The sequence below is a fragment of the Erythrolamprus reginae genome, chromosome 5 (assembly GCF_031021105.1).
Source record: "Erythrolamprus reginae isolate rEryReg1 chromosome 5, rEryReg1.hap1, whole genome shotgun sequence".
Classification (NCBI taxonomy): domain Eukaryota; kingdom Metazoa; phylum Chordata; class Lepidosauria; order Squamata; family Dipsadidae; genus Erythrolamprus; species Erythrolamprus reginae.
Window position 1 is genome coordinate 63,903,933 of NC_091954.1, and position 144,179 is coordinate 64,048,111.

A 144,179-nucleotide genomic window follows, 5' to 3' on the forward strand; every position below is an offset into this window, starting at 1 on the left:
AGTTTATTTTATTTATTTATTTATTTTGTCCAATACAAATTGAAAGTTAAGGAGAATAAAAACGTGTAGTAGTAAATATCAGGGAAGGGATAGAAGAAAAGATATGAGAATAGAATACGTCAATGAAGAATAGAGGAAAGGATATATGGATGGGAGAAAAGATATATAAAATATAGGAGAGACAATTGGACAGGGGACGGAAGGCACCCTAGTGCACTTATGTTCGCCCCTTACTGACCTCTAAGGAATCTGGAGAAGTCAACCGTGGAAAGTCTAAGGGAAAAATGTTGGGGTTTGGGGGTTGACACCACGGAGTCTGGTAATGAGTTCCACGCTTCAACAACTCAACAAAAATTGTATAGTACAATTAATTACTGCTCGCTGTCCACAATGAAGCATACTAGAAGTATGATATCCTATAATTCAAATGAATGTAGAGTTGAAGTAAAACTAAACTCCCCCCCCCCCCAAATTTAGCTGCTGATTTATGTAGATCATACCTTCAGCCTAGAGGATGGAGACTTTAAAAAAAAATTAATGCCTTAATCTTGCATTTCTGGAGCTTAAAAAGCCAACGCTTGTATATTTGAAGCATTCTGGAGCTTTGGATGCACTATATTTCTGACTAAAAACATAAAAGATTGACGGCAGAAAAAGACCTCACGGTCCATCTAGTCTGCCCTTATACTATTTCCGGTATTTTATCTTAGAATGAATATATGTTTATCCCAGGCATGTTTAAATTCAGTTACTGTGGATTTACCAACCATGTCTGCTGGAAGTTTGTTCCAAGCATCTACTACTCTTTCAGTAAAAAGTACTATTTGGGCAAAAGTGCATGCCGGTATTTAGGATACCTTCACTGAGATTAGTTATGACATTACTGTTAAATGGCTTTGAGCTTTCTTTTTACATTTAAATTACATTAGCAGGATTTCACAGTATACTGAGGTTGGAAAAGCCATACTGCACTGATCATCCTATTTCTGGCCTAAAGTAAATTTTTAGAATGTGGCTGGAACTATGAGGATTGCAAAGGAGGGATCTGCTTCCTCCACATGACTCAATAAGCACAGATGTCTACCCATGATTTATTTCTAACTGAAATTGTTCAGCTTTACGTTTCAAGTCTTGATGAAATGTTCCAGTCATTTACAATTACCAACAATCAAACAAGTAATTGCCAAGTTTCTGTAAACAAGCTAGCCGATTGGCATCTCGTGGCCCAGGGATTGGCACACTAGAGTGAAATATTGTTGGCACATACCTTATGTTCAAGTGCTATCCTGTTAATGATGGTCCATAAAGCACTTTTGGATAGGAGTACATATCCAGCATGTACATACAACTTCAGGCTTGGCTTGCCTTGTGTGTTTTTCTTATAAGAATCAATGCCACTAAAACAAGAAGAATCTTTTTTTTTTTTTTGCAGAATGCTAGAAAAACAAAGGATGAGTTTTGTTTATTAATTTTTCCAGCTCTAAGCATGGAACGGTATCAGTTGGATTTGTAAGAAAATAGTGACTGAAATACTTTGTGCTAGTGTCATGATTTGTTTGGTTTTGGTATAGGTTGTTTAGGCTATTAAACAGCGCAAAGTTCTTTCTTACCTCATATTCATATATTGCCAATATAACTGCTTTTTAACATACCACGTAAGTGACCATGGTATCCTTCTGCACCGGCTGGAGGTTGGAGGCACTGTTCTTCAGTGGTTCTCCTCATACCTCTCCGGTCGGTCAGTTGGTTTTGGTGGGTGTTGTACATACTCCTGGTCAGTTGGAGGAGGATGAAGATATTGAGGACTCGGATTCAGATAGTGTTTATGAATTAGTGGGGGGGTGGGGTTACAGGTAGTAGAACAGGTGAGAGGCCAGCCACAGGTTGGGGCTATGAGTTCAGGATCTAGTGAGGGAGAATCAGACGTTTGCTGGGTTAACCCTAAATTCAGAAGGGCCCAAAAACGTAGAGAACAGGTGTCTGGAAGAAGATATTAAGGAGAGGAATGGGTTAAATACTGTAGTGATGTATTTGGCACGTCAGTGGGTCAGTGGGGAAGAAGGGTGGAGTTTCAACGTTGCCGAAGAGAAAAATGGATGTCGGGGACTCCTGGCCATTTATAATAATCCAAAAAAACTGCAGACAAGGTAATGTATAAGATTTTTGTGTATGTTGTGGCACTAAAATGCAACTATTTTTTATTATTGGCAAGCATGGAAAAGAAAGCCAAAAGGATTGAAAGGCTGTGACTAACAATGAAACAAATTCAAAACAATGGGTATCACATATAGCTTCTGTGTAGTAATCATGGACACGGAGACATGATTTTCTGAGCAAAGCTGTTCCAAGCTAGGAAGAAATCTTTCTGGGTTGAGAAGGAGCCTCCACTCCCAACCTGAAAATAACTGCAGAGAATGGGATAGCACCGGAGAGGGTCCTGTGGGGCATGGCTGAGGGAGAGAAGGGGATAGACTAGTGGAGGATTCCGTGGGGCATAGGAGAAGATTCTATGGGGCAAGCTGAGGGAGAGTAGAGGTTAGGAGAGGATTCTGTGGGGTAAGGCTGGGGGAGAAAACGGGATAGGATAGGGGAGGATCCTGAGGGACAAGCCCAAGGAGAGAAGGATAGAGGAGGCCAATCGTATCTACTCATTAATTTTCAAGCTCTAAGTGTCAATTTATCAAGCTCAATCACATAGTTCCGTAGTGGAGTACGGGTATTTAGCTAGGTCAATATATTGGAGTTTGTAGCTACCATAGATAATTCATTGGAGGATGAGATATATGGGTAGTGCTAAATACCTGAAGGTGAATTAATCTTTTATTTGATGAAAAATCAAGTGACATGATCTTGGAGCTTAGTATTTGCACCCTAGAGGACAGGAAAAGATGGCAAAGTCACAGGGCTACCAGCCTAGGCCTCCCTCAATCAAAAATATTGACAGCTAACACCCAACAGTTAAAAATGAAAAGAACTGAAGCAAGAATTGGTTCAGAAAACTTAACCTTGCTAAGCATATTATAACTTAATGGAAAGTGGCTGACAGAGTTTTTCTGACTATTTAAAGAGTGTTTATATTAATCAACCTATCACCAAATTATGGGTTTGCATGTTCAGACCAAGTGCATTAACTTTTTCAAAGTTAAGCCAGTACATTATATGATTGACTTCCCTTTGCTGTCCTCTTGTTATTCAGCATCTTTATTGGATTAATCTATTGCCATAATATTGAGCTGGGATGTCTCTATGGGCTGTAAGAGTACTTAATTGTGATGCACAAGAATATTTGTGTAAGACATTATTTTTGCTAATCTGCAAACAATTTTTAAAATAGACCATTACTTTATATTTTTTGGCTAGATGCCGTCAAATCACACTCAGCCCTGTTAATTGTAAAGCAATCCCAAGGTATGCCCATGTTACTCCAACACTCCACAGTCTGCATTGGTTGCCGATCAATTTACGGTCACAATTCAAAGTGTTGGTTATGACCTATAAAGCTCTTCATGGCATCGGACCAGAATATCTCCGCGACCACCTTCTGCCGAACGAATCCCAGCGATCGATTAGGTCCCACAGAGTTGGCCTTCTCCGGGTCCCGTTGACTAAACAATGTCGTTTGGAGGGGCCCAGGGGAAGAGCCTTCTCTGTGGCGGCCCCGACCCTCTGGAACCAGCTCCCCCCTAGATTAGAACTGCCCCCACCCTCCTGGCCTTTCGTAAGCTCCTTAAAATCCACCTCTGCCGTCAGGCATGGGGGGAACTGAGATAACTTTCCTAGGCCTATACTGTTTATGTATGATATGTTGTGTGTATATTTTCTTATGGGGTTTTAGTTTTAATTATTAGATTTTTATTGTACATTGTTTTTTCTATTACTGTTGTGAGCCGCCCCGAGTCTATAGAGAGGGGCGGCATACAAATTTAATAAATAAAGAAATAAATAATAAATAAAGACCATTGCCATTTCAGTTTATCCCTGGTGATAATCCACAGCTTATCCAAGGACATTCCAGTGATCTTTCTGATCCTGTCTATCATTTACTGCTTTAATACTTTGTTAAGAAATTGTACTTTCCACTGATAGCTGATATTTAACTGCATATATTTTATTTAGGATGATTAGCCATCTACATTGCCCAATGAGCAAATCTTATCTGTACCGTCTTAGAGACAGGAAACACCGTACAACTACAATAACCATTGAACATCTTTTCATCTTTATGGAAGTGCAAAGTCTATCTGAAGTTGTAACTTTGCAGCCCTGCATAGATCAGCCACATATATTCTATAAAATAGAAGCTCTGTTCAAGCTCACAGATTTATAAAAGAGTCGTCAGACAACTTTTAAAACCACAGTGTTTTATTTCATTTTGAATGTTCAAGAGCTAAAACAAAATTACCAAAATCTTTCAATATTTGCTGGCTAATATATCAGATTTTGGCTAGCACCAGCATAAACAATAATTGTCGTATTCTGTCATTTACTTCAAAAATTATTTGCAAAACGATGTTTGAATTCAATCACAAAACATTTAATGTAAGGGAAACCACAGACCTAAAATAATGGTTGCATTTAATTATCAGCAAGGGACAGATGAACCAAGGGTATCAAATGAACAACTCTTCAATAGCAAATGTGGACAGATGCTGGATTAATAATGCCAGGTGAGGATTTCACCTGCTCTGGTAATATTCTGAACATAAAATAGATTGCATAAGAATAAACATTTTAAAGCACCGTCTTGGCAATATTGTGCATCTAGCTGTGTTGAAATTCCATTATCTGGATAGTGCCAGATTGGGGAAAGGAGAGATGACACAAAGTATTCACAATTCATAAAAGAAAACTTATTTCACCTATTAAACAGATTCTGCACATACTATTTGTAGGTGATACAATATTATTAAAATTGTAACAACAATTGTCTCCAAAAAATAAACCAAGCATTATCCATGGTGTAGAGCAGTGTTTCCCAACCTTGGCAACTTGAAGATATTTGGACTTTAACTCCCAGAATTCCCCAGCCATCAGATGCTGGCTGGGGAATTCTGGGAGTTGAAGTCCAGATATATTCAAGTTGCCAAGGTTGGGAAACACTGGTGTAGAGGTTGGGATAAGGATAAGAATGGATACTTTGTCTATTCATGAAGCTCAAAACAGCGAAGAATTTAAGAGGTTGATTCTTGCATCCATCCATAAACCTTACAAATTATGCCTACGCATCAGTGGTGGGTTACTACCGGTTCATCCCGGTTTGAACGAACCGGTAGTGGCAGCGGCAGGAGGCTCCGCCCACCCGCCACAGAAGACTATCTGTGCATACACAGTTTCTGTGCATGCGAAAAAGCACTGGGTGCATGCGTGTGTTCACAGTTCCGAACCGGTACTGAAGTTAAGTGAAATCCACTACTGCTACACATTCTATGCAAATGTAACATCTGCTTACCAAAAAAAACCCACACCAAAAAACAAAACCCAACTCACCCCCAAAACATGCTAAGAAAATAAGATCCTGTGAATGATGTGAAAAGAAATATCTCTTTAAAACAAATGAACAAGTCAACAAAATCAAGTAGGATCCAAATTTGATTTCCTAGCATTTACTAAAGGCTTGATTACTACTCCATGACAGTGATGGCAAACCTTTTTTGGGTTGCATGTCAAAAGGAGGGGGAGCAGGGGGCGCAGGCATGTGCACATCTACAATTCCATGCGCCCCCGCACATGCGTGTGACAGCGCCCCGCTCCCAATACGCAATGGCACACCCTTTTGCTCTCCCCAGGCTTCAGAACCTTTCTAGGCGCCTGGGAGGGTGAAAATGGTCTTTCCCACTCACCTCCGGAGGCACTTCCATTTCAAGTTGGAAAACGGGCCACTTCAGGCCTCTGGAGGGCCTCCGATGGGGGAGGATGCCATTTTCGCCCTCCCCAGGCTCCTAGGAAGGCTCTGAAGCCTAGGGAGAACAAAAAAATGAAACTTCCAGTTCAACTGGAAGTTGGCAAATGGAACGTTTCCTGCTTCTGGAGGACCTCTGATGGGGGGGGAGGCCATTTTTGCCATCCCTAGGTTCCTAGAGAGGCTTTGGAGCTTTGGGGAGAGCAAAAAATGGGCCTTCCACACCCTCTTGAGAGGCTGATAACAAGCTGTTTCCCGACTCCCATTGGGCCCAGAAGGCCCAAAAATCAGCTTCCCGGTGCACCCATGCATGCGAGACCTGAGCTCAGACGCCCAACAATATGGTTTCACATGACACAGGTCCGCCATAATGGCTCTACGATGACTATCAATTTTGGCAAGAAGGTATAAAAAGTATTTGGTATAGATAGCTCCAGAAAGATAAACACAGCACCATACTGGTTATTATTAAAAATAATCCAAAGGAAGCTTCGATAAAGGCCTGGTATAATTGGTACACCACACTTGTATAAATATTTCAGTTACCTTATCTCAAAAACATAGGGAGACAGTCCTTGACTTACAACCATTTGTTTAGTGACATTTTGAAGTTGCCATGGCACTGAAAAGTGTCTTATAACCATTCACGCTTATGACTTTTGCATCCTCATGGTCACGAGATCAAAATTCAGAAGCTTGGCAACTGGCTCATATACATGATTGTTGCCGTATCCTGAGATCACATGATTATTTTTGCAACCTTCTGCCAATGGGGAAAGTCAGATTTACTTAACAACTATGTCAAGGAAGGTTGTAAAATGGGAAAAAATCACTTTACTGATTCACTTATCAACAGACCTTTTAGGCTCCACTATGGTCGTACGTCAAGGACTACCTGTACTGTAGAACTAAAAATAATATAAAAAAGACCTGGGACATTTTCCTTATGAGAGAAGGCTCCAAAATGAGATTTAAAAAATAACAATCAATGGAATATAAAACTACGCATAGTGAAAGAGAAGGAACATTTTCTCATTGAAAACAACTTGCATTTTGGATTTATTTAATGAATATAGGAAATTCACAAAGGGGGGGGAGGTCTTAATTGTACTAATGTACAGGTTTTCCTGTACAAAATGGTATATGAAATGGCCTTTTAAAAAGAACCAGATAAATTTGTAGAGAGTAAGTTAATCAATATTTATGAATCATTTGTCTGCGTCTGATTCAGACCATCAGTTGCCTCCTGTGATAAAACAAATCTTCTCTTCACCTCTTCAGTACTCCAAATATTCATAGGTACACAAGGTCAGGCTTGGATTAACCAAGTCTACGGAGAGGGGCGGCATAAAAATCTAATAAATTATTATTATTATTATTATTATTAGTATTATTATTATTTATTATTATTATTATTAAGCAAAATAAGGATGTGCTTGGGTACCAAGAGAAGGGAAACACCGCTTCCCCCCGGGGTTACAGATAGTCCTCGACTTACAACAGTTCATTTACTGACCATTAAAAGTTACAATGGCCCTGAAAAAAATAACTTATGAGCATTTTTCACACTTACGACCATTTTCAGCATCATGTTCACATGAACAAAATTCGAATGCTTGGCAACTGGTTCATATTTTTGACGGTTACAGTATCATGGGATCATGGGATCACTTTTTGTAAGCTTATAGCAAGGAAGGTCAATGGTACTAACTTAACAATTGTGGCAAGAAAGCTCATAAATTGGGGCAAAATTCACTTAACAAATGTCTCACATAGCAACAGAATTTTTGGTCTCAGTTAGGGTTGTATGTCGAGGACTACCTGTATTATGCCCTTAAGTTTTTCATTACCATGCACAAAATAACTTTTCAGCACTTTTTGAGTCTTAATATCTTGTCAGTTAAACAATTGGAGGGATGAGAGCCATCACTGTTGGGCCATGCTTAGAGCATCAGTTGGCCTTAATCTAGCCCTATAAAAGGCACGTTCAGTTATCATTGGAATAATTCACTATTAGGTCAGTTCAAGCAAGTTGTCCTTCAGACTAATCCCTCAGGTTGTAAAATCATCCTTTCTCTTTTTAATGATTGCAAAATGTCAAGGCAAAACAGCTCTAAGTATCGCTTGCCTTACCCTTTCATGCAAATTCACTTTGGTGAATTGCTTACAAAGTTGTTGTTTAAAAACACATTTCTGTCTAATTCTTGGAGTTTTCAATCAATCCCCATGTATCACAAAAGGTAGCCTATCATGATTTTAAGGAGAATAAAAAACAATTCTCCTGCTAGTTAAGCAGATGCAGGAAAACCTTTGAAGCATGCAGTAAGGAATATCCTGTTAAGTGAAGACTCATATTTGTAAACTTTCATGTCCAATTTAAAGAGACATGGATACCCAGGGGGAACCTTCCAGTGCACTATGAGGAAAGGATGTTAGACTGTTCTACCTATATTTCTTAAAACAACATTAAGAATTAAGGAAAATTACTGACAAGTTCAGAAGCAGGAGAAAAAATTCAAGCAGACCAGCTGTTTTCAAAAATAGTGCTCATTTGTACATGATTGAAGATGAAATTGCCAAACTAAGCTAATAGATAATTTAAAGGATATTATATCTATCACAAGACTGCATAATTATTTTCTCTAACAAGATTCTGACTTAGCTACCTAACATTTGTTATTAATTAATGTTAACAAAACGTTAGTAACTAGATGAGAATGGACCCATTTCTATTTTGTCACCTTAAGCATGATAATATAATCACTAATGCCTTGATTAATAGTGTATTTTAATAATATAGTCTGGTTCAATTAAAAAGTAGAATTTATGATGGGTGAAATAGGATGAACTGATGTTAAAAATTAATTTCTGAATCAAAATGCAGCGCTATGATTTTTTTTTTCTTTCCAAAAGTGGCTCTCCTGAGTTATGTAGAACTTGCTCCTAAGTATCTGTGTATGGAACAACAGGTTCCTTTTTGGATTAGAGACACTTAAGTTACGATCTTCAAAACACTAGGAATACAGTTGAGGAAATATTTTATGCCCCCAAAGGATCAAGGTGGATTTAAGGCTTGAAATAATTCCATTGCTGACTAATTGGCTACAAATGCATTATCATTGCCATAAAGCAGAAAATGACATATTCCAAACCCCAGATGTTTGTCACCATGAAGATGTAGCAGAAAAAAGGACTCAGATTTGCCCAGATTTCTCTCTATACCCAGACACACAAACAAGAAGAAAAGAGGTGGAGTGCTGCTCTTTCTGGAATATTCTGAGCTCTGTTCCTGACAGCACCCTATAAAGGCTTTTGTCCAGGAGGAGTCCATAGGCACCAAGTCCAGGCAGTTCTCACTCACAAACCCTTATTAAAATAGACAAAAGTCACTTTGTTCCCATGTTCAGCTAGAATTCGTTCTCTGAGTTCAGGCTCCAGGTGTGAAAGTGCAATTGAACTAAAAAAAAGAGAGAGAGAGAAAAAAACACATTGTTCCCCTAAGCGCTACAGGCTGTTGATATTGCCCAAAAACAGAGTGTTATTGAGGTGATGTAATATGGCAGAGGAGACAAAATCGATTATGAGCTCTTTTCACAGATAATTGTGGTGTAAGAGGGAGCTGATCATTTTACTTTCAAAACAAGGGCTTCCCTCACTGTTTCCACAACGAAATGAGTGCTGCTGCAATAATCAAGCAAGGTTGAATTGAAATGACAAGACTTGGGAAGTAGGTGCCAATCACTTCTCTTCTTCATACCTGTCTTAGGCCAGCCCTGAGCATGAAAGGCACTGTGCTGCAAGGCCTCTTTTTACAACTGGCCTAGGAATTCAAACACAAACTGAGTCGAATTAACGTGTGAGTCACAGTCACAACTTTTTAGTGGTTGGATTTGGGAAGCAACAGTATAATGCATGTTTTCAAAGTTTATCTTTAAATGAGAATGTGTTTGAGTGGGCAGAAATATTCTACACAAAAGAATGGCTCCCAATATAGAAACATAGAAGACTGACGGCAGAAAAAGACCTCATGGTCCATCTAATCTGCCCTTATACTATTTTCTGTATTTTATCTTAGGATGGATATATGTTTATCCCAGGCATGTTTAAATTCAGTTACTGTGGATTTACCAACCACGTCTGCTGGAAGTTTGTTCCAAGGATCTACTACTCTTTCAGTAAAATAATATTTTCTCATGTTGCTTTTGATCTTTCCCCCAACTAACTTCAGATTGTGTCCCCTTGTTCTTGTGTTCACTTTCCTATTAAAATCACTTCCCTCCTGGACCTTATTTAACGCTTTAACATATTTAAATGTTTCGATCATGCCCCCCCTTTTCCTTCTGTCCTCCAGACCAGTGTTTCCCAACCTTGGCAACTTGAAGATATTTGGACTTCAACTCCCAGAATTCCCCAGCCAGCATTTGCTGGCTGGGGAATTCTGGGAGTTGAAGTCCAGATATCTTCAAGTTGCCAAGGTTGGGAAACAGTGCTCCAGACTATACAGATTGAGTTCATTAAGTCTTTCCTGATACGTTTTATGCTTAAGACCTTCCACCATTTTTGTAGCCCGTCTTTGGACCCGTTCAATTCTGTCAATATGTACAAAGAAGACTCCTGTCACGGGTCAACATAAATAATATCTGTCTAGGAAAGAAGGAATCATTCCTACATTAGATTTTTCAACTTGATGTAGTCCAGAAACATTGGAATGGCCCTCATCATCCAGAGCCAGCGTAGCCATTGTTGAGGGTGATGGGACTGATATCTAAACTAATAACTGCATTGCTCTTTACTGTTAGCCACAAAAACAGCAACATGATGAAAAGTATGTTGTGACAAATAAGTAAGGGTGGAGTTTGCTCACTCAATTCTAAGGATCCCTAATGGATAATTTTATTCCGGGTATGGAGGGCTGGTCCTGCTTCCCCCCACCCCATCCTACGCCTTCCTAGTTCAGATTACATCAAAATTGTATAGGTCAGTTAGGAGGGATAAAAGGGCAGAAAAGAGTTTGGTACCTTCTCTGTGGGAAAAGTGCACAGGCAACTGGGACCATGAACACAAGGCTGCAAGGCAAAGGCAGATTGTTAAAAAGAAAGGCCAACATTTTTTTTTCTCCATAGGGAATCCAGAACTCTGTTCTCATTCCCACATTCAATGTATACATATCTCTTTTCTTTTCCACATATAAATACAGATGTTTATGTTTATTAGATTTGTATGCCGCCCCTCTCCGAAGACTCGGGGTGGCTCACAGCATAACAGTAATACAATACATTACAAATCCAATAATAAAAATTAAATCAATTTAAGAAAGCATTAATAATATAATAAAATCCCTAACATTGCAATCATACACATTCAACCTAATCTATCATACAGTAAGGCTGAGAATATAGAAAAAAAAAAAGGGGGGGGGAGTGGTAATTATCCCCACGCCTGGCGACAAAAGTGGGTCTTCAGCATTTTATGGAAGGCGAGGAGGGTGGGGGCTGTTTGAATCTCTGGAGGCAGTTGATTCCAGAGGGCCAGGGCTGCCACAGAGAAGGCTCTTCCCCTGGGGCCCACCAGACAACATTGTTTGGTCGACGGGACACGGAGAAGGCCAACTCTGTGAGACCTAATCGGCCACTGGGATTTGTGTGGCAGGAGGCCATCTCAGAGATATTCTGGTCCAATGCCATGTAGGGAATAACCAACACTTTGAATTGTGACCGGAAACTGATTGGCAGCCAGTGCAGGCTGCGGAGTGTTGGCGAAACGTGGGCAGATCTTGGAAGCCCCACGATGGCTCTCACAGCTGCGTTCTGCATGATCTGAAGTTTCTGAACACTTTTCAAAGGAAGCCCCATGTAGAGAGCGTTGCAGTAGTCGAACCTCGAGGTGATGAGGGCATGAATGACTGTGAGCAGTGACTCCTGGTCCAAATAGGGCTTCAACTGGTACACCAGGCGAACCTGGGCAAACGCCCTCCTCGCCACAGCTGAAAGATGGTGCTCTAATGTTAGCTGCAAGTTGCAAACCCTCTCTGAGGGGGTCAATAATCCTCCCCCAGGGTAATGGACGGACAGATGGAATTGTCCTTTGGAGGCAAAACCCACAGCCACTCCGTCTTGTCAGGGTTGAGTTTGAGCCTGTTGACACCCATCCAGACCCTCACAGCCTACAGGCACCAGCACATCACTTCCACTGCTTCACTGACTTGCATTTAACTATGGTTGTTTGATCAAGCATTAAGTAATTAATCCATTGCTTCTTAAAAATCCCACATATATTCTAAGCCACAAACATAGTTCTGCCGCACGAATCCCAGAGACCGGTTAGGTCCCACAGAGTCAGTCTTCTTCGGGTCCCGTCAACTAAACAATGTCTGGCGGGACCCAGGGGAAAAGCCTTCTCTGTGGCGGTCCCGACCCTCTGGAACCAGCTTCCCCCGGAGATCAGAATTGCCCCCACCTTCCTTGCCTTTCGTAAGCTCCTCAAAACCCACCTCTATCGTCAGGCTTGGGGGAACTGAACTACCCTTTTCCCCCTAGGCCTATACAATTTATGCATGGTATGTTTGTGTGTATGTTTGGTTTTAATAAGGGTTTTTAAATCATTTTAAACATTAGATTTGTTACATGCCGTTTATTACTGTTGTTAGCCGCCCCGAGTCTACGGAGAGGGGCGGCATACAAATCTAATAAACAAACAAACAAACAAACAAACAAACAAACAAACAAACAAATAGTTTTCAATCCACAATGCTTGAATTCATATTATATTTTAATGCTATGCTGCAAAAAATGTTGTCTTCCTGTACCCTTTATAAACACACACACAAGTACAGTATTCCTTATAAAATGGGTGCCTTTTCATAAAACACCAGGAGTTACAGCTTTGAAGCATTCACTCATAGGACACTGGCTTCTGAAAGTAATACAAGATACATAATACTTACAATCCTCCAACAAGAATAGTTTGCAAGGGAGCATGGAGAACCTGTATTTTCTGCCAAGAAAACCATATGCATGAGAGGATTCCAAGAAAGTCAGAATTCAAACTTTCAATTCCTAGAATTAAGGCTGAGATCACAAAGAGAGCTAACAAACACAAACCTCTCTTTGGGAACCAAGAGCACAAAAAGTTGATTAGATTTTTAAAAATCTACAACAAGCCCCTGCCAGTTTGGGCAGGGATGGGTTGTAGATCATTTTGCTGCTGGTTTGCTCAGGATTTTTTTTTTAATGCCGCCCTTCTCCTTAGACTCAGGGCAGCTTGCAACACGTTAGCAATAGCACTTTTGCATGCAGCAATAAAAAAAATAACCTCTTGTTGTGGTTAGCTCTGGCCCAGCTCTTGCCCCAAGGACTGTGGATGTGGGGGAGACATCCACATGCTGCAGGCCTGTTTTGCTCCCGGTGGAATCTGCTGATGAAGGCTCCTCTGACCAAGAAGACATGAGTGACAGGGAGGAGGAGAGTGTGGCAGACAGCTCAGAAGGAGATCAATTATCTAGCTCCTCCTTGGATTCGGAACAAGAGTTAATGATACAGCCACGCATGCGGAGAGCGATGCATAGGCAGCAACAACCGAGAGATTATTATCAAAGAAAATGGGGCCACCTGTGGTTGGGTGGGGCTGTGGTAATTAGTGAGGCTGCTATAAAGAGCAGCCTGTGGGTTTGGCCATTGTGGAGGATTATCTGATCGTTGTGTTTCGTGCCTGCCTTGCTGACTTTGACCTTTGTGTGCTGATTTTTCCCCCCGCTTTGAAACTAAACCAGAGCAAAGTGTGTGTCACTTTGTGAAAGAAGAAGGACTGTGAATTGCCTCACAGCTACAAGCTAAGTATCACAGAACTGATAAGGGACTTGTACAAATTACCAGTTTGTTTGGAGACGAGTGCTCTTTGCTATACAAAAAGAGTGCTTCGTTTATTTGCATTTTCGGTATAAAGAACATTGTTTTCAATTTTCAAACGTGTGTGTGTCTGAAATTGTATCTGTGCAGTTTCAGGAGGATTCTACCAGAGAGCTCGACAGAACAGCCTCTATACATGCGCAGAAGCAAAATCCAAGATGGTGGCACCCACAGACCGGCATCAACAGAACCGGCTCTGTGCCATCATCACTGATTTACTAATGGTTCTAAAGAACGGGTTAGAACTGATGGGAACCCACCTCTGAGTTTAGGGTTCAGTATCAGCAATATGCTGATATGCTTAAATAATATGTTTCGTCAGTAAGGAGACACTATCAACCTCTTCACCTGGTATCTAGAAACTTTATAACTGAAGTTGATTAAAGACTGAATTCAAGCAAGGGCAGAGTTACTGCCTGTTCACTGAGATACTCTAGCTATTCCACTGCCCCTCAAGGGGTGGCAGTGCCCTTAAAGGGGCAAATCTATGATTTTGGGGTCCTCCTGACTTCATAAACTGATGGAGACTATAATCTATGCAAACTTTGTCCATTTGGGAAACATCACTAAACATCAAGACTAAAGCAATATGGTATACTTGGGGCTTAGAAGACAAGATCTTAATAAGGCCCGAGTCCAGAATGCAGTTACCTGATATTACATTGGTACCTCTACTTAAGAACTTAATTCGTTCCATGACCAGGTTTTTAAGTAGAAAATTTCTTAAGTAGAAGCAATTTTTCCCATAGGAATCAGTGTAAAAGCAAATAATGCATGCAAACCCATTAAGAAAGAAATAAAAGCTCAGAATTTGTGTGGGAGGAGGAGGAAGAAGAAGAGGAGGAGAAGGACAGTCGCTGGCCAGAGCGAAGGGAGCGTTTCTTTTCTCTGGGCGCTGGCAGAGGTTTATTCCCTTCCAAGCGCCCAGAGAAAGGAAAATGCTTTGTTCGCTCTGGACTACCAAAGCCTCCTTAAAAGGCTCCTCTGGCAGCCCAGAAAAGCCCAAGATGTCCTGGATTAAAGGGGGAATGGCAGGAAACTGGCTGGGCCTTTGTGCTGCTCTCAAATTTCCTGGGAAATTTTTCCGGGCTCGGGTTCTTAAGTAGAAAATGGTTCTTAAGAAGAGGCAAAAAAAGCTTGAACACCCGGTTCTTGTCTAGAAAAGGTTTTAAGTAGAGGAGTTCTTAAGTAGAGGTAGCACTGTACTTTGCTCTTACATTACCTGTATTCTCGTTTTTGCAATGACTTCTTATTAGCTCTTGAGTATGCACATCAAAGTGCAGGTCATAAACCGTCCATGGCTCTGCACTAAAGTACCTGCAGGACAATTTCTTTCAGGTGGAATCAAATCACCTAGCTTGTTGGGAATACTCTCTGTTTACTATACAGAGTAGAGCACTGGTGTCAATCCCATCACGTAATGTATTGCTAATGATCGTCCCGCCTTTCTATTTCCTCCAAAGAAGCTTTATTCCAGCCCTAAGTCTTTGCAGGCTTGTTTTCATTCCTACTTCCTCTGAAAAAGGTTTTTTTAAAATAACTAACGCTGTGCTAACAATCTTCCTGGCTTGCTGCATTTTTAAAAATTCCTACTCCCTCTGAAGCAGTTTTTCCTGCCCTAAGTCCTTGCAAACTTGCTTTCATTCTTCCTCCCCCTGAAAAAGGATTTTTCAGCCCTAACCAGGGGATAAAATAATGTACTGAAGCTGAACAGACTAAGGACACTAGCCAGATGAATACCTGGTAAGTAGATTTCCCCTCCTCTATTTTCTTCCCCCAAAGCTAAGGTGCACCTTATACTCTGGTGTGTCTTATACTCAAAAAAATACGGTAGCTTAACCCAACCAATTGTTGGGTTTAACCACTCTACTATATGCTTGCACTGTCTTGCAAACACATCTCTATGGTCAGGTCGCAATTAACTGACCAATGTGTCACCCTTTGACGACCAAAAGGGGCAGGTACTCTGCAGAATATATAAACCTCTGCAGAGTAGATGCTCCTTCCCTTTCTCCTCTTCTGAACTCTTTTGCCTTGATGACCCTTCCTTGTCAACCTCCTGTGTGCTCCTTTGTCCTCGGCTGAGGACACATGTGTGAGATGAAATCCAAAGCCATCCTCACACATGGGACCATCCAGAAGTTATTAATATGGACTGGAATATAAACTTATCTGCCTGCAATTTTGCAATTGCATGAATCAACATAATTGTAAGTAAAGATTGTATTTTTCATCTTTATGAAGGAGTGGTCATTCATTGCTAACAAATGGGATTCTGAACCATGTGTTATTTCTTGCCATGCTAAAGCCGCTGCAAATTAAGCCATCTGAACTCTGCTAATACAAATAATATTAATAATAATCAAAATACCCAACACCAATCACAATATGCCCTATTTTGGTATGCAAGTATAACAAGCTTTTTCTAATATTCTATATAATTTTGAACAGTAGCAACGCTTTTTAGGACTGTCCGTAATGACTTTAAAAAAAAAATCACAATAACAATACATAATGTTGTGTGATTTATTTGTACAATAAACATATAGAATACCTGTGCCATATACATGACCCTGGAGAACTAACAATTTAAAAAGTTTTTAAAAAACAATAAAAGCAATCGAAAAGTAAAAATAATTTACTCCAATTGCTTTGTTTTCTATTGGAGGTTTGCCTTGTATTTCTTGTTTCAGCTGGTAGCAGTAGATTTGCTACCGAATTATGCGCAGATCTTCTATTTCAAGTCTTGAGAAAATGTAATGTATTGCCAAAGTGTGGAATACGTATAGATTATTTAGTTATCTGTATAACTATCTAAAATTTCTTATCTCTTATTATTTAAACAAGAACAAACTACTGTAATTCATTCCATTTCCCGAGCATCTTACCTTCATGAATGGATACTTCTCTAATGCCTCCATGATAACAGGCAACAAAACTAAAAAGAAAAAGGGTTTTATTTTCATTGGATCAACTCGTCCCACATCTCAATTCAGTGATGCAATAGATAAGATGCACTGGACTGCCCCACTACTATCAATTCTGTCAGTTACACACACTTTCTTCCCATGTTCTGGGATAATTCTTAATAATCCTAATGTATCCTTATTTAGGGGAACAAAATGCAACATGTAGACATGTTACTGAAAATCTGATTATTTATTTTATTTAGAAACATAGAAACATAGAAGTCTGACGGCAGAAAAAGACCTCATGGTCCATCTAGTCTGCCCTTATACTATTTTCTGTATTTTATCTTAGGATGGATATATGTTTATCCCAGGCATGTTTAAATTCAGTTACTGTGGATTAATCTACCACATCTGCTGGAAGTTTGTTCCAAGGATCTACTACTCTTTCAGTAAAATAATATTTTCTCATGTTGCTTTTGATCTTTCCCCCAACTAACTTCAGATTGTGTCCCCTTGTTCTTGTGTTCACTTTCCTATTAAAAACACTTCCCTCCTGGACCTTATTTAACCCTTTAATATATTTAAATGTTTCGATCATGTCCCCCCTTTTCCTTCTGTCCTCCAGACTATACAGATTGAGTTCATTAAGTCTTTCCTGATATGTTTTATGTTTAAGACCTTCCACCATTCTTGTAGCCCGTCTTTGGACCCGTTCAATTTTGTCAATATCTTTTTGTAGGTGAGGTCTCCAGAACTGAACACAGTATTCCAAATGTGGTCTCACCAGCATTCTATATAGTGGGATCATATAGTGGGATCATAATCTCCCTCTTCCTGCTTGTTATACCTCTAGCTATGCAGCCAAGCATCCTACTTGCTTTCCCTACCGCCTGACTGCACTGTTTATTAGCTTATTTCCCAAGAAAATAGAACATAATATTGTTCAGTAACTGTTTTGATCTCATCCGTGAATGCTTGTACTGTAACTCATAATAGCATTTTAAAAGGTTTATAAACAAAACAAATACAATACAAAATGCTTACCACACTTGAAGCTAGGTGTTTTAAACAAACTCCCACTCATTTTCTTAATGAATTATGTAAGTATCCTACAGGATTTAGCCATCCATAAACAGAGTTAAAATACTGTAAATGGACTTTTGCTTTAAATGTTTAAATCTGAATCTTAACCAGCTAAATAAACTAATCCTAGAGTTTAGAAATTCTGTCATCATTTTCTATTACGAATTTGTACTGGATACTTATCTTCTGATGCCTACCTCTAAATAAACATGCCAAATTGCCAAATTACAGTCCAACAAAAGAAAAATATTTAGCACTTACTCATGCCAGGAGCAGCCATAACAATGCGGGAAACCACCACCTGAGTGATCCCCTTGATTGCAGCTCTCTAAAACAAATGAACAAACAAACAAACACACAAACAAACAAAAGCACAAACAGCAATCACACAGTATTCATTGCAGAATATCCAGCCTCGGAAGCAGGGCAATGCTGGTGGGACAATCCTAAATGGCAATTTGCCCAAATCCTATTTCAACACTGGACAAAATGCTTATTAGGAAACTTCATTAAACCCAGGAGTATCTCCTGTTTGCCAGGAGCAGTTCAGAAGTATTCAACTGCATTTAAAATTACAACATTTTAAAGACACACATATTTCTGTTTAAAAAGGCACTCAAAGAGTGCCTTTGTAACTAGAATATTTTGATTTTGATCATAGGTACGTGTAAGAAAGGGCAGGCATGATTTTTTTTGGTTAACTTTTAAATTAACAATGCATTCACATAATCCAAAAATAATGGAACAATATGGCATCAGTCCTTTAAATGCAAATATTTCTGTTAACCAGGAGTATTGGTTATTGACCTTTTTCCAAGAAAATATTAAATGTTTAAATATGTATTTTATTTATGATCAAAAGTTTGTTAGCTACATATTATTGTATTAGGAAGAAAATCAAAAGGCAGTAAAATAAAATTCTCAGTTAAACAGTTTTTAACACATTTATTTATTCTGTGTGGATGCCATCCAAGTCCATCTAGTTTCAAACAACTTGCAGAAAATAAAGAATTAAAGCCTAAAACAATAAGCGCCAAACAGCAAAATTTGGCAATTATATTTGGTCTCCAGTCTTCCTTAAAGACAAATCTGCTATTGAAGAGAATCCTTTCTTCATCTGGCTACTAAAGCAATTACCGTATATAAAAGGAATATTATAATAGCTATGCTCCAATCTATACAGTATAGGTAATGCAGCAATAGTCATCTCCATTTCTCCCACCAAGCAAGGCAGAGATGTATTTTGCATAGATGTACAGTGTTCCCTCGATTTTTGCGGGTTCGAACTTCGCGAATAGTCTATACCAGTTTTTTTTAAAAAATTAATTAAAAAATACTTTTTTTCTATACCACGGTTTTTCCCGCCCGATGACGTCATACGTCATCACCAAACTAATAAACTAATAATTTTTGTAAATAAATAACAAAAAAATAATAATAATTGTTAATAAATAATTATGTTTATAAATATCAGGATCACTGTGTCTTATTCAATGGTGAGTAACAGTAATAATGGTGAGTAAATGGTTGTTAAGGGAATGGGAAATGGTAATTTAGGGGTTTAAAGTGTTAAGGGATGGCTTGTGATACTGTCCATAGCCAAAAATGGTGTATTTACTTCCGCATCTCTACTTCCCGGAAATTCGACTTTCGCGGGCGGTCTTGGAACGCATCCCCCGCGAAAATCGAGGGAACACTGTATTTTAAAAACTTTATTGACAACATGGAAATTAGAGCATTAAGCTGGTCCAAAGGAAAAGCTCTTGAGTGTAGCAAATACAAGATACTTAAAAAATAAAAAAATAAAAAATAAATTTTACAAAAATTGTTGAAGTCCAAGGTCTTCCAGATGGATGCCACTACAACAGGTGGGTGTTGTATTCAGATATAAGTTGAAGACAAGTTGTAGTCCTCAACTTACAAAGTTCATTTCGTGACTGTTCAAAGTTATAATGGCACTGGAAAAAATGACTTACAACTATTTTTCACACTTAAAACTGTTGCAGCATCCCCATAGTCATGTGATCAAAATTCACACGCTTGGCAACTGATTCATGTTTATGAAAGCTGCAGTGCCCCAAGTTCAAGCGATCACCTTCTGCAACCTTCTGATAAGCAAAGTCAATAGGGAAATCTGATTCACTTAACAACCAGGTTACTAATCTAACAACTGAATCGATTCATGAAACAACTGTGGCAAGAAAGGCCGTACAATGGGGCAAAACTCACTTAACAAACGTCTCACTTAGAAACAGAAATTTTGCGCCCACTTGTGGTCATAAGTCAAGGACTCCCTGTATTTCTAATTATCAGTTTTGAATACATCTTACATCCGTTCAGCTTTAGTTCTTTCAGTAAGGTCAAATAAGATCAAATATGGGGCTTACAGTTTTCAATATGTAAGGTCCACTTCAATGCTTTTCTTCCAGGACAACAGAAAGCTATCCAAAAGGACTAAAGAGGCAAAGGAACCATAAGTAAAAAATAAACTTTAGCCAGAGTTTTCAACAATGGAGCTGCAGGTAAGTATTTAGAGAGCCTAGCCCAGGTGCCACAGGTGGCATGCAGAGCCATATCTTCTGGCACGCGAGCTGTTGCCCTAGATCAGCTCCAACATGCATGTGGTTACTGGCCAGCTGATTTTTGGCTTGCGTAGAGGCTCTGGGAGGGCGTTTTTGGCTTCCAGAGAGCCTCCAAAGGGATGGGGGAGGGTGCTTTTTCTCTCCCCCAGCTCCAGGAAAGCCTTTGGATCCTGTGGAGGGCAAAACACTAGCCTACTGGGCCCACCAGAAGTTGGGAATCAGGCCGTTTCTGGCCTTCAGAGGGCCTCCAAGAGGTGGGGGGAAGCAGTTTTTGCACCCCCAGGAATTGAATTATGGGTGTGGGCACTTGCGCACGCATGATAGTGCATGCCCACACCACACCCCTTCGGCACCCAAAGAAAAAAAAAGGTTCGCCATCACTGGCCTAGTCTAATTCCAGATTCAATAAAGACTGTCACTCAGAAGACCTCTTACAAATTTAGACTGCTGTTTCTGGAAGCTTGGAATTTTATAATTACAAACCTTCAAGCCAAATGGAAACCTACACTAAAAATATTTATAGTGAGACAAATATAGTTACCATCTCTGTTCCCAGCGAAATGTGGATTCTAAACGGTGTTCAGAGATGTCATTATCTTTCCAATAATATCTACATCTTGGAAATGTCTCTCGAAAGATCACTCACTGCCTTTGTTTTGGGACAAAGGAGGATCGGTCTTTACAATATGAGCCAAGAGCTTAAAGGAAGGGGGTTTAAACCTACTGTCCGACAAAGACCAGATGCCTCATCTGCAGTTACAGCTGAAATAGATTTATTTGCAGCTTGGAAGATGGAGTTTTAATTTGTCAAAGGTTTGAACTAGAGAATAGATATAAATGTGGACAAACAGGGAAACTAGGATACAATTTACTTTTTGAACTGAAATCTAAAATAACCATATTTAATCTGTACTAAGGTGTTTCCATGCGGCCTTAAAATTAGGAGTTGTTGACTTTTTATCTATTCTATAGAAGAGGCTATCACAGTGGTTCTCAACCTGGGGGTCAGGACCTCTTGGGGGGGGAGCGAATGACCGTTTCACCGGGGTCGCCTAAGACCATAGGAAAAGACAAATTTCCCATGGCGTTAGGAACTAACGCTTCTATTCTGGAACCTTGGAACATATTTTTACAATCCGATCAACCAGGAGTTTACAGTGGGGGTGTCCCTCTGACCTTCCTGCCAATCCGTTTAAAGCTCTGTTGGGAGAACTGGCACTGGACTTATGGTTGGGGGTCACCACAACACGAGGAACTGTATTAAGGGGTCGTGGCATTAGAAAGGTTGAGAACCACTGGGCTATCAGCTTTATCCAGAGCTCTGTATACAAGGATTGAATCAAATGCTACATATAAATGAATAAAAGCAGCATGAAGATACTTCGTGGACAGTTGATTTTTAACTAATTAGTACAAAATAATACGATCAAGATTTAATTATCCCCACCATAAACCAAGAAACAGTTCAGATTTCATCAAACACCTCATAATGACTATTGTAACGATCGAAACCAAGGTAACATCTCAGAAGGGTCATTTTAATCCTGTGTTTTATTTCTATCAGTGGCCATTATGGGATTCAAACCATGTTTCCCTGAAAATAAGACCCCTATCTTATATTTTTTGAACCCTGAAATAAGCATTTAGCCTTATTGCCATGTATTCAAATGCCCGATTGGGTTTATTATCAGGGGATATCTTATTTTGGGGGAAAACAGGTACAATCACTATACTCCTAATTGGTGGGCATCAGTATGGTGACTTGAAAGGTAGAAATTAATATATATATATTTAAATGTTAAGTTTGCACAAAATAGCATAAGCCTGCTTGAAGCTAAACTAGATTTGTCTGCAACGTAGCTTCTGCTCTGGCAATCTCACACTATTTACCGGAGCTTACAAAACTTTCGCCAGACCCATCCTAGAATATAGCTCATCTGTCCAAAGATACTTCACTAGAAGAACCCTTCACTCCTCCACCCGAAACAGAATACCCTATGAAACTAGACTCACTATCCTGGGTCTAGAAAACTTACAACTACGACACCTTAAACATGATCTAAGTCAGGGGTCGGGAACCTATGGCTCGCGAGCCAGATATGGCTCTTTTGATGGCCGTATCTGGCTCGCAGACAGGGCTCCTAGCACTGAGCTCCCGCTCGCAGCTGTCCCCTGGCTCCTGCTCGATGCCACGGTTTTTGGCGCTGTCCTGCTGGGCCCCAAAGACGGAAGGCAGGAAGAAGGAGAGCTCCATTCTTCTCGCCTTTTTCCCGCCTTCCGTCTTTGGGGCACAGCAGGACAGCGCCGAAAACCGCGGCATCGAGCAGAAGCCGGGGGACAGCTGCGAGCGGGAGCCCCAGGAGGGAAGTACCGGCAGCGCCCCGCCCAGCTGAAGCTGCACTGGCGTCGGCGGCAAATGTCCTTTGTGGCCTGGTGGGAGGGGGGGGGATGCAGCGGCCGCAGGCAGTCGCAGGGAGATGGCGGCGGCGAGAGGGAGCTCCAGCTGGGCTGGGGGTTCGGGGGGGCCATGAACGCCGCCCGGAGCCAATGGCTTCTTTTGGGCTTACTTGAATTCCTGCTGCTGGTAAGCGCGCGCGGGTGGCCGGGTGGGAAGGGCGAGGCGCGAGGGGGAGGCAAGTGGAGAAGCGGAGAGAGAGAGAAGTGGACCAAAAGAAAGAAAAGGGAAAGAGAGGGAGGGAAAGAGAAATGGAGAGGAAGGAAGGAGGGAGGGAGGGGAGGGAGGGAGAGAAGGAAGGAAGAGAAAGGAGGGTAGAAAGAGAGGGAGAGAGAGAGGAGAGAGAAAGGAAGAGGAGAGATAGAAAGGAAGAGAGAGAAAGAAAGAGGGATAGAAAGAGAGAGAGAGTGAGAGATGCTCAGTGAGCCTTTCTTTGAAGTTGCCTTTCTTTCTTTCTTTCTCTCTTTCTCTCTTGCTCTTTCATTCTTTTTTCTTTCTCTTGCTTTCTTTCTTTCTCTTTCTTTCTCTCCTTCCTTCCCTCCTTCCATTTCTTTCATTCCCCCTCTCTATTTTTATTTCTCTTTCATTCTTTCTTTCTCTTGCTTTCTTTCTTTCTTGCTCTTTTTCTTTCTCTCTTTTACCTTCCCTTCCTCTATTTCTTCTTTTCTTTCTCCTTCCTACCTTCTTCCCTCCCTCCCTTCCTTCAGTCCTTCCTCTCTTACTCTCCCCTTTCATAAGTTTCCTTGCTTCCTTCCTCTGTTCCTGTCCCTTCCCCCTTTCTTTCTTTCTTTCTTTCCTTTCTTCCTTCCCTCCCTCCATTTCTTGCTTTCCTTCTCCTTCCTCCCTTGTTTCCTCCCTCATTCCCTTCTTTCACTCCTTCTTCTCTTACTCTCCCCTTTCACACCTTTCCTTGCTTTCTTTGCACCCTTCCTCTGTTCCTGTCCCTTCCCTCTTTCCTTCCTTCCTTCCCACCCTCCGTCCATTCATTCACCCATTCCTCTCTTGATCGCCCCTTTTACCATTCCTTCCTTCCTTCCGATGTGGGCCTGGGCCAGCAGAGTAGTTTGCTTTTGCACCCCGTCTCGAGCTCCCTTGGTGCCAACCCGGCCCTCCCCACTTCAGAGAGAAGGGGGAGAAAGAGAGAGAGAGAAAGAGAAAGAGAGAGATAAAAAGAGAAAGATAGAGGGAGGGAGAGAAAGAGATAGAAAGAGACAAAGAGAGGGGGAGAGAAAGAGAGAGAGAAAGAAAGAGAGAAAGGGAGATACGTACGGCTCTCGCGGAATTATATTTCAAAATATGTGGCGTTTACGGCTCTCTTAGCCAAAAAGGTTCCTGACCCCTGATCTAAGTATTGCCCACAAGATCATATGCTGCAACGTCCTGCCTGCAAACAATTACATCAGCTTCAACCACAACAAGACAAGAGCACACAACAGATACAAGCTTAATATTAACCGTTCCAAATTGGACTGTAAAAAATATGACTTTAGTAATCGAGTTGTCGAAGCATGGAATTCATTACCGGACTCCGTAGTACCTTCCCCTAACCCACAACATTTTACCCTCAGACTATCCACAGTTGACCTCTCCAGATTCCTAAGAGGTCAGTAAGGGGCGTACATAAGTGCACTAGCGTGCCTCCTGTCCTATTGTCTCTCTATCTCATATATCATATCTACTATTCTTCTATTCTATTCTTCTTATACTACTCTCATAATATCCTTCTATTCTCTAATTGATATATTCTATTCCTAAATTTTCACTTCTATTCTTTCTCTAATATATTTTACTCGAGTATAACCTCTATAACCTTTGCTGTGTATTATTGTGCATTGGACAAAATAAATAAATAAATAAATAAATAAAAATAAATAAATAAACTGTGAAATCTGGGCCAAAGATACCAAAACAAATAGTGTCATGTCCTTAAGAGCCATGGTGATGCATTGATTAGAGTGCAGTACTGAAAGCTACTTCTGCTGATTGTCGACTGTCAGCAGTTTGATTCTCACTGGCTTAAGGTTGATTCAGCCCTCCATCCTTCCGAGGTCAGTAAAATGAGGAGCCAGATTGTTGGGGACAATATGCTGACTCTGTAAACCTCTTAGAGAGAGTTATAAAGCACTCTGAAGCGTCATAACTCTTAAGTGACATTGCTATTATCGCTACAGGAAAGCTTCATGTGGCATAGGCTGGTAACATAATCTACAACTTGTATATTTTACTAAAAACATCAGTTCACCCAGAGGCTTGTTAAGTGGCTGAAGTTAATATCCATAGGGCCTTTTGTTAACTGTTACTTGAAATGCAAGAGAAATAAATAGCAGGGTGTGACTTAAAAATAACAGAAAAAAATGTGTGTCTATAAAAGCAAGAAAAGAAGGAATATTGTTAAATCTGGTACTCCTCTATTGGTTTCCATCACTGTGACTTTTTCTTTTCTACTCTAAAATCTTGAAGCATCTCTACCTTTAATCATCACTAATTCGGGTCCATTATCCTAAATTATCTGACAACTGATTGGTCCACACAAGAAATCTGGCTTTTCTCCTTATATGCACGGAACTGACTTTCTAGAAGTAATCATGGCACATTCTTTAATTAAAACCAGTATTTGATTATAAAACAATATTACAAAATAAAATACCAAAACAACCAGAATGTATTTTAGAAGAAGCGAAAAAGCCAGGGTTTGATAGTCCTGCTTTTATATCAGTGGTTGTCACCATCAATTCTATTTTTGAATAATGCTTTTAATTATGGTAATAGTAATAAACTATGATAATAATCTGTCACCAACTTTTATTTGCCATAATTTACCAATTTAAATGAGTTACCAACTTTTATTTTACCATAATTTTAATCTAAGCATAGTTCTGCTTTATGGACAGAAGAATGGCAAGAAGTATAACAACAAATAGACTACTTCATAACATCATTAGCAATTTTGGTCTTTCTAAGAGTTCTACTTTCAATAACTAAAAAAAACATAAATAAGCTAACAATTTTGCATTATGAATCACACATCTTACCCTGTTTTATCCCTGCCTCCACTTTCTCTGTTATCTCCCTTGTGTCAAATTTTATATTGTAAATTCCTGTCAGCAGGAACCTGTCCTCTGGTTATCGGTAAAATGCCATGAAAACTGATGCCACTGTATAAATAAACAATAAATAATAATACTAGATATAACTTCTCTAAAATAGGGTGCACAGAAGGTTATGTACTAAAGGTTAATAACTTCCAATATATAGAGAGATGTGTTACTTGGAATACTGGTAACAAAGTAGAATATTAAAGCATCTCAAAGAACATTAACAAATCTACAAAGCATACGAAATTTGCCTTTTTGAATGGTAGCAGAGGTAATAATTTTCTTTGTCAAAGGGATATAATGAAGAACTCTCAAAATTTTGTTTGAGGAAGTAGCACAAGCTAATGGTAAATATTCACCACACATAGTCAAGATTCTTCAAGAATGCCAAAAGTTCATTATTATCTTTTTTACTACCTAAGGAATGTCCAAATCTCTGAACTTCCAGAAAATCTTAGCCAGAATACCCATTCTGAAAATTCTGGAATTTAAACAGACATATCTGTATGCTGCTGAGATTGGGAACATGACTCTTAGTGTAATCTCGCATACCTTAATCACAATTCTTAGCATTCTCACTAAGTGGGAATTCTGGGAGTTATTAAAAATACATCTGGAAGGGAATTATGCCGAAGAAGTATACATGGGAAAGCTCAACAAGCTGCTCTCTATTTAAGAATTGTTGATCTTGCCATCTTTATCTGAAATAATCATCATGTGAATTTGTGGGAGACCAAAAAACAAGACACCTTCCCCCCAATTCAACAGCTAACACTTGCTGTGATTTGATGTATCAGCATATAAGGCTCTCCTTAGGCAGTCAGGCATATACTATCGAGAAGGTGACTCTAAATGTTCTTGTTTATAAAAAGAATAATAATAAACCAATTCCTGGATCTCAAATCCCCAAGATAACAGTACTTACCCTGGACTTTCCCAAAGTATTGTCATTTTCATCTGTCACTGTGATCCCATTAATGAGTTCCCTAATGCAGACACAAACATATGACTTTAGACATTAAGATCAACCAGCTAGATATTGTGGAGTTTTTTTGTACTATTAATTTTTGTACTATTGAAAAGTGTTCGGAAACTTCAGATCGTGCAGAATGCAGCTGCGAGAGCAATCATGGCCTTTCCCAAAAATGCCCATATAACACCAACACTCCGCAGTCTGCATTGGTTGCCAATCAGTTTCCGGTCACAATTCAAAGTGTTGGTTATAACCTATAAAGCCCTTCATGGCACCGGACCAGATAATCTCAGGGACCGCCTTCAGCTGCACGAATCCCAGCGACCAGTTAGGTCCCACAGAGTTGGCCTTCTCCAGGTCCCGTCAACTAAACAATGTCGTTTGGCGGGGCCCAGGGGAAGAGCCTTCTCTGTGGCGGCCCCGGCCCTCTGGAACCAACTCCCCCCGGAGATTAGAATTGCCCCCACCCTCCTCGCCTTTCGTAAGCTCCTTAAAACCCACCTCTGCCATCTGGCATGGGGGAACTGAGATACTCTTTCCCCCTAGGCCTTTACAATTTATGCATGGTATGTTTGCTTGTATGTATGACTAGTTTTACAATAAGGGTTTTTTAGTTGTTTTAGTATTGGATTTACATGCTGGTTTTTATTGTTGTTGTTAGCCGCCTTGAGTCTACGGAGAGGGGCGGCATACAAATCCAACAAATAAATAGATAAATAAATAAATGAATGAATGAATGAATAAATACATAAATAATGAAGCATACTAAATGCAAACACTCCTTTTCAATCCAGTACAACTCATCTATGAGATGAAGAGGGCTGGGAAAGAATGGCTTGTCCTAAGTTAAGCAGCTGCCTTCTAAACAGACTAAGTAAAAAAAAAATATTTGCAGGATTTCAAAGCTCCATCTGCCTAAGAACAATTACATTGCAAGAAAAGTCCACACAGTTGAGTTACTGAGAATGTGAAACCAATGATGGTACACTGCTGCCTCCTAGAGGTCCGTATTCCTAATTATTACCAAAAATTCTGAGGATTTATTTATTCAGGAACTCCAAATAGTAATTTTAATGTCCAAATAAAAACTGGGTAAAATGAAGGCAACAAATTGTGTTTTTTAAAAGTATCCATCAATATAAGTCCATCATGGGATTTTTTTCAACTGAGACATAAACTGTTTATGAATGATCTTAAACCAGAGCAAGCTAGTAAAAATGTGTTTTTCTATATCCTTTTTCCATTTTCCAAATGCTCTACAATCCCACCCTGTATGGTCCATGGTTGTCCCATGGATGCCTGTTGTAAACACTTATTAATTAATTAATTAATTAATTAATTAATTAATTAATTGTATGACGCCCCTCTCCGTAGACTCGGGGTGGCTCACAGCACAATAAAACAGTTCATAACAAATCTAATAATTTACAATTTAAAATATTTTAAAAGCCCCATTATTAAACAGACATACGTACAAACATACCATACATAAATTGTATAGGCCCGGAGGAGATATCTCAGTTCCCCCATGCCTGACGACAAAGGTGGGTTATAGCTGGCCCACAAGTTCAAATAGCTAATTAGTGGAGTGCCAAAATTGCACTGCTATAACACTCAAACCCATTCTAGTCTCACTGGGCTTGTTCTGTATTAGCGTCATGATTAATCTCATGGTTACTGTCTGATTAGTCATTCTACAGTAAAGTCCAATATGGGACACACTATGATGGCATGGAGTTTTTAATAAAGATGCTAATATAGTTAGTCAGTTGTGGGGGAAAAGCACCAAGATTTGGTAAGATTTCCTGCCAGTCAAAAAACAGGCCAAGCTGTAACCCCAAGAATAACAGCATCTCCCAACCTGGGAAAGACAGGTTTTATAATGTGAAATTTTGGCTAGCTGAGATGTAAGAGAAGCTGCTGGGTAAGGACGTAAGTATGGAGATTAGAACTGCCCCTACTCTCCCTGCCTTCCGTAAACTCCTTAAAACCCACCTTTGCCGTCAGGCATGGAGGAACTGAAACACCTCCCCCCGGGCATGTACAATTTATGCATGGTATGTTTGTGTGTGTGTTTGTTAGTAAATGGGGTTCTTTTTAAACTTTTTTAAATATTTTAAATTTATTTGGATTTGTTACGATTTGTTGTATCTTGCTGTGAGCCGCCCCGAGTCCGCGGAAAGGGGCGGCATACAAATCTAAATAATAAATAAATAAATGGGAACCTATTAAGGAAGTGCTTTGAGAAATATTCTTCAATATTGATCAATTACCAACTTTACAACTACGGTACTTAATATTTAAATAATCTACATCTGGTCAAATGGCTGCAATTTTAAACAGAAGATTTAGAAAGTATCATGTTGCTTTCATAATATCGAACTGTAAGGTTTTTATATGGGACTTTGTGCTTCCTTCATTATGTTTTCTGGACAGGTTAATAGGGACATCTCTATGCTATGTTTTATTATGTCTAATTAAAAAAAAAAAAAATCTGAATATGCAGACTAATCTTCAATTATTTTCTCTCTTTTTTGGTTTTTCAATAAAAATGTATTAAATTTTAAAAAAAATATTTTATTAGTTAAAATCAAAGTAAACAAGCCTTGTATTTACAAATGTGCATATGAATCAAAGAAAACAACATGGCTACAACAAACAAAGAAAGGGAAGAAAGAAAAAGAAAAGAAAAGAAAAAGTACAAAAACATACAAAAATTCACTTGGTTAAAAATAGGAGAGAAAGCTCCCTTTCTCTCTTGGCTATCAAGTTCTTATTTATTTTCCTTTTTCAAAGAATATTTCATGCAGTTATTCATATCGTTTAGCATTGTTACATTCTCATTTTTGGTGTATTATAGATCTATCACTTTAATAATACATTAAACATTTTCTCTCTTACCGTATTAACTGTTCCTGATTGTACACAAAATGAAAAGGCAGTTATGGAGAAAAGCATCATTTAATTAACCTTTTCTATATCAAGTTATAAAAAGATAGGTGACAATTGAATCTAGCAGAATAGATTTTTCCATCTGTCCCCAAATCACTCGTGCCCTAATTATCAAAGTGACCCAGTGTTTATCTTATCTTACAGATTATGCAAGAGGCAAAAACTGGATCGCAGCCAGTTCCCTACAAATACTCCTAAAGCCATTGGCTAGGTTACTGTGATGTCATGGAATTTTTAATAAATTGCAGCTGCACGGGTAAGGATGACATCAACAAAATGTTGACAGTGCAGCAGCTTCTGTAAGCCAAAGGTCATCAGGCTGGGAGCAAATTATCATAAGTTAGCCAGGGCAAGAACAAAAGATTAAAATATGCTGCTTTTATTTGGACCACAATTGACTGATTCAATCATTCTCCATAGCAATTAATTCAGCCCTAAGAAAAGGAACATCATGACCATGAATGACATTTCTGAGGTTTTTCCAACTATCACCAGAGTCCAGTAAGCCATCACGCTCCTGCTTTGGAGGGCAGAAAAATAAATAGTGGCCCAATTGGGATTGGTGTCACTATGGAGAGAGAAAATTATTTAATTTACTACTTTGTTCCAGCGCCTGACCTTTTAGGCTGGTGAGGTAAGGGAGCCACAAGGCAAAAAGAATGAAAGTAGTGCTAAAATCAAGTTACAAATTGAAAAGAGGGTTAAAAATGGAAAGACGGAAATAGAAGGCAAAGAGGATTACATTACGATCTAAAGTCTGCTTTTGTGTCAAAAAAGATTTTGGAGATAGAGGTTAAAATGATAATAGGACTGAATTTATTATATAACTCAACCCGCTATTTGTCTTTAACCTGCTTTTAAGAAGGCATCGGCACATAGGCACAATAAAAGGGTGCCTATTTTGGTGGCTAGAATATGGTTTAAATGTTTAGTTGGTTGCTTTTATTGATATAGCTAGCTGTGTGCATATACAGTGTTCTCTCGATTTTCGCAGGTTCGAACTTCCCGAATAGACTATACCACGGCTTTTTCAAAAAATATTAATCAAAAAATACTTCACGGTTTTTCCCACCCGATGATGTCACACATTATCGCCAAACTAATATTTTTTGCAAATAAATAACAAAAATAATAATTATTGTTAATAAATAATTATGTTTATAAATATCAGAATCACAAAGTGCCTTATTCAATGGTGAGTACCAGTAATAATGGTGAGTAAATGGTTGTTAATGGAATGGGAAATGGTAATTTAGGGGTTTAAAGTTTTAAGGGATGGCTTGTGATACTGTCCATAGCCAAAAATGGTGTATTTACTTCTGCATTTCTACTTTGCAGAAATTCGACTTTCGCGGGCGGCCTCGGAACGCATCCTCCGTGAAAATTGAGGAAACACTGTAATGTATATGTAGTTGGTAAATCTAATTCCACTTGCAAGAGGAAGGTGCAACAGCTAGCTAGTTGGAGAAGAAATACTGTACTACAAAATTGGTATTGGATTATTAAAATTTTCAAGTTTATTTCCTTCTGTTAGGAAATAAATGAAAATAGGGAAAATAGGGGAGAGTTGCATAGATGCTATTTTTGACTTGATTGCCAGGTCAAGTCATTAAATATCTTTGTCAAGTCAAGCAATGAATGCAGGACAGTACATTCTAATATTTTCTTAAAAGCCAAATGTACATGACAAGAAATGAAGTATAAAAACAACAAATAATGTAGAAATCTGTGGTCCATCTTTTTTCTACAAGAGTATTGGTTCTTGGCGTTTGGATTATATTGTGGACCATGAAGATGTTGGGTGCATGCTAATTAGAGGACTAATTAGAGGCGACATACTGTATTTTTTAGACTATAAGATTATTATTTATTATTTAATTATTATTATTATTATTATTATTATTATTATTTAGATTTGTATGCCGCCCCTCTCCGTAGACTCAGGGTGGCCCTTTAATTTTGGGGGAGGAAAATAAGAAAAAAGCTGATTGGCGGGTGCATTGGTCTCCTGGAATACCCCAATGAGCTGTTTCCAGAGGTGAATTTTAGCAATGGGTTCATTGGTTGTGAGGTCTGTTCCTTGTTTTTTCCCCCCTGCTTCTGAAACCTCCATTTTAGAGGCTTTTTTTCTGAAGCTCCATTTCAGAGTCTGAAGCTATTTCAGAGGCTTGAAGCTCCCTTTTTCAGCCACTGAAACCTCCGTTTGAGAGGATGAGCAGGGTTACATTCAGAGTATGTCACCCCCAGATTTTCACCTTTTTTGGGAGGAGGGAAAGATGCATCTTATACTCTGAAAAATACTGTATATCTTTTTTGGGGGGTTTAGCACACAAAACTCTTGTTTTGATTTTAATGGCTCACTTTTGTCCATTTAATGGTTTTAGTGGCTCAAACCTAATGACTGAGATGGAATAATGACCAATGATATAGAAGCAAAGTACAGTAGTACCTCGACTTACAAATTTAATTGGTGCGGGAAGGAGGCTTGTAAGTTGAAAAGCTCGTATGACGAAACATTGTTTCCCATAGGAATCAATGGAAAAGCGATTAATGTGTGCAAACCCAAAAATACGAAACCGGCCGCCACCACCAAAGGAGGCTTGAGCCTCCCGATCCTCCCCGCCCCTTTGCCATGCATGTCATCCTGCATGCAGGATGCCATGCAGTCAGGAAGATCATCCTGCTCCCCCCCCCAGCCAAAAACACAAAGGCTGCGGAGGGAGGGAGGGAGGGAAGCAAAGCGGGGCGGCAGGCGAGGCGACCGCCTCTCCGTTCGCCAAGCACCACGGGGAAGGAGGGAGAGAGAAGCAGACGGGCAGCAGCCGCAGCGGAGGCCAAGTCTCGCTCCGGGCTGTGCCCCCTCCGAGCACTCACCGCCTGTCCTGTCCCTGTCAGCGGCCCAGCCACCTTCACCCGCCCGGACAACCGCCAGAGGGGCTCCTCCGGAGGGGCTCTTCCGGAGGGGCGCACGGGGAAGGGCTTGAGCCGCCGCCTTCTCCTTTCCCCGTGGGAGCGCCGCACCTCTTGTCTGCCCGGCCTGAGAGGCACGAAACCGGTGCTCATGCCGGGCGGCCCGCCTGGAACGCCAGCAAAGCCGCCGGGCCGATTGCCGAGCGGGGGCGGGGCGCAGAAGGAGGCGGAGGCGGCGCCGCACCGGCCCCCTCAGGCCGCTCCGTCCAGGATGGGGCTCCTCCGGAGGGACGCACGGCGGGTGAAGGTGGCTGGGCCGCTGACAGGGACAGGTGGTGAGCGCTCGTATCCCGAATTTGGGCTCGTAAGTAGAACAGAAATATCTCTCCCCTCCTAGCTCGCATCTCGAAATGCTCGTATATAGAGCAGCTCGTACGTCGAGGTTCTAGTGTAGAAGTAAAAACATAGTTATCTGGCTACCCGTTTCTGCTATCAATGGTAATTTCGAAAGGCAGTTATAAGACTAATAGTTGTTATTACAGTGTTCCCTCGATTTTCGTGGGGGATGCGTTCCAAGACCGCCCGCAAAAGTCGAATTTTCGCGAAGTAGAGATGCGGAAGTAAAAAAACTATTTTTGGCTATGAACAGTATCACAAGCCTTCCCTTAACACTTTAAACCCCTAAACTGCAATTTCTCATTCCCTTAGCAACCATTTATATTATTACTCACCATGTTTATTTATTAAACCTTATTAAAAAAAAAAATTATTAAAGGTGGACGAAAGTTTAGCGATGACGTATGATGTCATCGGGCGGGAAAAACCGTGGTATAGGGAAAAAAACCGCAAAGTATTTTTTAATTAATATTTTTGAAAAACCGTGGTATAGACGTTTCGCAAAGTTCGAACCAGTGAAAATCGAGGGACCACTGTGCACAGCAAAAAATACAGTTATCCCCATCCTCACGCAAGTTTAAAACCCACCTCTGCCGTCAGGCTTTGGGGAACTGAGATAACTTCCCCAGGCCTATACTGTTTATGTATGGTATGTTGTGTGCATGTTTTTTAAATTATGGGTTTTTAGTTTTTAATTATTAGATTTGTATTGTACATTGTTTTTCTATTACTGTTGTGAGCCGCCCCGAGTCTACGGAGAGGGGCGGCATACAAATTTAATAAAAATAAGTGCTTTTATTCTTCTGATAAAGAGTCTTAGTAAACCAAAGCTGACTTCTGTGCATTATATGTAAGAAAAAACCTCCTTCATCATGTTATTCTTTCATCCCTCTCCCTCTTCTGCTGGGATTTCACCAAGAGACTTACTGTTGCCTCATCAAGGGGATATTCACGCAGTTGGCAGCAGCGACCGCTGCGAATGGGACCCAACGTGCCACAAGGGATGGTGCTCTCTGCATGGAGGAAGATAAAGCAATGAGGAGCAGGATTAACCTTTACAAGAAAAGAGGAAAAGAACCGAGTAGCTGGACTATGGAGGCCACGGGCAATGTGGGTTTCTATTGCACTGGCATAAACTCTTGTAATCCCACATAAAATTTGTCTCTTAGAACAAAGTGGGCAACCTGCAGTTCCAAGGATACAGGAATACACACATCCTCTCAATGTCATGGTTTAATCCTCCAGAACCCCATCAATTAAAGTCCTCAACAAACTGTGTTTCTGTGTGTGTGTGTGTGTTGTTGTTGTTGTTTAATATACAAGAGAAAATTGGTACACAAGTGAAAAACAACCTTTAACAACCTGAAATGAAATGAAAATGCAAGTTAAATAAAATTAAATTTAGATGCCTTTCATTACTATTGATTGATTGATTGATTGGATTTGTATGCCGCCCCTCTCCGGAGACTCGGGGCGGCTAACAGCAACAATAAAGCAGTGTACAATAATAGTCTGATGTTAGAAACAATTTAAAAAAAACCAAAAAACCCCCTCATTAATATAAAAAACCAAACATACATACATACATACCATGCATAGAATTGTAAAGGCCTAGGGGGAAGAGGGTCTCAATTCCCCCATGCCTGACGGCAGAGGTGGGTTTTAAGCAACTTACGAAAGGCAAGGAGGGTGGGGGCAATTCTAATCTCTGGGGGGAGTTGGTTCCAGAGTGCCGGGGCCGCCATAGAGAAGGCTCTTCCCCTGGGTCCCGCCAAGCGACATTCTTTAGTTGACGGGACCCGGAGAAGATCCACTCTGTGGGACCTAACTGGTCGCTGGGATTCGTGCAGCAGAAGGCGGTCCCTGAGATAATCTCGTCCGGTGCCATGAAGGGCATGTCCCTCATGCATCCCAGCAGCCGCTTCGGTCCGACAGATTTGTCCTTCTCCAGGTCCCGTCAGCCAGACAATCTCGTCCGGTGGGTGGGACCTAGGGGAAGAGCCTTCTCTATGGCAGCCCCGCCCTCTGGAACGAACTCCTTCCAGAGAGACATACCACCCCTCCCTCCTGGTCTTTTGTAAAGCTCTGAAGACCCACCTCTGCCAGCGGGCATGGGGGATGTGAGTTATGAGATTGGCTCCAACCGATATTATGAATGAATTGGATGAATGTGTATGACTGTATATGGGTTTTTTAACACTTTTAGTAATTTGTATAATTCTTTTAAAGCAATTTAGATTTCTTGTATGTATTGTTGCATTTATAATATTGTACGCCGCCCTGAGTCGCCTCGAGAAGGGCGGCACAGAAATCTAATAAATAATTTTTTTAAAGTATAAGTGTTTTTAAAGTATATTTTTCAATAAAAAATATTTTTAAAAAGATAAATCAATCAATCAATCAATCAATCAAATAAATAAATAAATAAATAAATGTAAAGGACAAGGGTGGTGCTTAGCCTAAAAAACGCATCTTGCTTACAATCTTTGCAGTGGTGAAGTGAGGAAGAAAGATGGAATATATATTGCAGTGGTGAAGTGAGGAAGAAAGATGGAAGAAAGATGGAATATATATAAAGGAAAAATAACTTTCAGAGATAGAAGATATTCCACCCCTCCGAACTAGAAGCCTCAAGGATTTTGAAGAAGAGAATTATGTTCCTTACAGGTCTAAGTTCCTACAGCAAGGGTGCCCAAACTTGGCAACTTTAAGATTTGTGGACTTCAACACCCAGAATTCTCCAGCCAGAATTCTGGGAGCTGAAGTCCACAAGTCTTAAAGTTGCCAGGTTTGGGTACCCCTGACCTATGAGAAGAGGCCAGGGATACCTGGTCTCATTCTAGGGCCAGCTGCCCCCTTGTGGTTAAAATTAGTAGCATTTTAGAGTTGTACCTTAGTGTAAAGGTTGAGTCCCACAGCAGTTGCCAAGGCAGTGCTGGTAGCGGTGAAATAAGCCACTCCAATTTGCCTGAATTATCCAAAGGGATATAAAATAATACGAGTTGTGGCATTAGTCATTTCAAAACTGCAGTTGTGTAATAGAGTCCCATCATTCACATGCATTTTTAAAGTCAAATGTAATCACAGCCCTTATACTCTTCTCCTTAAACAAGAAAAACTTTTTCTGTATGGACTTGTGGCTTCTCATGAAAGGTCTGTGATATAAAGAGATACATACGATTTACACATCTAGTTCTGTGACATACCCAGGAAATAAAGAATGGCCATGGTCGAAGTAGACAATGTAATAGGTTAGCCTATGATAGCGCAAAATCAAGAGAAATCTGGCATCACCCTTCAAGACTAATTTTCTTAAAAGAACTAAATGTGTTTGTGAGCTACAGATGTGCCAGACTCTTTCTAATCCATGAAGTCACAGGTAACTATTAGGCTGAGCATAACATCCTTTATATAGTTAGGTCCCCATTTCAAGTTCCACCCCACACTTACCCCACTCCAGCTGATACTCAGAAATAAAGTTCTGAGTTGAATAAACCACAAAAGCTACATACAGAAGTAGCAAAAGTTGATCTATCTCAATTGTCCCTTATCAATGGCTGACCATTTTCTATTCCTTAAAATCAGGTCTGGAAATGTTGTACAGTGGTACCTCATCATACGAACTTAATTGGTTCCAGGAGGAGGTTCGTAAGGTGAAAAGTGCGTAAGATGAAACAATGTTTCCCATAGGAATCAATGTAAAAGCAAATAATGCGTGCAAATCCTTCAGGAAAATCCCAAACTTTAGAAGGAAGGCGAACAGAGGGCAGGGAGGAGCAGCTAAAGGGGGCGGGTGGAAGAAGCAAGGCTAGGCTAAAGGGTGAGTGGGAAGGAAGGAAGGCAAGGGGGGCGCCCCTCCCTTTTCTTTTTTCAAAAGACACCATTTCAGTGCCTTTGCAAGCATGCAAAATCTTTACTCCTCCAAGCTGCCCTTCCCTTTTCTTTCTTAAAAAGACACAGTTTCAGTGCTTTTGCAAGCATTCAAAATCTTTACCCCTCCCTTTTCTTTCTTCAAAAAAGGGGGAAAAAAGAAACCCCTTCATCCCAGCAGCAGCTGCTTGGGTTCGTGAGGTGAAAATAGTTCGGAAGAAGAGGCAAAAAAATCTTAAACACTGGATTCGTATCTTGAAAAGTTTGTTAGAAGAGGCGTTCATAAGATGAGGTACCACTATACATACTCCTGATCAGTTGGAGGATGATGAAGATATTGAGGACTCGGATTCAGATAGTGTTTATGAATTAGTGGGGGGGGGTGTTTATAGGTAGTAGAACAGCTGGGAGGCCAGCCACAGGATGGGGCTATGAGTTCAGGATCTAGCAAGGGAGAATCAGACGCTCGCTGGGTTAATCCTAAATTGAGAAGGGCCCAAAAACGTAGAGAACAGAGGTCTGGAAGAAGATATTAAGGAGAGGAATGGGTTAAATACTGTAGTGATGCATTTGGCACGTCAGGGGGTCAATGGAGAAGAAGAGTGGACTTTCAACGTTGCCGAAGGGAAAATGGATGTGTTTTTGCCGTGCTAAAGTAAGCAAAAGTATTCTGTGTTGTTAACAGTCAGTTCTGCTGTTTTTCAAAATCATGCTGTTAGGAAAATAAATCTTGTTAAGTGGAGCAGGAGAAGGAATGTGAGAAATACAGCTAAGAAAGATAAGGGACCGAGTGCCTGTATGGAATGTGTCTGAATTACAGGAGAGCAGAGAAATAAATGGAGTTTCTTTATTCATGAAATGGTGCATTTAATAAGAGTTATTTGTCATTGCTAAATTTCTACCAGAAACCAGACCAGGAAATACTACACGAAGTACAATAGCTAGCAAAATTTGGCTATATATCCACACTGTCTACACCCCAAGGAAGTATTTCCCCATAGCAATGATTCCAGAGAGTGCTGCACATTAAATCTAAAGCAAAGTCAGCTAATTGGATCATAAGGAGCATTGGATGAAAACTCTATGCTATCAGATAATCCTGAAGAAGAGACACTTACTTGACCGAGATGGGGCTAGCTGCATTCCGGTTGGTGTAATTCACAATGGCGTTAAAAGATTGATTTACCCACTGCCAAAACACCACAGCCGGGACGGTTCTGTAAAGGAAAAAAAAAACCTAGCATAGATTCAAGCAGGTAGATAGCTGAACAAGTGTTATCTCTTCTGGACCCATGTAGTAGCCTTAATCAAACACTGATGTTATTACAGTGGTCCCTCGATTTTTGCGGGTTCGAACTTCGCGAAACGGCTATACCACGATTTTTCAAAAATATTAATTAAAAAAATACTTTGTGGGTTTTTCCCCCATACCACAGTTTTTCCCACCCGATGACATCATATGTCATCGCCAAACTTTTGTCCGCCTTTAATAATTTTTTTTAAAATAAACTTTAATAAATAAACATGGTGAGTAATAATCTAAATGGTTGCTAAGGGAATGAGAAATCGCAGTTTAGGGGTTTAAAGTGTTAAGGGAAGGCTTGTGATACTGTTCATAGCCAAAAATAATGTATCTACTTCCGCGTATCTACTTCCGCATCTCTACTTTGCGGAAATTCGACTTTCGCGGGCGGTCTCGGAACGCATCCCCCGCGAAAATCAAGGGAACACTGTATTATTATTATAAATATTTATTATAAAAAAAACCTACATCATAATCAAAAACTGTCTAATAAATTGCAAGCAGAACAGTCAAAAGGATCCTAGTTAAACAAAGCACAAAGTTCCATGTTAGTAAAGATGAAAAAAATAGCTGAAGAAAAAGAATAACAAAATAACAATTGGAACAAAAGATATAACAGAGTTATAGAAGCAGGAGGGGGGGGAGGCTACAGTTGACAGCTGGATTCTTACAACATGCAAGGCTAAAAAGTGGCAATTTGTGGCCAAGCATGTCAGGTGAAGCTAGCTAGTATGATAAATATAAGCTTTATTGGCTTATGTAAACAAAGGCTAATGGGTATAGTGAGCAACTGCAAACCACTGGGGAACAAACTATGGCTCCACTTTGTGAGATTGACTAAGTAGATTGTGTCGGTGTCCTAGTTGAAAAGCTATGCAGTCTCAACATTTCATTTATCATATAATTTCCTGTATCAATTTTAGCCTTTGTAATTCTTTACCATTAAAAACCTATTACACGGAGGTGGTGTTTTTAGATATATAGGGTCCCTGGCAACAATTAAGAGATATACCATTGCCATTTTCTGGATTGACTTTCTTTCTACTCTGGCCAAAAGCTTGAGCATTTCTTTGTGGTTTGTGTTAGTACTATGTATAATACAGTTGAGTTTGCAATATATAAACAAGCTAACAATAAAGATTTATTTGTATTGACATATATATTTGTATTAACTATGGCTTTAAGAGGTAGTGTTGCAAATTGCCATAAGAGGGAAGCAGAAAGCATGATTCTCTCTCTCTGCTCTTTGTTCTTTCTGCTGAGTAATAAGCTTTGTGTGTTTGATGATAGTTTGATGTATTTGTAAGCTGTAATGAATGTCTGATATGTAAAACAAAGCAGGCTTGTAATATTATTATTGTATTGAGAGATATTGACTGTTTAACCTGACTGTGCTATTTCTAAATATAAACACTATTTTATACACTTTAATATATCTGTCTTGTATGATTGAATAATTACTCATATCTCCTTTATATCTGCTGGAATCCTACTTTTTCCTCTGCATGTTCTTGAGTTCTGCAGACTCCTTAACACTGGTTATGGGCCCAGCAAGGTGCTGCCAGTGAGATATTGACAGTGAGTACTGAGAATATTCTGTTTGTATAATAAGACTGTTAAAGTTGTATTGTTGAATTAATAATGGTACAATTACAGTCAACTAGATTATCCCAGATATCTCAGCTGGATGAAACAAACTAAGTTTCCTGGTTTAAGAAATGTAGCCTGCTGTTACGCTGTGAAGGACTATGCCCTGTGGTAATTAACCCACCAGATATAACTGCTTTGTATGCCTCAAATTATGAAGATACGTTCTGTGATGTATTTATTTATTAGTAAAACAATGGATACACTACCTGTATCTAAAATAGTATCAGTTTGGAGAAATGTGCCAAGCAGTAATATAGTTTTTTTTTTTTTTGCTTTCTAGGGAAATAAACTAGAAACTATAGATAAAGTCATATTTAATTAATATGCAAAAACAAATAATCCATGTATTATTTAGCAGGATGTATAAACTATGATTATGTGTGTGGTTTCCCCCCCAAACCCCACACACAATTATAGTTTATGCATCTTGCTAAATAATACATGGATTATTTCGTTTTGCATATGAAATAAAAAACGTCCAATCATGCCATCAAAATCAAGCCTCTGCTAAGTGCAGGAATCCATATTAAAGCATCCTGGACTAGGATTAATACCTGATTTTATTTTCTCCCCAATCTCCCCAAATTTAATCTGCACAGACTGTTTATTCCAATCTGGGACCCCGCTGTCTTACCCCAAAATGCAGCTTCTTTTTGGACTATCCCACAAGCCTTTCTTAATTGATATTAATATCAACTGTTGAGAAATTTTGTTCTAAAATATACAATACTTGCTTAAATCTCAGCATTAATGCAACAGTGTAGGATAAGGATACAAAGATTGTCCGTGTATGTTGTGATTAGCTCTGGCCCAGCTCCTGCCCAAGGACTGTGGATGTGGGGGAGACATCCACATGCTGCAGGCTTGTTTTGCCCCCGGTGGAATCTGCTGATGAAGGCTCCTCTGACCAAGAAGACATGAGTGACAGGGAGGAGGAGAGTGTGGCAGACAGCTCAGAAGGAGATCAATTATCTAGCTCCTCCTTGGATTCAGAACAAGAGTTAATGAAACAGCCACGCATGCGGAGAGCGATGCATAGGCAGCAACAACTGAGAGATTATTATCAAAGAAAATGAGGCCACCTGTGGTTGGGTGGGGCTGTGGTAATTAGTGAGGCTGCTATAAATAGCAGCCCTGTGGGTTTGGCCATTGTGGAGGATTATCTGATCATTGTGTTTCGTGACTGCTTTAGGGACTTTGACCTTTTGTGTGCTGATTTTTCCCCGCTTTGAAACTAAACCAGAGCAAAGTGTGTTTCACTTTGTGAAAGAAGGACTGTGAATTGCCTCACAGCTGCAAGCTAAGTATCACAGAACTGATAAGGGACCAGTTTGTTTGGAGACGAGTGCTCTTTGCTATACCAAAAGAGGGCTTAGTTTAAGTGAATTTTCATTATAAAGAACATTGTTTTGAATTTTCAAACGTGTGTGTGTCTGAAATTTGTACCTGTGAATTTTTGGGAGGAGTCTACCAGAGAGCCCGACTGAACAGTGTATATTGTATAAAGCAGAGTCTATGAGACAACTGGGTGAAGAATGAAGGAGAAAAGACAACAATGAATCTCAGGGGGGGAAAAAAAGTCTCTTCTTACCTGTAAAATTGCAGCATGCAGCCTGTGATAGCCATTCCTCCAGGGACTTGAAACGACATTCTCCCTATTAAATTCATTTTTTCCCCTGAGTCAGGATGGAAAGCTGAGTCATAAAGCTTTTTGGCATAGAAAAGCTGTTCCTTGCTGGTTCCAGGGGGTACCGAACATGACCTAGAGGTGCAAAAAAGAAATATTTTCTTAGTTTTATACCTTATAATGATATCAGTACCCAACACATGGCTCTTAAAATTGTGCACTGGAGCTTTCTCTTAAAACAAGTGTGAGTACAGCTTGGGGTCTTAACAACATTAAAATTTATTGTATGTCAAAACACATCAATGCAATCTGCAATATGCAGAATTGTATACAAGAAAATGAAGAAACCTTTGTACCCAAGGCAGAAAATCTAAACTCAACGTAATTAGTAGAAGCAAACCAACAATACAGTGTTCCCTCAATTTTCGCGGGGGATGCGTTCCGAGACCGCCCGCGAAAGTCGGATTTCCGTGAAGTAGAGATGCGGAAGTAAATACACTATTTTTGGTTATGAACAGTATCACAAACCTTCCCTTAACACTTTAAACCCCTAAATTGCAATTTCCCATTCCCTTAGCAACCATTTAGATTATTACTCACCGTGTTTATTTATTAAAGTTTATTTTAAAAATATTTATTAAAGGCAGATGAAAGTTTGGCAATGACATATGACGTCATCGGGCGGGAAAAACCGTGGTATAGGGGAAAAACCTGCGAAGTATTTTTTAATTAATGTTTTTGAAAAACCGTGGTATAGACTTTTCGCGAAGTTTGAACCCACGAAAATCGAGGGAACACTGTATTGCCCTTTTGGATGATTAAATCTTCCAATAGCATCAAATCAGGTGTTTGGGGCAGCTGTTTCATTCTGTCCAATACAGGCGTTTTCAACCTTAGCAACTTTAAGACTTATGGACTTCAACTCCCAGAATTCTTGGCTGAGAAATTCTGGGACTTAAAGTTCACAGTGCCAAGGTTGGAGACCCCTGGCCTAGTAAATAAGGCTGGCTCTGTTTGTATATTATTATTATGCACTATTCTGCCTTGCATTTCACTTCACAAGAGTGTGGGATTTCAATACGTGTAGATTTAATTTTCTAGTAGTAAGACCTAGGCAGGGAAATCCTTTCGTAACGAAAGCTTTCCTTTTGTGAAAGCGTCTGTTCTCAGAAGAGGTTTGAGTATTATTTAAGAATTATCACCACCCAATGGCAATAATGACTTTAGCAATAATGAATCGTTTTATTTTTAATTAATATTTTTATTTATTTATCTATTTATATTAGACTTATTTGATCTCACTCAGAGGCGATATCATTACTATTTGTTAATGCTCCACAAACAAAAATGCACATAATCATGGGAAGAAAATGAAAAAGGGGGAAAGATAACAAAAACACTTTTAAAATAAATTAAAATAAAGTTGAAAATGACAAAAAGCATTCTGCCCCACGAATCCCAGCGACTGATTAGGTCCCACAGAGTTCGCCTTCTCCAAGTCCCGTCGACTAAACAATGTCGTCTGGCGGGTCCCTGGGGAAGGGCCTTCTCTGTGGCGGCACCGACTCTCTTGAACCAGCTCCCCCCGGAGATTTGAACTGCTTCCTTGCGTTCCATAAACTCCTTAAAACTCACCTCTGCCGTCAGGCATGGAGGAATTGAGGCATTCCCACCCCCCCGGGGCTTATTTATTTATTTATTTATTATTTAGATTTGTATGCTTTAATAATGGGGTTTTTTAATGTTTCTAAAATTTATTAGATTTGTTATGAATTGTTTTATTGTATGCTGTGAGCCGCTCCGAATCTACGGAGAGGGGCGGCATACAAATCTAATAAATAAATAAATAAAAATCAATAAAAACATTATTCCAAATTCTGTTTCATTGTACTTGATTGATTGCATCAAATTATTTATAAACATTGGAATTTGTTCTAATTACTGTTTTTACCTCAAGTATTTTCCTTTAAAAAAAAAGTACTGTAGGGTTTTTTTGGACTAAATTTATGACGTGTCACACAAGGCAAACATCTTTTCTGGATATATGCTGTTCATTTTGTTACATTTTGATCCAGGGGAAGAGCCTTCTCTGTGGCGGCTCCGACCCTCTGGAACCAGCTCCCCCCCAGAGATTAGGATTGCCACCACCCTCCTTGTCTTTCACAAACCCTTTAAAACCCACCTCTGCCGTCAGGCATGGGGGAATTGAGACATCTCCCCCAGGCCCATATAGTTTTATGTATGGTATGCTTGTGTTGTATGTTTTTTAAATAATGGGTTTTAGATATTTTTTAAATATTAGATTTGTTCTTTGTACATTATTTTATTATTGTTGTGAGCTGCCCCATGTCTGCCGAGAGGAGCGGCATACAAATCTAATAAATAAATAAATAAAATAAATAAATTTTGTCACTAATGTGTATTTGCCAAATCTGGTTTTCTAGTCTGATATTGTTGGTAGTGTCTCTTTCATAGTATTGGACTCCTGCTACCACACGAATCCCAGCAACCGATAAGGTCCCACAGAGTTGGCCTTCTCCGGGTCCCGTCGACTAAACAATGTCGTTTGGCGGGCCCCAGGGGAAGAGCCTTCTCTGTGGCGGCGCCGGCCCTCTGGAACCAACTACCCCCGGAGATTAGAACTGCCCCCACCCTCCCTGTCTTTCGTAAACTACTCAAGACTCATTTATACCGCCAGGCATGGGGGAGTTGAGATAGCTCTTCCCCCTAGGCCATTACAAGTTATGCATGGTATGTTTGTGTGTATGTTTGGTTTTATAATAGGGGTTTTAGTTGTTTTTATTATTGGATTGTACATGTTGTGTTTATTATTGTTGTTAGCCGCCCCGAGTCTGCGGAGAGGGGTGGCATACAAATCCAATAAATTATTATTATTATTATTATTATTATTATTATTATTATTATTATTTGTCTTTGCGACTGTCATCACATGTCTGATTAGTATTGATTAGTTTTATTGATACATATGAACAGAGGCAACTGTTAGATTTTTACAATGGCTTATTGTTTTATCAAATTTTATCGATATTATTCAGCAATCTCCCGGTTCGTTACCTGCAGTTCTCTACGATTGTCTTTGCTGAATCCAATGTTTGCTCTGACACCAGCAGCGTCCGTGGATCTGTGATGTTGAAAAAGTGCTTTACACGCCCCCAAAAAGTATTCTGGTCCCAGCGAGGGGCATCAATATTAAACTTGGCAATACTTGCCATTGTTCACTGCAGAGAGAGTACAGAAGAAAGGACAAGTTATAAATCAACACTGTAGCTCTCTGCTTTTTTTTGCCAAGCTGTCACCAAAAATTGGGAATTACTTTCTAAAGACACAAAGGAAGAATGTACCTGTTAGCATTTTGTCCCACTGATTTATCAATCCTTTGCCCCACAGATTTGTGTGGAGAGATTTTTGATAGAATAGAATAGAATTTTTATTGGCCAAGTGTGATTGGACACACAAGGAATTTGTCTTGGTGCATATGCTCTCAGCATACATAAAATAAAATATACATTTCTCAAGAATCATGTGGTACAACACTTAATGATTGTCATAGGAGTCAAATAAGCAATGAAGAAGCAATATTAATAAAAATCTTAGGATATAAGCAACAAGTTACAGTCATACAGTCAACATGGGAGGAAATGGGTGAAAGGAATGATGAGAAAAACTAGTAGAATAGAAGTGCAGATTTAGTAGAAAGTCTGAGTGTTGAGGGAATTATTTGTTTAGTAGAGTGATGGCGTTCGGAAAAAAACTGTTCTTGTGTCTAGTTGTCTTGGTGTGCAGTGCTCTGTAGCGACGTTTTGAGGGTAGGAGTTGAAATAATTTGTGTCCAGGATGTGAGAGGTCAGTAAATATTTCCCCCGCCCTCTTTTTGACTCATGCAGTATACAGGTCCTCAATGGAAGGCAGGTTGGCAGCAATTGTTTTTTCTGCAATTCTGATTATCCTCTGAAGTCTGTGTCGGTCCTGTTGGGTTGCAGCACCAAACCAGACAGTTATAGAGGTGCAGATGACAGATGATGAGAATTTTGCTTGCTAAGCCAAACAGAGGAAAACAGCAAAAGACAGCTGGCAAAGTCAGCTGCTGTGCCTTCTGACTATACAATTTTATTCAAAGTACACAAAAATCTTTGCCACTTGTCCAGAACAAATGAACCAGCTCTATTTACTATGCACAGCCAGCATTCAGTCACAATTTCACATACCATTTCATATTACATAAAAATCTATATAGTTTTTTTTTTTACAAAACATAATAGCTTAAAAAAACAACACAATACTTATACTATACAGTACAGTGTTCCCTCGATTTTCGCGGGTTCGAACTTCGCAAATAGCCTATACCACGGTTTTTCAAAAAATATTAATTAAAAAATACTTCACGGCTTTTTTTCCTATACCAAGGTTTTTTCCACCCGATGACATCATATGTCATCGCCAAACTAATAATTTTTGCAAATAAATAACAAAAAAAAATTATTGTTAATAAATAATTATGTTTATAAATATCAGGATCACTAAGTGTCTTATTCAATGGGGAGTACCTGTAATAATGGTGACTAAATGGTTGTTAAGGGAATGGGAAATGGTAATTTAGGGGTTTAAAGTGTTAAGGGATGGCTTGTGATACTGTCCATAGCCAAAAATGGTGTATTTACTTCCGCATCTCTACTTCGCGGAAATTCGACTTTTGCAGGCGGTCTCAGAACGCATCCCCCGCGAAAATCGAGGGAACACTTGACTAACTATACTAATACTGTATGTTAGAATCATGTGTACTTGAATAATAATTGTATTAAATAACTATATTGAATTGTAACTATTTACTGTTAACATAATATCTATATCCTTCTTTCCTTTTTTGTTGTATTATTTGTTTGTTTGTTTGTTTATTTATTTGATTGATTTCCACGCTGCCCTTCTCATTAGACTCAGGGCAGCTTACAACATGTAGACATCTACATAAAATTACAGATTTAAATCCCCATAATTAAAAGTTAACAACAGATTCATACTCTGTGGGATCTGACTGGCGGCTGGGATGTATGAGGCAGAAGACAGTCCTGTACATAATCTGGTCCCATGCCACGTATTTTTTTTACATTAAAAAAAACTCTATATGTTTCTTTAATAATATAGGTATTGTTATGTTGGGTGTGTGTGTGTGTTTTGGTCACTGATTTAAAAAGCAATAAAATAAAAAACAAAAATCAATTACCTAGGAGTTTAGTTTCAATTTGGTGCACAAAGATTCTGGAAAATTCAAAGAACCTGGTTTTTTGGGACTGGGTGTTTTTAATTTTTTTTGTTTGCACCTAGATAACAAGATCCCTTCAGGTATAAGTTTGATAAGCCAAAAGATGGATAATTCACATGAACACCTCAATTTAATGGACATTTGAAATACTGTAATTGATAAAGCTTCTGAAAGGGTTGGAAATTGTGTGGAAAAGCCAATTACTAGCTTATATGATGTTTGTTCAAGCTATGAACTTTGGTATTAACCGGATCATAGGGTGTATGTTCATCATTCAAAAATACTATCCACTCAAAGCAGGAGATTTTTATTGACCTGTTTTCTCCATAATGGGTTCTTAGTTCAAATGGAAAAGTCTAAAATAATTGTTACATATTCCTAAGAAATGCTGCATGTACATTCTCTTGGAATATAGTCAACAGCCTCAAAATTAGTGCAATGTTAAAACAGACCATAAATATGAGCCTCAGTGCCACATTGGTTAGAGTGCAGTACTGCAAGCTACTTCTGCTGATCACCGGCTGCCAGCAGTTTGGCAGATCAAATCTCAGTAGGTTCAAGGTTGACTCATTCTTCCATCCTTCCAAGGTCAGTAAAATGAAGACCCAGATTGTTGGGGGCAATGTGCTTACCTTCCCTAAACTGCTTAGAGAGGGCTGTAAAGCACCGTGAAGCGGTATATAATAATAATAATTATTATTTATTGGATTTGTATGCCGTCCTTCTCCGAAGACTCGGGCAGCTCACAACAGTAATAAGAAACAGTGTAACAATGGGACAAATCTAATAATAAAAATATATAAAAACCCCAACAATTAAAAACCATACAGCACATACATACCAAACATGAAATATAAAAAGCCTGGGGGAGATGTCTTAGTTCCCCCATGCCTGGCGATACAGGTGGGTCTTGAATAACTTGCAAAAGACAAGGAGGGTGGGGGCCGTTCTAATCTCCGGGGGGAGTTGGTTCCAGAGGGCCGGGGCCGCCACAGAGAAGGCTCTTCCCCTGTTTGGTCGACGGGACCCAGAGAAGGCCAACTCTGTGGGACCTTATCGGCCGCTGGGATTTGTGCGGTAGAAGGCGGTTCCAGAGGTATTCTGGTCCAATGCCATGTAGGGCTTTAAAGGTCATTACCAACACTTTGAATTGTGACCAGAAACTGATCGGCAGCCAGTGCAGACCACGGAGTGTTGTAGAAACGTGGGCTCTCACGGCCGCATTCTGCACGATCTGAAGTTTCCGAACACTTTTCAAAGGTAGCCCCATGTAATGCTACTGCTATTAACCAACAGGCCTATAATCAGTCTTTTACCTGTTGGTGTCCTCAGCAGACATTCAGTAATACAGAATACATCCATTCTCTGAAATCTTAAAAATTCTAAGAACTGATGCAGCAAACTAAGAATGTCCTCTTTGAGCTCCAAATTTGTATGTAGATTTGGACAATGGTGGTAATGGTTAATGTTTTAGGTACAGATTTAGTCTCCCCTTTTCCCTAATCTAACTGGGCTAATATCCTACAATGATCCATGCCTTTCTCTAGATTACTGTAACATGCTGGATGTGGGCTGGACCTGAAAAATATTTAGAAACAACTAATGCAAGCAGCACCTGGTATGCAGGTCAAAATGAATCCTGAAATACTTCACTGAATTTATTTTATTATTTATTTATTTATTTATTTATTGTCAAAACATGTACACGATAGCAGGTACTGATATAAAAAATAAACAAAAGCAAAGTAGATACAGATAAATTTGGACAGTCAGACAGGGACGGTAGGCACAGTGATGCACTTATGCACGCCCCTTACAGACCTCTTAGGAACGGGATGAGGTCGATTGTAGACAGTCTAAGGTTAAGGTTTTGGGAAGAAATCAGAGAGTCAGGTAGTGCATTCCAGGCATTGATCACTCTGTTGCTGAAGTTGAATTTTCTGCAGTCGAGTTTCAAGCCGTTTACATTAAGTTTGAATCTATTGTGTGCTTGGGCATTATTGTGGTTGAAGCTGAAGTATTCATTTACAGGTAGGACATTTTATAAATAAAAAAATAAATAAATTCTAATTTATTTCCACTTTTCTCTGAATTGCTTATTCAGACCTGTATATCTTGGACCAGATTATCTTGAAAACTGTTCATATAAATCTGCCAGTGCCTGCATTATGCAGTGAAGATCAACTGTTATGTCCTATATCCCATGCACTAACATTTAACACACCTCTTTTAATTGCTGGAAGTATAGGTATTCCATCCCCCAAATATGCCATTATTGGAAACAACTGATTGCCGTATTTTTCGGTGTATAAGATGAACCTTTTTCCTCCCTAAAAGAGGCTGATAATTTGAGTGCGTCTTATACTCTGAATGTAGCTTGCCCCCCCCCCCCCAGCCCTAACTAGCTGCTAATAATCTGTAAAGAATGTTTTCCAAGCCCTAAGTTTTTGCAGGGTTTTTTCCATTAAACTTGCTGGAAGAAGTTTCTTTCCAGCCCTAACCAGGTGCTAATGATGTTTGTTTGTTTATTTATTTATTTATTTATTACATTTGTATGCCGCCCCTCTCCGTAGACTCTTCCCAGCTTTTACCGTTTTGCAAGCTCTTTCATTGTTATTTCTGCAAAGAATGTTTTCCAAACCCTGTCTTTGATTTCTTTTCTTCCATTCTCTATTTGCTCCAAATGTTTCTTTCCAGCCCTAACCAGGTGCTAACAATGTTCCCAGCTTTTACCGGCTTCCAAGCTCTTTCATTGTTAATTCTCTGCCAAGAATGTTTTCCAAGCCCTAAGTCTTTGCAGGTTTTTTTTCCATTGCTCTACTTGCCCTGACTGTTTCTTTCCAGGTGCTAATGATGTTCACAGGTCTTACTGGCTTGCAAGCTCTTTCATTGTTACTGTCTCTTTCATTGATAGTTTTTTTTAAGCCCTTAACCAGGGGAGAAAATTATGTGCCGAAGCTGAGCAGACTAGGTACACTAGCCAGATGAATACCTGGTAAGCAGATACTTTTCCCTATTTTCCTCCTCAAAAATTAAGGTGCGTCTTATACTCCAGTGCGTCTTATACTCTGAAAAATACGGTATATTAAAAAAAGAAGTCTGTCACAATTTTGCATCTGCAAAATTTGAAAGATTTAACTCTAAGAAAACTCACCTCTATTTTGTCATAAGCAGGATGAAGACAAATATCTTTTAACAGAGAGATAGAGATAGATCAGGGGTGTCAAACTCGTAGCCTAGATGCGTCATCTGCTGGCCACGCCCACCCCGATTTAGCAAAGAGGAAAAAATAACAATGCATCACATGACAACAATATTATGCCGTGAGTTTGACACCCCTGATAGACTGAGGGGGGGGATTTGCTTATGATGTTTCAACAATACCTTTATTATTTGTTTTAAAGTAAAAGAAAGCTAAAAATAATTAAAATACTGATGCAAGGGAGTTCTTAAAACAGAGGAACTTCTCAAGACTATTTTTAATAATTAAAAAACCCATGCAAAATGTTTAAACTTTTCTCCAGGCAAAAGCATTCAAGACTAGCAAAGTTATTTAAAAACTGTCTGCGGCAACAAGCTTACTGGGCTGTGAAAGAAGTACTATTTAACTTATCTTGCTAAACTACAGTTTATAACTCACAAAGGCAGGGTTCATAAATAAGCAGAGAATGTTGCAATTTGTGAGGGAGACACACTGTGGAAAACTATCGGGGCTTAAACCACAGTAAACAGAAAGGCGGGAAAGTCTGCTTGGGATAGAAGCAATGGCAAATCATTTCAATTATTGTGATTAAAAGTATGGGGACATGCTCATCACAATGCAGTATATAAAGAAATAAGATTATTCTGTTTAGAATTAAATAAGCACTTTTTCCTAACACTCCTGAATTACAGCCATGAGACACTCTTATTTCATTGATTTACTGGCACACTTGATATAAACCTGGAATTTTGGTTAAAATACTTGGTAACATGGGATGCCATTTAAAAGTTCACATATTCTAAACCAGGGGTCCCCAAACTTGGCCACTTGAAGACTTGTGGACTTCAACTCCCAGAATTCTCCAGCCAGCTATGCTGGCTGGAGAATTCTGGGAGTTGATGTCCACAAGTCTTCAAGTGGCCATGTTTGAGGACCTCTGTTCTAAACCATGATGGGTGAAAAGTTACCATTGAAAGCTTTACTAGATGTTTTTCTATTACATTCACAAGGCCGTTTGAGACAATGTACCGTATTTTTCGAAGTATAAGACACACCTAGATTTTAGAGGTGGAAAACGAGGAAAAATGTATTCTGAACGAAATGATGTAGTAATATATCATTTAATAAAATATCAGTATAGCAGAATACATTTTACAAACATGAATACATTTATAACCATGTACTGTACACTTTTATACAAACTTCAAATTTGACAGCTTTAAGAATTGTGGACTTCAACTCCCAGAATTCCTCCTCCAAACATGCTAGCTCAGGAATGGGAGTTAAAGTCCATAAGTGTTAAACTTGCCAAGTTTGAAGATCTTTGTAGTCCTAATCCCTAACCCATGGGTCTTCAAACTTGACAGCTTTAAGGCTAGTGGACTTCAACTCCCAGAATTCCCTTTTCAGTCATACTAGATGGGGTAATTAGGAGGCAAAAACACACCAATTTTTGCAAAAAAAAAAAAATGTTTATTCATCTGTGCTTCAAAGACAGTTCTGGTAATAAACAATATAAAGAATTACTGTATTTTTCAGAGCATAAGATGCTCTTTTTTACCTCCTAAAAGAGGGTGGAAAGGTCAGTGCATCTTATGTACCTAATGCAGCCATTTTTGCTGTCCTGAAGTCCTACCCCCACGTCCCACTTTTTGGAAAAAGTAGGCCTGTTTTTTGCAAAAATGGGGTGGGCAAAGGGTCTGGAAACCCTGCAGGGGGCTTTTGGGTGCTGGCAAAAATACCTCCGTTTATTCTCAAAAGTTGGGTGGGCAAAGCATCAGGGAAGCCTGCAGAGAACTCCTGGGATTGGGGACGACAAAAATGCAATTTTTGTGAAAAATGGGCCATTTTAATCCATTTTTGCCTTCCCCTAGTCCCTAGGAGCTCTTGGCAGGTTCCCCAGACCCTCTGTCAACCCCACTTTTGTGAAAAATTGCCCTATTGTTTGCAAAAAGTGGGATGTGAGGGGCTTCAGGACAGCAAAAATGGCTGCATTCAGTGCATAAGATGCACCGACATTTCCACCCTCTTTTAGGAGGGAAAAAGGTGCATCTTATACTCTGAAAAATACAGTAATTCTTTATATTGTTTATTAGCAGAACTGTCTTTGAAGCACAGATGATTAAACAGATAAAATGAACAGCTTTTGTTCTGCTCTTATTCTCTAATGAACACTTCAATGACAAATCTTTGACAAAACGTAGCTTTATTTTATGGTGTACAACACTTTACTCAGTCTGGTGCTCCCCTGCTATATTGGACCAGCACCGCTGCAACATGTGTTGTTTGTCAAGATACCAAGTACGAATAAGCAAATACTGTATATGGGAATAACATACTTGCCATGCAAAGCAGTCATGGTAACAGGTAATAGAAGGATTTAGAGTGCTATGCTCAGATGAAAAATAAGGTCATATTTTACTCTAATTGAACATTTTAATCACAACATACGCCATGTAACCAAGAAAATACAAAAAAAAAGATAGGGCAGAACATGCTGATTTTGTTTTTGACACGGTTGGAAGCAGCTGCAATGTCAAGAATGTGGAAAAGATATGTAAACCAAAGTTCATTTTACTGTGGTAAAAAAGCAATTTCACTTAAAACAAAATGCAGCTTACTTTTTTAAAAATATTCTGAACTTTTCCTAATATTCACAATAGATTACTGTATACTATATTTGTGTGAAAGTTCTGAGTTCTTTAGTGTGTCATTCTGCTGAGGATCAGGAGAACAAAAACATTCCCTTCTTCAACCAGAATATATGTAAGATTTTTAAATATTCATAGTAAAATGTGCAAAATTTTTACAGGCAGTTTAAATAGACTTATCTTAGTCAGCAAGTGTATAGGGCAAAACAGAACTAAATGCCCTTGACTGCTAAGTAAATATTCAACTCCTTTTGTTAATGGACAGCACACTCTCTTAAGTAGATAACTAACACTACAGGTACAGAGCTCCAGAAATCAACATAAAGATAAAGGACTTTGACCACAGGACTGAAAACTGATGGAAAGAGGGGCTAGACATTGAGAGCAGAAACGAAGCCCTGATTATTTTTAGAAACAAGAAATTAAAACAATGACAGATACATATTTATTTAATATCATATATAAATCTGTAAAATAAGTTGGGATATCACAAAACAGAAAGGATCTCTTTGCTGCAATCTCATATTTGGATACTAGATTAATATCTAATTTGTACATGGAACTGAGAACTAAAATACTAAAAGCTATATGGTGTGCATCACCAACTGCAGATCTCCTAATCATGGGGTTTAGCAAATCCTTCTCCAGATCCAATGATTTCCACAAATGTGAACTTACCATACATTGACTAAGTTTGCTCAATACATTACCTAAGACTAAATGGCAATTGGGTATTCTATGGCTCAGTGTTGGGTGGAACCTGGCATTTTAAACCATAATTTGATTTAGGCACAGTATGTGATAAGAACACAGCGACTATGTTTTTATGTCCTGTATATTATTTTGACTCTAGCTGAAGATGGTGAGATGGTGAGAATATGTACAGTACCTGGTTAAGTGCCAAAGAAGAATTCTAGTCAAAGATAGATTATCAGCAATGGTGGTTAATTTATGACCAGGATCAAGATGTTTTGAGGGATCTGAAAATACACACAAAATCTACTTAAACACATCAATTCCTTCTTGGAATTTCATCAATGAATCTTGCCTGACAAAATGTACAACTTTACCCTGTTGGCTATAGAAATAACTTTTCACACAGGCTTGAACTCAAGAGCAACTATGTCCTTCTACTTGTAGATGTCAGAATGTAAAATATCAAGAATTTCAGACAATCTTAAAATAAATACTCTTCCTCAGAAAGAAATTGTTCTCCTATTTATTTAAGAAATAAAACACATATTAGGTAGCATAAACTTATAGGTAATATAGGTAATTTTATATTATATTATATTATCTATAATATAGGTAATTTTCCTAAAAGGTTTGCTGGACTTAGCAATGGATTTGATGACATATATACGTCATTACAAGGAAAAGTAAAAGGAAACAGGTTTCATTCTGCCACAGAAAAAAACAGTGTCACCATTACAACTGAGTGGGAATATATTTACTCCCTAGATGTAAAACACTATACTGTATACCATACTTCAATCTCATTTAATATTATGTACAGTAATACCTCGTCTTACGAACCTAATTGGTTCCCGGGGGAGGTTTGAAAGACGAAAAGTTCGTAAGACGAAACATTGTTTCCCATAGGAAACAATGTAAAATCAATTAATCCGTGCAACGAAAAAAACCCGCAAAAAAACCGCCGCCGCCCAGCTGTCACCTTTTAAAACAGCCAGGGGGGGGGTGCTTCTCAGCGTCTTCCTGAACTCGAACGCCAAACCCGAACTTCTGGGTTCGGCGTTCGGGAGGCCGCCGAGAAGTCCCCCAGATGTTTCAAAAGACGACATCCGGGCGGCGGGGCTTCTCTGTGGTGGAGGGTTCGTAAGAAGGAAAAAGTTCATAGGAAGAGGCAAAAAATTTCTGACCCCGGGTTCGTATCTCGGGTTGTTCGTAAGACAAGGGGTTTGTATCATGAGGTACCACTGTATTGGGAGTATGATGTTTTGGATCTGGTTAGGAAGAGCTATTTCAGATGGAAGAATACATAAATGTAAACCTTTGCCAGTTCTTTAACTCTGTAATTACATAATCATAGAAACAGATTGTCTGATTTAATGAGTCACAAACAGGATCCCTCATGCATTGAGAATTTCTTCTGAATCAAATCTGGAGCACTGAATAACTCCATGTATCATCCTACTCTTGCATGATCATTTAAAAAAAATATTTGGCTTCTAACACTTGTGGTCCCTTCAAACTGTTTCTAAACAGGCTGGCTAAATTGAGGTGGATAAATGAACAACTGATTTAATTTAAGATATTTGAATATATCCATTCTAAAAATTGTCTGCAAATTTTCTATTTAGTTTTCATTGTTGGAATTCATACCATTGTGAAATTGGTATACTTTTGGCTTACAATTTTATGAAAGCTAGACAACTCTGGTTTAAAAACCATCATTTATGGATTTAAATGTTACATGTATCTAATTTAAAAAATGTAATGATTCAAACCATAGCTGAAAATATGAAACTAGTTTGTATCTGGTCATATATGGAATTATTCATATACTGGTTTCTTTCCCTGAAAGCATAACTATTCTAGAACTTCTATAGCATTTTTATAGTGATTTGAAATAACAATAGCACTTATATACTACTTTACAGCCCTAAGCCAAAGGTTGCTAACCTATCGGACCTCAGGGACCACTACACTAATAATTTTAAATCTTGCGAACCACCAATATGAACTTTTAAAAAGATAAATGGCATTTAGTGGAATATTAAAAAAATGCAAATAATTTTTTTGTGGACCACCAAAATTTAGTCAGCATATTGCCCCCAACAATTTGTGTCCTCATTTCACCCACCTTGGAAGGGTGGAACACTGAGTCAATCTTGAAATCGAATGAGATTAACTATACTGAAAAGATTGTTGATTTGATTCTTCCTCGTATAACTGACACGTTCACTTAGAATGTTATCTGGGGCAATATTTTAATGCTGCTGAAAAATCTTTAATTCTCTTCTCAATGTTCAGGGCGGCCTTATGTTAAACCAAAATTCCCTGACTATTCAAACTACCAGCAAACATGCCCCCAACTAATACCTGCAGGAATTTTCCTTCATAATCTCATTGTTTTTAACAATGAGTGGGGAAAATAGATGGAGAAACAATCCTGCTTTTCATCTTGTCCAAAGCAAAGACAAGGATTTGGTCAAATAACAGATTCTCTTGCAGTCCCCTCCCCTGTCAAATTTAAAATTAGCTCTGCCTGAGTAGCTGCAAAATAGCTAGCACTTGCGTATTGCAAAAACTAATCAGCTTCCTCCTTGCAAAATAATATTTTGTGTCATCACCCTTAAACCAACACTGAGAAACTTAATAAAGAGACAAGCTGATCTGAAAAACTTGATTTACTGAGACTTAAGGGTAAACTCAGTAACCATACGAGACATTTGTGTATAGATCAGTAAGTGGGTTTAAAAAACAAACCCACACAAAATGCAGGTAATCCTCGGCTTATGACCACAACTGATCCCCAAATTCTTGTTGAGAAATTTGATAAGTGAGTTTTGCCCCATTTTACAACTTTTCTTACTACATTTATTAACTGAGTCACTGCAGTTATTAAATTAGTAACATGGTTAAGTCAGTGTTTCCCAACCTTGGCCACTTGAAGATATTTGGACTTCAACTCCCAGAATTCCCCAGCCAGCAAGTGCTGGCTGGGGAATTCTGGAAGTTGAAGTCCAGATATCTTCAAGTGGCCATGGTTGGGAAACACTGGGTTAAGTGAATCTGATTTGCCAATTGACTTTGTTTGTCAGGAGATTGCAAAAGGTTATGACATGGCCCCATGGAATTGCAACCGTCATAAATGTGAGTCAGTTGTCAAGCATCTATAAATCATGTGACCATGGGGATGCTGCAATGGTCATAAGTGTGAAAAATGGTCATAAGTCACTTTTTTCAGTGCTGCTGTAACTTTGAATAGTCAATAAACAAACTGTTTTAAGTCACGCACTACCTGGAAGAAATAAACATGAGGTCTTGAAACAATCAGTATTGGGCTAGTGGGATTTCATACACATTCATAATTTTGAGTTATTTTTTTAAATAAAGTGCATACACATGAAAGATGATTGGAATATTACATTAATAAATAATACAGAATGAGTGATGTTAAATTACTTAGAATAATAGAAATTAAATGGTTGGGAGGTGTCCCCACAGCAACTTCCAACCCTTTCAACAATGTGACAGAATGAAAAATAGAGAGTGAGGTGTTGCTGATATGCCATCCCAGGGCCAATTTAAATGTGCACATATGTCATAAAATTCATAGCCTGTCATGAATTCTTAGGCAAAATTATTTTCATGTAGTGATGGAAAATGTAATGGAAATATCAGCAGAGTTGTCATCCTTAGCTTTTTGAATCTCTCTGCCCACCAAGATGAAGAAAGTCTTTCCACTGTCACTATTTCAATATAGAAACACACTTATACTAATTCATTACATCATTACATTAATTTTTGAGTTCATCAAGTAAAAAAAAGTATTTTCCAATAGATAAAGTTAGTTTCTTTATCTCACCCAACCTGCATTTTTGTCGGTTCTCCCTACTATATATTTCACTCCAAAGTGTTTAGAACAAGCACTCTGATTAAATCCTCTTGATTCTAAACTTCTTTGCCCACTGTCCCATCTTCTTTTTTATGAACCTATTTTTTTTAAAAAAAATTATGTTGCTTCATTCTTTACTTTTTCAGGTTTCTTGTTTTCAATTTTCTAATATTTCTATTGGTAAAGTTATACATCTTTAGCCAATTGGACAACTTTCCTTATTTTCATTATTGCTGGGCTCAAAATAATTTATTGAAAGATCAGACATTCTGTGCCAGTATAGCAGTTTGATCAGCCACCATTAAGTGGTATAATGGTGGATGGTCAAACTGCTATGCTGGCACAGCATTCAAGAGTGATAGTTCATTGAAACTAAACTTTAATAGATGAAGGGGGGAAAGTAATTTACTGCTTTGTTCTCTACATGTTAACATTCATAACTCAGGGTACATACTGAGAACACAATAATGTGCTGAAATTTAAAGAAATCTGATATATATCCAGATGAGAAAGAGGTCTTGGTATTTTCTAAGTTTGGTTGTTTTCTTGCACAGATTTCATTACCCAAACTAGATAACATCATCAGTTCTAGCAGAAACCTCTGCAAGAAAACAACCAAATTTAAAGAGCACCAAGGACCCATTTCAACCCTGAACTACAAATATTCTCCTTTAGATGAAAAGGGATTTGGGGACCTGTGTATGCTATTTTTGCAGTACAAATGCAGGCTATAAGTAAAACTATATTTCTTTTAACATTAATATGTACCGCTGCATAGTACATATTCATTAGCTATCACAGCTGTATAAACCTGTTGTATTCAGAGAATGTAGGTAATTGCAGAGAAGGGGAAAAAAACCCAGGGCAGCTTGCTTGATCTGCTGAAATATATGCCAGGCAGGCAGCCCAGCAATTGCTTGTGTGCTGAAAACCTTCACATTACAATACTTTTTGAGATTTAACTTCAAAGCAATACCAGCATGAATCATTTACCACTCAAGACCTGGCTTGATTTTACATATTTCCCATTCGAAATGGCTCCTACTATATATTTCACTCCATAGTGTTTAGAACAAGCACTCTGATTAAATCCTCTTGATTCTAAACTTCTTTGACCACTGTCCCATCTTCTCTTTTTTTATGAACCTATTTTTTAGAATCTACTTTTACGGCCCTAAGTCAGTTATTATATTTCCCTCCCCCTCCAGTTTTTATATTCACTGAACCTAAGTGACATTGATTGATGTTCCCAAGTTATGGGTTGCCGCAGTCCACGGAGATGGGTGTTAATCGTTTTGGCAAATGTACTGAAAGCAGAAAGCTTATGAAAGTCAACCTGGAGTTTGGGGGAACTACTGTCTACCTGAGAGCCTCAGTGTTGCAGTGGTTAGAGTGCAGTATTGCAAGCTACTTCTGCTGATCACCCGCTGACAGCAGTTTGGCAGATCGAATCTCAGTAGGTTCAAGATTGACTTCCATCCAAAGTCGGTAAAACTAGGACCCAGATTATTATTATTATAAGTTAGATTTGTATGTCGCCCCTCTCCGAAGACAAGATTGTTGGGGGCAATATGCTTACTCTGTGTAAATGCAATTGCTATATTTCTTTCTGGATCCCCCCTTGATATTGCCACCATTCCAATACCCATTCTTTCATTCCTAACGATCAGAAAACCTTAGAGCCGCTTTCCCACCAACGCCAGAAGCGAGCCTTTGGCGTCGCTTCTCATCCCCTGCCTTCCCTCTTCCATCGTCAGGCTGAAAAGCAGCACTTTATTCCCACACAATCTTAGTTCAAACTCCTACCTGTAACTCGCCAAGCACCACTCGGCAAGACACACACGCCTTTCCCTGGATAGCACATGTGTAAGAACTACTCCCCACCACCACTGTAATCTCTCCGCCCCCCCCCCCTTAAGAGTTGGGACGCGTGGCCCTCCGCAACCAATCCAAAAGCTCTTCAACCTAAGAAAGAATGTGCTTGGTCTCTTGTTCAAGACGCATGCGCAGAATGGAACATGATCTCTTCCCCCCCCCCCAGAAGAAGCCAGTGGGCGGTGCATCCGGAGCCGAGTCCCTCCTTTGCACCGCCCAGAGAGCACCCGGGGCGGGCGTTCTACGTCAGAGGGATGCAGTGCGCACGCGCTTGCCGCAGTTGCCCATGGTAACCGAGAGCCGCGTAGAGGATGGTGAGTGTGAGATTTGGAAGGGGGGGAGAGAGCCGGGGACCGAGGAGGCCCGGGAGGGCGAATTGGGGTTGCCCCCACCTCCCTCACTCCAGTTCTGGGGTTCTGTGAGGGTTGTGGGAGCGAGCCGTTTCTCGGGAACGGAGTGCTTTGATAGAAGGGGAGGCCGGTCCCCAAGCGATGGAAGTGGTTGAATGGGGCTGAATAAAATAAAAGGGGATTTGGGGTGGGGTGGGGGGAGAGGAGCGTGAATTGGTCCTCTGTGTTTCTGGTTGGAGAAACTGTTCAAAATGACCACCAGGAAGAGGAGGTTGAGGTTTGAACGAGAAAGAGCGTTCCAAGAATGGGGCTTTCAGCTCGTTTTAGCGTGTGTACCATCCCATGTGCTTATCCTACTGTGCTGAGCTGTTAAAAAAGAGGCTGAAATCAGGATCCACTCTTCAATTGTATTGAGTTACTGCGAAGTGCCCGGGTCTTATGGCGATCGTTTCTATTTTCTGTGGCATTGAACTGGTGCCATTCGAAAGGCAGTTTCTTAATCTTGTAGAGACATGTGACTTGATGAGGAGCTTAGCCTTTGTAACCTGGAGTCTCCTGGGGACGAACTGACCCATTTTATAAGAAATGGAAATGGCTCAGGAGGAGTCCTGTCGTTGTCGTCCCCCTCTTAAGATGCCAAAGTGTCTGGGAAAACAAGTGTTCAAATGCATCTTTCTGGAGGATTTTTTTTTAAGTTAGAAAGAAAAGGGATTATTTTTCTGATTCTATTACAAGATTTTCTTTTTTGATTATATTTATTTATTTATTTATTAGATTTTTATGCCACCCTTCTTCAACAACTTGGGGCGGCTAACAGCATATACCAATACACTACAATGGCAAATCTAATTAAATTTAGAATTACAATCTAAAATTACAATATTTAAAAACAATCATATCTCATTTCGTTGGCTGGGGGGGCTGAGACCTAATTGCCCCAAGCCTAGTGACATAGGTGAGTCTTAAGACTCTTACGGGAGGGGGAGCTGATTCCAGAGGGCTGGGCCCCCCACTGAGAAGGTTCTTCCCCTACGCCCCGCTAAGCGCCATTGTCTGGCTGATGGGACCTGGAGAAGGCCAACACTGTGTGGGACCTAATCTGTTGCTGGGACTCATAAGCCAGAAGGCAGTCCCGCAAGTAATGGCAATATATGCCATAGCTGGCCAGTTTTGAAATTGCCTGGCTAGACTGCATCCAGATAAGTATTTTAAAGCTCATCATGTATCAGATAAGAGGTTTCCTTTGATCACGCTAAATTAGTGATAGGCAGAGTGACTGTACACCTTATGTAATCCTGCTGTCATATTCTGAACAGAATTGAGGGGCAGGGAAAGGAGTAAGCAAGGGAGCATATGTGAAAGAGTGATACTTTCAGGGTAACTGTTGTTATTTTGCTTGGGAATGGAGGAAAGCTAGAATAATATTTAATAATAGCAATTTATAAAATGTATATGCTGCCTGACTCTCAGCAACTCTGGGTGGTATTTAATAGCATGTGTTTGGTGAGCTATAATAGTTTGGCGACAATTTCTGATTATGCTGCTGAAATAAAGACGAGGCATTTGGGAGAGAATATTAGAGTGGAAAGATCAAAGTCCATTCAGTTTTGCTACTAAAAACAACCCTAGGGGCATAAATGTATGCCAAGAGGTTTATGGATCTTGGAAATCTGGTAAAAAAAATAAATTAGATTCTATAAATCCCAAAGTATAAGTTTTCTGTAAGTTAGGATGAATGAAAAATTGTCTTTTAATGTTCCTCTAAAATAAGGCTCCTGTTTCTCTTCTATTGCCATTTATAGTAGTTAGAGACATTAAGATAGGACATAATAAGTATTGAAACAGCAGCTTCCTTAATTTAGTGTTGATATGTTGGTTATCTAAGCAAAGTATCAGATTAGAAACCAGGAAAGTACATTGTAATCCGGCCTTGGACACAAAGCCAGCTAGGGGACTTGGGACAGTCCATTTCTCTCAGCCCTAGGAAGAAGTCAGTGACAAACCTCTTCTGAAATACTTGCCAAGAAAACTGCAGAGACTTAGCTAGGCAATCTTGGAGTATCAGATATGATTTAACAGGGGAAAAAATCTCTTTACAATGTTTTCTTGGGATGAAATGGGAGAACTAGCTGAGCAAGAGCAACTTGATTATCCAGGTGTCACAGCTCCTTAATAAAAATCTTTTGTATAATTGAAGAATACAAAATTCTCCTTTTTGCACTAAGGTTTTATTTCAGTGAATCCTGATGAAATGTTGATATATCTAGAGCTTTTTGTAGAACAATTTGAGGTTTTTTGGATTTTCTTTTAAAGAATACCGGTAGATGCATGATCTTGGTAGAAAATATGTAAACATTCTTAGTCTCCTACTACCTTTAGCAGTCTCTGCCATCCTTACTTTGTACATCTATACTGCTATGTGAAAATTAATGTTATACGTTCCAGCCTTAGCGTAATTGATTTAACAGGAAAAATATCTCTTTACAATATTTTCTTCATGCATTTTACTTCCCTTAGTTTACTTCCCTCGCATTTCTCCAATATTTCTGCCAGAAGATCTTACAGCTCTACTTGAAGATGCCCAGGGATTAAACTTTAGACCATCTTCATTTAAAGCAGTGCTTCTCAATTATTTTCTGTTACGCCCCCCCCCCAGGAAGAAGTAAACATTTCGCACCTCCCCAACTCTGATCTGGGCCCCAATGGAATTTTAATGTTAATATTATTTCACTTATTATAAGCTGCAAGCAAACTATTGGCTGGGGAAGGCTATTCTACCCACTTACCTGGGAGTAAATCACATTGAACTCAGTGGAGCCTGTTTTTGGTTAGGCAGGCATAGACTACCAAGGTTAGGGCCCTCTTTTGACATGGGATCAGGCCAGCTTAATCAAGCCAATGTTTTGAGGTCGCTGGCCTGGCCCATAAATGCCATCTCTGCCAGCACTCACAGCGAATGGTGTGGAAGGAGGCTTTAGGGTGCTGTTCAGAGTTTTTGCCCAGCTGCAGAGGATGGTTCTCCTTGTCCAGCAGCAGATTCGCCACAATTCATGGCTATTGCAGCACCAGCTACAAACAACAAGAACCCACACAGCCGCCCTGCCTGGCTATCTTCAATCGAGAGGGAGCATGCATGTTCCCCTGGGTCACATGTGCCTTCCCTGGCATCACTCCGCACCTCCCAGGGGGACCGCCCCACTATTTGAGACACACTGATTTAAAGCATGTCTATGAGCTTCTAACCATGTGATAAGTAAGTACATATGAAGGTGAGCTGAACATCTGTGTGAAGAGAAAATAAATATTTTCCCTCTTATTTTACACTAATCAGCTGAAACTGAAACAAGGTCACTACAAAGGATATAGTGTGCCAGGAGCTAGTTTCCAGATGATAATTTTCCCAGGTAGTGGGACAACAATTCCAACTTATTTGTCCTTTTTGCAAACCTTGACGTAAACTGAAAAAGAATCTTAGACTAAATCTATTTTATGGAAAGGGATAGGAATAAGGCACTTAAAATATGCTTAGGTTTGCACAGAAGCTGAATGTTCTTTTGTATCTTCTTATCATTTGTTTCTTTTCAGAAAGTCTGTTTTCAGAAAAGGACTCTAAAAATCTAAGGCAAATAGTGATAATATTCAAATTAAATGAAAAAAATAAAGTTATTTTTTTTGAAAAAAATTACATATTTTAAGTGATTTCACCAAATTATTTGCAATTTAGAGAACTCGTGAAACATATGTCAAATCACAAAAATTACCGCCAGCCGTGCACACGTTGTGCATGCACAACTGGTGCAATTCCGGTAAAAATCACCATTTTTTTGCTTCCGCGCATGCTCCACTCTCTGCTCTCCTGCACCACAGGCATGTCTCGGTGCATGCAGCCATGGTGCCCCGAGCAAATCGTGGCCTTCGGGACCAGCGCTGTGCTCGCGAAGGCCCAACTAGCTCAGGGCACCATTGCTGTGCCGAGAGATGCCTGCGGTGCGGAAGAATAGAGAGCAGGCCGTGCGACCGGAGCTTGGGGCCACCTGGCTGCTCCCCGCGCTGCAGGCTATCTTCTTGGCACAGTGAGGGAGAAGCTGCAAGAGGTAATGCAAGCACCAGAGTGAGGCTCCAAAAGGTAAGGGGCGGGTGGGCCATGAGCAGCGGACGGATGGGCCATGAGCAGCGGAGCAGGTGGCGGACGGGTGGGCTCCGAGCGGCAGGGTGGGCAGCAGAGCGGACAGACAGATGGGCTGCGAGCGGCAGAAGAAGGGTGGCGGGCGGACGGAGTGGCCAATTCCTTCACTCAAAGGAGGCAATTAATTCATTTTTTTGGATTGTATCACTTTGCCCTCTTTCCCAAGGTCATTCCCATATACCAATGGTTCTCAAATGACCATTTCACAGGGGTCGTCTAAGACCATGGGAAAAGACAAATTTCCCATGGTGTTAAGAACTAGAGCGTCTGGCGCCTTGGAACATATGTTTACAATCTGACCAATCAGGCGTTGACAATGGGGGTATCCCTCTGGCCTTCCTGCCAATCAGCTTAAAGCTCTGTTGGGAGAATTGGCACTAGACCTATGATTGGGGATCACCACAAGATGAGGAACTGTATTAGCGGGTCGTGGTTGAGAACCACTGCCATATACCATTACAAAATCACCTGTGCAGGCTAGAATTTAAGGCAGTTGTAGTCTACTACATCTGCAGGAGACCATGTTTGGGAAGGCGGCTCCTAACAAAGAGCAACTCATTAATTTATTAAATGCATAGCATTATTACATAATTTTTCATTTATTCATTTGTATCCCGCCTTTATTATTTTAGAAATAACTCAAGGCACTGAATATATCCAATAGATGTTCCTCCTCCTATTTTCTCCAAAACAACAAATCTGTGAAGTGGTTTTGAACTGAGTTGATATTGATATTTTATGGGAATAACATAAAAACCACATACATTGAAAATGTAGAAATAACGTAATAACAAAAATGCTTCTATATCAGAAACTTTATGTGATAGAGCAAAACTAAGGATATTTTTGGAATCAGCACATCAAACTCCATAAAACAGACATATTACCTTTGCTGACTATTTTGTGTGTGTTGACCAGTGTAATTTATCTTAGGTTTTTCTGAAATTTTACCCTTGATACTCTGTTCACTAGAAGATTTGTTTTTTGTTTGTTTGTTTGTTTGTTTGATTTATTTGTTTGTTTGTTTGTTTGTTCGTTCATTCATTCATTCATTCATTCATTCATTCATTCATTCATTTATGCCTCTATGCAGCCCAATCACGAAGGACTCAGGGCGGCTTACAATAAACAATATAAACACAAAACAATAAAAAATCAAATATAAAATCTAAAACAATAAAACCCTCATTAAAAAAAAAACTATGATAGAACCATTTATACGATTTGGCCATGATGGTTGTTAGTTTATGGCCCCCAGGTTTGCCGGCAAAGCCAGGTCTTCGTGGCCTTACAGAAGGCCTGTCGGGTGGGAGCAGTACGGACATCAGGGGCGAGTTGATTCCATAGAGCTGGGGCAACAACATAGAAGGCCTTCCCCCGCGGTCCCGCCAACCTGCATTGCTATATTATTATTATTATTTTTATTATTACTTGATTTGTATGCCGCCCCTCTCCGCAGACTTGGGGCGGCTCACAACAACAATAAAACAGTGTACACTGAACAAATCTAATATTTAAAAAAATATCTAAAACCCCATTATTTTAAAAAACATACAACACAAGCATACCATACATAAAACTATATAAGCCTGGGGGAGATGTCTCAGTTCCCCCATGCCTGACGGCAGAGGTGGGTTTTAAGGAGTTTGCGAAAGGCAAGGAGGGCGGGGGCAATCCTGATCTCCGGGGGGAGTTGATTCCAGAGGGTTGGGGCCACCACAGAGAAGGCTCTTCCCCTGGGTCCCGCCAGATGACATTGTTTCGTTGAGGGGACCCGGAGAAGGTCAACTCTGGGATCTAACCAGTCACTGGGATTCATGCGGCAGAAGGCGGTCCCAGAGATATTCTGGTCCGATGCCATGAAGGGCTTTATAGTTCATAACCAACACTTTGAATTGTGACCATAAACTGATCGGCAACCAATGCAGACTGCGGAGTGTTGTTGTAACATGGGCATACCTGGGGAAGCCCATTATTACTCTCGTAGCTGCATTTTGCACGATCTGAAGTTTCCGAACACTCTTCAAAGGTAGCCCCATGTAGATAGCGTTACAGTAGTCGAACCTCGAGGTGATGAGGGCATGAGTGACTGAGCAGTGACTCCCGATCCAGGTAGGGCCACAACTGGTGCACCAGGCGAACCTGGGCAAACGCCCCCCTTGCCACAGCTGAAAGATGGTTCTCTAATGTAAGCTGTGGATCGAGGAGGACACCCAAGTTGCGGAAACCTCTCTGAGGGAGTCAATAGTCCCCCCCTAGGGTGATGGACAGACAGATGGAATTGTCCTTGGGAGGCAAAACCCAAAGCCACTCCGTCTTATCAGGGTTGAGTTTGAGTCTGTTGACACCCATCCAGACCCTAACAGCCTCCAGGCACCAGCACATCACTTCCACTGCTTCATTGACTGGACATGGGGTGGAGATGTACAGATGGGTATCATCAGCGTACTGATGATACCTCACCCCATGCCCCTGGATGATCTCACCCAGCGGTTTCATGTAGATATTGAATAGCAGGGGGGAGAGGACCCACCCCTGAGGCACCCCACAAGGAAGAAGCCTAGAGGTCGACCTCTGACCCCCCACTAACACCGACTGCGACCGACCGGTGACATAGGAGGAGAACCACTGAAGAACAGTGCCTCCCACTCCCAACCCCTCCAGCTGGCGCAGAAGGATACCATCATCGATGGTATCGAAAGCCGCTGAGAGGTCGAGAAGCACCAAGACAGAGGATAAACCCCTGTCCCGGGCCGGCCAGAGATCATCCATCAACGTGAGCAAAGCAGTTTTGAATCCTGACTGCTGAGTATATAATTATATGCTATTGAGAATTAGCTCTATTTCAATAAAGCCAGTATATCATAGAAATAATAGATTCCTCTTTAGGAAGACTGCAAAATCTAAATAGGTGCTGAAAACAGTTTAAATAAAGGTCAATGTTTAACTTTTTTTTCTGTAGATCTTGCAACTGACATGTTTTTAGCACTTTTAGTTAATACTGTACTTATAAATGGCACCAAATATTAGAGCTTTATTTGTGTTAAAATTGTGACCAAAATTAATATTTATATAGGATTTTTTCCTGCATCCCTTCTAGCCAATGAAGTATATTCACTAATTCAATTACAATTCAGATCCAATCTTATTGTGGAAACTTCTAAATCGCTTTGAGCAGCCAGCTTTGCTGGTTGAGGAACTCTGGGAGTTAAAGTCCACAAGTCTTAAAGTTGCCAAGGTTGGATTCCCCTGATCTATATTACAGAATTGTTTCATGAGAACAAAATAAAGGGAGTTTCCTTTGTATACTATTTTGAGATGCTTATGCGATCAAACAAATACACACAATTGCCATAAGTGAAATAGGGTATCATAATTAAAAGCTAAAGCTAAATAAAATTTTTGAGTGGTGATGACTTGGGGAAAATATGTACAGTACTGTATATGTTTTGCGTTTGATTTTTCCCCCCATTAGTGGCTTTCCCAAGCTGAATGTATATGAACTTCAATTATTAATTTTCATTCATAGCTCTGCAGAATTGTCCTCTTGATTAGGCAGATTAGTAATTTCACGTATAGGGGAAACATACTTTTAATAAATCATATACTTTAATATGGAAAATGGCTGTCTGCAATGGATAGTTGGAACTATTTCCTTACATTTCTGAGAATATTGATTTCTAACAATTCAAGCCTTTTATGAGTCATATACCACTATCTAAGCTGCTTCTTTCTGCTTGTCTGCCTCTGCATTCCTGCTGTTAAAAATTCCTGCTGTTAAAAAAGACTGAGATAGATTTTGAAATAGAGAATAGAAATTCTTTTATATTTAAAGTTCCCAAAATCTAAATAATGCCATAGCTAAGCTGTATGAAGTGTAATAATAGTTCAAAGCAAACTAGGGTCCATATTGAAGAAGTCAGGATCAAATCAAGTGGCAGAATTAAAATGGTAGAAGGGAATGAAATAAAAATCAATCCAGAATCAGAGAAACACCTCTGCTCAGCTAGATCTTATTGCTAACCTTTTCCTACACAAAAGAGACAGCTTTTGTAAAGTCTGGAAGACATTTCACTAAGAAATTGTAGTGAGAAGTGAAAAGATTCATTGCTTGGAAGAGTGGTTAGTAGTTCCTTCCTTCCATTATGATGTCACAGTCTCAGGATAAGAATAGCAGGATCAGTTAATGTTCTGGCTCTGACGCTAACTAGGAAACCAATCAACAGATCAAGAATAAGAATGAAAAGCCCGAGAGTCCTGAAGAGAGATGGAAAGTGCTGTTATGTATTATGTTAGTATTTAGGAAAAAATATTTTTATTATTTTAGATGCAGCTATGTAACAATGCTTATTTCCTAATAGAGTAGATATTAGTAAAGCTATTAGATTGTCTTCAATGATATTATTCCTTTAATTTGAATTCCATTAATATTTTTAATTTAATTTATTAGATCTGTATGCCGCCCCTCTCCGTGGACTATACTATTTCACAGTATTTTAGAGAACTTTCTAGAATGCAGCAAAAGCAATTCTCGACATCCTAGCACTTTAAAAAAACAACAACTTTCATTTGTTCACTTTATCAAATGTTTGGAATAGAGCCCTTTAAAAGGAATTTAAAATATTAGATTTATTTAAGAACTTTGTAACAATTGACTATATGTGTGAGAAGATAGGGAAAGAGGATCAAAGAACATAAGTTATTTGAAAATTGTTTATACTTATGTCCGAATAGTATCCGCTGGTAATATTCACTGTATGATAAACTGATAAGTTAAAACTAAGCTGTCAACGTGACAGCAGGGTGGGGTGGGGCTATGTACAGTCTGTTTTTGTTATGTCTATAGTTTTCTCTTTCACTTTTTTCCTGCTTTCTTTTATGGTGAATGTAAAGATGTAATGATTTAGAAAATGTCCTTTTAAATGTATATATCTAAAATAAAAATTCTAAAAACAAAAAAATGTTTGGACTAGAGCCCTTAAAAGGCTCAGAATATGTAGACACCCTTCCTAGAAGGGAAGTAAGGTGAGAAATTGTAAATGGAGAGGTGAGAAAGATAGTGAAATTTCAAAGAGGTAATGACTGTTAGACAATAGTTGGGAGTGACATAAAACCATCCACATGGCTTCTGTGCCCCAGAACAAAGATGTTTTACTTGCCATTTGTTGATAACATGTCTATGTCACTGTGAACCCACTGCTATAGCAGTTGGACGATGGCTTTTGAATTGACGTGAAAGCAGGTTTTCCATGTTATACTAAAACTAGGCTTTCATGCAGACAATGTAAAAATGCACAGAAGAAGTTGTTTGACATGGTACAGGCAGGATCAATGCTGAGTTCAATTCTGATGAACCAGACAGGTCTTCTGTGGGCCTGCACACTTCTACCTAGTCACCAGGTTTAGAACCTGTTATGTAATGTTGTTCAATGTTGTGTTGACTGCCAGGAAGATTGGAACCACAACTTCTCTGGACATTTTGCTTATGGGTAGTTAAACCAATTGATTTCTACCCTGATTGAGAGACCAGGCAGCCCAAACTACAGTGGAACCCCGACATAAGAGCTGCTCTACTTAAGAGCAACTCGAGATAAGAGCTGGGAGGGGAGAGATATTTTTGTTCTACTTACAAGCCCAAATTCGAGATACAAGCGCCAAGGAGCTGTCTCCTGAAGCCAAACGCTAACTTCCGCGTTCGGCTTCAGGAGACAGCTGCGAAGCGGCGCGCGTGTTTTAAAAGGTTGCAGCCGGCCTGGGGGGCTCGGGGGGGGTGCTTGCAGATTTCTTTCTTGCTCTTTTTCTTTCTCTCTTTTACCTTCCCTTCCTCTATTTCTTCTTTTCTTTCTCCTTCCCACCTTCTTCCCTCCCTCCCTCCCTTCACTCATTCCTCTCTTACTCTCCCCTTTCATAAGTTTCCTTGCTTCCTTCCTCTGTTCCTGTCCCTTCCCCCTTTCTTTCTTTCTTTCTTTCTTTCTTTCTTTCTTTCTTTCTTTCTTGCTCTTTTTCTTTCTCTCTTTTACCTTCCCTTCCTCTATTTCTTCTTTTCTTTCTCCTTCCCACCTTCTTCCCTCCCTCCCTCCCTTCACTCATTCCTCTCTTACTCTCCCCTTTCATAAGTTTCCTTGCTTCCTTCCTCTGTTCCTGTCCCTTCCCTCTTTCCTTCCTTCCTTCCCACCCTCTGTCCATTCATTCACCCATTCCTCTCTTGATCGCTTAAAGCCGGTCCCTGGTGCAAAAAGGGTTGGGGACCTCTGTCCTACAGGATTGGGTGGCAGAGAAGTTGAACATATGTAAATTTAAAAGTTTAAGAAAGTTTACAAGTTAAGTGAAAGAAACTTCATTATTCATTTATATGTACATGTACATTTCTTCATTAAAAACATGTCTTTCTGCATAATTTAGACTAACTTTGTGAGTTTTTTGAGGGCTGGAACCAATTAAAATTATTTACATTAATTCCTATGGGGAAAAGTCGTTCGAGATAAGAGCTGCTCGACTTAAGAGCCCAGGTCCGGAACGAATTAAACTCGTATCTCGAGGTACCACTGTATTGCTGTTCCTGACATCAGTTCTATTAATGCCACTCTTTTGAGCTGATGAATGTTTTTCTAATCATTGAGAGCAAGGAATGTAGAGGGGTCTTCCTCTATGCTTGCTAGTAGTCTGATTGTAAGGGAGACCAGAATCCTGCTTTTTTGAAGGATAGGTTTATTGGTCCACCTACATATGTGCAACAAAGTTTCCTTCTCAAATTCAGTGGGTGCAAGTAACTTTCAGATTTGAAAGAAATGAAAGGGAGTGTGATATGATCTATTGCTGCCTGACATTCTGTTAAAATTGATATAGGCTTCAAACAAAAAATTTGAGCCTTACAAAGATCAAACTTAAAAAATCATTTAAAAATACTTTTCTTTGTATTTTCAAATTGCAAGCAAAAACAAAATATTTAGTCTACTTAACAATATAACTTCTTGCAATGTCACATGATTTATAAATTACACATTTTGAAACATTTTTCTTCGTTATTTTCCTCCATTGTCTGTATATGTGTGCGCACAAACACACCTCACACTACTAAAATTCTCATTTCCCAGATCTTCAACTGACAGAAACAGTGCATCCTAAAGCAACAATGTTTGAATTTTTGAACCAGGGTACCTCAGAAGGACTAACTTGCAGAATGCGTCTGAAACCCAGGATTCATGATTCTTGTGGAATTGAAATTAGTCAAATTTTATAACATATTTTATAATATAAAAATGCTCATAAAAGTTTGTGCCATAATACAAAGTATCACGAACATTTTCCTGTGCTGATGGTTGACTGTGCTGTGTAGTTCAACATGGACTATTCGAAGGCAGCTGCATCTCTGAATGTATCCTATCTTTCCCAGTGAAGGCAGTACGTACATTAGAAATTCTTTTGTTGGAGGCATTGAGGCATATGATAAGGAAATATGTCTGAAAAATCGATTTAATAGGTCACAGGTTTTCTGGTTCTGTATACAAATAGCCTCTTAAGCCTCTTTCTTCATACATTCACCCTTTTCAAAATGTTAATTGTTTTCTCTTTGTTCACCTTGGTCCCTTTGTTTGTCAAATATTAATGCTGTTACAAAATCTCCACTTTCTTGTGCTGATTGTTATATATGGCATTGTTTTTATTAAGAAAATGCACTGTATTTTTCAGACTGTAAGACAGTGTTTTTCAACCAGTGTGCCGTGAGACATGGTCAGGTGTGCCGTGAAGCTCAGAGAGAGAAAGAAAGCAAGAGAGAGAGAAAGAAAGAGAAAGAAAGCAAGAAAGAGAGAGAAAGAAAGAAAGAGAGAGAAAGAGCGAGCGAGGGAGAAAGAGAACGAGAGAGAAAGAAAGCAAGAGAGAGCAAGAGAACAAGAGAAAGAAAGAAAGAAAGAGAGAGAGAGAGAGGGAGGGAAGGAGAGAGAGAGAGAAAGACATAGAGGGAGGGAGGGAGGGAGAGAGAAAGAGCAAAAAAGAGAGGAAGGAAGGAAGAGAAAGAAAGAAAGAGGGATGGAGAGAGAGAAAGAAAGAGGAAGGGAGAGAAAGAGGGAGAGAGAAATATAGCGAAAGGGAGGAAGAGAGAGAGAGAGAGAGAATGTTTTGTCCAAACTTTTTTTAGCCCCCGCCCCACTCAATGTGCCCCAGGGTTTCGTAAATATAAAAAATGTGCCGCGGCTCAAAAAAGGTTGAAAATCACTGCTGTAAGACACACTTCCTCCCCCCAGTGGGTGGAAATGTCTGTGCGTCTTATAGGCTGAATATGGTCCTATTTTTGGCCTCGCCCCCATGTGTGATGTGTGAAGGGTTTGGGAGGCCTGCAGACTGCCCCTGGGGGCTCGGGAGGGCAAAAACTGTTTTTTTTTTCTTATTTTCTTCTTCGAAATTTAAGTGTGTCTTATACTTCTGTGCATCTTATAGTCCAAAAAATATAGTACAGTATATGATTTTTCTATGTATAACAATCTCCCTTTTGTCCTTCACTATTTAAGAAATGATTAAATATTAAATTTGTTTCTGGTGTTCCTTCTTAATACTCTGTTTAAAATAATAAATTGGGTATTGATGAATAGATTTTATTGCTTTACTTCTTTTTAATCTTATCCATTGGGGGTTAGTTTCTCCCTGATTTTTGAATCATATATTATGAATCTCTAGCTAGGGAACTGTATAATTTATTAACATGCAGTGCTTAGTATATATTGGGAATAGCATATGTACTTTCCAAAAATAGATCTTGGTAATCATGATTGAAATAGCAAATTTTCTCTCTATTTGACTGACAGGGCTTACTATCAATTCTGCGTAAATTGAAGAGTGCACCAGACCAGGAGGTTAGGATCCTGCTCCTGGGATTGGATAATGCAGGCAAAACTACACTTTTGAAACAACTGGCATCTGAGGATATCACCCATATCACTCCAACACAGGTAACAAAAGATAGTATTACTGATATGGCAGGTATTCCATGATTAAATATAAGACTATATCTTGACATTTGGCAAAGAGTTCCAAAACTACATTTACATTGCATGCACATACAACTCCCTTTCCAGATTTCAGTGGTATGATGGTACAGGTAGTCATCATTTTCCAGTTGCACAATTTGTTTTACAAAATTATGACAGCATCCCTTATTTTAATTCTGATTTTGAAATTCAGAATAACCAATAATGTTTGAAATTTTCTTCTTTTTTAGGTCCTGAAACCAGCAGGGGAATGTGATCTAAGAAAGAGAAACATTCTATTATACAGATACAAATATAGCGATAATGGCATTCCCACATACCCTTAGATTTTACATTTCTCTGCTTCACACTTTAAAATAGTAATGTGTCAGGGTTGAATACCCTAATTTGTCCATTGAAATTGTAATACTGGTAACTTATATATGTATACAAACATATTTAGAAACAGAAATATTTGTATATTTTAAATAACTTTTGTTAAGATAGAAAGCCCATAGTATTATTTGTTCAAAAGATGAAATGTCATCCACAGGTTTTAGGTCAGTGGCACATTTAACATTTTAGTGCATGTCATGGGTAATCAAAGAAACCCTAATGACTGCCATGAGGGTTACCTTTTTACAGAAGGTGCCAATTAATATTAAAATTTATCAAACAACTGTTTCTCAGAAAGTAGATTGATGAGACTATTCCCTGAAATTTTCTCAAGCCTTTAGGATATTCTTTATCAAGCAGTTTGTTTGTTTGTTCATTCATTCATTCAATTTTTTATTCCATCCTTAGATTCAGGACGGCTTACAACATGTTAGCAATTGCACTTTTTAACAGAGCCAGCATATTGCATATTACAGATGTACTCTTAATAAGGCTCTTCAACAGAGTGCATACCCAGTTCCAATTGTCCAACATTTTTTACACATGCTAGGTCCAGGCATCATATTTGCCAAACTTGATCTTGCGCAGCCATACCAACAACTCCCGGTAGATGGCTCTATGGCAGAGGCGCAGACTATAATTACTCATGGATGGGGGCGGCGTTTAAATGTAACCAATTACAATTCGGTGTTACTATAGCCCCAGGAATTTTTCAGGGCATTTTGAAACATCTGTTGAATAAAATTCCTGGGGTAGTGCCTTACTCTGATGATGTCATCACTGTGGGGAATTAAAGCCAATTAAAAGAAAGACTAAGAGAGGTCCTATGTAGCTTTAGGACTGCCAGGCTTAGAACCCAGGCAAACAAATTCCAGATAGGGGTACCTGAGGTTCAGTTCTTAGGTTTCAGAATAGATGGGACTGGCATTCATCCTACTAAGGACAAAGTTAAAGCAATTCGAAAAGTCCCTACACCCATCAACAAAACTGAGTTTCAAGCCTTTTTAGGACTGCTGAATTTTTATAGCATCTTTCTCAAGAATAAGGCTACCATTGCTGAACCATTGCATAGAATCCTGTCAAAGAATGCATCTTGGATTTGTGGCAAAACCAAGATGGCTGCTCTCTGGGCTATAAAGCATCTCCTGTTAGAAGACAGTTTCCTGGTGCAATTCAACAAAACTCTATCAGTTGTTTTAGTGTGCGATGCCTCCCCTTATGGGGTATGGACTGTTCTAAGCCACTGACTGTTTAATGGCCAGGAGGCTCTTGTCGCCTGTTTTTCTAGAACACTTTCTAGTGCAGAACGCAATTATAATCAACTTGACCAAGAGGCGTTTGCTGTGGTAGTCCGGTTGAAACGATTTTATGAGTTCCTTCATGGTAGGAAGTTTAAGCTAGTCACTGGCCACAAGCCCTTATTGGGGCTTTTTGCAGGGGATGGACCCACCCCAGCGTCCCTCTCCCCCCAGATAATCAGATAGACCATCTTCCTTGCAGCCTATTCATACAGACTAATCCATCTGGAAAATTTATAGACCGTACTGATGCTCTCAGTCATTGCCCGCTGCCAGACCTTGTGGATGATCCCACTCCAGGCGTCCCTGTACTCCTTGTTGACTGAGCTCTGGCCTGGTTACCTTGGCTGATATAGCTACCAATTAGCTAAAGACTCAAAATTTGGAACTATTTTGAACTGGGTGTTGAGGAGATGACCACAAGGCCCAGTGGAACCATATTTGGCAAAGTGGCATGAAATCTCGGCACAAGGGGGTTTCCTGTTGTAGAAAGATTGCATAATTGTTCCTCTGTTGTTGCGAGAGGAGATATTAAAGGCATTGCATGAGGGTCACCCAGGGGTGGTCAGAATGAAGGCAATGGCCCAAACTATATTTGGTGGCCAAACATGGATAAACAAATAGAGGAATGGCTGGCTGGCTGTACGCCTTGCCAAGAGTCAAGGGCTGCACCCCCAAAAGCCCCATCTCAGGAATGGGAAAGGCCTAGGGCACCATATTGATTTTATGGGTTCATTCCATGGCCAAGCATTCATGGTAGTGATTGATATATACTCCAAATGACTGGAGATAATTTTAATGGGGTCAACCACTGCCAAGGCAGTCATCCACACACTCCAGAAACTATTTTCACTCACGGGTTACCAGATGTGTTAGTGTCAGATAATGGGCCACAATTTGAGGGGGTTTTAGTAGAACAAAGCATTTTACACACATTGACCACTCCGTTCCATCTGGCCAGTAACGGGCAGGCTGAATATATGATCAGATCAGCCAAGGAAGCACTGGGATGTTTGGGCCTAGGTTACTGGCATGCAAGAATGGCTAAGTTCTTACAGTATTGGTGCAGCATATAACTCCCAGTGGGAGAAGTCCAGCCGAGTTGCTAATGGGCTGTCGATTCCACTCTTTATTAGATAGACTGCACCCTAGTTACCCTAGGAAAAAACAATCCAGGGCATTTTCAATAAATGGCCCAGTGTTCACAAGGAATTTTGCTGAGGGGCCTCTATGGCTACCTGGGGCAGTAATCAAAGTTACAGGACCTTGATCCTATGTGGTACTTTTATCTGATAGGAGAAAATGGTGGTGGCATATAGATCAACTTCACTGCCGCCAACCCACAAACATAGATTACCAAAAATTCCCTAATGATGATTTCCTACAGCTGAATCAAATCCAAGGTCAATGGAATACCAACTTGATGACTTAGGACTCCAACATGCCATGACCCTGCGGCCCTACCTGAAAGCTTCCAGGAGTTTTCACGGATAGAGCCAGAGATGACTGCAGACCCAGTCCCTCTGGCTGGAGCCAACTCCCCTACTGAACGGCCCAGGTCTATCCAGGTTCCTAAGTGCCCCACCTACTTACAGGACTACGTGTGCTAGTGTTGGCCAAACCAAGAGGGAAGCGGTGTTAAGTATTGAGACGGCTTAGTTACTCCAATGTCCGCTGTTAGAGCGGGGAATGGAGATTGTTGATTGGCTGAGCCATCTGGCAGTTCTTATAAAAAGGGGCAATGTCAGCTGGGTTGGCCGATGGATTTTACTTGGTGAGATAATAAAGAATTGCTGTTTTAAGCTACTCTCCGGCCTCTTCAGTCTCAGAACTTATTAGCAATCATCGTAAATATGAACCTGTTGCAAAGAGTCAAAATTTTGATCACATGACCATTGGATACTGCAACTGTTGTAGGCATGAAAAGTCATTTTTTTCAAGGCCATGGTAACTTCAAATGGTTACTAAATGAATGTTCATAAGTTAAATATAACCTGTATTCATATGTTGCTGTAATCGGATACAGAGTGCATATGTTGTATGTAATACAGTGGTACCTCTACCTAAGAACGCCTGTACTTACGAACTTTTCTAGATAAGAACCGTGTATTCAAGACTTTTTTGCCTCTTCTCAAGAACCATTTTCCACTTACAAACCCGACCCTCCGAAACTGTAACCAGAAAAGGCAAGGAGAAGCCTCCATGGGGCCTCTCTAGGAATCTCCTGGGAGGAAACAGCGCCAGAAAAGGCGGAGAGAAGCCTCTGTGGGGCCTCTCTAGGAATCTCCTGGGAGGAAACAGGGCCTCCACTCTCCCTGTGGTTTCTCCAATCGCACACATTATTTGTTTTTACATTGATTCCTATGGGAAAAACTGCTTCTTCTTACAAACTTTTCTACTTAAGAACTTGGTCACAGAACGAATTAAGTTTGTAAGTAGAGGTACCATTGCATATTCATAAGTGTAGACTGTAATGTAGCTCAGATGTGGATTTTTTTGTTTCCTTTTTGCACAAGCAAAGTCTCAAATGATACCCAATTATGAGCATTTCAGAAATGCCAGCAGATGGTGCTGGAGATTTGTAGGCTGGGTCTGGATTGTAAGCAGTTTCTGATGAAATCCTCCCATGCCTGAAAGCAAAACCCACTCTCCGCTTCCAAGCTTAGAACCCGTTCCTTGTATTGTACCGTAGCTTGTGGCCAGTCTGCTGTACCACTTCTCCTTTTTCTAGCTGCACATCCTTTCAGTTGGAGCTTTAATTGATGAGATGGGTCTTTCAGAAATTTTGCTGGTGCTTCTATTTTTCTTACATAAAGTCATATGCAGAATTTTGCTTATGATTAGCCTGCCCATTGGGTTTGGCTTTCAGACCGCAAGCATTTTGTTTTCCCCTTATTTGCTTATTCTTTGACTTCCCTGTGTGCCCCTCCTTTCTCGTTATAAGCTGCCACATATATATTTTTAACTGTGACATAAATAGATCCTGACTCGAGCAAGGCTACTATTATATCCTTCACCTTGCATACAGTCAATTCATCTAAATAGCTATATAGGCTTTCTCTTGTTACATTTTCCAGGGTTGTGATATATAAGCTGTGACCTAATGAAACTATAGCCATGTACTGTATCCATTAATGTTTTTTTTAAAACTTTATTTATTATAGGGTTTTAACATTAAAAGTGTGCAAGCCCAAGGTTTCAAGTTGAATGTGTGGGATATTGGTGGACAAAGGAAAATCAGGCCATATTGGAGAAATTATTTTGAGAACACTGATATCCTGGTAAGCATTGAAACGTTGTATAGTATATTAAATAACATTGAGTCTTTAAATTTAAGATATGTTGCTGGTAAATTCCTCCATTTATTTTGTACTAGATAGGTGCATTTTGCAAAACAAGAATGCATATGTCAATTTATGAAATCTTTAAAAACTTTTTATTCTTAACTATTTGAACTCAGCCATGTGCTACCTAACAGTTTCATTTGATATTGCCTTCTGTTTGAAATTGTATGATATTTCAGATTGAAACGAATGAAGTTATGATGTGAGATCTTTGCATTCATATCCATATTGTTTCTTGAATGCTATATAAAACAGGTGAAATATTTCAAATAGATAATTGAATTTCACATAGGGAAGGGACATTTTAAGGAGCTGTTCCCATTTTGGTATCTTTTGCACATCATATTTGGGAACTTCCTTTCACCACCACCACATGTTCTCAGATTTGTGTTAATTATTATGGTGATGTTTGTGACAACAGCTCTTTAAAATAAGGCGGAATTATTTCCTATTACAGATGGCAAATTGCAGCCAAGAAATACTTTCTTGCCCTGGCATTCCTATTATCTTGCTATAAGAATCCAGTAGTACTTAATTTAAATAGAAAACTAGATATTCACAGAACCAGAAAGCAGGAGAATCCAAAGTTGGTGTAGTAGATAGCCCATATTATTTTGGGACCTGGCAGATAGTCCATATCTTTCTGAATATTAAAAGGAGAAGTTACCATCAGTTACATAGTTGCTGATTGATTCACTACGGCATAAAAGTAATATCCAGTGAGGAAGAGACCATCTATATATTTATTTATAGAAAACATACAGGTAGTCCTCACAACCACAATTGGGACCAGCATCTCAGTTGTTGAATGAAGCCATTGTTAAGCGAGATGTCGTGTGATTTATTCACTCAATGATTGCAATCCTGGATTTTCCAGTTGTGGACATTAAGCAATAGCACAATTTTTTAAGAGGAGCACAGGGGTGCCGCAGCGGTCTCTGTGGTCCTGAGAGTCCCAGCGCAGACCAACTTACAAGTTGTAGGTGTGCTGCAGTAGGATAGGCCAGGTCATCTTGAACTACTTCCTGCCCCACCAGTCCCAGCAGGCCTCATTCTACTACCTGCCAGGCCTGGAGGCCTTAGCTTGTTCTGCTTGTTCCCTGTCATACCAATGTGTGCAAAGCGACCCATTTATCTTTACTGGCAGCAAAAGTCCAAGCAGAGATAGAATTAAAAACATCTTCCTGCAACTCCGTAGACCTGAAACTTCCTGCAGCTCTGTGCCTGCAGAACTGTGGGAGAGAAGGATTTCAGCCCCTTGCCTTTTTGGATTTCAGCAGCCAAAATCCAAGCAGACATGGAGCTAAAAATCTTTCCCCCCCTGCAATTCCATAGGCACATAGCGGTTTGCAGCTCTGCAGGTATGATGCTTCCTGCAGCTCTTACAGGGACAGAAATTCAGGGAGAGAAGAATTTCAGCCACATGTCTGCTTGGATTTTGGCAGCAGTTGCAAAGCTAAAAATCCTTTTTTCCTCGCAGATCCGCAGGTGCTGCATAGGCATGGAGAGATAGATTTCAGTTGTGTATCTGCTTGCATGGAGCTGAAATCTTTTGACAGGGATTTCAGCCACCTCCCAGAGATGAATATGAGTCCTCTCAGCAAATGACAGCAGCTTTCAATCTTCCCTGCCAGCTTCCCCAGTGATTTTCTGGGGAAGGCGGCAGAGAAGATTACACGTGATAACTTGATTGCGGGGCACTTGGCAACCAATTATAGGTGCAAACAAGTTGCCAAACACCCAGATCATGATCATGTGACTGGGAAGGAGAAGAGGGATTCAGTATTTTGTAATGGTCACAAGAGCTTAGTCATAAACACCCTTTCTAAGGCAGTTGTTATTTCAAACTGTACTTTAGTAAATGGTTGTTGAGGAAGACTACCTGGAATCCGAAAAGCAAATTTCCAAAGCATTTCTTTGTTACAAATCACCATAAATTTGAAGAGAAAGGATGACAACAGCAATCTATAGCTACTCTAGAAAGTTTACAGTCATACCTTCTACGAGCAAAAATTTCTAAGCAGGAATGGAGAGTAATGCAGGGAAAAGAGACGTTTGACACTCATAAAACCAAATCAACTCTGTACCCTGGTGAAATGGAGAGCTCATAAACTTCCAAGAATGGTTCAGATCTTATCAGCACAATATGTTGCTGCAGAGACATTCCAGTTAATATCAGTGTCAGAGTGAGGTGAACATTTTTCTTTTGCAAAACAGCAGCAGCAGCACAAACAGAATTCTCTGATAATTCAAGGGGGTGGGAGGAGGGGGAGAAAATCCAGTGAGACCAGATGATAGATATTAAAAATCTAATGAATTGGAGTAGTGAAACTAGTTTATGCTTTGTTCAGATGTAATTAAGAGATTGTGCTGCCATGGAATAAACATACACAAAAGCAATATTCATAGAAGGAAGACTGAATTTAACTCAGCATTAATAGTGGTATAACCTGCCGGGTAATCCCATTAATCAAGTAAATCATTTCAACATTATTTCTTTTATGGCTAGATGCTTATGCCAACTTGTAAAGATTTACTGCCTGCTGCTTTCTGATATTTTTTCATTACTTGATTTTAAATAATTTTATTATTTTCATAATAAAATTAAGTGGCCAACTGGGGCTGGTGCCACTATCCCCAAATCAGAGATGGTTGAATCTTTCATAATACTCTCTTTGATTTCAAGTAATTTCTTAACTATGGTGACATGAAAACTAGACTAGTGGAAACGCTATTCCCATGGGAGCTAGGAGAGCCACAGATCTAGATTCATACATTACTGTACATATAATTGTGGCTGAATATGGTAACATAAAGTAAGTGGTGCTTTCATCTGGGTTCAAGCGAAAATGTCTAGTTACAATATCATACAATAATGGGGAAAAAACCTGTTTGTAAACTTTGTAGATCAATTCACCAAGGCAAGCATATCTGATATTGCAGCCAAATATTGTTTTTTAATGGTCATTTTAACAGAGAAGGACCATTATTGGACTGTCCAGATTTTTATTTTTCTCAGATATACTATTTATTATTCTTTCCAGGTACTAATATTTGTACAATCTTTACTCAGAATAAAGCTTTGTGCATCACATGTAACCAAGTACAGTGATACCTTGTCTTACAAACTTAATTGGTTCCGGGAGGAGGTTCGTAAGGTGAAAAGTCCATAAGACAAAACAATGTTTCCCATAGGAAACAATGTAAAACCGATTAATGCGTGCAAGCCAATTTTTTTTTGCAAAAACGGTGCTCCGCTGGGCGCCGCTGCCCAGCTATCACCTTCTGAAACAGCCGGGCATTTCTCGCCGTTCTCCCGAATGCCGAACCCAAAAGGTTCGGGTTCGGGAGAACGCAAAGAAGTGCCGCCACCCATCTGTCACCTTCCGAAACAGCCGGGGGGCTTCTTGCCGTTCACCCGAACACCAAACCCAAACTTTTGCCGAATGTCTGGGTTCGGCGTTCGGGAGAATGCCGAGAAGCCCACCGGCTGTTTCGGAAGGTGACTGAAGGGCGGCGGTGCTTCTTGGTATTCTCCCGAACCCGAACTTTTGCCGAACATTTCTGGTTCGGTGTTTGCGGCGGCGGGTTCGTAAGACGAAAAAAGTTTGTAAGAAGAGGCAAAAAAATTCAGAACCCCAGGTTCGTATCTCGAAAAGTTCATATGACGAGGGGTTCGTATCACGAGGTACTACTGTATAACCATAAAAGCTTTACTATAGTAAATATAAAGGTTTTTAAATTTCTTAAGACACATATTTTAATTATAGCCAACAAATCTAGGTACTTCTCTGGAAAATGTAATGCTAAAAGTACAGTCTGAATATTCTGGTGGCAACAGTGTTGTCAAATGTAAATCCATGGATTCTTGATTGCCTGAAATCATATGAGAAATGGAGTAGATACATGATTTGCTGCCATCTATTTTGTAAATTCTGTTATCAGCAGTTTGCCAATAGTAGAATTTTGCTGGCAGTACCAGCCTGATTGCAACATAATTTATTATTGTGTTGTTGTTGATCTGCTCCCACCCCTCTTGGGAAAATAACGCTTGTATCCTTGCCCATTGGTTTCAACTTAAAGATAACATTTTTCTGAAAGGAGTTTATAACCAAAGTATAAGGACTGTTAGTGGATCAATGGCTTACAGCCCAGTCTGGAGCTGTAATACTGGATCATTTCAATTAGTTGAATTTTTGAATTATATTGAAGATAAATTTTAGAATAATTGCTGATATTTATACAATTTTCAACTGATTTGAAAAAGGAAGTCGTTGATTAAAATATTCAAACGTGGAAAAGAATTTTCAACTGAACTCTAGCATTAGTGCTAAAGAAAGCTTCCTGAAGAATTTTTTTATTTCAAAGAAAGACTTTCTAGATCACAAAATAAATTCACTATTGATGTTATGTAGATTCTGTACAAGTTTATTGTTACATTTATGATGTTGCTTTTTAATAAATTAGCAGCAATGAAATGAATATATTCCCATGCAATAGTTGGGTGACTCATATGAATGATCTATTCAAGTAAAGTATGGTTGTAACTTGAGCAATGGATGCTAAAAGTCTATGTGGACAAAATAGCATGAGATTAACAACATATATTGTAACTTAGCAAGTTTAATTATCCTATAAAGATTTTAATTAGATAATGATTTTAAAACTCTGTTTTGATCTTTCTTGTACAACTCTTATGAAGCAAAGAAATGTGTTACTCTAATAAGTTCAAAAAGAAAACTGACATCACACACCCAGTGAGAAAATTCTTATAAAATCAGTTTTTACGTATAGCAATTTTCTTTCAAAAAATTATTTATCCAAACATCCTTCATATTGAGATTTTAAACCTAAAGGCATAGTTTCTTGTACTATTCCATTTTAACCCACCATTATAGTAAAGGGAAAGCTGGATTAGGGGCTACATTATGGTAGTTTGATTTGCCTTGAAGGGATTTTTGTAAACAGACAGCATGCTAGCTAAAAAGCCTGTCTTGGCCCACAGTTGAAGAACATTGCACAAGTGAGAGGCCCCTCCAAGAATATTTTTTACACATGAAGTGATTGTACATTCATAAACACACAGGTGTGTTTGAATGGGAGATACTTCAGTCTCCCACACCTGTGTTATTTGGAAGCTATGCACAAATAAAGGTGTGTATATTTCAATGATTGCATATTCAGACGTACACCTGCAGCTGCTTGGCACAAAACCTTCCAGATATGGAAGTAGGGAGTTGATAATGTACATGTATCCAGCTTGATGCAATGCTGTTCATTGTGGTGTTGGCATTAGTCTGACTTCTCAAGTTCTAGTGAGGTGCTTCTCATAAGATAAGCTTACATGAGAAGTCCTAGAGATGCTCCAGGGATCTTGTGAATGGTTCTGCAAACATAGCTGTCTCTTGAAACTTAATCCAATGTTTCATCAGGACTATCAAAGCATGTCATTATTATAAATGTTGTCTTTGGGATGATGTATATAAATTGCTCCCACAACCTGTTATGCAACTACTAAACATCCTAGAACAACAAAATTGTCAAAGTTGATGTCCACGATACATTTCAAAGACTATATTAACTTAGTTTGGACAATAACCAACATTTGAATGAAACTGCCCACAAACACAAGCCATTTGCTTTTTCATATACAGTGATACCTTGTCTTACAAACTTAATTGGTTCCAGGACGAGGTTCTTAAGGTGAAAAGTTTGTAAGACGAAACAATGTTTCCCATAGGAATCAATGGAAAAGCGATTAATGCGTGCAAGCCCAAAATCCACCCCTTTTGCCAGCGAAGCACCCGTTTTTGCGCTGCTGGGATTCTCCTGAGACTCCCCTCCATGGGAAACCCCACCTCCAGACTTCCGTTGCCAGCAAAGTGCTCATTTTTGTGATGCTGGGATTCCCCTGCTGGGATTCCCTTGCAGCATCACAAAACATGGAAGTCCAGAGTGCTTCGCTGGCAACGGAAGTCTGGAGGCGGGGCATCCCAGCGGCGGTGGTGGGTTTGTAAGGTGAAAATAGCTTGTAAGAAGAGGCAAAAAAAAATCTTAAACCCCGGGTTTGTATCTTGAAAAGTTTGTATGATGAGGCGTTTGTAAGACGAGGTAGCACTGTATAACAGTCTGAAATATACTAGTCTTCATTCAATTCATCATGACCATTGCCATCATCATTATTTTCCCCCTTTCTTTTAACTTTTAACTGGGACAAAGCACTTTCTAGCTTTAGAGAAAGCCAGAATCCTAAATGAACCTCATAACATATCTTAGGATTCTGATTGGTTCTTAAATTAATAACTCTAGTTTCCCAATCCGAAAAAACCCAGAAGATAGTGCTCCTATTTGTATAGCAGGAAACAGTTACAGGCTCTCAATTATCTCTCAGCTTAAGACATGATTGTTTATAACAGAGTTGTCTGTCTTGAGGTCCTAACTTACCTGTAGAATTGGAAAGACTTCATTTAAATGCTTTGTGGTAGTTAAAATATGGGCTCAATTCTACTAGATTGCAGTCATAAACACCAGGAGTCAGAGGTTTCCACACTCATTTTTCCTTACTCCCCAAGACCCAATTATTCAGAGAGGCAAAAAAAGCAAAGGAGGCCAGAAGCCAAGGTACAAAAAGAATGGGTAGTGAGGTGAACTTGTGATTACAGGTACATTGGTACCTGTATTCCTGTATTCCATTCCACTTGGTATATTGGTACCCATATTAAGCAAAATTGTGTATATTTTTTCTCCCTATACCTAATACAGTGATCCCTCGAGTTTCGCGATCTCGATCTTCGCGAAACGCTATATCGCGATTTTTCAACCCGGAAGTAAACAACACCATCTGCGCATGTGCGCCATTTTTTTTTTCCTATGGCCACGCATGCGTAGATGGTGGAGTTTGCTTCCCCCTGGCCAGATCAGCTGCTGGGCGGCTTCCCTGGGTCTTCCCCCTCTTGCCGGGGTTTCCCCTTTGCGTGGGCGGCGGGGAAACCCCAGCGTTGCTTCCCAGCTGAGTGGCGCGAGCAACGGCGTGGGCGGGCGAAAGGCGGGCGCGCGGACATTGGGCACACGAGCGGCGTGGCGGCCGGACAAACGGCGGCCGCTCCTGGCGGCAGCACGAGCAACACGAACAGCATGGCGGCCGGACACTTGGGAAGACCCCCGCCCAGCAGCTGAGGACCCGCCTGCCCGCCGCTTGTCCGGCCGCCGCGCCGCTCGTGCCGCCGCTGCTGGCGCGAGCAACGCCGCTTCCCAGCTGAGTGGCGCGAGCAACGGCGTGGGTGGGCGAAGGGCGGGCGCACGGACAAGGGGCGCACGAGCGGCGTGGCGGCCGAACAAACGGCGGCCGCACGAGCAACGCAAGCGGCGTGGCGGCCGGACAAATGGCGGTCGCGCCTGGCGGCAGCACGAGCAGCACAAACGGCATGGCGGCCGAACAAACGGCGGCCGCACGAGCAACGCAAGCGGCGTGGCGGCCGGACAAATGGCGGCCGCGCCTGGCGGCAGCACGAGCAACACAAACGGCGTGGCGGCCGAACAAACGGCGGCCGCACGAGCAACGCAAGCGGCGTGGCGGCCGGACAAATGGCGGCCGCGCCTGGCGGCAGCACGAGCAACACAAACAGCGTGGCGGCCGAACAAACGGCGGCCGCACGAGCAACGCAAGCGGCGTGGCGGCCGGACAAATGGCGGCCGCGCCTGGCGGCAGCACGAGCAACACAAACAGCGTGGCGGCCGAACAAACGGCGGCCGCACGAGCAACGCAAGCGGCGTGGCGGCCGGACAAATGGCGGCCGCGCCTGGCGGCAGCACGAGCAACACAAACGGCGTGGCGGCCGAACAAACGGCAGCCGCACGAGCAACGCAAGCGGCGTGGCGGCCGGACAAACGGATTCTCCTCCGACCTGCCCTCACCTTAGCTTCCAGCTGATGCTTCGATCCTTGGAAGAGGCCAGAGCGCCTTTCTGCACCACACTCTGCGCTCGGGTTCCTTTCCGGAAGATGGAAGTTTCTCTCTTTCCATCCTTTCTAGCAATACAATACTCGATGGTTAAAATGGTTTTAACCATCGAGTATTGTATTGCTAGAAAGGATGGAAGGAGAGAAACTTCCATCTTCCGGAAAGGAACCCGAGCGCAGAGTGTGGTGCAGAAAGGCGCTCTGGCCTCTTCCAAGGATCGAAGCATCAGCTGGAAGCTAAGGTGAGGGCAGGTCGGAGGAGAATCCATTTGTCCGGCCGCCACGCTGCTTGCGTTGCTCGTGCGGCCGCCGTTTGTTTGGCCGCCACGCCGTTCGTGTTGCTCGTGCTGCCGCCAGGCGCGGCCACCATTTGTCCGGCCGCCACGCCGCTTGCGTTGCTCGTGCGGCCGCCGTTTGTTCGGCCGCCACGCTGTTTGTGTGTCGTGCTGCCGCCAGGCGCGGCCGCCATTAGTCCGGCCGCCACGCCGCTTGCGTTGCTCGTGCGGCCGCCGTTTGTTCGGCCGCCACGCCGTTTGTGTTGCTCGTGCTGCCGCCAGGCGCGGCCGCCATTTGTCCGGCCGCCACGCCGCTTGCGTTGCTCGTGCGGCCGCCGTTTGTTCGGCCGCCACGCTGTTTGTGTGTCGTGCTGCCGCCAGGCGCGGCCGCCATTAGTCCGGCCGCCACGCCGCTTGCGTTGCTCGTGCGGCCGCCGTTTGTTCGGCCGCCACGCTGTTTGTGTGTCGTGCTGCCGCCAGGCGCGGCCGCCATTAGTCCGGCCGCCACGCCGCTTGCGTTGCTCGTGCGGCCGCCGTTTGTTCGGCCGCCACGCCGTTCGTGTTGCTCGTGCTGCCGCCAGGCGCGGCCGCCATTTGTCCGGCCGCCACGCCGCTTGCGTTGCTCGTGCGGCCGCCGTTTGTTCGGCCGCCACGCCGCTCGTGCGCCCCTTGTCCGCGCGCCCGCCCTTCGCCCACCCACGCCGTTGCTCGCGCCACTCAGCTGGGAAGCGGCGTTGCTCGCGCCAGCAGCGGCGGCACGAGCGGTGCGGCGGCGGGCAGGCGGGTCCTCAGCTGTTGGGCGGGGGTCTTCCCAAGTGCGGAAGTAAAAAACACCATCTGCACATGCGCGAGGGCGCGCATGCGCAGATGGTGTTTTTACTTCCGCACCACTATATCGCGAAAAATCGAGTATCGCGAGGGGTCTTGGAACGTAACCCTCGCGATACTCGAGGGATCACTGTATTGCCAAGCTAGTCTTTCACTCAGAATTCTTGCTTTTTCAGATACTTCTTACAGCTGAAAAATGTGTTATAAAACACTAATAAAAAGGGCTGACAATTTTATCCTAGGCTGATTTTTGTCCTATTTCAAGTTCCATTAATTTCAACATGCATAAATTACTTACCTTTTTGAGAGATTATTTTGCAGAAACGTATTACAAATATACCGTACTATCTGTGTAAAGCATTGTACAGTTGAATTTTAAGTCTGTTTTTCTTATTTGCTCTCTAGATTTATGTCATTGATAGTGCTGATAGAAAAAGATTTGAAGAAACTGGTCAAGTAAGTATGTGTCAGCTTTTGAAAATAGGGATATAGCACATTTTTTTCAGATTTTGCTGTGAAACTTACACTAATAAAAATTGAGTTTCATTTAAGTTACAGCTTTCTGTCAAAGTTGGTAAATAGCTGAAAACAAGGAAATTATTTTTAGGTCCCCTTTCAATTTTCACAACTTTTAACCAAATGATTGTTATTTTTTGCACGCAGATCTGAATTATATAGATACTGTTGTACCATCTTTAAAATATAAAGATTTTCCTGGTAATTTAATGCAGTGTTTGGTGATTCTGATTAGTGGTACAATGATCACATCCCTTGAATTATGTAATATCCGCATGTTATATCGTGCAATGATTTGAAGTATTAGGCTATTATCCTTTGATAATTATGACACTTTTCCAGCTGCATCCAACCACCCAAAGTGTATGCTCCTCTTTGAAATGCTAATTATCGTTTTGCATTCCATTTACTTCCCTTTTTATGCCATTAACAGAAAATGTGAAATTTGAGTACGTTGTATCATAAGTTCCTATCCTTCACAGTAAAAAATGACAATAAAGGTTATTTTATTTTAATTTTAGGAGTGGTTTTAAAGGTAATCTTACCATGAATTTAGTTCAGAATGATATTTGCAGGATCAGTTTGTATTTAATGTTCAATGCACTTATTTAATGAATACATAAATAATGAGTACATAAGCCCAGTATACAGGGATGTTCAATATTCTTTTAGTAATCAAAATTGCCTTATGAAGATTACATTTAAAAAGACATATTAACTATATATTAGAGATGAATAAACTGGATCAAACTTTAAAATTTATATTTAGGATTGCAGAATTTGAGGCATTTGTAGGCTAAAAGGAATAGTTTTTAAGAGCTATTCCACTATAATGGCAAATTCAGCTTGTAAGTATGCTTGTATATATTACTTTGGCTGTTCCATAAGTGCTGGTCTCTTGAAAGTTGGGAATGGCAATCCATTGCTGTTGCCTTGTCTATAATCTTAGAAAAACCTATTTTAGATTCTGATGTTACTGCTTGCTTGTGTTACATAGCTGGATTCTTTATTCTAGCATCTATACTGCTATAATAAAGTATTATGTTAAAATATTTATCCAGAATTGTTTAAGGGGAAAAATGTTCATTTTATAAAAAATTCTGCACCCATCTTTATGATTTCAGGAACTAGCAGAGCTGGTGGATGAAGAAAAACTAAGTGGCGTTCCAGTACTCATATTTGCAAACAAACAAGATTTACTGACGGCAGCCCCTGCTGCAGAAATTGCAGAGGGTCTGAACTTGCACACAATCCGGGATCGAGTCTGGCAGATTCAGTCTTGTTCAGCCCTGACAGGAGAGGGCGTGTCGGTGAGGAGACAATGTTTATTTTGGCAGAATGGCTTTTCTACTGATATCAAAGAGATAGTCATTCCTCTTGTTTTGCATCCTTGTGTTTTCAGTGCAAACTATGAACCAAATGCATGATAGAGAAATGTAATTTTTAACCCACTCAGCAAGAGAGAATGTCTGTGTACGATGGATTTCTCCACTGCAAATCATGCACTAATTCATATTTTTGCTTCAGTAATCTCACCCCCATTCTTGTTTGATTATTCTCAAGTAATTATTTACTTCCTTTAACAACATACATTCTATATTCCAATTTAGTTTTAAGGACAATATGCTTATTGGGCCAGTTTTTATTTCGCCATCCTTCTTCATTTCTTTTTGCCACAAATAATTCTTTAATAAGCTTTTACATATTATGTAAAATTATGTACAGTGTAAGTATGTACATATTCTGTTTTTGTAAGCGGTCCCTCTACAATCCTGGTTTGGTTCATTTAAAAGGGTATGTGTGTATGTTTGCACATTATTGCATTAGGCAGAGTCACCAAAGAGTTCAAGAATAAAACAGATGACAATAGGGCTCAGTAAAAGTGCACTGGGAGGAAATATAAAATGTAAAATGAAGCTCCATTTTTTCTCAGTTACTGTTCAGAATTCAGTCATGATGGGATGCACTCTGGACCATAACAAGAAAGACTGGGCAATTTCAAAAGCTGAAGATCAGGCCCTTATAAAGAGCTCAATTAACATGCATATCATATTCATTAACAAGCAGAAAACCATTGGGATATTGGGGGAAGTAAAGACCTTTATTTTATTCCCATTTCCATTCCTTCCTTTTTTTTTCAGTCCAGCAGCATGGTAGAAAGCCCTATTACACAGCATGGTGTTGGTCCATGGACTGGGGGTTAGCGATCCCTGTTTTAATCTATTACGAATCATTATGTTTCTATTAAAGTCTTTCAACATAAACTGAAGAGTGGAATAGATATAAAATGAAGGATAATATTCTAACTCTATGCATGTTTGATCAAATTAAATCCTAATATAATCAACAAAGTTTATTCCTAGGAAGATACTTGTATAGATCAAATTTATGTTCATCTTATCTTGAATCTATTGAGTGGTCATTCCTTAAAAGAAATCTTAATATTTATGCTTGATAACGTCACAGGACAAAAATCACAGACTTGTTATTGTTGGGGCCCGGTTTTGTCTGCTAAACAATGTTAAAAAGATGACTATTGCCTCACTTTGTTATAAACAGTTTTCTGTCCCCAATCCCTAGTATTTTGTGCATTTGTCAGTTTCCAAGTTATGAATCATTTATATAAATATGGCTACATTCATTTGGCACTTGTTTTCTTAGTTTCCAAACATTTCCCAACATCCACAATATGAAGTCAAGACATATGGTGAATAAAGCTTTTACCTAGAAGAGGCCAAAATCAAAGTTAATTTAAACAGGAAATACATTTGTTCATTATGTCTTATAGAATGTTGGAATATTTTAATTCTAATTTAAAATGCTTGATTTATCTTGAAAAAAATTCCCTTTTTCATCAAACGTGCACGATGAATAGATCTTTGAGACAGATAAGCAACATAGTATTTTGTCTTCATCAAAGTTACACGCCAAGGGCAGATATATTATTCTTCTGGAGGCAATTTATCTAACATGCCCTATGCAGATATAATGCTACCAGATGTTCTAAGCATACAGTGATACCTCGTCTTACAAACGCCTCGTCATACAAACTTTTCGAGATACAAACCTGGAGTGTAAGATTTTTTTGCCTCTTCTTACAAACTATTTTCACCTTACAAACCCACTGCCGCCGCTGGGATGCCCCACCTCCAGACTTCCATTGCCAGTGAAGCACCCGTTTTTTCACTGTTGGGATTCCTCTGAGGCTCCCCTCCATGGGAAACCCCACCTCTGAACTTCCGTGTTTTTGTGATGCTGCAGGGGAATCCCAGCAAGGAAATCCCAGCAGTACAAAAACGGGTGCTTTGCTGGCAACGGAAGTCCAGAGGTGGGGTTTCCCAGTGAAGGGAGCATCAGTGAAATCGCAGCATCGCAAAAACACCAAAGTCCTCAAAACCCCACCTCCGGACCTCTGTGTTTTTGCGATGCTGCGATCAGGGGAATCCCAGCAGCGCAAAAACGGGCGCTTCGGCTGGCAAAAGGGGTGAATTTTGGGCTTGCATGCATTAATCGCTTTTCCATTGATTCCTATGGGAATCATTGTTTCGTCTTACAAACTTTTCACCTTAAGAACCTCGTCCCGGAACCAATTAAGTTTGTAAGACAAGGTATCACTGTATATCTATTTGCCCCACATTTCTTGCATGCATCTCATTTTATGATATCAAACTGTAAAATTAGAAATAATATATTTATGTACACAGGTACTCCTTGTCTTACAACCACAATTTAACCCAACATTTCTGTTGCTAATCAAGGCAGTTGTTAAGTGGCTCTTGCTCCATTTTATGAGTCTTCTTGCCACAATTGATAAGTTAGTAACAGAATTCTGGCTTTCTCATTGACTTGCTTTTCAGGTGATCACACGACCATGGGAAACTGCAACTGTCGTAAATATGAGTCAGTTGCCAAACATCTGAATTTTAATGATGTGAACATAGGGGTGCTACAATAATAGTAAATGTGAAAAATGGTCATAAATCACTTTTTTTCAGTGCCGTTGGAACTTCAAATGGTCACTAAGCAAACTGTTGTAGATGATCTGGATGGTGGAATGGAATATATTTTATTAGATTTTAAAGAAGCTTAAAATCCAGCTATTACACAATCCTTAACCCAGGAATAGTGACACTAAAAGCTCTTAAAATGGTGGGATTATTTTGGGTGTGTGTGAAGAAAAACTAGGCGGAAAATTAATTTTAGTGAACTATTTTATTTGTGAACTGTAAAAATATGTTGATATTTCTTTCAGTGCAGCTTAAAAATAGTTTCATAAAAAGATAAGTCAGCAGAATTACTTCCTTCCCAGCTAAGCCTTCTCCCCCACAGGAATTTGACTAAATATAAAAACCATTTGCCTCTCAAATAACTGCATATAAATTTAGAGCATTTCCTTCAGAATTAACCAAGGAAGATCATCCTTCTTCCACTCACTCAAAGACTTCCTCTTTGATCAAGAAAAGTACAAAACAATTTCAGTAATATAACAGGTTCCCTAACATTTCAACCAAAAATCTCTTCATCCTATATCTCATCTTTTATCTGTTAACAAATAATAAAGCCTCACCATTCAATCTTAATCAGCAAGTCCATTAAGAGCTATCATTAATTTATATAGTTTTATATATGTACATAAACTTTAAGCAAGAAACCAATTTCATTTACATAGTACCCTATTGTTTTTTCTAAAAATACAAAGAAAAATATCTGTTCTTTCCATTCTTATTTCATATCTCTAAACAGATAAAAGAAAGGATTTTTAGGCAGGAACATAACAGTAAGAATTACACACAAATCCATCTCACAAAAATAAAGGGAGAGAGTGGGGAAGTGCATTCAGATTTGCAAGATTCTGTTACTATAGCTTTACTATAAAAATAGTATTGGCTTATATGGCATTGGGTTCCTAATTTCCACTTGAAGGGCTGACATCTAAACCTATGGCATGACACCAGCCTAGTGTTGCAATCAAGCTGAAAATACATATTGTGCAAATATTTTGGGGGGAAATATTTCCATTTTACTTAAGTTGCAGTCATTTACTCTTTTGGGGGGGGATTTGTCCCTCTGGAACTACTAACAGTTATTTTGCTGTAGTTATGATTAAGAAGAGATTCTTAAGTCCTCGGTGTTTTTTCTTTTACTTATAATTTATAGTAAGTAATTTATAATCAGATCTTAGTATCAAGAACTGAAGTTCTGTCTTCTCAGGCAAAAATGTGTTGCAATCTTGAATTCGTTTACCTATGAAATAAATCAGACTGGGCTTAGGGAATTTAAGTTCTTGCGAAAACTTGTACAAGTGAGCTGTTAGATATTTTACTCCTGACTCATGACATTAAGAAAGTACCCAGAGATTCCATATATAGAAGTTGGTGGGATAGGATAGTAAATATGTCATATGGAGAGGGGAAGTACCCAGGAAGTTAAGAGCTGATTTGAAAGTCGGGGGTAGGAAACTGAAGAGTATGGATAATATATTAATAGGGGAAATTTTATCATAGCCCCAAGGCATAATATGAAAAAAAATATTGTACAAAGTATGGTTGGAAGGTCAGTTTAATTAGTTTTCTAACTGATACTATAATGTGTAAAATCAGAAAGATTATTGACTTCGAGTTGATTGAGATTGAGATAAATTACACATATTTAGAGAATTGAATTATTTAAAATTAGTTTCCTTAACTAAAAATATTAATTACGATTGGAATTTGCTATGACTATATACTGATATCCTTTTGAAAAAGTTGATTTATTTTCACTGATTACCCAATGAAAAATTCTAATCAAGATGCTTTGGATACTGAGGATCAGTGAAGAGGAGCCATTGTCATAGCTGAGAAAATAGCTTTCATTACACCAATCATGCTTCCTAACTTTTACTGTAAGCAGATTTTGTGCTTCCCATTTAAGAAGGTGAGATAGAGAAATACACGCTTATGCATGCTGGTGCATACATAAGTGCACCAGCATGCCTACTGTTGTGTCCAATTGTTCCCATCTTATGTTATAACAATGTTCTATCTATGTATATTAGAAATATGTACTTGACAAATAAAAATAAATAAAAAATAAAACAATCATTCTATCTGGATCTCCCTAATACAGTACTTCAGAATAAGGATCAGTTTAGTTAATGTTGATGTTTGTAATATATAATGAAGATATAAAAAAGATTTATAAAATGAAATTGAAAATGTGAATGTGCAAGGAATTCTGGCATTCCTTACTATTGTACATAGTGCTTCAAATATATTTATAGTATATATTGGTCCTGATACCAGAAATGTTTTTTTTGAATTTTTTAAATTACTTTTCAAATATATTTCAAAACAGACAAATAAATACCAACAAAAGACAGACAAAGGGGAAAAAAAACAACACCCCCCAAAATTGTGATATCAGCAAACATTCATTATTTCTGTATTGCTACATCAGATATGTCATTAAATCCTATTATAATATACATATTAATTAATTACAGTAATATTCGTATTATTTCATACAATCACAGAGTCCCGAACAGTACGGCCACTTCCTGAGTGGCTCCTCCTCACTGCTGCATTCTTTTTTGATCCAGGTTCTTTGGCAAATGTTTTCTACATGTGTGTCCCTAAGCCTTTGGAACACTGTACAGTCTGTGTAAAAGTGCATTGTCTTCATAAAGCTGCACTGCTTTCGAAAAGCTGCTGAAGGCACCGTAGCTTTACGAAGACAGTGTAGTGTTCTGAAGGCAGTGCAGCTTTACAGACAGAGTGCAGCATTCTAACAACAACGAGCTTTAAAAGACAGACTCGGAGACGTGTAGGAAACGTTCGCTAGAGAAGCTGAGTCTGCAAAAAAAAAAAGAGAGAGCAAGGGGCTTCTGCTTTGATTGTGGCAGAGGGGCTCCAGAAGAGAAAAGTCATTGGAGGGAATTGGGAGAGAATTCAACTGGGCAAATGAATGCTCAATAGCACTTGCTGTTGGTGTGGACTGGTACGCCTGAAGCCTCCCAGGACATGGCAACCAGAACCAGGACTGTTTGGCATACTGCTAGGCAGGGTGCAGGGCATTTAAAGAGCAGAGATGGTGGTGGGGGAATTTATTGATTGATTGATTTGATTTGATTTGATTTGATTTGTATGCCGCCCCTCTCCATGGACTCGGGGCGGCTAACAACACTGATCAAAACAGCATGTAGAAATCCAATACTAAAACATCTAAAAACCCTTGTTATAAAACCAATCATACATACAAACATACCATGCATAAATTGTAGAAGCCTAGGGGGAAAGAATATCTCAGTTCCCCCATGCCTGATGGCAGAGGTGGGTTTTGAGGAGCTTACGAAAGGCAAGGAGGATGGGGGCTATTCTAATCTCTGGGGGGAGTTGGTTCCAGAGGGCCGGGGCCACCACAGAGAAGGCTCTTCCCCTGGATCCCGCCAAACGACATTGTTTAGTTGACGGGACCTGGAGAAGGCCCACTCTGTGGGACCTAACTGGTCGCTGGGATTCGTGCGGCAGAAGGCGGTCCCGGAGATAATCTGGCCCGGTGCCATGAAGGGCTTTATAGGTCATAACCAACACTTTGAATTGTGACCAGAAACTGATCGGCAACCAATGCAGACTGCGGAGTGTTGGTGTGACATGGGCATATTTAGGGAAGCCCACGATTGTTCTCACAGCTGCATTCTGCACGATCTGAAGTTTCCGAACACTTTTCAAAGGTAGCCCCATGTATTTATTTATTTAATTTTTTTAAAAATGCCACCCTTCTCCTTAGACTCAGGGCGGCTTAGAACATGTTAGCAATAACACTTTTTAAAAACAGCATATTGCCCCCACAATCCGGTTCCTCGTTTTTTACCCACCTCGGAAGGATGGAAGGCTGAGTCAATCTTGAGCTGGTGATGAGATTTGAACCGCTGACCTGCAGATCTAGCAGTCAGCTTTAGTGGCCTGCAGTACTACACTCTACCCACTGCACCACCTTGGCTTACTTTACTGAGGCTCAGGATTTGGAAGGGTCAAGCCTGGAATTGCTTGGATTGGGGTGGCTGTTTGCTTAAAGACCCTTGATTTTTGGTTAACAATCTCATTGAGATGTGTGTGGGATTGCAATTGCTACTGTAAGTTGGTGTGGTCAATGTACAATTGTTGTCATAAGTCAAGGACTACCTGTCGTAGAGAGAACCAAGAGAAGACTGAGAAAGTGCTTTTGCAAACCAATCGAAGACCATTTATCAGGATCTGGCTACCTATTGTGTCTAACCTAATGTTCTTTTTCTATTGTCTTTAAAGGATGGCATGAACTGGGTTTGCCGAAATGTCAATGCAAAGAAGAAGTAAGTCAAGCTGCGTTGCCTGGAACTAGAGAAACAGCAAGAGCCAAACGTGCTAGCCAGCTGCTAGTGTCTGACCAAATATTGTTCCATCTGCCTGCAGCTACAGCTGTTCAGACTGGTAACCGTAGCTAAGCCTACTGCTTCTATAGGAACTTTATGTGTTGACTAGTACCATCCCCATCCTCAATTTTTTCTTTCATTCTTTTTAAAAAGTAAATAGTATTAAGGGTCTCCCTATTGTTCATACTAGCAATGGAAATAGAAATGTATTGCTGTCTGACACAGAGACTTCTGATGAGCTCCACAGAGGTCAGATTATTATAGCAATACTGTATATATCAGTGGCCACATCCATTCTGAAATCATTTAAGATTCTCCTCTGGTCCAGTTCAGAACTTTTCTCATTATCTAATAAAGTGATCTTTCGTTCATGCAAATGCTTCAATTTTAAAATGATACATACCTTAGTACGTTGCTTACACTCATTTGGCCATGTGCCCAAGGGCCTATCTTTCCTTCACAAAGACACGTATAAAACTCACTTTCTTAGCAATTGGAACGGAGAAGCAGGATGCCATTATTTAATTAAATAAAACAGCATGCAATGCTTGGTTATTACATTTATATTTGACCTAAACGTTCCCCAAATGTCAGGTTTCACTAAGAGTTCTTGAATGTTCAAGATGTTCAATACAATGTTCAATTGTATTAGTCCTTGAAAATAGATTCGTTAAAAAAATAGTGAAAGTTATTCAAAGCTCAAAATATTATGCAAGAAGCTAGTAACAATAGGCTTTGTCCGAAGGGCTTTGATGAAAAAATTGATTCAGTATACCTAAAATCTATAAAGTCAATGAATTTCTCTGATAATACAAGCACTAGAAAAGTGTGAAGTGAACGTTTTTGTCCATTTTAAAGAGTCATGACTTTATGTATTTTTTGTGAGTTAGTATAATTTCCCGCCATTCTCATTTACATTTAATATTGCTATCTCTGCGGGAAGTCATTGTCTAGATATCTGAAATATTGAAATTTGTCAAAGATTTATCTTTGGCCATGAGAATGTTATTGCATCAAAATGAGGAGCAAGTGAAGAGAACCATAAAGAATCAATAATATGCTAAATATATTCCCCAGAAAGACACATGATTTAATAAACCTTAATGTGCTGCCACAATACTAATATATGCCGAAGGTTAATGCTTCTTGCCTCTTAAGTTATTTGCTAAATTTCATGGGGCTACTCTTTTGTGCACGAGATCACTTGCAGAATATAACCATAAGACTGAAAAAATATGGAAGTTGAAATGTTCCCTTTTCTTCCTGAAGGAAGTCAGATTGATTTACTAACCCTTAAACCATGGGCATATGTTTTTTTGGGAACCAGACAGCACTAGCAAATACTGTACTCTTTATCCAACCACTATCTTGTGATCCTTGCTCATACCTTACTCTTTTGTGGGTGGGATGGGGTAGATATTTTCCTCCTTGGTCTCTTAAAACAAGCACAAATTGTAGATTACATATATTAACACTCTATCACATCTACTGATGGTTTATGAGAGATAATAAGCAAATATTATAAGAAGTAGGAGGTGTAAAATGAAGCATGGGTAACCATCTAAATACTTCTTGGGAATCCAACTCTGCTAATTAAATACATGCTCCAATTCCTAGGTGTTGTAAGAGTATTTCATTTTATTTTAGATATGCCATTATACAACAACTAAAATGTCGCTTGCCACTTTAAAATAAAACAGAAATGATCTGTTATCTTTTATCAAAGAGGGTCATGTCATAATATACTAATCAATTCAAAAATGGGTACCGTATATTTCTCTTGCACATCAAGCTCTTCTTCAGAATTCCCTCATGTTGGAAACCCGCTATATTCCTATGCAGAGTCTGATTTTGAGAAGCATACTTTTCAGCTCTCGAAATTTTTAAATACAAAATTTCCCATTTTTCTTAGTGAGTTTTTTTGCTGAAAATTTTAATGTGTGTTGTTGAGAAGGATTTAATTGGAATAACCAGAAAGAATCAATATGCTCTGTTGAATTCAGCAAGCCCCCAAACTCCAGCGTTAATGCATCTATCAAGTTTTATTCATTCTGAACTAAGAAAATTTGAAGAAACCCCCCTTTCTCTCTTCCCCCCCTCCATCCCCAGCTGGAATTGGTCTAATGATTTCAAAAGCTAATATCTTGCCAACGGTAATGGCTTAGTGGATAAATGCCTCATGAACAACATGGAAGAAATGATAGTTCATGGAACATTCTCTGGTTATTGCTTACAAAATGAAAATGCTAGCAGAACCCAGCATTAGTTAGCTGTTCTTAAATCAATCTCTACATGCCCAGCTTTTTAAAAAAAAATTCTTACTGATCCTTATAATATTCCCCACTGAGCAATATGCAATAAGTATGGTACAATGTGTAAAAGCCATACTATGACTACTTGGCAAGTTGTTTTTCCAGTAAAATATTCTTTATTTTTTATTAAATTGTGTTGATATATTTAAAGGTAGGTCAGAAAGGTTGAAGTGTAGCTTAAGACACCTGAATTAACATGTTAAAACATATTTAAAAGCATGGTTCAAATGTGGTTTAATTGTTTATTTTCATTACACACAGCTTCCTTACTCTCTAAACACACACTTTCTAAGATCATGTCAAATGCTTTATAAAGCCATGCCTGCAAATGTTATCCAGCACACTTATTTTGGGGTTTTTTTTAGTTTAAAAAACAATTTTATAAGTTCTTCTTTTCTGAAGTTAATGAAAAGAAGTCTGATGAGATTTGGTAATGTCAAACCTCTGTGTATACATTTAGATATTTGGCAAACTTGAATAAAATTTGGAAGAAATAACAAAGACTATGATGTTTTGTCATTTTTCCAATAAAATTTCTATATTATTTCTTTTAATGAAGATGGTTAGGAGCATAGTAAAACGGACAGACTGATATGATGTTCTGTTTCCATTCATTTCATCCTAAAATGGTAATACTTATTTCTGTACGCTAATGGCAATTCATCTACTTGGCCTGATGATCTGTAATAATGTCTTTGGTCTTTGGATATTAATTGTGCATATTCTCTAGATCAGTGTTTCCCAAACTTTTGACATAGGTGTACCCCTTCATTTTTGTAACACTTAATACCCCTCATCAAATAAAATTTTAATAACAATCAAAATATTTTTATTTTTTATTTTTTTGGTACATACACAAAATAATAATAAATGAAAAATAAAATTATTCATAATAAAACATAAATAAAAGCTATATTATAAATAACATTTATTTGGATCAATGAAAAGGATGAAATTGTTTGTGCTGAGATGACAGATCATCATAAGTTGGTTCTCTGGTTGTTAATTTTAATCTGAGATGCGGCTCCATGTCCAATAGTCTGTTCCTTTTTTTCGACTTAATGTCTACAAATGCTAAAAAAGCAACTTCACATAAATAAGAAGTTGGAAAAGGCAAGATGTATTTCAGAACTTTTTCTGAACGCGTACTCCCAACAAACTCTTCCCGTATCCCTGAGCGCATGTGTACCACACTTTGGGAAACATTGTTCTAGATCATAAATCAGGAGTGTCAAAATCAAGGCTCAGGGTCTTAGATCTGGCCTACAGAGCCCTCCTAGAAACAACAAAGTACTGGCCTGCAGTTCCTCTGCGAGTTGAAACAGAGCTTGCAAGGGCTGCATGTGGCCCACATGAGCCCTGTTTTCACTAGGGTTGCAGGAGATCATCACAGCTGAAAACAGCTCAGGAGCCTGTTTTCTCTGGCACAGCGTTCAGGCCACCTTGGGCAACCCTGACATGAGTGACGTCAAGTTGGCCATGCCCACCCTGGTCACACACACCCAGCCCCCCCCCCCCCAAAAGTCAAGCACAACTTGTTATAGATGCATTTAATATAGTAATAATAGCACTGCATTTATACTAACAGCAGTGGAGCAGCAAGAGCGATGATCATATCATCCACTTCATCGTCCACCATTTCACTTTTGCAAAAGAACTCCAGAGTACCTTACATCCACTGGCTAAATGGACTCTGATTAATATGGCTCAACTTTGCCCCAGCCATCTTGGATTATACACATGGATAGTTAAGATTTTTATTCATACACTTATTAAATTATTAAGAATGGTGTGTGTTGTTAAACGTAATCAGACAGGAAATCTGCTGGCATTTATTTTCCCAAAAGGGAATTTGACAAACTAAATATTTTATTCCCTTCAAGGACTATTCTATTGCAGAATATCACTGTACTACAAGTGCAGATTTGAATCTTGTAGCTGCGCGTAGTTAGGTTCACTTTTAGACATATTTCACCTGAATATAGATTTGTTTGTCAGAGCCTGAGAAAGAAAAATTCTCTGTTTACAATGGAGCCTGGTATCGTAAGCGTGCTGATATTGTTTTAAAATAAAACAGACCCCTAACTCATACTGAATATTTCAGAAAGTACTGGATGGTCTATCTAGGTATCAGATTATTTGTTTTATAGTTTGTTTTAATAATGAATATATATATCAGTGGTTTTCAACCTTTTTTGAGCCACGGCACATTTTTTACATTTACAAAACCATGGGGCACATTGAGGGGAGGGGGGCGGCTAAAAAAAGTTTGGACAAAAAAATTCTCTCTTCCTTTCGCTCTATTTCTTTCTTTCTCTCTTTCTCTCCCTCTTTTTTCTCTCTCCATCCCTTTCTTTCTCTCTTCCTTCTTTCCTCTTTTTTGCTCTTTCTCTCTCCCTCCCTCCCTCCCTCTATGTCTTTCTCTCTCCCACCTTCCCTCCCTCTCTCTCTCTTTCTTTCTCTTGCTCTCTCTCTTGCTTTCTTTCTCTCTTGTTCTCTTTGTCTCTCTTTCTCTCTTGCTTGCTTTCTCTCTCTCTTGTTTTCTTTCTCTCTCTGAGCTTCGCGGCACACCTGACCATGTCTCGCGGCACACTAGTGCACCACGGCACACTGGTTGAAAAACACTGATATATATATATATACATACACACACACATACAGTATATGTATATGTGTGTGTATGTATGTATACATGTATACACAATGGTACCTCTACTTAAGAACTTAATTCTGTGATCAGGTTCTTAAGTAGAAAAGTTTGTAAGTAGAAGCATTTTTTCCATAGGAATCAATGTAAAAGCAAATAATGCGTGCAAAACCATTAGGAAAGAAATAAAAGCTTGGAAGTTGGGGGGGAGGGAGGAGGAGGAGGAAGAGGAGGAGGATAGCTACTGCTGAAGGAAGAAGGTGAGATGAGAGGAATAAAAAACCCCCAAAACTTTAAGGCATTAAAAAAAAAAGAGGGACTCTGAGGCGGAGAGAAGGAGCATGCGCCTCCCATACACCCGACGCAAGGCTGCCTCCCATACACTGCGCTGGAGAGAGAAACCCAGGAGGAATGGCAGGAAACTGTCCAGGCCTTCATGCTGCTCTCAAATTTCCTGGGGAATTTTTCCAGGCTCTGGTTCTTAAGTAGAAAATGGTTCTTAGGAAGAGGCAAAAAAATCTTGAACACCCGGTTCTTATCTAAAAAAGTTCTTAAGTAGAGGCTTTCTTAGGTAGAGATACCATTGTATATACAGTATATATAAGGATTGGAAAACTCCCAAAACAGAGTTAAATTGAGTAGCTCAGTGTGTCTATACTAACATCTACTATGGATAATCCAAGGGTCCTTTCTCTTATTTTTTTTTAAAAAATTCTTTAAAATAAGTTTGATGGGCATGCCATAACCTAGATTGCATTATTTAGAAGAAAAAAAGGGGGGAGAATAGCTAATGGATGGGCCTCTGCTGCTTACATTTCTAAACATGAATTACTCCAACTTCTCCAGAGAGATTTCTGTCCAATAAAGCCCATATATGTCTCACTACCTTCAGGGTTGGAAAAGTAACCATACTCTTGCTGTGATTAGAACCAAGAGCTTGCCAGGATTGTAAGTATACTAAATAGTAACTCTCTCTCAAGTAGCATTTATTCTTGGACTCTTGACAGATGGAGCTGCCAAGTGAGTAGTTCCTATCAACAGCAGTCCTGTGATGGATAACTATTCAGAGAAACAGAACTGCTGAGAATTAGCTACTGCTGTGAATTCTTAGAGTGTACCAAGCTAAGCATAGAGTGAAGTAGGTATGCTCAAGCCTGTAGCCTTGGGCGTATGATGGAGACTATTCAGAGGTAGGTTCCTGCCGATTTGGAACGGTTCTATAGAACTAGTAGTAGGAATTTGCCTCAGTTCGCCGAACCGGCAGTGATGGCCAGCTGGACATGCCCCCCGAACCGGTCCTCCAACTTGAAATCCATCCACCAGAGCCCAATGTACATGAAAATAACTCTCTGCATGTGCAAAGCCTCCTGCACATTAGCAGATCAGTTTAACCCAGTAGCGACACAAAACACACACTTCGGGCGCGACTATGAACCAGTAGGAAAGGTAAGTAGAACCCACCCCTGAGACTATTATGTTGAGAGACTGATATATATTTTATAATTTTTCCTGCGTTCTCTGTGTTACAGTATTATGTGTTTTAGTAACTTTTTAAATCAATTTTTTAAAAATATTGTTAATCACCCAGAATCATGTATTTGAGATGAGTGGCCACATACATCTAAATAAATGAAGCTTCAGCTTATGCCAGGGATGAATTAGTTCTAGTTTCAGGATGGTCTTTTGAAATGCAGGATGAACTAGTTCATCATAACACACCAAAGAATTTAGAGCTTTTTCAATATTATAAATGAAAAATGAGAAGAGCTGAGGCAAAGATTGGGTCAGTCACTTTCATTCAGCCCAAACCACTTCACAGGATTGTGGTGGGTAAAATGGGAGGGAAAAGGTGTGTTGGATATTATCACTAGCTTATTTGTAAAAATAACAAAAGCAAGGTACAAATAATAAATAATAAAATTATATTCAGATATCCAAAGAAGCAACTTAATTTAGATGTCTGTAATTTTGCAGAAATAACTTGGCTCTGAAATAATTTTTCTCCATCATGGATGGAACCAGTATTCAGGATGGTTGTCCTCATCCATTCAGAATGAGGACTGAGTCTGTCTCTTTTTGCCCTGCTAGCATCTAGTTTCAACTCAGTCCTTACCAGGATGGGCGTGGCAAAACTTTTCTCCCATCCTGATTGCTGGTTTCACTGACTGGAATTCACAAGAAGATCTGTTGAATGATTTGGGCTCTCGCTTTCCATCTCGAGATGCCAAAGATTCAGCGGAGCTTCGGATCTGGCCATTTTGGTGGGCATCAGACCATGCAGGATTGCATTAAACCTGTGGGGCTTTGGCCCAGTCTGTGAAAGGAGTTGGCTTTTCAGCTCCTTTGTGCCTTTAGAGCAGGGACTCCATTCCTAACTGCAGCAGCGACCATCTCCCGCTCCAGCTGATAGTCAGGCAGCACAAAGGACTGATTTATTTTGCTGCGCCCAACAGTCACCAGAGCCTTGCGCTCAGGCAACATCACAATGGCTTGCCAGCCTCTAGCCGCTCCCCCGCCTGCCACAGGTCTTCTTTACGAACCACTGAGGGAAGCCTCCCTTTGACATTGGTCCTACAAGATTTCCTTTCTGGTTACAATTACATCTGCATGCAGAATCTCCAAACTGTCAGCACTATCTGTCTGGAACGACCTTTGCCTGTTCCACCTGTACCGGGTAGTTCTCAAGTTAGACCTGTCCTTTATTCCGAAGATAAATTTTTCTTTTCATCGGGCACAAAAGCTTGTGTAGTTCTCTTTCTGTGAGCACCCGATACATCCATCAGAGAGACTTTGCTACTCACTGGACGTTAGGAGAGCTCGGAGAGGGGTGGCATACAAATCCAATTAAAGTAAAGATCAACAGAATGCCCCAGATGGATATCAACCACAGCTTGGACTCCCACCGTCAAAGACTGAAACCCTACAGGCTATCAACCAGCTTTCAGTGGCAAAGCCCCAGGATCTGATGTGATACCAGCAAAGATCTATAAGGATGGTGGTGCAGTGTTTGTTGACAAACTCACTCAGCTGTTCCAATCTTTCTGGGATTTCTTAATTCCTTAGGAACTGAAAATGCGACCATCATACACCTCTGCAAGAGGAAAGGGAATTGACAAGTCTGTGACGATCATGGAGGAATATCACTGCTTTCCATCACAGGCAAGATCCTTGCACAAGTGTTGATGAACCGCCTGATTGACCACCTGGAACAGGATCAATTACCCGAAGCACAGTGCAGTTTCCGCAAAAAGCATGGCACTACGGACATGATCTTTGCAGCCCGACAGCTCCAATAGAAGTTTCAAGAGCAGGATCGTGAATTGTAAGGCTTGTGACACTGTCAGTCGTGAAGGCCTGTGGCACATCATGTAAAAATGTGGGTGCTCTGATAAATTCATCCGGATGGTACATCAATTTCACCATGATATGATGGCCTGTGTGCTTGAAACTGAAGAAGCTTCAGAGGCCTTTTCCATCACAAATGGCATCAAGCAAGGGTCAGGTTGGTACTGACCTTGTTCAGCATACTGTTTTCAGCCATGGTGTCAGATGCCTTCCAGAACAGTTGCTTAGGAGTTAGCCTGAGATACAGGACTGATGGGAAACTGTTCAACCTGCAAAGACTCCAGGCAAGATAAAAGAGACTGTGCTACGTGTTCTGTCGGGCTCTCTGGTAGAATCCTCCCGAAAATTCACAGGTACAAAGTTCAGACACACACATGTTTGAAAATTCAAAACAATGTTCTTTATAATGGAAATTCACTTAAACTAAGCCCTCTTTTTGCATAGCAAAGAGCATTCGTCTCCAAACAAACTGGTAATTGGTACAAGTCCCTTATCAGTTCTGAGATACTTAGCTTGCAGGTGTGAGGCAATTCACAGTCCTTCTTCTTTCACAAAGTGAAACACCCTTTGCTCTGGTTTAGTTTCAAAGCGGGGGAAAAAGCAACACACCAAGGTCGAAGTCAGCAAGGCAGGCATGAAACACAACAATCAGATAATCCTCCACAATGGCCAAACCCACAGGCTGCTCTTTATAGCAGCCTCACTAATTACCACAGACCCACCCAACCACAGGTGGCCTCATTTTCTTTGATAATAATCTCTCAGTTGTTGTTGCCTATGCATCGCCCTCCGCATGCGTGGCTGTATCATTAACTCTTGTTCTGAATCCAAGGAGGAGCTAGATAATTGATCTCCTTCTGAGCTGCTTGCCCCACTCTCCTCCTCCCTGTCACTCATGTCTTCTTGGTCAGAGGAGCCTTCATCAGCAGATTCCACCGGGAGCAAAACAGGCCTGTGGCATGTGGATGTCTCCCCCACATCCACAGTCCTTGGGGCAGGAGCTGGGCCAGAGCTAACCACAACGCTACGTGACCTCCTTTTTGTTGACAACTGTGCTCTGAATGCTGGATCACAGTAGGAAATGCAAGCCAGTGTGGAAAAGTTTGCAGCAGCATGCCACAACTTTGGTGTTCTTATCAATTAATCTAATCGATTCAATTCAATTCAATCCAATCAAATTAATTGAAAGGCTTCAATAGTTGTTGACCTAATCCTACATAGCTTCTGCTCTGGCAATCTCACATTACTAACCAGAGCATACAGAACTTTCACCAGACCAATCCTTGAATAAAGGTCATCTGTCTGGAACACACACCACATTTTGGACATAAATACTCTAGAAAATGTCCAAAGATACTTTAATAGAAGAGTCCTACATTCCTCCACTCGCAACAAAATACCCTATGCAACTACAAGCCTTAGTTTAGAAAGCTTAGAACTACATCACCCCCCAAACTTTAACACGACCTAAGCATAGCCCATAAAATCATCTGCTACAATGTCCTTCCTGTCAACAACTACTTCAGCTTCAACCACAACACATGAGTACAGAACAGATACAAACTTAAAGTAAACCACTCCAAACTCAACTTTAGTACGAGTACGACTTTAGTAACCGAGTAGTTGATGCATGGAACTCACTACCAGACTCTAGTATCATCACGTAACCCCCCAAACTTTACCCTTAGACTATCCACTATTGACCTCTCCCGATTCCTAAGAGGTCAGTAAGGGGCATGCATAAGTGCACCAGCTTGCCTTCCATCCTCTCTCCTAACGTTTCTCTCTTACAGGAGCTGTTTAGGGATGTGATGGTCTGCATCCTAGCAACATATATCATTTATATAAACATTGTTATATCTTTGTATGATACTAGTACGTACTTGAGAAAAACAAATACATAAAACATAAAGAAGACCGAAGTGATGCATCAGTCAGCTCTGTAAGCCAATTACCAAGAGCCCACCATCACAGTAAAGGGACAAATGCTACAAGCAGTCGACCAATTTACACACCTTGGCAGCACCCTCTCCTGTGCAGTGACAATTGACATTGAGGTCAACTGCAGAATCACCCAGGCAAGCTCTGCATTTGGCAAATTAATGACTAATGTGTGGGACCAACGTGGAATAAGCCTTGCTACAAAGCTCAAAGTCTACCAAGCCTCCGTAGAATTCTGAGGATCCAGTAGCAGGATAAAGTGCCAGACGCTGAAGTCCAGAGCAGGCCTCCCTTCAGTTCCCACCTTGCTGATGAAAGCCCAGACACACTGGCAGACTATGTTGCTAGGATGCCAGACCAGTGCATCCCAAAAAAGCTCCTCTGTGGTGAGCTGTCTAAAGGAAAGTGATCGCATGGAGGACAAAGGATTACAGCATTCCTGTCAAACAGACAACAAGTGGTCAAAATAGGAAGCACCATATCCACTCCCGTCCCAGTTAAAAGCGGTGTTCCCCAAGGTAGTGTACTGGGACCAACGCTCTTCATTCTCTACATCAATGACCTTTGCGATTACATCACAAGCAACTGTGTCCTCTTGGCCAACGATGTAAAACTCTTCAACACCACCGATAACACAACTACTCTCCAAAAAGTGAGTGGTCTAACACATGGCAACTCCAAATCTCAACTAGCAAATGCTCTGTCCTACACATTGGGAAGGAGAATCTGAACTCCAAATACAAACTGAATAATCAAATTATCACAGATAATTCCCACTCGGTTAAAGACCTTGGTATACTAATAACAAAAGATTTAAGTGCCAAAGCCCACTGCAACAATATAGCCAAGAAGGCTTCAAGAGTTGTAAACCTAATCCTACGTAGCTTCTGCTCTGGCAATCTCACACTGCTTACCAGAGCTTACAAAACTTTTGCCAGACCCATCCTCGAATACAGCTCATCTGTTTGGAACCCATATCGCATCTCAGACATTAACACCCTTGAAAATGTCCAAAGATACTTCACCAGAAGAGCCCTTCACTCCTCCACTCGAAATAGAATACCCTACGAGACTAGACTTTCAATCCTGGGCCTAGAAAGCTTAGAACTAAGACGCCTTAAACATGATCTAAGTATTGCCCACAAGATCATATGCTGCAACGTCCTGCCTGTCGGCGACTACTTCAGCTTCAGCCACAACAACACAAGAGCACACAACAGATTTAAACTTAATATTAACCGCTCCAAACTTGACTGTAAAAAATATGACTTCAGTAACCGAGTTGTCGAAGCATGGAACTCATTACTGGACTCCATAGTGTCATCCCCAAACCCCCAACACTTTACCCTTAGATTATCTATGGTTGACCTATCCAGATTCCTAAGAGGTCAGTAAGGGGCGAGTACAAGTGCATTAGAGTCCCTTCTGTCCCCTGTCCTATTGCTCTCCTATGTCTCCTATACCTTTCTTCTATTCCTATATCTCTTCTTCTATTCTTTCATTGATATGTTCTATTACTATACCTTCTTTTCTATTATTTCTTAGATATATTTTAGTATGAGTATCTCCTCTATAACCTTCATCATGCATTTTACTATGTGTATATAGATATATACCCACTAAAACCCTCATTGTGTACTGGACAAAATAAATAAATAAAAATAAATAAAAAATAATAAAGTGATATAAAGACACATTGAAAGCCTCCTTCAAGTCCCTCGATATCGACACCACCTCCTGGGAAACCCTGACACAAGATTGACCAACATGGGATATGCTGATCCACCAAGACTGCCAGACATCTGAGGCCAGAAGAACATTCATAGCAGAAGAGAAGCGAGCACTCTGCAAAGCCAGAGTTGCAAATGCTGTGACAATGGTGCCCACACATGTCTGCCCAACATGTGGCAGAACATTTCATTCCTTACCAGCCACCTGCGGACACATCGCATACAGCCCACAAACCATTAGATGTCAAGGTCCTCTTTGAACACAATGGACAAACATCATCATAGACATTACCTCTGTGTCGATTGAAGATGTGCACGAATCCCAGCGACCAGTTAGGTCCCACAGTGGGTCTTCTCCGGGTCCTGTCAACCAAACAATGTCACTTGGCGGGACCCAGAGGAAGAGCCTTCTCTGTGGCAGCCCCGGCCCTCTGGAACCAACTCCCCCTAGAGATTAGAATTGCCCCCACCCTCCTTGCCTTTCGAAAGCTGCTTAAAACCCACCTCTGCTGCCAGGCATGGGGGAACTGAGATACACTTCCCCCTAGGCCTTTACAATTTTATGCATGGTATGTCTGTATGTATGATTGGTTTTTATATAATGGGTTTTTAACTGTTTTTAGTATTGGATTTTGTTATATCCTGTTTTATTGCTGTTGTTAGCCACCCCGAGTCTGCGGAGAGGGGCGGCATACAAATCAAATCAAATCAAATCAAATCAAATAAAAAAATAAAAAAATAAAAAAATAAATTTGTATTTTTCTATAAAAAATAGTGCCATGTTGTGAGCTTCAAACCTGAATGATTTTCAGTGAATGTTAGACTGTATAATGCAATTATGACAAGATATGAAAATTAATGAACTGAAGTTCAAGAAAGTTGTGTTTGACAGGGGAGATTAGAGTGAATAATTGCAAGCTATCCATGAATGGCAAAAATTAGAACAAGTAAATGAAGTGGTGTGTATGGGTAGAATATTTACTAAAGATGGGGAAATTGAGGGAAAAGCCTTAAAACATGCAAAGGCTAACAGAAGGGTAATAAGTAATATTTGGTTTGTTGACCTGAATGAAAGTTCCTTAAAAAGAAGCAAAAATATAAAACCAGCCTTCAGCTCATTTTGTTACCTGGAAGTAAGAGCTGTTTTACTGTATCACAGAAAAGCAAAGATAAGAAAATGCAGTAGGAATATGTTACTTAAGAAATGTGTATGGTAAAACGAGAATAGATAGGTTCAAGGATGAATAAATGATGAATACATATGACTCGAACAATATAAAAGAAACACATCAATTGATTTGCTCATACAGAGAGAAGAAATGAGCATATAAATATATAAAGGAAGAATAAATAGGTTGAGAAGAAAGAAAAAAGTCGTGCTTGAACAAACTTCATGAGCTCCTGAAAAAGAAAAGAGACTGTGAGAAGTTTAAAAACCAAATGACTCGATATTGGCTTGATGGATTTTCTACACAGATAGAAATGTGTTATGCTGGACTACCCGTTACGAGCCCCCAATTAAGTCCAGACTGGAAATTCAAACACACATGGTTGTAAAGTAAACAAAGTTAGTTTATCAAAAGGAAAATATTGTCCAAACGCACTTTTAATCAGCCAAAGTGCTCTCCCACAACCCACAAGCCTTGAATGCTGTGAAAAACATAAAACAAAAGCAAAGCAGGTAAAAAGCAGCTGTGAAGACGTCACAGCCATCCCCCTTCAAGAATCCTCACGCTGTACTTAACTGTGAATCGTTCCACAAAGTCCTTGAAAAATCCTGAAGCAGTTCACAAACGTTTTTGTAAATCCTGAAGCAAACCACAAGTCTCTCTCACACAAAATGGATAATCTCCCATGCCGAGAGGCAACAATGCTGGCAATTTATCAGCAGCCCCATCAGCAGCCCTACATGGCATTGCACCAGATTACCTCCGGAACCGCCTGCTACCGCACGAATCCCAGCAACAGATAAGGTCCCACAGAGTTGGCCTTCTCTGTGTCCCATCGATTAAACAATGTCATTTGGTGGGCCCCAGGGGAAGAGCCTTCTCTGTGGTGGCCCCGGTCATCTGGAACCAACTCCCCTCGGAGATTAGAACTGCCCCCACCCTCCCTGTCTTTCGTAAACTACTCAAGACTCATTTATACAGCCAGGCATGGGGGAGTTGAGATAGCCCTTCCCCCTAGGCCACTACAAGTTATGCATGGTATGTTTGTGTGTATGTTTGGTTTTATAATAGGGGTTTTAGTTGTTTTTTATTATTGGATTGTACATGTTGTTTTTATTATTGTTGTTAGCCGCCTCGAGTCTACAGAGAGGGGCGGCATACAAATCCAATAAATTATTATTATTATTATTATTATTATTATTATTATTATTATTATTATTATTATCCTAATTGCCCCAACCACAGGTGTTCTCCCTTATTTCCTATAATATTTGTGCAGTTGTTCCTTCCTTGTCATAAACCTACACCTGCGCGCATCTATGAATCCCTCCTCTTCTGAATCTAACAATGATGATGATGATGGCTCACTAATGGGGTAATTAGCTTATGGGCTGCCTGTAATTACCTCCTCATCCGATCCTGCTTCACTCCCAGAATCTTCCCCTGACACAGAAGCTTCCCTGTCTGAAGCTGTTGGCATTAAAGCCGGCCTCTGATAATGTGAGAATTCTCCCACACCAATCCCCACCATCCTTGGAGCAGGAGCTGGCCCAGAGCCAACCACAACAGAAAAGTATGCACGTGAAGAGTCATGATGCAAACCAGAATTAACTATCTTTCCCTTTTTTTTGCTACCTCCTCCAATTTCTTTTGTTTGTAACTCTTTTTCTGGGCTTTGGACAATGTACTCATCAAAAATAAAGAAAAAGGAAAAAAAATGCGATGTTAGCATACAATGTGCATTTCTTTGAAAGCAATGCAGTGTGGATAGAGGCCACTTAGACAAAAGCACATTTGAAGATTAGAAATTGAATAAATACAGATGCATCGGATATGCACATTTCAGCTGATGAATTGTCTATGCACAAGAGTTTCTGCTATGTGCACAATTTTTTTAGCTAGATTGGAATATAAATTTATATACATTAAAAAGCATGGCACTCAAAGCATGAGTACCCTGCATAAGTGCAACCTCCCACAAATGGCACTTATGTAATAACAGCATCCTGTCGTTTACCAATTTATTAGGTTTTGACATGTGAAATCATACGTAAGTACACTTCTGTGCAGAAAGTATCTCCATTCGTAGGCAATTGCAACTGAATCTGCATATGCAGAAGAAATAACTCTGTGTCATTGAGTAATGATGGAGCAGAGCTTAAATAGACAGCTCCCCTGTTGAGTGTTCTAATTTTATAATGCATGGGGTAATGATATAGGGACATGAGATATGAGCTTAGGATGCTGCCACCCTATCCTAGCTTGACTTCACATTTGTTGAATCGTGTTCACCAAGCTATGGCTAACATCAGCTACACTTTCACAATCTGAGTGATAACATACGCTGATTTAGTTCCATCTACCACAGCTGAAAACTCAACCACATTATAGTTTAGTGCAAAGCGTAAGTCCACTCACCACCCGAGATAAAACTTATGTGACCGCCTTCTGCCGCACAAATCCCAGCGACCGCTTCGGTCCCACAGAGTCGGCCTTCTTCGGGTCCCGTCAACTAAACAATGTTGTCTGGCGGGACCCAGGGGAAGAGCCTTCTCTGTGGCGGCTCCGACCCTCTGGAACCAGCTCCCCCCTAAGATTAGGATTGCCCCCACCCTCCTTGCCTTTCGCAAACTCCTTAAAACCCACCTCTGCCGTCAGGCATGGGGGAACTGAAACATCTCCCCCTTGCCCATGTTGTTTTGGTGTTAGATTGATTGTGTGCTTGTTTTTTTAATATTCTGGGGTTGGGTTGGGTTTTTTAATGAATTTTTTAGCTTAAAATTGTAATTGGATTGGTGGGTATTGGATTTGCTATTATGTATTGTTTTTACTTTGTTGTGAGCTGCCCCGAGTTTGCGGAGAGGGGCGGCATATAAATCCAATAAATCTAATCTAATCTAATCTTAAACTGTAAAACACCATATAAATGTTAACTATTATTTGGCCTGATGCTCTCTTTGTACTTGCTTTAAAAAGTTTATGACATTCGCTGTAAGGTTTACCTTGCCATAAAAGTAAGTTGAGAATTTTGCATTATTTTGCAAGGCATGATGTCAAATCTCTATAAGAAATAGTCTGCTTTAATTTGGGGGAAGGGAGAGGTTTTTGTAATCCTAGAATTTTTAAACCACTTCCAGTTCTCCTGATGGTTTGGATATGGAGAAGGTTTCATTGCTACTATACATACCCTGGGAGTAGTTGAACTTGTCAACAGTATTATTTATTGTTTGCTTCCAGGTTTCTGCATTTCTTTCTCCTGTTGCTTTTTGCCCTAGAATGCCATATAATTTATGACAAGTTTGTTCTGTGACCTTGTTTGTGTGGCAGGCAGGGAGAATTATATCCCAAAGCTTTTATATTTACATGATAGATTGGGTGCTCTTAAAATGACAAGGATTTGGTTTAGCCCTGTATGTTTTACCTCTGAACTGAAGAAGAGCCACAGGCATGTTTTATTACTGTGGATTTTGATGCATCTCTATTGTTTGGACTTTAAAAAAAAATAGTCCACCTATAGCCTTGACTAAGCCCTTCAGCGTGCTATAGACTGCATTATTGTCAGTTTTGACCCCACAAACCTTCCTGCAAGTTGCCAGGCAATTATTCCTTCCCACTCTGCTAGTTACTACACAGGCAAAAACGTTTCAGCTCATACAATCCCAGCCACCTTGCAGTGAGCCCCTTTGCCCACTGACCAAATGCTATTGAATCAGATAATTTTTCTTTTAATTGTCCTTCAAAGGTGGAACTCGGGTTCATATTTAAGGCTCTTGATTAGAATCCCGAGTTAGAATTTTAGGTGTAGGGTTGTGTGTAATATGTGTGTGTTTGTGTGTGTAAGATAAATAGAGAGGTGGGAGAAGTGTTTTGGTTTCAGATCTGCTCATGGTACCATGATGCAGTACTGCCTAAATATATTTACCCTTGGCTTAAAAATGCAGGTGTATCTTTGAGGATGAGCAGTTTAATTTATGGGGACAAACAGAGCCATAATCAAAGAGGGGACACAGCACCTGGAAGGCGCTGAATCAAACCTGCACAAAAGCTGGAAGTTAATGCCACAACAATTACAGCTCTCCTTTGTCTTCCTTTACTCTGTGTTTGAACATTGAACAGCAAAGATATAAAGGTAGAAAAAGATATGTTTGCCCACATCTTGCTCCCTGACACTGCTGTCTTCAGACAGGTGCAAGCCATGGAGAGAATTTAAGTTATGTCCACCAGAGTGGGCATCTCTACAGCTGGGCAAACATGGCCTGAGCTGTTTGGCACCAAAACAGGAGTTTTATTTTTACTCCCCCCTGAAATTTTCAACAGTCACGGCCACTATTTGTGAAGCAAAAAAAACAACAGTTAAATGACAGGCCAAGGCAATATTTAAACAAAGAGTTTTAGATGTTAATGCACAAACTGATATTGAGGCACTTTCTAAGTGCAGGTCACTGAAATGGTTAGCCAAGAACAAAACAGCCTTTCAACTAGAAAAATACCTGACAATGGGTCTGACCCAATACCATAGAACAGCACTCACTAGAGCAAGATTTGAGCAGTTAGAATCTATGGTCAAATACGGACGATTCCACCAAGTACCATATTTTGAGAGAACATGCATTTGCGGTGCACCAGAAATAGAAGACACTGCACATGTGCTACTCAATTGTAAACTATACTCCTCAGTAAGACCTCAGTATTTACAGCCCCTACTTGACAAAATCATACACTGGGAGTGTAATAAACAATTATCATATTTTCTTCAGGGTACAAATATATATGTAGTTTCTAGAACCGCTAAGTTTATAGTCAGGGCTGTTCAGATGAGAATACGTTTTATAGAACACATTGGGGTGGCATGCAAAGGAGATGAACTCACTTAAGAATATTGTATATCAGTATCTTAGATTTGTTTAATATAATCCTTTGCACGAGTTATATTCTCATGTTTTACTACTCAATTTTAGCAAATTATACTGCATTTTAACTTATTATTTATTCAAATTCCCTCTATTTTAGCCAATTTTATTGTATTTTAACCAGTCACAGTTTTATGACGACCGATGTGGTCCTTTTCCTTGCTTTGATATGGTCGATTGACTAATCAAATAAAGTTAATATTGAAAAAAAAATTGATAGCTTAGGTGTTGCAAGATGGAAGGGGATTAGATGCTGGAAATTTTCATAAGGGGAAGGAGTGTTGCTTTGGTCTGTTTTGAAATCAAATTGTACAAGTCAAAATATGAAATAAACTGGCTAGCTCTTGGTCAATGCTGTCATTATTTAAAATGGAAAGCTGCTGTTATATCTACAATATCGTTATACTGCTGTCTAACTTACTACAGAACGCAATGTTTCAATTTTGTTCAACTAAGACTGGGAAGGGGCAGGAAGACTTGGGCAGATGGACCTCTTAAGAAAAAAGGATAGAAGATTTCTTCCTTCTTTTTTTTTTAATGAGATGGGATTAATCTCCAACAAAAATGACAATTCAAGTATCTGCACTTCTCCCCCCCATTTTCAATTGCAGTGTGTTATTTATGTCTTTATTTTCTTCAACTCATGATTAAACTACAAAGAAAGCAAAAATGGTTATATGATTCTTAATTCACAGCTATCACTCCGTGACTATAAGGCTCATGAAATAATTCTGTGTTGCACTACTTGTCTCTCTCCAGTGTGATCCAATTGTCCATATCCAGCATTGTGAATAAATTAGTTCATATCATTATCATATGAAGCAGAGAATAAACTTAAGCAAGGTGGTAGAAATACTTGTAAAACAAGTTTAATAAAACAAATCAAGGTGTTTCAAGCAAGGAGTTGCCACACATGCCATTGGAGAAGGACATAGTCCCCAGCCAATTTTACCCGAGACAAATTCATTCAGCTACAGTAACAATTATCTTAACATAAAACAAAGCCTCTTTTCTGAGTGTCTATCAACATGCAATTGTTTTGTATAGCCACCTCACCCAATTCCCCACCTCAAATTCCAGATTTAAATAGACATTAGATAGGCATCAGATTAATACTCAAAATGTATCTGGTTCTGTTCAAAAACATGTCCCTTTCCTTCAAAAGTTATTTCTACATCTGTTCTTGGATAAATACACTGCTCAAAAAAATAAAGGGAACACTTAAACAACACAATATAACTCCAAGTAAATCAAACTTCTGTGAAATCAAACTGTCCACTTAGGAAGCAACATTGATTGACAATCAATTTCACATGCTGTTGTGCACATTCAGTTTTGTACAGTATTCAATGAGAATATTTCATTCATTCATTCATATCTAGGATGTGTTATTTGAGTGTTCCTTTTATTTTTTTGAGCAGTATATTTTGTTTCTTCTGTTCCTGTGGGGGTTGGTCTTTGTCTTCTTGATGCTAAACTACAGGCTAATCTATTTTTTGAGATCTGTTTTTTTAGCTTCTGTTAAATAAGCAATTAATGTATTTATCAACTACGAGGGTCGCCCAGAAAGTAATGCACCACAATTTTTTTCCTCAGCCAACAGTAATGATATGAATGCGAAGCTTTAGATATACATTATTTGAATTGTCAGGAGTGTGTGTGTAAATTTTGCATTTCTTCAGACAGATAGCGTAGCTGCAGCAGTGTTTTGAAATGGTGTCTGTAAGTGATGGAGATTACAAGCGGCGTGTTGTCATTGAATTTCTCACTGCGGAGAAAGAAATTGTTGGGAACATTCACAAACATTTGTGTATAGTTTATGGAGAATCTGCAGTCAACAGAAGTACGGTTCATCTCTGGGCACAGAAGGTGAGGCCATTAGAAGATGGTTCGGCCGAGCAGAAATGGCTTTGTGGCCAGAACAAGGAGTGGTGCTTATATCCCCTTGTGTCTTGCTGAAGGAAAGCCATAGAATGGGATGGAGATTACATGAAAAAATAGGGAGTGTAGAAGAAACATCATTCTTTCTTGTGTGTAAGTTTCATTGTGTTCAATAAATAATTGTTGAAGAAAAAAAATTGTTGAAGAAAATTTTTTTTTACTTGTTGTGAGCCGCCCCGAGTCTTCGGAGAGGGGCGGCATACAAGTCCAACTAATTAAAAAAAAAAATGTGGTGCATTACTTTCTGGGCGACCCTCATACATTAACCATCGGACCAGAATATCTCCGAGACCGCCTCCTGCCGCACGAATCCCAGCGACCGATTAGGTCCCACAGAGTGGGCCTTCTCCGGGTCCCGTCAACTAAACAATGCCGGTTGGCGGGTCCCAGGGGAAGAGCCTTCTCTGTGGCGGCGCCGGCTCTCTGGAACCAACTCCCCCCGGAGATTAGAACTGCCCCTACTCTTCCTGCCTTCCGAAAACTCCTTAAGACTCACCTTTGCCGTCAGGCATGGGGAAACTAAACATCTCCCCTGGGCATGTTAATTTGTACATGGTATGCTTGTGTGCGTGTTTCCTATTACATGGGGTTTTTCTTAAATCGTTAAATATTTTAATTAATTGGATTGTTGTGACTGTTTTTACTTGTTGTGAGCCGTCCCGAATCTTCGGAGAGGGGCGGCATACAAGTCCAACTAATAAATAAATAAATAAATAAATTCTGGTAGTGGTTAAGACTACCAAATCTGGGTTGCATTAATCTGGTTGCTAACCAGATGGCACTAAAGAGATATACTGTAGATAGGTATATCGGCTTTCATCTAATGGTTGCCTAAACATCCATTTTGGAAGCCTAAATATTGTAGCTCTAAGTTCTAATTTTCCATGATCTTAGCACGAAAATGTATTATTATTGTTGAGTGCTGATGTTTACATTAACATTTTTATCCACCTGTCGAGTCCTTCCCAAGGATCTGGAATAAGCAGGTGTTGTTTGATTATATTAAATATATTGTTGTAGCCGTTCCAAGTAAATCTGCCTTTTGCAATTGATGGGTAGAGAGTTTGTCAATGTCAATTCAAGTATTCAAGTGGTACTCTATTACCTTTGCTTTTTTTTTTTGGCCACAATTTTCTCCTTCTATTTGCAGATCTTGTATTTTGTAATTTTCTCCAGTTGTCTTTTACTGTCTCCAGGTATTGCAATGCCCACTATCTGTTCTGTCTGGGTGCCCCCAGACTTCAACACCAACTGGAAAAAGCAGCCAGACACACTGGTAAAAGCAAAAGCACTTTATAGTTTGAAAAATAAACACAGAGAAAAACCTGTTCTTCCCAACAGGCAGGCTGTGAGGCTTCACAGTAAAGTCCTGACGGCCAGACAATACAGCAGACTTCTTGCTGGCACACACACCACTGTAGAGAATAAGCCCCCACGCCTTTTCCCCCAAGGTTTCAGCCTTCAAGGCCAAAAGCCAGAATCAGAGACGCCAAAGATCACAGCCAGGTCCCAGGACTCCCAAAGATGATACTCCACAATACAGGAAGGGTGGGTCTGCCTTTTCAGCCTTTCTGGAGAGAACCACACCCAAACCCAGCTGTTACCTATTTAGGACTGGAAGTACCTGGCTAATTGTCCCCTTCGTTGTGCTGCTCTTCTCTGCCTATGATCGATGATGCATTTTCATCTAAGGACTCCAGGCTGCTTGCTGGGGAGAGCTCCACCCCGGGGGATTCTGGCTGTTCTCCCTCTCCCTCGGCCTGATATTCCTCCTCCCCTTCTGCCTGGGCCTCCTCCTCCTCCTCCTGTTCCTCATCCTCCCCCTCTGAGCAGGGAGCCGGCAGAGGTTCAGCCATTCCCTGAGGAGCCTCAGACGGAATCACAACACTATCCAGACTGTTTTTGTCTTCTTATCGATAATTGTTAAGTCTGGAGTGTTATACGGCATATATTTGTTTGAATTCCAAAATTCCAGAGCATTTTAGCTTCTTATAATTATTATTTAGAAATTGGATAATAGCCATTTAGAATCAACATGTTATTCATATGCTACCTATTTATTTATTTATTTATTCATTCATTCATTCATTCATTCATTCATTCATTCATTCATTCATTCATTCATTCAATTTTTATGCCGCCCTTCTCCTTAGACTCAGGGCGGCTTATAACATGTTAGCAATAGCACTTTTTTTAACAGAGCTATGCTATTGCCCCCACAATCCGGGTCCTCATTTTACCCACCTCGGAAGGATGGAAGGCTGAGTCAACCTTGAGCTAGTGATGAGATTTGAACCGCTGACCTTCAGATCTACAAGTCAGCTTCAGTGGCCTGCAGTACAGCACTCTACCTGCTGCGCCACCCCTAATCTTGCAATGTCATCTTAAATTCAAAATAACTTTTCTTTCTAATATGTCACATTCCCTCCACCACTTAGAATAGCAACCTGAGCTTTACCAGGTGTTCTGGGACACGGTTAAAGCTATTAAGTCTAGGCTGCAGATATCTGGATGAGCACTAGGAAATTGCATATACCTAGAGTCCTAGGCTGTTTGGTATTTCTTTGCTTTCTTTGCCTGGTTTTCTGTAATCATTCAATCACTTAAACTTTTATTATGATCTTGGCACAACAATAAAATAAATAAATCTAATTATTATTAGTAAAAATTTAAGAGGTTATAAAATGCTATAAAATTACATAAAATTCAATTATTAAAATACTGTGATACAAACAACTGGTAATCATGACAAATTGTGCTAAACTTAGAAATGACATAGAGACAAGATCAGTGTTTCTTAACCTTGGCCAGTTTAAAGTTGGAGCTGGGTGGGGAATTCTGGGAGTTGAAGTCCACCCATCTTACTTGCCAAGGCTGAAAAACACTGAGTCAAATAATAGCACTTGCCCGTTTGAGAAAGATCATAAATACAAGTTCAATTAATAAATAAATTGGGGGACTGGATACTAGGCTAAAACTGGTTTGAAAAGCAATATCAAATCCTAATGGACAGTCTTTTCAAGCAGAGTTCTAAGGTTTGGAGTTAGCCAGGGGTGAAATCCAAAAGGTTCTGACAGATTCTGGAGAACCAGTAGCAGAAATTTTGAGTAGTTCGGAGAACCGGAAAATACCACCTCTGGCTGGCTCCAGAGTGGGGCGGGAATGTAGATTTTGCAATATCCTTTCCCCAGGAGTGGGGAGGGAATGGGAATTTTGCAGTATCCTTCCCCTGGAGTCAGATGGGAATGGATATTTTACAATATCCTTCCTCTGCCACATCCATCAAGCCAAATCCACGAAGCCACACCACACGACGCCCACCAAGCTACGCCCAGAGAACCAGTAGTAAAAAAATAATAATGGATTTCATCACTGGAGTTCACTATTAGTTTTTGTTAGCCAAGTTGATGAATATGTCTTAGAGGACTAATGGAGCCAGACCACAAGAGAAAAACAACCACAACCAGAAATTAAGGAGATAGAACCAGTCTCTGGCACCCACAGAAATAATATCCCTTTCTAACTGTGGAACAATTTTCTTGATGTATCTTGGAACTACAGGTATAACTTACAAGTTGGACTGGATGGCTTCCAAAATATTATATATATTTAAAAAAAATGCAAACTGGATCATTATAATGAAGCTGAGAGATGGCCATTGAGTTCCATTGGGGCAGATTTCATGATAAGAGAAATATATGCTCCAAGATAAAGAAGTCTAGAAATGCACCCCAAGATACCGGTATTTATAAATATATACTGCTCTGGAGTCCAGATGTGGTAGCCCTAAGGGTCTATGTGGCTGTAAGATGCATATGGGAACTGACTTATAAGTTGAACACTTATCTGTTCAATTTTGATTCTCTTATACTAAAGAAAAGGCATTAATGGTTTGGTTCCAAGGAGTGATAAATATATTTTAATTAAGAAATGGAGCCAGCTGTCAGAAATACTTGTGTTTCTACTTTCCTTTTCTCTTCCTTCTCTCAGTGAACAATTATCCCTTGAGTGACTGAGTGGATGACTGTAAGCAATTTCAAATCTATTGGATGGAATTTATTTTAATATGGTTTCAAATCCTGGTTTTGTATAAGTTCCTTGGAGACTTTGGCAGCAAGTAGGTACTGGGAAAAGGGCAGGAAAATGCAGTTTTGTTCATTCTTATTTTTCTTAGGGATATGAGATTAAACCCCATATCCTGCTAACAGAACCATCTAAATGATCTGTAGATCTCTCTTTTTCTTCTTTATTTAAAACACTTATATAAATAAAAAATGTCCAATATATTCATGAAACTGCTAATAACATATCAACCTTTTTTTTTTCAAAAAAAATACATCTTAGTCAAATGGGGAACTTCAATAAAGTGGATGAAAATCAAAAAGTTCAGGATTAGGATCATACCAGAAATGTGCCATTTAATTATTTAGTAGAAGGATTTAGTAGAAAAACTGTGAAAGTAGAGAACAACAACAACAACAACAACAACAACAACAACAATAATAATAATAATAATAATAATTTATTAGATTTGTATGCCGCCCCTCTCTGAGGACTCGGAGCAGCTCACAACAACAATACACCATCTACAAATCTAATGTTAAAAAACAATTTAAAACCCTTATTATAAAAGAAAAACAATCACACAACCTAACAGACCATACATAAACCATAATAGCTAGGGAGCTTTTGAAAGGCAGGGAGGGTTCTATCTCATCTCATCATAGCACCATGTTTAATTTAAATTACATAAATCACATTTAATGCTATATATAAAGTCCCAAAATTGCCCTTTGTCTGAATAATATCTTTGCCATGGAAGAGCTCCTGGCTATTGGGGAATATTGAATGTTCTATTCCTTGGATTTGGTTGCCTAAAGTTCTTTTAAATTAGTATACCTTATGTTTACTTAGTTGTACGTTAGACCTGAAAGGAGATTGGATAACTTTTGGCAGTCACTCTCAGATGGCTGTTCTACACAGAGAGTGTTCCTAGGGAGTGTCCATTGTCAAATTTCTGGAAGAGAATTAGATAGAAAATGATAGGGAGAAAAAACAGTTTCTGCTGTACTTTGTTATATTATGACTGTAATGATGATGATGATGATGATGATGATGATGATGATGATGATGATAATAATAATAATAATAATAATTTATTAGATTTGTATGCCGCCCCTCTCCGAGGACTTGGAGCAGCTCACAACAATAAAACATCATATACAAATCCAATGTTAAAACAGTCTTTAAAAGTCCCATATTAAAACAGTCATACAGCCCAAACACATCATCCATAATGTCAAAGGCAGCTAAGCATAAATCAATTCCTCCATGCCTGGTGACATAGATGAGTTTTCAAAAGTTTGCGAAAGGCAAAGAGGGTGGGGGCAGTCCTAATCTCTGGGGGGAGCTGATTCCAGAGGGCCGGGACCGCCACAGAGAAGGCTCTTCCCCTGGGTCCCACCAGACGGCATTGTTTCATTGACAGGACCCGGAGAAGGCCAACTCTGTGGGACCTAATCGGTTGCTGGAATTCGTGCGGCAGCAGGTGGTCCCGGAGGTATGATGATGTTCGTCCATTGTATTTGAAGAGGACCTTGATATCTAATGGGTTGTGCTGTACATGATGTGTCCACAGGTGGCTGGTAAGGCCTATACAGAAACGAAATGGTACCACATGTTGGGCAGACATGTGTGGGCACCATTGTCACAGCATTTGCAGCTCTGGTTTTGTGGAGTGCTCACTTCTCTTCCGCGAGCCCTTCCTTCCCCAGCTGCGAGCGCTGCCTTCCCCTGCCACGAGCCCCTCACTCGCCTCTCATGCCAACTCCCCCCACCGCCTGTGCTCACCCTGGTTCGAGAGGCAAGCGAGGCGAACGGCAGCAAGTGGGCTGGGGGGGGCAAACAGCGGCAGGCAGCGGTGAGCGGGCACTTACCTGTTTGCCCATTTCCGGGTTCCAAAAATCATGTCCTGCGGCGGGGGAAGAGTGGGGGTGCGCTCCCGGCCTGTTCCGGTAGGGCCGGGAATGGTAGCCTGCCCCTGGTTAGACTACACATCTTCCAATTAAGCCCTAGTTTAAAAAACATGATATATAAAGCCACAGGTGTGGCTTTCTATATCATGGTTGAATGCAGAAGTGAGGCATTTGAGAAAGTCCCCAATGATTGTGCTGCTAATGGTTCTCCCAGAAGAGAATGCAGAATTATGTTATCTCAAAACATAGGAACATTACCCAAATAGCTGTTTTGTGAACAAAATCAAATATATCATGATTGAGATAACCTTTACATAAATATTTTATTTTATTTTATTTATTTTGTCCAATACACAATGAGGGTTTTAGTGGGTGTATGTATGTATGTATGTAAATATATATGTGTGTGTGTGTGTATATATATATATATCAATAAAATTAACTGCCTTGGAAATGGCCCTGGGTTGGGCCGAGAGGCAAAAAAGGAGCTGTGATGTTCCTTCAATATACCAGGGTGATTCGACACAAAATGTAACCCTTCCCTGGTACAGAGCTGAAGGGATTGGATACTGTAGCCTAGAGGATAATTCTCTGCCTTACAAGGCAAAGGTTGCAGGTTCAAGTCCCAGTGGGTATGGCTAGCTGATGAGGCCAAAATAAGGCCGAAATAGATGTATCCTAGTCTCCCTTAATTTTCAAATTCAGCTTAAACATGTGACATATATATATATATATATATATATATATATATATATATATATATATATATATATTTGTTTTCGTAGATTTTCACGGGTACAGGTATGACGGTCTTGGTATATTTGGGTTTCTTCCCGTGTAGGATTTGGAAAGTTCTGGCGACGTTTCGATGAGGTCCCACTCATCATCTTCAGGCTGGTGTTTCTGTCCTTGTTCTAAGGCGAACACTGCGAGACCTAAGCTGCCTTCCTTCTATAAATACTGGTGGCTGGGTGTGGTTTGATGGCTCAGCAATTGCCTGCTGTGTAGAAACTTCCTGGTGAGTCAGTGGGGTAACATCTGGGGTCATTGATGTAGCTGAAGTATGCTGATTAGTTAATGGTTGTTGATTAGGCATCTCACACATCTCAACAGCCTACACCCCAAAATACAATTCACCATGGAAATAGAAACCAACAACAAACATCCCTTCCTGGATGTCCTAATCTACAAAAAACCCAATGGCTCCCTAGGACATACCGTCTACCAAAAGAAGACACACACCAACCGCTACTTAAACGCAAAATCCCACCACCACCCTGCACAGATCAATTCCGTAGCCAAGACCCTCATTTCCAGAACCAAACGCCTAGCCGACAAAGACCACCTGGAACCTGAATTACACAGTCTCACAAATGTATTAATTTCCAATGGATTCCAAAGAGAGGCAATCAACAACTTAATCCAAAAAGAGACAGCCCCCAAGAACCAAGACACAGAACAGGACAATGGCATCGCCCTCCTCCCTTACATCAAAGGCACCACAGATAAAATCAGTAAAATTCTCCGCAAACACAACATCAGGACAGCCTTTGGTACAGATAAGAAAATAGCCAACATCCTAAGAAACCCGAAAGACAATATCCAGCTAGAAAACCAGGGAGTTTATCAAATACCATGTAAAATCTGCCCAGCCACATATATTGGACAAACGAACAGGAGAGTAAATGCACGTGTTGCAGAACATAAGAATGCATTAAGGAAAAAAGAAAAAACCTCCTCCCTTTTCCAACACTTCAAAACTACAGGACATGAAATTGATTTTGACAGTGCTAAATTAATTTCAAAAACAGAACACTACAGCAAAAGAATAATAATGGAAGCCATCGAGATAGAAAAACATCCCCAAAATATGAACAAGTGGGATGATACCTCCCGCCTACCAGACATCTGGAAACCAGCCCTCAAACGTAACCCAGCCATAAAAACATAAACTAGACTCAGAACACATATTGCAAAACAATCAAGTAGCCTGCAAGCTCTAACTACCCAGGACATCACGCCTAATGAACAACCATTAACTAATCAGCATACTTCAGCTACATCAACGACCCCAGATGTTACACCACTGACTCACCAGGAAATTTCTACACAGCAGGCAATTGCTGAGCCATCAAACCACACCCAGCCACCAGTATTTATAGAAGGAAAGCAGCTTAGGTCTCGCAGTGTTCGCCTTAGAACAAGGACAGAAACACCAGCCTGAAGATGATGAGTGGGACCTCATCGAAACGTCGCCAGAACTTTCCTAATGCTACACGGGAAGAAACCCAAATATACCAAGACCATCATACCTGTACCCGTGAAAATCTACGAAAACATACACACACACACACACACACAGTAAAATACATGATGAAGGTTATAGAGGAGATACTCATAGTAAAATATATCTAAGAAAGAATAGAAAAGAAGATATAGTAATAGAACCTATCAATGAAAGAATAGAAGAAAAGATATAGGAATAGAAGAAAGGTATAGGAGATATAGGAGAGCAATAGGACAGGGGACGGAAGGCACTCTAGTGCACTTGTACTCGCCCCTACAGAAATAAGACTGACTTCTTCAATGGAAGTTTTGGAATTATAAAATTTAGGTTAAAAAGGGATTCTCCCTTTTCTCAATACAACTCTAAAAAAAAGGCTTTTCCCCAACACAGATATATGTGGGGTACAGGCAGAAAGGAGTTCAGTGATGACTTTGAAGTCATCTGGTGGGGATGGCTTAGAGGCAGGCAAAGGGGGCTGAATGAAAAGCAGCCAACAGCCCCACAGCTGCTGTGGGTGGAAGGAGGGGCAGAGACTGCAGTTGTTACTGGCACGTCTGTCTCTGAGTATGCAAACAAACTTGTCTGTGTTCATCTGTGCTGTATCCTCTGGCTCCCAAACAGTTGGCTTTAATGAGCAGAAGGGCTGACAGCTGTAAAAGGCTATACATATGCATTGATCTATATATTATAGACACAACCATATATAAAGACAGAGCACAGCTGCTGCAATTCTTCTGCCGCCAGCATGGCCCAACGCAGGCTTCCCTCTCTCTTCAGAGGGTTACTTGACCTAGTTTGGAGGTGTGGGTTCTTAGTGCATTTAAGAGTCTATCCAGTTGATACCTTTGATGTGGCTGAATTATCTTGATTCAACAATGGCAGCTTCTTCAGTTTTATGCCTTTGCTGACATTGCAGAAATGGACCAGAATGCCAGCATACACATATGTGTGGGGGAAAATGAGGTAGGGGGGTTTCTTTGGAAAGAGATGGACAGCTGCTGTTCTGATATTCTAAAAAGAAACCTTCTAATCCGCAAATGAAGTGGAAATCAAAGCTGATGAGCTTAAAACTTTCACCAAACTAAGAACTTGCTGCCATATTTTAGTGGCCCAATTTTAAGAGGCTCCAGGGGCCAAAACATGAGGCTGGCCTGGGCCTGTGTGGGTTGTCTATATCAGTGTTTCCCAACCTTTTTTGAGCCGCGGCACATTATTCATATTTTCAAAATCCTGGGGAACACTGAACGGGGGGGTGGGGGGGTGGCTAAAGAAATGTTTTGACAAAAAAAAATCTTCCTCCATTTCACTCTATTTCTCCCTCACTCTTTCTCTCTCTTCCTTCCTTCCCTTCTTTCTCTCTCTCCATCCCTCTTTCTTTCTTCCTCTCTTTTTTGCTCTCTTTCTCTCTCCCTCCTTCCCTCCCTATATGTCTTTCTCTCTCCCTTGCTCTCTCTGCCTCTCTTGCTATCTCTCTTTCATTCTCTCTCTTTCTTTCTTTCTCTCTTTCTCTGTCTCTTTCTTTCTCTCTCTCTTGCTAGCTCTCTTTCTCTCTCTTTCTCTTTCTCTGTCTCTCTCTCTCTGCCTCTCTTGCTATGTCTCTCTTGCTCTGTCTCTCTTTCTCTCTCTTCCTTTCTTCTCTGCGGAGGCCGGCGAAGGTTTTTCTTATTTTAAATGTTCCGGGTGGCAGGGGGATGCGGAGCCCGCACGCACACCCCCCCGACATTCCAAATTCTGCCTCAGCTGTGAGAAGAACGCCTGCCCCGCCTGTCCTGCAGCCCTTTCGCTGACAGCCTGGGACAAAAGCGCTCCGTGAAGGGACTGCAAGAGGGGCCGGGCGGGCATTAGCAGCCGGATGAGGAGGACGAGAAGCCGCTGCAGCCACCCCCAATCCCCCCCCCTTCCCTGGGTGCCTTCCAAAGGCCCCTGGAAAAAGGCAGGAGGTAGCAACAAGGCGCGAGGACAAGCAGGCAGCTTGGCGGAGGGGAAGCGCTGAGGGGCTCTCCTCCTTCCCCACCCCCGCGCTTCTCTCCCGCCCTGGCTTTTGCTTTGCCCGCAGATTTCCCCGCAGTTCAAAAGGAGGCAAGAGGTGGCCTGGATGAAATTGCGGGGAAATCATGGGGCGAAGCGAAAGCCAGGGCGGGAGAGAAGCGCGGGGGTGGGGAAGGAGGAGAGCCCCTCAGCGCTTCCCCTCCGCCAAGCTGCCTGCTTGTCCTCGCGCCTCGTTGCTACCTCATGCTGCTCCCACCATGGCTGCGCGCAGTTCCGGTGCCCCTGGCTGAAGGTCTTCCTGTGGCTGGTCTTGGGCTTTACGGTGGCTTCCTGGTTCCCTCTCCTCCCTCCGCCTGTGTCTACCGCCAGCGCCTCATTCCTCGGAGCTGCCGCTTCCTTCCAGGCAGCCCAGCCACGCTGCCGTAGAAAGTGCAGAGGTTATTGCCGCCACCTCTGCCTCCACTCAGGGAGCCACCGTGGTTGAGCTGAGGGAGAGGAAAAGGCGCGGTGACCACGGTGGCTCCCTGAGTGGAGGCAGAAGCGGTGGCAATAACCTCTGTGCTTTCTACGGCAGCGTGGCTGAGCTGGACGGAAGGAAGCGGCAGCTCCCACTCGAGGAACCCACGGCAACGGGCGACGGCTTGGTGGGAGGCGACGGCGGGAGACACAGGCGGTGGGAGGAGAGGGAACCAGGAAGCGACTGTGAAGCCCAAGACCATCCACAGGACGACACTCAGGCAGGGGCGCCGGCAGCGCCCCGCCCAGCTTGAGCTTCTCGCGGCACACCTGGCCATGTCTCGCGGCACACTACTGTGCCGCGGCACACCGGTTGGGAAACGCTGGTCTATATAATTCCCTCAATACTGTCAGACTTTTTACTAAATCTGCACTTCTATTTCTACTAGTTTTTCTCATCATTCCTATCATCCTTTTCCTCCCACTTAGGACTGTATGACTGTAACTTGTTGCTTGTATCCTAAGATTTTTATTAATATTGATTGTATCTTCATTGCTTATTTGACCCCTATGACAATCATTAAGTGTTGTACCACATGATTCTTGACAAATGTATCTTTTATGTACATTGGGAGCATATGCACCAAAACAAATTCCTTGTGTGTCCAATCACACTTGGCCAATAAAATTCTATTCTATTCTATTCTATTCTATTCTATTTATTCTATTCTATTCTATTCTTTCTCTTCTCTTCTCTTCTCTTCTCTTCTCTTCTCTTCTATTCTATTCTATTCTATTCTAATGCATTCGCTTCTAAATAAATGCCCCTAAGTTAGGTGGTGAATGGAGAGAGGTTTTTAGTTGATCTTGGTTAATATCTAAGGTCTGCGTATGACAGAGCTTGGTAGGCCTTAATTGGAAGTAATTTTAACTGCTGTGTCTCAGTGTTGGAAAATAGAATAGAATAGAATTATTTATTGGCCAAGTGTCATTGGACACACAAGGAATTTGTCTTGGTGCATATGATCTCAGTGTACATAAAGGAAAAAGATGCATAATATATGCAAATAAGAGATAAAGGACCGTCCAAGCAATTCAAGCATGTTTATCTTTTCTTAGACATCACAGAATGGTGGAATGGATTTCTAATAAGTCTTGGCATTATTTGGTATGAAAGGTAAATTACAGCTAGGCAACTAACTCATAAGATCCTTGTAAAGGTTAAGCAGGGATGGGCTACCAAAGTTTTTACTACAACACTGTGGGCGTGGCTTATGCATGTTGTTTCAACATATTTCAGTGCAAATTTATATTTATTTATATTTATTTATTTATTTATTTATTTGTTTGTTTGTTTGTTTGTTTATTTATTAGATTTGTATGCCGCCCCTCTCCGAAGACTCAGGGTGGCTAACAACGATAAAAAGACAATGTAAACAAAGCTAATATTAAAAATAATCTAAAAAACCCCAATTTAAAGAACCAATCATACATACAAACATACCATGTATAAATTCTATAAGCCTAGGGGGGAAGGGAAAATTTCAATTCCCCCATGCCTGATGACAAAGATGGGTTTTAAGGAGCTTGCGAAAGGCAAGGAGGGTGGGGGCAACTCTGATATCTGGGGGGAGTTGGTTCCAGAGAGTCGGGGCCGCCACAGAGAAGGCTCTTCCCCTGAATCCCGCCAGACGACATTGTTGGGTGCTCTGGAGTGGAGCTCCAAATTTTGCTACTGGAACTGAGTTCCTGACTGTTCCCATAGGAACCCATCACTGAGGTTAGCCATCCAAATGGTAATTTATCTAATAGTATTCTGAGATACTGGTGCAATATTGGGCAAACAATTCCAAGGGCAGTTTGAGCAGTCTTGATTTACTTTAAATTGCCAATAATTTTGTTCTACTGCAGCCCCATAGCCCCACCCCTTCAGTGTAATATATTCTTCTAAAGGCTCCAGTGGACTTCTTATTCAGAAACATCCCAGATGTTCCACACAGACATTCCAGAAGAGAGTTGTCACCCCTAACCGTTACCTCCATGATTAATTCAGCATTAGTGCACATTCTGACCTATGCAGCAATTCACCTAACAAAGAAGTGGTTAGCCAGCTGTAATGCTAATGGGGGGAAAAAAAGAAAAACAGCCTTAAAATATTTCTGGTCTATAATGGCTGCAGGGATTGATAAGAAAGTGTTCTGTCTGGGTCACTCCAGAAGCCAAGACCAACCCAAAAAGAGCAGCCAGACACACTGGTAAAAGGCAAAGGCAGTTTTATAAAATTCAAGAACAAGACAGGTAACAGAAAATGTCCTTACAAACAGGAAAATGCTGTATCTTCAGATATATCCATGAAGGCAAAAGTCCATGCAGCAATACAGGATTCTTGCTGCCAAGCCGAGGCTGTAGAGAGCAGACCTACACCTCCCACGGGTCTTCCAAAGCTGCTGGGCCACAAGCCAGGAACAGAGACGCCGAGAAAGAAGACAGGATAACGCAACTCCAAACTGATAACACTCCACATGGCTTCAAGGGCTTGCCTGCCTTTTAAACCCTGCTAAGGAGGACCACACCCAAACCCAGCTGTTCCTAATTCAGTGCTGATAATACTTCTTTAATTGCTCCTTTCTTTGATCTGACCGTCTCTGTCGCATGTCAATGACGGCTTGAGCTTCATCACCTAATGACTCCAAACTACTGGCTGGGGAGAGGCCCTCCCCCGGGGCTCTCATGCTGTTCTCCTTCATCCCATTCCTGATTGTCCTCTCCCCCATCCGACTGTTCAGCCCCCTCCTCTTCGCTGTCATCCTCCTCCGGGCATGGAGCCAGCAGAGACACAGCCGGTCCCTGAGCAGCCTCAGGCTGAACCACAACAGAAAGTATATGGGCAGAACTTGGCTGGACTGAGAAGGCAGAGAAGTGAATGAACATCTTCCTTGGCCACCGTGTGAAACTTCAGTGTTTCACTGAATCATAATATTAAATTGTGCAGATCAAATAAAAGCAATAACAAATTGTGCTTTGCCAGATGTCTATCTTTATATCCCATGAGACCTTTCCTTAGAAATAGTGCGTGTTTTATTTATTTATTTATTTATTTATTTATTTATTTATTTTATTAGATTTGTATGCCGCCCCTCTCCAAAGACTCGGGGCGGCTAACAACAATAAAGAAAACAATGTAACAAATCTAATATTAAAAAGTAATCTAAAAAACCACAATTTAAGAGACCAATCATACAAACAAGCATACCATGTATAAATTCTATAAGCCTAGGGGGAAAGGAAAAAATTTCAGTTCCCCCATGCCTGACGACAGAGGTGGGTTTTAAGGAGCTTGCAAAAGGCAAGGAGGGTGGGGGCAACTCTGATATCTGGGGGGAGCTGGTTCCAGAGGGTCGGGGCCGCCACAGAGAAGGCTCTTCTCCTGGGTCCTGCCAAATGACATTGTTTAGTCGACGGGACCCGGAGAAGGCCAACTCTGTGGGACCTGACCAGTCGCTGGGATTCGTGCGGCAAAAGGCGGTCCCAGAGATATTCTGGTCCGATGCCATGAAGGGCTTTATAGGTCATAACCAACACTTTGAATTGTGACCGGAAATTGATCGGCAACCAAGGCAGACTGCAGAGTGTTGGTGTAACATGGGCATACCTTGCGAAGCCCATGATTGCTCTCGCAGCTGCATTCTGCACAATCTGAAGTTTCCGAACACTTTTCAAAGGTAATCCCATGTAGAGAGCATTACAGTAGTCGAACCATGTTGTTCACGTGCTTACATGCCCCACATGTTATTGTATTGGTAATAATGTTCTATTGAATAAGAACCAATTGGTTGGCTACAAAACACATTATGCATTAGAACAATGTACAAACCCATCTATTTTCTACAGGGTGTCTTCTTAGCTCTGCTTCTACCACACCCAGTAGATGAAAGGACAGATAGCTTGCAATGAGGCTAAGGCAATATTCCGCATTGCTACGGTTTTCTCATCAAAAACCATTCCCCTAATTACAGTAACTCTCCATGGAGAATTCAAAGCTAAGCCTACCCTAAGACCACTGTCATCTTCGTCGCTCTAGTCAGTTCAGTGCAGTAAGAACAATGCATTTTCCTTCTACTTTGTATTATCCTTTTGTGTATTATCCCTCTCGTTGACAGTGCAAAAAACTCATCATCAAATGATAGCATTTGTAAGATCATCAGTGTCAAGAAATAAATAATACCACTCAAAAAGTCTTCATTTTTGTCAGCTGAGCTGTCATAGTTGGAGTCTATGCCTAACAGCCAAGATGCCTAAGGAGGACCTGAAATGGGAATGAACGTCTTTTGCCATTAGCAGCTAAAGGTCCTGACAATATCCAGCCACCAGGGGGCCCAATTTGATACCATCCATTTTATTCCAGGGAATGGGGCTAGAAAAAAAAGATTGCACTGAGTTTAAAATGGAGCTCCTGTGAACAGTCGAAGCAATAATTTCAGACATCAAATGAGTAGTGAGTTAGAAAATGGATTTATTGTATGGCTGCAAGTATGATAACATTTGGAATAAAAATCTGTGGGGGGGAAAAAGGTGATTATCTGATTACTTTGCTTTGATATAGGACGTTACTTTGAAGGATATTAAAGATCCAATGTGATGAGATGTTCAACTGGAACTGTATTAATTTGGTTTAAATCCATTCTAAGGCATGGATATTCATCGTGTTATTTTGAGCCAGTTCTTCTTTACCTAGGTTAGTGGTAGAAGAAATAGAAAAAAGGAGGAAGAGAAAGAAGAGGAAGGAAGGAAGAGAAAGAAAGAAAGAAATAAGTCTAATAAATTGAATTGAAAGAAAGAAAGAAAGAAAAGAAAGGAAAAAGAAGAAAGAAAGAAAGAAAGATAGATAGATAGATAGATAGATAGATAGATAGATAGATAGCTAGATAGATATATATTGAAGTCTCAAAAAAAGGAAGGCAGAAATTTATTAAATGAATGGATTTCATAAAATCATGGAATCTAAGTTTTGAAAGGAAACCAGGATATCATAAAGTGCAATTCTAGCAAAAGTCCACTGCTACATCATCCCTTGCAAGTACTGTAGTTCCCCAGCCTCCAGTGAAAGAGAGCCTCCATCTCGCAAGGAACACTGTCCCATCTGACTGATAGGATTTTTTTCTTCTGAAGTCTGAATGAAATATACTTCCTTATAAACTCATTATTTCTTGTCCTATCTTCTGAAGAACAACTCTGCCCTATATGGCTGTTATGAATACCTGGAATCTCCTCTTCCCCATGTTAAATTCAACCGCAACAACACACGAGCACAATAGATTCAAACTTAACGTAAACCGCTCCAATCTAGATTGAAAAAAATACAACTTCAGCAATAGAGTGATCAATGCCTGGAATACATAACCTCACTCTGTGGTTTCTTCCCCAAACCCCAAAATCGTTAACATCAGATTGTCTACAGTTGACCTCTCCCCTTTTCTAAGTGGTCTGTAAGGGGTGCGCAGAAGCAAACCATTGTGCATATCGTCCCTGTCCTACTGTCTGAGCCAGCACTCCACACCCACCCACCAGTATTTATAGAGGGAAGGCAGCTCATATTATGTTTTGTTCACCCCAGCACAAAGCAGAAAGCACCAGCCTGAATATGACGAGTGGGACCTTGTCGAAACGTTGCCAGGAATCTCTGAAGCTTACATGGGAAGAAACCCGAATATGCCAAAGCTGTTCCACTGCAGCCTAGAACTGTGTTGGTTTTTTCAGCAGCTGCTGCACACTGCTGGCTCATATTTAAATGGTTGTCCACTAGGACTCCAAGATCCCTCTCACGGTTACTACTGTTGAGCATTGTACCACATATACTATACCTGTGTATTTTGTTTTTCTTGCCTAAATGTAGAACCCTACTTTTTTCACCATTGAATTTCATTTTGTTAGATAGCGCCCATTGTTCAGGTTTGTCAAGATCCTTCTGTATGTATATATCTGTATCTGTATCCTTCTATATATAAAATGTATGTGTGTGTGCTCACACACACACACACACACAATGTAGATAGATAGATAGATAGATAGATAGATAGATAGATAGATAGATAGATAGATAGATAGATAGATGGCAGGCAGACAGACAGACAGACAGACAGAGTACAGATATGCTAGTCTCCCTTTTCATTATCAGCAAAAATATGTTACACACACATATATAAACATATATGTTTTTTCCTGTCAAATTGGTCATGAGTGACTGACTGGACTCATGATCTGCGAGTTTCCAAATTAGAGTTTGCTACTGTCAGAGGTAGTATAATAATAATAATAATAATAATAATAATAATAATAATAATAATAATAATAATAATATCGAGCTGCAACGACTCTGGCATAAGCCAGTGAAAGTGGTCCCAGTGGTACTTGGCACGCTGGGCGCAGTACCAAAGGATCTCAGCAAACATTTGAAAACCATCGGAATTGACAAAATCTCCATCTGTCAACTGCAAAAGGCCGCTTTACTGGGATCGGCAAACATAATTCGCCGCTACATCACGCAGTCCTAGGTGCTTGGGAAGTGCCCGACTGGTGATGAAATACGAAATCCAGCATAGTGATCTCGTTTGCTGTGTTGTACTGACATAATAATAATAATAATAATAATAATAATAATAATAATAATAATAATAATAATAATAATTATTTATTAGATTTGTATGTAGAAATAGTTGCAGAAGATAAAGAGGGCCTCAAGACATGATGAGCCTATCATTTCATTAGATTAAATCATTAAAGATTAAATAGCCATTTGTATGAGATGCTATAGTGCCATACACATTGGACACTGTCCAATGTTGCTGGTTGAGATGCATTTTAGCAATTACAATATTCTTAAAATGCAGGATATTTTTTACTACATTGGTCCAAAATTCAGTGAACCTGATTTTAGAATGATCACTCCTTGTTAAACACATACATTATGTTACTATATTCCCAGCATTTGGAACTATCAAGACATCAGAAATGATGGTTGCTTCATGCATGGGAGTTTGCTAAAGAACTATGAACGTTGGAATGAAAATATACCTGATTTGCTGCATTATTGATATATGATATTTCTTGATCTTTTTACTAATCTTTCTTCAGCAAAGGAACAATATGTTCAGATTTGCTGAATTGTTTTGTAGATGATGCCAATTCTCACCCAAGACCCTTTTGGATTTTAATCTTCTACAGAGATTATTTTTATAACGTTCATGGCAAGTAACTATTTGGTTTATTTGTTTTGTAATGTGGTCTTTATTTGGATCATTATTACATTAAAAAAAAAATTAAACAGAGGGATGTATTAAGTGAGTTCCAAATTCTTTCCAGTCTCCTGAGTCTAAATCTGGCAGGGTGATTTCCCTGGGATTTCCTGCTCACATGATCTGAAGTCTCCAGTTGTTAATCGAGCATTTGAAGTGTAACAGTGGAGGAAGGGCACCTACACCTCTTCAATATGGTCATGAATATACTCCAAATCTAACTCCAACCCATTCTACAGATTCACAATTTATTTATTTATTAAATTTGTATGCCGCCCCTCTCTGTAGACTTGGGGCGGCTCACAGCAGTAATAGAAAAACAATGTACAATACAAATCTAATAATTAAAACTAAAAACCCATAATTTAAAAAACATGCACACAACATACCATACATAAACAATATAGGCCTGGGGAAGTTATCTCAGTTCCCCCATGCCTGACGGCAGAGGTGGATTTTAAGGAGTTTGCAAAAGGCAAGGAGGGTGGGGGCAGTTCTAATCTCAGGGGGGGTGCTGGTTCCAGAGGGTCGGGGCTGCCACAGAGAAGGCTCTTCCCCTGGGAACCACCAAACAACATTGTTTAGTCAACGGGACCTGGAGAAGGCCAACTCTGTGGGACCTAATTGGTCGCTGGGATTCGTGCGGCAGAAGGAGGTCCCGGAGATATTCTGGTTCGATGCCATGAAGGGCTTTATAGGTCATAACCAACACTTTGAATTGTGACCGGAAATTGATCGGTAACCAATGCAGACTGCAGAGTGTTGGTGTAACATGGGCATACCTTAGGAAGCCCATTATTGCTCTATCAGCTGCATTCTGCACGACTTGAAGTTTCTGAACACTTTTCAAAGGTAGCCCCATGTAGAGAGCATTACAGTAGTCGAATCTTGAGGTGATGAGGGAATGAGTGACTGTGAGCAGTGAGTCCCGATCCAGGTAGGGCCGCAACTGGTGCACCAGGCGAACCTGGGCAAACGCCCCCCTCGCCACAGCTGAAAGATGTTTCTCTAATGTGAGCTGTGGATCGAAGAGGACGCCCAAGTTGTGTACCCTCTCTGAGGGGATCAATAATCCCCCCCAGGGTTATGGATGGACAGATGGAATTGTCCTTGGGAGGCAGAACCCACAGCCACTCCGTCTTATCCGGGTTGAGTTTGAGTCTGTTGACACCCATCCAGACCCCAACAGCCTTCAGACACCGGCACATCACTTCCACTGCTTCGTTGACGGGACATGGGGTGGAGATGTACAACTGGGTATCATCTGCGTACTGATGATACCTCACCCCATGCCCTTGGATGATCTCAATCATGTATTGGGCACAATATCTCAATCATGTATTGGATCTCAATATGTATTGGGCACAAAAACAGACTGCAATGAAAGAGGCATCAAAATAGAAAGCTTCCATAAACCAAAGATAAAAATCTCCTTCCGTTTCATTACCACCTTCTCAAGTGAAAAGAAACAGGATTGCATATTTTTTGCAATGAGGGCATATTTACATTGGAGTTCATAGAAAAACACAATGTTAAGGCCTATCCAACAAAATATGCAGGCCATAGGGGTGTGGCATTCACATGTTATAAAAACAGGCAGATCCCTCTGTGTAGTCAGAGAACAGATTCAAGATTCAATGAAAGAAATATTTGTCCGGTCAAAGTTGGAATAGTGGAACTCATTACCACAAGATGCTGCTGGCTGCAAATACTTAGTAGAATCTACATGTTGCGTAGAAACCTAAGTTGGAAGCAAGAATCAAACATATCTCTTCTACACATCTTTTTTAACAACACAAACATGAAACTCATCATCTCTGGGGGCTTTTAATAATAGTATGTTTAGTTTTAAGGTCTAAATTAACCACATTCCAGGATTGGAGAGGCCTCTCCCTGTTTTACAAGGCTGCGGAATACAAGCTCTCATTTAAAGAAAAAAAAAGGGAGGAGGGGGACAAACTATTTCTCCAACTGTCAAATAAATGCATGCAAAGGAAAATTTTGTGGGGACAAATAGGAAAGAACGATTCAAAGGCCCAAGGGAGTTTAAGGCTGTCAGCAAAATTTTGCCATTTTTAACAAGCACAGATCAAGGGGGAATCATGTGCTGGCTGGTGTCTCATCAGACAAAACTCTGATCTTTTATCTCTTCAGGAAAGCATGGCTCCAATATTGCCACATCATCAGTATCTGCTGAACAAGTCACGCAGCATCCTCAGTATCTGTGTAACAAGTCCCCTCCCCGTCCCCCTGGGAGCCAGGATGGGCCTCTCCTGCCATTTTCAGGGGCTGCATTCCAGTATAAAAAAGCATCTGGGAACTCTCAGGCCAGGCTCTGCATGTCCATACAGCACACAGCTGCAAGGCAATCAACACCAGCGTGATACAATTTTCATTTGGCTTCAGGAGATGGTTGACGTATTATGCTAGCTGTCTCCAGTTGGGTAATTTAAAAATGGGTTGGATTTAAATACCGGTAGATGGTTCAGTTATACAGTGATTGGTGGATGAAGGATGTTTATAAAAAGTGGTATTATTGATGTTTTCAAAAGGAAAAAGAGGCTGGGATTAGAAAGTGGCAATGTCAAGATTATAACTAGGCTCATAAGGCATTGTATGGGCCATGGTTTACTGAACAAATCATTGTGTTCTGATTCATGCACAATAGATAGTGTACAATAAATCGCATAGTAGCTGGCTTCATATATTGCACTAAGACATTATTTATTTATTTATTTATTTATTTATTTAATTTATATTTTTATTTATTTATTTATTTATTTTGTCCAATACGCAATGAGGGTTTTAGTGGGTGGGTGTATGTATGTATGTATGTATGTATGTATGTATGTATGTATGTATGTATGTGTATATATATATATATATATATATATATATATATATATATATATATATATATATATATATGTAGATTGTTCTGAGTTCGGGTTTTGCCCTGTGTAATATTTTGCATGTTTATGCGACGTTTCGGCGAAATCACATTCACCATCATCAGGCTAAAGTTCCAATCTTTGTGTTGTTGTAAACAACAACACAAAGATTGGAACTTTAGCCTGATGATGGTGAATGTGATTTCGCCGAAACGTCGCATAAACATGCAAAATATTACACAGGGCAAAACCCGAACTCAGAACAATCTACATACATATACCCGTGAAAATTTACGAAAACATATATATATATATATATACAGTGATCCCTCGAGTTTCGCGATCTCGATCTTCGCGAAACGCTATATCGTGATTTTTCCCACCCGATGACGTCACTCTCTTCCTTCCTTTCTCATCTTTCTTTCTCTCTCTCTTTCTCTATCTTGCTTCTTCCTCTCTCACACTCTCTTCCTCCCTCTCTCATCTCTTTCTTTCCTTCTCTCTCTTTCTCTATCTCTCCCCCTCTTGCTGGCGGGCGGCGGGCGGGCGGGCGAGCGGGCGAGCGGGGGCATCAGCGAGGAGCCGGGGTTTCCCCTTTGCGTGGGCGGCGGGGAAACCCGGATCTTCGTCTGCTCGCTGCTGCCGCGGCCGCCCAGCAGCTGATCTGCTCGGCGGCAGCAGCGAGGAGCCGAATCGGGGTTTCCCCGCCGCCCACGCAAAGGGGAAAGCCCGATTCGGCTCCTCGCTGCTGCCGCCGAGCAGATCAGCTGCTGGGCGGCCGCGGCAGCAGCGAGCAGACGAAGATCCAGGTTTCCCCGCCGCCCACGCAAACTCCACCATCTGCGCATGCACGGCCATGGAAAAAGGGCGCGCATGCGCAGATGGTGTTTTTACTTCCGCAACCCTACATCGCGAAAAATCGATTATCGCGAGGGGTCTTGGAACGGAACCCTCGCGATAATCGAGGGATCACTGTATACATATATATACACACACATAGTAAAATACATGATGAAGGTTATAGAGGAGATACTCATAGTAAAATATATCTAAGAAAGAATAGAAAAGAAGATATAGGAATAGAACACATCAATGAAAGAATAGAAGAAGAGATATAGGAATAGAAGAAAGGTACAGGAGATATAGGAGAGCAATAGGACAGGGGACGGAAGGCACTCTAGTGCACTTGTACTCGCCCCTTATTGACCTCTTAGGAATCTGGATAGGACAACTGTGGATAATCTAAGGGTAAAGTGTTGGGGGTTTGGGGATGATACTATGGAGTCCGATAATGAATTCCACGCTTCGACAACTCGGTTAGTGAAGTCATATGAAGTTTTGGTTTGCTAGATTGGGTGAATTCAGAAGCCATAAATTACACATTAGCTTTATTCATAAAGGCATACATTGTGGCCTATTTATTAAACCATGGCTGGAGCAACCAGTGTTTCACATTATGCATAAACTCAAACCCTTATGAATTTATTGAGGGGTAGAATAGAATAGAATAGAATTCTTTATTGGCCAAGTGTGATTGGACACACAAGGAATTTGTCTTAGGTGTATATGCTCTCAGTGTAAATAAGAAGAATAAAATACATTAATCAATAATAAAAATATACAACACTTAGTGCCGCCCCGAGTCCTCGGAGAGGGGCAGCATACAAATCTAATAAATTATTAGTGATAGTCAAGGTTACTAATAAGCTATCAAATTGTACTAGGAAACAAATAAAAACAATATAATTGAAAGATACAAGCAACATCTATCTCTTCCCATTTATAGTATTAAATGGGAAGAGATAGATACTAGAGAAAAATAGGAGAAAAATAATAGTAATACAGTCTTAGTAAATAATTTGAGAGTGTTGCGGAAATTAATTGTTAAGCAGAATCACAGCATTCAAGGAAAAAAACTGTCCTTGGGCCTACTTGTTCTGATGTGCAGTTGTCTATAGCATCATTTTGAGGATAGAAGTTGAAACAATTTATGTCCAGGATGAGAGGGGTCTGTGAATATTTTCACAGCTCTCTTTTTGACTCATGCAGTGCACAGATCCTCAATGGAAGGCCGGTTGGTAGCAATTAATTTATCTGCAGTTCTAATTATCTGTTGAAGTCTGAGTTTGTCTTGTTTGGTTGCAAAGCCAAACCAGACAGTTACGGAGGTACAGATGACAGAATTAATAATTCCTGTGTAGGAATTATTATAATTCTTATGTAGAATAATACCAATAATACCAATAACACCAATGTAGAATTGGTGCAAAGAAAACTAATTAGACAGACCTAATATATCCAAAACTGGGGAAATTGTTTAGGTAGGTGTGAGCAAGTTTTATTACTAGGCTATGCTTCTCAAGTTATTATTATGGTATTATTACAACTCTACTGGAATGGTACTAGAATGGTATTATAAGGCTAGTGATGGCTTCCTGACAATACAAACATTTGGCTAGGATTTGGGGTCTGTTTTTTTCTTGTGGAAAAAAAGGTTATATTGGTGCATTTCTTAGTGGATTTAGCACATATTTATTTTCCGCTAAAAAAAGAAAATGATACCTCAGTACATTTGGTACTTTTGGAGCCTCTTAGGATCATGCTGCAAATCAAATGGTACTTTTAGTACCTCAGAGAAGAGGTACCATTGTGATTTGCAGCATGATCCCATGATACCGAATTTCTGACAATAATACCCTCAAAAATGTCCAGAGATGCTTCACCAGAAGAGCTCTTCACTCCTCTACCCGTAACAGAACACCCTACGAAACTAGACTTACAATCCTTGCTCTAGAAAGCTTAGAACTACAGTGTCCCCTTGATTTTCACGGGGGATGCATTCAGAAACCGCCCACGAAAGTTGAATTTGTGCGAAGTAGAGATGTGGAAGTAAATACACTATTTTTGGCTATGAACAGTATCACAAGCCGTCTCTTAACACTTTAAACCCTTAAATTGCAATTTCCCATTCCCTTAGCAACCATTTACATTATTAATCACCATGTTTATTTATTAAAGTTTATTTAAAAAAATATTTATTAAAGGCAGACGAAAGTTTGACGATTAGACATATGACGTCATCGGGCGGGAAAAACCGTGGTATAGGGAAAAAATCCGTGAAGTATTTTTTAATTAACATATTTGAAAAACCGTGGTATAGACTTTTCGCGAAGTTCGAACCCGCGAAAATCGAGGGAACACTGTAATACGCCTCAAACGTAATCTACGTATTGCCCACAAGATTATATGCTGCAACGTCCTGCCTGTCAAAGACTACTTCAGCTTCAACCACAACAACACAAGAGCCCACAACAGATACAAGCTTAATATTAACCGCTCCAAACTTGACTGTAAAAAATACGACTTTAGTAATTGAGTTGTCAAAGCATGGAATTCACTACCGTACTCTATAGTATCATCCCCTAACCCCCAACACTTTACCCTTAGACTATCCACAGTTGACCTCACCAAGTTCCTAAGAGGTCAGTAAGGGGCATACATAAGTGCACCGGAGTGCCTACTGTCCCCTGTCCTATTGTCTCTCCTAAGAGGCTACAAAATGGGCTAAATGGTTAAGTTGCAGATTGCTCATTTCTGATTTCAAGATTTGAATGAATGAAATAAATACTGTATATACAGAATGTGATGGAGGGAGGGAAATATAGAAAAAATGCTTATGTACTCAGCAGATCTTAGAAGCATCTGGCAGGATAGATCACACAAACATGAAAAGAGGTAAAATAGTAAATCATATTTTCAGGGGAGAGCAAGCATCAGAAATAGTAGAGTCTTAGACCAAGCTTATGGAGCAAGCTTCACCCGCATTTTCCCCTTATGGTGTTCTACCAATGCAATAAGACACAATGGCACAATGAATTCAATAAAGTTCTAGTTTAAAGTATTCATTTCATTCTGAGAATCTTCTAGGATCTATCATAGATGCATCTGGGCCTCCTATAGTCCTTGATTGCCATTACTTTTAAGGGCTGTCAGTTACCATAACTTTGAAACAAAATAATTTTGCTGCAGAAAATCCAGCTAAAATATATCCTGATCATCTGTCAGAAATTAATTCAGCAGTCATGGATTTAAAGGAAATGCTCCAGCCCTGGGTGCCAGATGTTATCATGGAGTACATCTCAGTTGTAATTAAAATGCTCGGTATTGTATTTAAATTGAACACAATTAGTGGATGAGTGGATTGCAAACATAAAACCATATTTTCGTTTTGCATGTCGTTATCTCAGTTGGTTAATCTGCGTAACTGGGATATTGGTATTACAGCAGTTATTTATTTATTTATTTATTTATTTGTTTGTTTGTTTGTTTATTTATTTATTGATTGATTGATTTGATTTGATTTGTATGCCGCCCCTCTCTGTGGACTCGGGGCGGCTAACAACAGTGATAAAAACAGCATATAACAATCCAATACTAAAACAACTAAAAAACCCTTATTTATAAAACCAAACATACATACAAACATACCATGCATAAATTTTAGAGGCCTAGGGGGAAAGAATATCTCAGTTCCCCCATGCCTGACGGATGAGCGTGGCCAACATCTCCCCCACCCAGTCACATAAACCTCTCCAGCCACAAGTGGGTGGGCTTTGTGGCTCCTGGTGTTTTCTGCAGGAAATGTCTTCCTTCCTTCCTTCCTTCCTTCCTTCCTTCCTTCCTTCCTTCCTTCCTTCCTTCCTTCCTTCCTTCCTTCTTTCCTTCCTTCCTTCCTTCCTTGTTTCTTTCTTTCTTTCCTTCTTTCCTTCCCTCCCTCCCTACTTTCCTCCTTTCCACTTCTCCCTTTCCTTCCTCTCTCTTTCCCTTTTCTTTCTTTCTCTCCACTTATCTCTCTCTTTTCCCTCTCTCTCATTCTCTCCCTTCAGGTCTCTCTCATTTCTGTGTACCTCTCCCCCTCTCTCACCTTCTCTCTCTCTCATTTGTTTCTCTTCCCCCCCTTTTTGCTCTCATTTCTCTCACTTCCACTTCTGTTTTTCTCTCTTTCCTCTCCCTATCTCTTTCTCTCTCCTTCTCTCTCTCATTTATTTCCCTCTTCTCTCTCTCTCTCTCTCTCAATCTTTCTCTCATTCCTCTCTCCCTTCTCTCTCATTTGCCTCTATTGCCTCTATCTCATTTTTTCCTCCATCATTTTCTCATTTCTCTCATTCCCTCCCCCTCTCATTTCCCCCCTCTTTTTTTCTGTCCCTCTCTCCTCTCCCCCTTGTGTGTGTGTGTGTGTGTTCATTCTTGAACCATTTCCCCTCTTCTTCTTCTTCTTCTTCTTTGGATGCTTTTTACCATATGCTTTAAATCAAGAGTCACTTATCTCTCTCTTTTGTTTCTCTCTCTTTCGTCTCATTCTCTGCCTCCAACATTTTCTCATTTCTCTCTTTTTCTCCCCCTTTTTCTCTCATTTTTCTCTCACTCTCTCCCTTTCACTTTTGTTTTTCTGTTCCCTCTCTTTTTCCTTCTCTCCCCTTCTCTCCCCTTCTCTCTCTCATTTGTTTCTTTTTCCTCTCCCTCATTCTTTCTCTCCATCATTTTCTCATTTTTCTCATCTTTTCAAAACAGAAAGGAATTTTGATATGAAATAATGTCCTATACATCTACCAATATATTAAGTAGAGAGGTACATCTCAAACTACACAAGGCCCCAAAAATGTTTTTACCACTATTATCACGAAGCCACAGTGTAAAAAATATTAAAGAATGCCTCCCTATGGAAAATCCATATAGAAAAAAAAATACTTTGTTGGTTCTCTTTAATTATATGCACCATATTTTAATGTTATGATCTGGAGTGTATCTACCTCTGACAGCAAAATCTAAGATAAATTGCTGTCTTCGTGCATGGTTATACATGCAGAATATAGTTGGTAAATAGCATACATTCAGACAATAGCTAAATATATGACTACAATTACCCATGCTCTAGTAACATCTTGCTTAGATTACTATGACAGATTATATTTGTGCTATCTTGGAAATTTACTTGGATCTTTCCAAGAGGTAAAAAAGTATCTGTAAGACCTTAATTACTAACTGGGACTAAATGCAAACTATGATCAGTTCTGAAAAAATTGCATGGACTACAATTCCATTTCTAATTCCAGTTGAAAGTGCTGTTCTTAAGCAAGACCCAAACCATGTGGGAGATGGTTTAATTACTGTCCAAGTATTAAGGTCAGCAGTCAGCTGTCCCATTTATTTACTTGTTAATTAACATTTTGGTACTGCCCAAAGATAGGAACAAACAGAAGAATCTCAAACAGTAATATTTTCCAGCACAAAAAAATCCAAACAAAATGAGAACGTAAGCCAAAATAAAATGAGATTGCCAATGTCTATCCTCCCCTGGCATTACAAATTGTCACAAAATTAAAAAAAAATGCTTTCTCAAGGCTGGGAGCAAGGACCAACTCCAAGGACAGTATATTCTATAGGGGAGAGGCAGCTACATAGAAGACATTCCCTCATGACATGTAGGGGTTGGGAACCGAAGAAGGCATCTTGAGATGACTTGACAGACCGAGCAGAATAATGAAAGACATGTTGTGGTTAGCTCTGGCCCAGCTCCTGCCCCAAGGAATGTGCAGGTATATGTGGGGGAGACATCCACATGCCGCAGTCCTGTTTTGCTCCCAATGGAATCTGCCGATGAAGCCTCCTCTGACCAAGGAAGCATGAGTGACAGGGAAGAGGGGAGTTTGGCAGACAGCCCAGTAGGAGATCAATCATCTGTATCATCTTTGGATTCCGAACAAGAATTAATGGCACATCCACGCATGCGTAGAGTAATGCATAGGAGATAACAATTGAAGGATTATTACAAGAGAAAATGAGGCCACCTGTGGTTGGGTGGGGCTCCAGTAATTAGGACTGCTGCTATAAATAGCAGCATGTGGGTTTGGCCGTTGTGAAAGAGTATCTGATCGCAGTTCTTCAGGAATCGTGTGTTGCTGTTTCCTGGACTTTGTTGCTTTTTCACGCCTTTGAAAACAAAGCAGAGCAACGTGTGTGTGTGTGTCTCACTTCGTTGGAAGAAGAAGGGGTGTGAAGTTTCTTCACAGCTGCTAGCTAAGTACTTAATGACTGCTTAAGGGAAATTGTACAGACTACCCGGTTGTTTTGGGACGAGTGCTTTTTGCAATACAAAAAGAGTGCTTAGTTTATTTTGAATTTTGTGATAAAGAACATTGTTTTGAATTTTCAAACGTGTGTGTGTCTGAAATTTGTACCCTTGAATTTTCAGGAGGCTCCTACCAGAGAGCCCGGCAAAACAAGACAAGGATGTCCCAAAGGTAATTTAGTAAGTCCAGTGCTTTGAATTGATAGTTCAAGCCTATTGTCAACCAGAGCAGCAATTATAAAGTAAGTGTTACTCTGGAATGGCGGGACCTGAATGTCAGCAGTCTGACCACTGCATTGTATGTCAGAAGCTATTTCAGGCTATTACCAGCATTTCCTGTTTCAGTTAAGATCACTACCAGAACACAGGATAAAGCTAACCAAAGTTCCCTGCTGGCCACAACCTCCATTTGCTGTTTAAACAGTAATTGTAAATCATGAGGAAACCCTGCCAAGACATGGA

At 40.2% G+C, this 144,179-nt stretch overlaps 2 protein-coding genes across 4 annotated transcripts; one reads left to right on the forward strand and one right to left on the reverse strand.

The window, feature by feature from the left end:
• Positions 1-8,920: 8,920 nt before the first annotated feature.
• SFXN2 (sideroflexin 2) lies at positions 8,921-59,237 on the reverse strand. Of its 3 annotated transcripts, XM_070752825.1 has the most exons (13): positions 59,131-59,217; positions 53,632-53,722; positions 44,687-44,850; positions 41,576-41,746; positions 38,150-38,248; positions 36,054-36,129; positions 34,089-34,174; positions 26,856-26,916; positions 18,060-18,126; positions 16,692-16,741; positions 12,843-12,892; positions 10,918-10,965; positions 8,921-9,356 (listed from the first exon to the last, which is right to left on the reverse strand). In XM_070752825.1, the coding sequence occupies exons 3-13, from the start codon at positions 44,842-44,844 to the stop codon at positions 9,257-9,259; spliced, it is 966 nt and encodes a 321-aa protein (XP_070608926.1). In that variant the 5' UTR covers positions 44,845-44,850; positions 53,632-53,722; positions 59,131-59,217; the 3' UTR covers positions 8,921-9,256. The 3 variants fall into 3 exon arrangements, with proteins under 3 accessions (XP_070608926.1, XP_070608927.1, XP_070608928.1); XM_070752826.1 differs by lacking the exon at positions 53,632-53,722 and having other exon boundaries at positions 59,131-59,237; XM_070752827.1 differs by lacking the exons at positions 34,089-34,174; positions 36,054-36,129; positions 59,131-59,217 and having other exon boundaries at positions 9,179-9,356; positions 53,632-53,718.
• A 139-nt stretch (positions 59,238-59,376) lies between these two features.
• Positions 59,377-98,516, forward strand: ARL3 (ARF like GTPase 3). The gene is made up of 6 exons (XM_070752828.1): positions 59,377-59,513; positions 72,537-72,680; positions 77,557-77,673; positions 87,204-87,254; positions 88,439-88,624; positions 95,600-98,516. Exons 1-6 carry the CDS (start codon positions 59,511-59,513, stop codon positions 95,645-95,647), a joined length of 549 nt encoding a protein of 182 aa, XP_070608929.1. The 5' UTR covers positions 59,377-59,510; the 3' UTR covers positions 95,648-98,516.
• Positions 98,517-144,179: the final 45,663 nt, after the last annotated feature.

What these genes read in the sequence shown, in the direction of transcription:
- SFXN2 (XM_070752826.1), bottom strand. Translation starts at nt 44,844, where the DNA reads ATGGCAAGTATTGCCAAGTTTAATATTGATGCCCCTCGCTGGGACCAG. An exon ending in TATGGCTGCTCCTGGCATGA is followed by an intron (nt 16,742 to 18,059) that starts GTAAGTGCTAAA and finishes TTTTCTTTTTAG; the next exon opens with TTTTGTTGCCTGTTATCATG. An exon ending in ACTATTCTTGTTGGAGGATT is followed by an intron (nt 10,966 to 12,842) that starts GTAAGTATTATG and finishes TTTGCCTTGCAG; the next exon opens with CCTTGTGTTCATGGTCCCAG.
- ARL3 (XM_070752828.1), top strand. An exon ending in TTGAGAACACTGATATCCTG is followed by an intron (nt 77,674 to 87,203) that starts GTAAGCATTGAA and finishes TTTGCTCTCTAG; the next exon opens with ATTTATGTCATTGATAGTGC. An exon ending in TGACAGGAGAGGGCGTGTCG is followed by an intron (nt 88,625 to 95,599) that starts GTGAGGAGACAA and finishes TTGTCTTTAAAG; the next exon opens with GATGGCATGAACTGGGTTTG.